General features: G+C 45.6%; 1 protein-coding gene across 1 annotated transcript; it reads left to right on the plus strand.

Moving 5' to 3' along the window:
- Positions 1–19,785: 19,785 nt before the first annotated feature.
- On the plus strand, positions 19,786–67,745 carry LOC125451588 (uncharacterized protein C18orf63-like). Its single transcript, XM_059646332.1, is given in 15 exon segments — positions 19,786–19,862; positions 19,962–20,017; positions 22,914–22,982; positions 29,500–29,508; positions 29,511–29,525; positions 30,486–30,529; positions 38,252–38,328; positions 41,843–41,952; positions 45,429–45,525; positions 49,837–49,922; positions 53,005–53,182; positions 54,705–55,562; positions 57,421–57,552; positions 62,359–62,448; positions 67,315–67,745. Coding segments are annotated over 14 exon segments (1,917 nt in total). The 5' UTR covers positions 19,786–19,862; positions 19,962–19,994; the 3' UTR covers positions 67,444–67,745.
- The last annotated feature ends 76,434 nt before the right edge of the window (positions 67,746–144,179 follow it).

The following is a 144,179-nucleotide window of genomic DNA, read 5'->3' on the forward strand; positions in this document are numbered from 1 at the left end:
TGAATAGCTGTTTGTCTTACAGTGTCACAAGAGACTTTTGTGTTTCCGATGTCATGTAACTAGCTATTAGGTACTATGTAAGAAGCCTTTTCCTTTCTGTAAGACCAACCCAGTGTGGTACTGTTGGTATGTTCTGAGTTTTCCTGAACACTGTTTGTGGACATCTACTCCACTTGGTATCAGCAATGACTTACACAATGATCAGCAAGGAGGATTGATGTCAGTGAATGTATTCAAACCACGTTAGATTGTTTAGGTATAAACAACTACCGCATATACCATACAAGAAGCGAGACGGATGGTAGCTTGGTCAACTCACTTGCAATGCAGAATGATGCCTACAGTGTGGGCCAAATCCTGCATTGGCTGAGGTCAACATGAGGGTCCTGCCTTCTCAGACTTATCCCTTGACTGAAGCATGGACCCTCATATGAAACTTACCACGAGTTGTCTCATACGAGACAGCAGCGCTCTGAACTATGGTGACTTTATTAATGTTACGTGCGGCCCAGCTAAAAGCACTCTTGTTCTGGAGTCTGAAGGTTGGTTGTTCAAATCCTCACTCCAGAAATTTGACCAGGCTAAAATCTAGGGTGGTGCTCCAGTGCAAAAGTGAGGGCTGTGCTTATGGACAATGCACATGTCAAAACATTATCTGCCAACTAATTTGATGGTTGCATGGCCTGATGGATAGGTTGTTTGACTTTCAGATGGTTTGTGATATTATCAGAAATTTGAAAGTTTAAGTCCTACTTTGACTGCTTTGGAGCTTTAATCTGGGCTCTGTGTTCAGAATGAAGCCATTCCCTTCTCTCCAGACTCTGTTGGTGGGCCTTGTGATAATGTGGTAGTGTCTCTACCTCTCAGCCAAAAGGATCAGGTTCAAGACCCCTTCTTCCAGAATTGTGTTATATCTCCAAATGGATTGATTTGAAAATATTCACAAAGATAGGTTGGTTGACAATGCAGAGTCATGCTATCAGTGTCGGTTCAATTCCTGTACTAGCTGTGGTTACTATGAAGAACTTTCCTTCTTAACCTCTCCACTTGCCTGAGATGTTGTGATACTCAGGTTAAACTGCCACTGTTGTCTCTCTCTGATGAGAGAGCAGCCCTATTGTCCAGTAGGACTATAGTGACTTTTTTTTAAAACCATGAAGGGAACTCAAAAGAGAACCCTGTATAACACAACCTAAAATTGAACAGTTTTGTGACACAGTGCGTAGCATCCTGCTTCTGAGCCATAAGTTTTGGGTTCAAGACCCATTCTAGGACAAATTTATTCAAGACAAATTCATAAGATAGCCAAACAGGCTGAGCATCAATCTGCAATTCCTTCAAGTCAGCTGTGTGATAGAAAGAAAGTCAAAGCCTCTATCACCAGACTCCATACCTTCAGGCTACAAAAAGAGAACAAAATGAACAACTTCACCTGATTTTTAAACCCACACAACCAGTCTCAAACCTCCACACAATTTGATGATACTTTAACTTTAGTGTTAAAGAAACACATATTAAAAAGAAACTGTACAAAGAAAGAAGGTAGGGAGGAAGCCTTACCCGCAGTAACAAATGGCTCTGCTGCAAAACTCAGCAATGTTATAATCAGTGAACTCTGAGAATAATAAAGGTTCAGGTGAATTTGCAACCTCTCCTGTGTTTCAGCAAGTACCCATTAATGTTCCAATCAAAATTAATTTCTGAAACTCAGGGTAACAAAGTGTGGAGCTGGATGAACACAGCAGGCCAAGCAGCATCTCAGGATCACAAAAGCTGATGTTTCGGGCCTAGTCCCTTCATCAGAGAGGGGGATGGAGAGAGGGAACTGGAATAAATAGGGAGAGAGGGGGAGGCGGACCAAAGATGGAGAGAAAAGAAGATAGGTAGAGAGGAGAGTATAGGTGAGGAGGTAGGGAGGGGATATGTCAGTTCAGGGAAGATGGACAGGTCAAGGAGGCGGGATGAGGTGGTAGGTAGGAAATGGAAGTGCGGCTTGAGGTGGGAGGAAGGGATGAGTGAGAGGAAGAACAAGTTAGGGAAGCGGAGACAGGCTGGGCTGGTTTTGGGATGCAGTGGGGGAAGGGGTTGAGCTGGGCTGGTTTTGTGACCAGTGTACCCGGTGTGTCTTCCTCTACATTGGGGAAACCAAGCGGAGGCTTGGGGACCACTTTGCAGAACACCTCTGCTCGGTTCGCAACAAACAACTGCACCTCCCAGTCGTGAACCATTTTAACTCCCCCTCCCATTCCTCAGACGACATGTCCATCGTGGGTCTCCTGCAGTGCCACAATGATGCCACCCGAAGGTTGCAAGAATAGCAACTCATATTCCGCTTGGGAACCCTGCAGGCCAATGGTATCAATGTGGACTTCAAAAGCTTCAAAATCTCCCCTACCCCCACTGCATCCCAAAACCAGCCCAGCCTGTCTCCGCTTCCCTAACTTGTTCTTCCTCTCACTCATCCCTTCCAATATTTGAACCCAAATATTGAAGTGTACTTACATTTAGGAAGGACAGGAATGAGAAAAAGGTGGAGGGATGTCACTATTAATTAATGATAGCATTAGTAAAATAGAGAGGGATAACCTAAGGAAACCAGGATGTAGAAACAGGCAAGAAGTCTCTTGTGGAAGTGGAGTACAGGCCTCCTAACCGCATGATAAGATTGAGCATGAAGGAAAAATAACAAGTTTGTAAGAAAAGTACAGTGATAATCATGGCAAATTTTAAAGTACATTTTATAAAAGTCAACAGGGAAAATACATCAGGAGTTAATAAAATGTTTTTATGTTGATTTCTTATAACAGGAATTCTGGTGCCACCTGGTATGCAATGTAATAGCATTAATTCATTATTTCATATTGAATGTGCTGCAAGTAGCAGTGATCAAAATTTTATTGTATTTTACATTCAGTTTGAAGGAGAGAACAGTGAGTCAAAGACTCATACTTTACAATTAAATAAGGACAATTATGTGAGTATGACAATACAGAAGTGAACCAGATTTGGCAAATTATATTAACTGACGGGATGCTCTGTGTTAGCATCATCATCTTGTAGCAATTCTTGGCATCAGTTACTACCTTTAGTGGCTTGTTGATAGTTGAAGCAACTGACAGGTTTATGTTTCAAGACAACTTTTCATCTTTCAAAGCAAATCTGACAAAAATCAGTCCAGTGGTATTTGACTTTCTTATTCAATAATGGAGTAGGCTACTGAGTTTAAATTTGAAACAAACTTCCTCTAAATCTACCCATTCTGAGGAGTCGCATTATTTCTTTTAAAAGACCTTTAAGACACCCATTCAGAGTGTAATTTGCACGCTTGCCTCACTCAACGCATGCTCTAAGTGGTGGTCAACACAGAGGAGTACTGATTCATCAGTCAAAAGGGGGCACTACATAGTAATCAACAGGATGTTTCCTTGCTCATGTTAATCTCAATGCTATGAGATGCCATAAGTCTGGAGTCAATGTTGAGGGTAACTCCTTCCTGACTATATACCACTGTTCAGCAACATTTGACAAAGGATGTACCCATGGTTGGTGATGTGACGTCTGGAACATTGTAACATATCATTCCAGGATTATGACTACACCAGGCTACTGCTCACTAGTCTGTGGGACAGCACTCCAATGATTGCATGATTCCCCAGATGTTAATCAGGAGGAAATTGTAGGGTCAACAGGTCTATGTGTTCCTTTATTTTAGTGCTTTAGAAGATGTTGACCTGTCTGGTTTGATTCTATTTATTGCTTTGCAGTGGTTAGGGCTTGCTAGACAATTTAAGAGAATAATTAAGAAGCAACCACTTGCCACTTATTAGCTCAAGTTTTGTTGTTGCACATATCCAGTTAGATGATTCATTCTCTGAGGAGTTCTGAGTACAACTGAATCCTGTGTAATCATTGATGAATATCCACACTTCTCTCTTACGATGGTTGTAATGTCATTGATATAGTAGATGAGAATAGCATTAGGTATGACTCCAACCAGTGGAAAATTTTTCCTTTAAATTATGTTTTGTCAATATAAAGTATTACTACATTCAAAACTTAGGGTTCATCGCAGACATTCTCTCTGTCTCTCTCTCTCTCACACACACACACACATATCTAAGAAGAAAGAAGTTACAAATTATTTAAATTCGAAGCTATCAGCATAATGTTGCATGAAGTAGAGAGTCCAGTTGAAGTTCCCTCAGTTAGAGGTGCACAGAAACATCTTTTAAAGGAACTAAAGCATGGTTGAATTATTGATGAAGGTTCAGTAAGTGTAGGATGGAGATTGATTTGTTTCACAGGTGAGACCCAGGTTTCCTACCAAGAATCCAAACTTTAAGAGGTATTCAGATCAGAGGCAGATGTTTATCTAAGCCTGGCTGTGCTTACACTCAGCTGTTACCAGCAGACTCACAAATGAAAGTCAAAGCCATATGGTTAAAAGTGTACCCGAAGAGATTCAATCACATGACTGGGGTTTCAGGTGGGGGTGTTCATGAGCTCGGTTAGATGTTCCCTTATCAGAAAATATTGTGTAATGTCACAGAGAACTGTGGAACATTTACATAATGTCAAGCAATGGTGGGCTTTTAAAATTCAGTCATAAGACATGGACATCACTGGCAAGGCCAGCATTTATCGCCCATCCCTAACTGAGAGTTGAAAGTCAACAGTCAATCACATTGCTGTGGGTCTGGAATTACTTGTAGGCCAGACTGCAATAGGATGGCAAATTTCCCTCCCTAAACGGCATTAGTGAACCAGATGGCTCTTTCCTGGCAATTGACTACAGTTTAATGATCATCATTAGACTCTTAATTTAAATTATTTTAATTTAATTTGAATTTGAACCCAGATCCCCAGAACATAACTTGGGTCTCCAGATTAATAGTTGAGTGATAATACTACCACACCATCACCCCACCTTCAAAACATTCGCCTGGACCTCAGGATTAATAATTTTGTGACATTACCACTTGGCCATCAGCTCAACCTTTTAAAGTTCAAAATTTTAAACTTTTAAAGTTTGATAGTCTCCTTTGTTCAGAACTTGTTTGGCTAGACAACCCAGGAAAGAATTCTTTATGTTTGTTTGGCTGGAATGTTTATGCAGTACAAGGAGGATCACATTCCAGGAGGCTGATGTAACCTTTGTCCCCAGTTAATAATTGTCAGAATCTTCCAAAAATCATCGTCAACTGACATGTGATTAGTGGGATCCATTAGCTCTGTCTTTGGGCTGCTGAATCCATTGTGTAGAATGCAATGTAGTCCTGTGCTGTATCTTCACCAGTTTTTAGATACTACTGATGCTTCATCCATGCTTTCCCACACTCCTTGCTAAACAAGACCTTTGACAAGGTTTCACATGGTAGACTGGTTAGACCTCATGGGATACAGGGAGACCTAGCCAAGTGGACACAAACCAGCTTAATGGTAGGAGACAGAGGTTGGTGGTAGAGGGTTATTGTTCAGATAGGAGGCCTGTGAATGGCAATGTGCTGAAAAGATCAGTACTGGGTCCATTGTTGTTTGTCATTTATATGCACGAGAATACTGGAGACATGGTTAGTAAGTTTGTGGATGACACTGAAATTGGTGGCATACTAGACACTGAAGTAGGTTTTCTAAGAATACAACAGGATCTTGATCAACTGGGCCAGTGGGTTGAGAGGTGGCTGACAGAGTTTAATTCAGATAAATACGTGATGTTGCATTTTGGTAAGGGTCTGTTTATGTGCTGCATGACTGTGAACCTAGAGCACTTCCTGCACAAAGTACAGAAGCATGGTACAATAGACCTGTTGATCTCCTGTGTCACATCCTGCCATGCTTTCTTGATGTTAGCAATTGGTTTCACCCTCCCATTACTGAAGATTGGTGTCCCTTTTTGACCCCTCACCACAGTACATCAACGAAGACATCATTAAAGCACAATGCAGCATTGATCACCCAGATCCTAAAGTGGTAGGTCTTCCTCTTTTGCTTACAGCAAAAATTCAGTACAAATTGAATCTTTGAATCATCTCTTATATTTAAAGAGTTGAGATAGCAGCTTGCGGACCCTTGTTATTCTCACTGTTATTAATTGAATGGGAAATTCAGAAGTAAAATGGTAAGGAGGTTGGTGCACTGAAAACCTTGTATAGATCTTTGTTTTCCAACACAATTTTGAGCATAGACCATTCTTTTAACATGATTGCCAGAGAAAATTGTGGCCCTTTATCACTATACCCCTTTACCATAATAGCAGAATAAAGACAGCACTAAAAATACTAAACGAGGAGAATCTCTCAACATCCAAGTACTCAAAATGTCTACCACAGAACCCCTACAGTGTGGAAACAGGCCCTTCAGCCCAACAAGTCCATAGTGACACTTAGAACATCCCACCCAGACACATCACACAGAACCCACCTAATCTACACAAACCTGAACACTACAGACAATTTAGTATGGCCAATCCACCTAACCTGCACATCTTTGGACTGTGGGAGGAAAGCAGAGCACTTGGAGGAAACACACACAGACATGGTGAGAATGTGCAAACTTCACACAGACAGTCGCTCGAGGTTTGGAATCAAACCCAGGTCCATGGCACTGTGAGGCAGCAGTAATAACCACTGAGCCACCATGCATCCATTTCCAGGCTGCTTTAAAACTGCACCTTTAAAAAGCTAAAACAAAAAAAAAAGAGAGACTGATAAATTTATTTTAAACATTTACAGGTGAGAAAGTGTTGAAGCATATTTAGGAGTACCTCCCTTTTAAATATAGTTGCTGCTCCAAATAAAGAATAAGGATTCAGTGGCATAATTCCTCTAGTCTGGTCATAGCATCATACAGCACCAAAGAGACCATCAAGTCTGCACTGACAAAATAAAGCTACTCTAAATCTATAATAATCCCACGTTCCAGCACTTGGCCACAGCCTTGCATTTTATGACACTTCAAGAGCACATCCAAGCTCTTTTTAAAGATTCAGAAGTTTCCCAACTTAACTTCCCTCCCATGTGATACATTCCAGATTTCTATAACCTGCTGGATGAAAAGATTTTCCCCTCAAATTCCCTATGAGCCTTTCACATTAAAATAATGTCCCCCTATTATTAACACTTCAACTAAGGCAAACAATTACTTTCTAGCCAAATAAAAACTGAAAGAACTATGGATACTGTAAATCTGAAACAAAAACAGAAATTGCTCAAAAAGCTCAGCAGGTCTGGCACCATCTGTGGAAAGAAATCAGAAATAATGTTGTGGGTCAAGTGATTCTTCCTCAAAAAAGATAGGAGCAAGGAAACTGTCAGTTTATATGCAGAACATAGGAGGGGTGGGGTGGAGGGAGGGGAAAAACATAAACGATAGAAGGGGATAGAGCCCATGAGACAGAAGAACAATTGGACAGATCAGGGAAAGTGGATAACGATCCAGCGAGGAATGTGAATAGCTACCAATTGTGAGTGTTAGTGGCTTGTGCGTAGTAGCAGACTGTGTGATAACAAGGCCTGGTGTGCCAGAGTTAGGGTAGGGACATGGGAGAGCTCAGTCCCTCAAGTTATTGAGCTCGATATTGAGTCCAGAAGGCTGTATGCCTTCTAAGAGGAAAAATGAGATGCTGTTCCTTCAGCTTGCTTCACTGGAGCATTGCAGCAAGCCTGAGACAGGGATGTTAGTCAGAAAACAGGGTAGTCTGTTGAAGTGACCAGCAACTGGAGCTCAGGGTCTTTTTTATGGACAGAGTGCAAATATTCTGCAAAGTGGTCACCCAGTCTATGCTTTGTTTCCCCAATGTACAGGAGATCACATTGTGAACAGCAAATGCAGTACACTAGATTGTGTGAAGTGCTGGTAAAGCACAGCTTTATTTGGAAGTTGATTTTGGGCTCTTGGATACTAAGGGGGGAGGTAGCAGGGGAAGGTGCCATGAGGCTGTAGAGCGGGATTGTTGGGCATGAAGTGTGGACCAGGGTGTCCACGAGAGAATAGTCCCTGCAGAAGGCTGTGAGGGGAGGGGAGGGGCGGCACAGTGGCTCAGTGGATAGCATTGCAGCCTCACAGCACTAGGGACCAGGGTTCAATTCCACCCTCCGGTAACTGTCTGTAGAGAGTTTGCACATTCTCCCCATGTCTGCTTGGGTTTCCTCTGGGGGCTCCAGTTTCCTCCCACAGTCCAAAGATGTGCAGGCTAGGTGGATTGGCCATGCTAAATTGCCTATAATGTTCAGGGGTGTGTGGGTTATAGGGGGATGGACCTGGGTGAATGCTCCAAGGGTCAGTGTGGACTTCCTGGGCCAAAGGATCTGCTTCCACACTGTAGGGACTCTATGGGAGTATGTGTTTAATGGTGGCATTTCGCTGGAGGTGGCAGAAATTATAGCTAATGATCCTCTGGATGTGGACAAGGGGTGCCCAACATTCTATCCATACCCCTCATAATCGTATACACCTCTATCCAGCCTCTTCTCAAACGTCTTTGATGCAAAGGAAATAACCTGAGCTTATCCAGGGTCTCTTCATAGCTAAACTGCTTCATCCCTGGTAAAATCTGAGTGAATCTCCTCTGCATCCCCCCCGCAATCCTGTCTACCTGCAACTCCAGTTTTATGGAATTATGAACTTGTACTCCAAGATCTCTTTGCTCAGCAACACTCCCATTAATGGATGTGAGTTTGCTCGCTGAGCTGGAAGGTTAGTTTTCAGACGTTTCATCACCATTCTAGGTAACATCATCAGGGAGCCTCCAACGAACAGCTGGTGTTATGTCCCGCTTTCTATTTATCTGGTTAGGTTTCCTTGGGTTGGTGATGTCATTTCCTGCGTTGGTGATGTCATTTCCTGTTCTTTTTCTCAGGGGATGGTAGGTTGGCTCCAAATCAATGTGTTTGTTGATGGAGTTCCGTTTGGAATGCCATGCTTCTAGGAATTCTCGTGCGTGTCTCTGTTTGGCTTGTCCTAGGATGGATGTGTTGTCCCAATCAAAGTGGTGTCCTTCCTCATCTGTATGTAAGGATACGAGTGATAGTGGATCATGTCGTTTTGTGGCTAGTTGATGTTCATGTATTCTGGTGGCTAGCTTTCGGCCAGTTTGTCCAAACACCACTTTGATTGGGACAACACATCCACCCTAGGACAAGCCAAACAGAGACACGCATGAGAATTCCTAGAAGCATGGCATTCCAACCAGAACTCCATCAACAAACACATTGATTTGGAGCCAATCTACCATCCCCTGAGAAAAAGAACAGGAAATGACATCACCAACGCAGGAAATGACATCACCAACCCAAGGAAACCTAACCAGATAAATAGAAAGCGGGACATAACACCAGTGCTTCATCGGAGGCTCATTGCTGATGTTACCTAGAATGGTGACAAAATATCTGGGATCAAACCTTCAAGCTCAGTGAACCAGCTTACATCTGGAACAAAATAAAGACCCATGCTCTTGTGGACTGAGAGAAGGAGGAGAGTGCTGTCTTGGAGGTGAAAAGAGGACGTCGGGTTGGCTGTGCACCCTTGCAACCAGTGGATCTTAATGCTGGTTTCGGCCTAACGCTGGTTCAGGGGAGCAGCCAACCTGCAACGATGGCTGCGGCAAGTGCTCGTGCCCCAGGTCAGGGGGTCCAGAACACCATCCGTGTTTCCGTAAAGAAGGTGAATGAAGGTGCACCTGTGGACCGTACCCTCTTTGTGAAGAGGGTCCTGTTGGACTATTGTGGGTTCGCTGCTGCGGACATGTACTGCCTGCAGGATTTCCCCGGAGGAGGTTTTTACGATGTAACCTTCAGGAGTGCCAAGCTTTGTGAGTGATTCCTGGAGGTTTTCAAGGAGAAAGGAGGTGAGGGCCCCCTCTCTGTATTGACCGCTGTCCCACTGTTTGTGATGCCAGCACAGAGGAGCCGTATGGTGACTGTACACATGTACAACCCGCATGTGCCAGCAGTTGATGTCCTGACCTTCCTTGGAAGGTACGTGAAGGTGGAAGGGGACCTAACTGACATCATGGACCCCTTTGGCATCTGGACCAGTAAGAGGCAGGTCAAGGTGACGCTGAGGATGGGCGTGGATGGGAATGTCATACACCCACCGTCCAGCTTCGCGATCGGCGGGAGCAAGGGCTACCTGACCTACGCAGGGCAACCTAAAGTCTGCCATGCCTGTGGTAGGTCAGGTCACGTGGCGGCCGACTGCAAAGCCACCATCTGCAGGAACCGCAGGGAGGAGGGACACCTTGCAAAGGATTGCCCACAAGAGAAACGCTGCAACCTTTGTGGGGAAGCGGGCCACCTCTATAGGGCATGCCCGCAGCGGGGGACCACCGACACCCAGGTTGCCGGCAGGGGCAATGCGGGGCCAGCCCCCCCGGAGGAGAGGAAGGCACCAGGACCCAGCAAGGACCCCACTAATGTGCAGGAGGGCCAGGTTGTGCAGGAGGGCCCAGCTCTGCAGGATGGGCCTGAGGCCAGCAAAGCGCCCCTGCAGGCTCCGCTCCCTGCCGATAACCCGGAGTCGATGGAGGCGGCGACAGGCAACCCAGGGGAGTGGACGACGGTCTGGAAAGCGAGGAGGAAGGTGCGTTGACGGGCCCAGGAACCGCAACCATCAGGCGGGAAGAGGCAGCTACAGGGGGGCTATAAGAGCTCCTCTGAGGGGGATTCGGAGAGGGCCCGCCCGAAGCAGAAGTTAAAGATCTCGGGGGAGAAGGAAAGCAGCACCCCGCTTCCAGGTGGTGGGAGGCGTCCTGAGGCTCCGTCCGACACCCAGTCAAGTGCCGCTGGGGCAGTGGAGGGCCCCCCGGAACTTCCAGGCAGAAAGGAGGAAACAGCGTGTCCCCAGCCTGACCCAGAGCCGGACCCTCCTGCCTCCGCACCCCTGATGGGGGGTTGCCACCCGGAAGGCAGCACGGACGGTTTCCCGAGCCCGGAGAGCGTCCAGCAGTTAGCCCGGGCAATGGGCATGAAGGGACAGATGGAGGGGCTGGACCTTGGACTTGGGGAGGGTACTGCGGTCACTGCCCACAATGGGGGTATGAGTTGCGAGCATTAATGTGCGCAGTGTCAAGTACACCGCAAGATGTGTATCCACGTTGGCCTACCTGACCACCATCAAGGCGGACCTCCTGTTTCCGCAGGAGTGCGGGATACCTCACCTCGGCAGGTACGGGAAATGGTCCGGCGCCTGGACCTGTGGGCCTTCGATCTGGTCGGGGGGGGGGGTAACAACTGTCGCTCCTTGGGCCTGGCTATTCTGCTGCGGGTGCGCGACTTCACCATCTCTCAAGTTCAGGAGGTGGTGGGGGGCCGCCTCCTAGTGGCTGACGTCACCTACAGGAACGCTCCCCTGAGGCTAATCAACGTGTACGCCCCAGCAGTACGGAATGAGCGGTTGGCCGTCCTGCAGCGGCTTCCACCCCTGCTGGCTACGTCCAGGCCGGTCATCCTAGGCGGAGACTTCAACTGCATCATCGATGCAGATGGAAGATCCGGCGTGGGGACAGTGGGTGCGGGGAGTCAACTGGATGTCACGTCCAGATTCCTGATGGGCACGGTGAAGAACGCCAAGCTGCTCGATGTCTTCAGCACCCCTGCAGACGGAGCGCAGCGGAGGTACACCTGGTCGCGGCCAGACAGATCTATTCACTCAAGGATAGACTTCCTGTTTGTGTCACGGGCGTTCTCGGTCAGGTCCACCGGCGTCAGGCCAGTGTTCTTCTCTGACTATTGCCTCCTGCTGGCCGACTGTCACTTACAGGACGACCAGCCGGCCGGCAAGGGGACGTGGAAGCTCAACACGACTCTGTTGACCCCAGAGAATGTCGAGGCGCTTAAGAGGGAGTACGCCGGTTGGAGAGCCGTGAAACCCCTCTTTGAGTCTCCGGGCGACTGGTGGGAGACAGTGAAGGAGAACATCAAGAGGTTCTTTGTCCTCAAGGGTGTTCGGAAGGCGAGAGAGAGGCAGGGAAAGCTGTTGCGACTCCAGAAAAGAGTGCAGAACCTGCTCCTTCTGCAGTTGATGGGGGTCAATGTCACAGAGGACCTCCGCGAGGTGAGGGGCCAGCAAGCCTCACTCTTCGCCGCAGAGGCCTCCAGGATAATCTTCTGGTCCAGGGTCCGCTCTGTGGAGCAGGACGAGACGTGCTCGCGTTTCTTCTTTCAGAAGGTGCACAAAGAGAGCTCTGTGCTTAGCCGGCTGAAGGAGGACGACGGCTTGGTGACGTCGTCTCGGCCCAACATTTTGAGGATCAGCAGATCCTTCTATGCCGGATTGTACGACACGAAGCCCACGGACAGCACGGCCTCTGAGTCGTTCCTGTCATCTATCACGGAGGTCTTAGATGACGGCAAAAGGGAGTGGCTGGACCGGCGAGATATCCCTGGATGAGCTGACCAGAGCCCTCAAGTCCTTGGAGAGGAATAAGACTTGCAGGAGCAACGGCTTACCGGTCGAGCTGTATTCCGCTCTGTGGGACCTGGTCGGCCAGGACCTGCTAGAGGTGTACGATAGTGCGCTTCGGGCAGGGGAAATGTGCAAGTGCATGAGGAAGGGCATCATCACCCGCATTTACAAGAGGAAGGGGGAGAGGGAAGAAATTAAGAATTGGCGTCCCATTTCACTATTGAATGTGGACTACAAAATCCTGGCTAAGGTCATAGCCAACCGGATCAGGTCTGTCCTGGAGTCGGTGATTCACCCTGACCAAACCTGTGCTGTGCCGGGCAGGAAGATCGCTGAGAGCCTCGCACTCATCAGGGATATGATCGCCTACGTGCAGGACAGGCGGGTGGACACCTGCCTCGTCAGCCTGGACCAGGAGTAGGCCTTCGACAGGGTCTCTCATGCTTACATGAGGGACGTCCTCTCCAAATTGGGGTTCGGGGAGGGCATCCGCAATTGGATCTGGCTGCTCTACGCCAACATCGTTAGCGCAGTCTCAATCAACGGGTGGGAATCGGACAGTTGTCCCGTCAGATCTGGAGTCAGGCAGGGCTGCCCGCTCTCTCCTGCCTTGTTTGTGTGCTGTGTGGAGCCCTTTGCCACATCCATCAGGAAGGACGTGAGCCTGAAGGGCGTGACTATCCCAGGCAGCGGAGGCCTTCAGGTCAAGACTTCCCTGTCCATGGACGACGTCACCGTCTTCTGCACCAATCGTCGGGCGGTGAGTAGGCTGTTGGATATCTGCGGCCAGTTTGAACTGGCCTCGGGTGCCAAAGTCAATAGGGGTAAGAGCGAGGTCATGTTCTTCGGGAACTGGGACGACCGCTCCTTCATCCCCTTCACCGTCAGGACAGACTACCTGAAGGTGCTGGGTGTTTGGTTCGGTAGAGCTGGGGCATGCACTAAGACTTGGGAGGAGCGTATCACCAAACTGAAGCAGAAGCTGGGCAGGTGGACGCTCCGGTCCCCGTCCATCGCGGGTAAGAACCTGGTTGTCAGGTGTGAGGGGCTTTCGGTACTGTTGTATGTGGCGCAGGCCTGGCCTATTCCCTGGACCTGCGCCGCTGCGGTCACCCGGACCATCTTCCACTTCATTTGGGGGTCGAGGATGGACCAGATCCGCAAGGACACCATGTACAAAGACCTGGAAAATGGGGGAAAGGGCGTACCGAATGCCACCCTCGCCCTGACGGCTACCCTTGTGTGCGGCTGCATCAAGTTGTGCGTAGATCCTCAGTACACAAACACCAAGTGTCACTACTTACTGAGGTTCTACCTGTCCCCGGTGTTGCGAAGGATGGGCCTGGCCTCGTTGCTGTGGAATGCTCCGAGTAGTTGGACTGTCCCGTACCACCTGTCCTTCGTGGAGAAATTTTTGAAAGGAAACACCTTTGACCACAAGGCCGTCAGGCAGTGGTCAGCATGTAGTATCCTCGAGACCCTTTGGGAAAAGGAGAGGGTGGATCCCGTCATGTGGTTCCCCACTCAGACTGCCAAAGTCGTTTGGCAGAATGCCTCATCGCCAGAACTTTCAAACAAGCACAAGGACATTGCTTGGCTGGCGATGAGAGGGGCTCTGCCAGTGAGATCCTTTTATGCATGCCCGGAATCTCTGCGCCACCGCACGCTGCCCTCGAAGCGGCTGTGGGGGGGATGAGACTGTCGATCACCTCCTTCTGGAGTGTGCCTATGCGCAGGAGGTCTGGAGGGGGATGCAGTGGTATTTGTCGAGGTTCGTCCCGAGCAGCTCCGTGCCGCGTGACTCTGTGCTCTATGGGCTGTTTCCCGGGACGCATACCGAGACCAACATCAACTGCACCTGGAGGACCATCAATGTGGTAAAAGACGCTCTTTGGTGTGTTCCCAACTTGCTGGTCTGCCAGCTGAAAGAACTGACCCCGACTGAGTGTTGCAGACTGGCGCACTCCAAGGTCCAGGACTATGTGCCGAAGGATGCGCTAAAGCTTGGGGCAGCCGCCGCCAAGGCGCGGTGGGGCAAGACCACCGTATGAAACTCGTCCAGAACGGAAAAAAAGGGCCCTATCTGGTAACTGGGCCCAGCTGGCGCCTTCCACAACTGGTCCAGGGGCCAACGGGGCGGGGTGACGACTGCCGGGCTATTTCCTTTGCTTTGTTTTTTTTCTTCTTTTTTTTCCTTTAGTTGGTGTATGTACCCCCTGGGTAACCCAGAGCGGCTTGCATGACTGTGTAGGTGTATAAATATGTTTTATTTTTTGTACATCTTATAAATAAAGTATATTTTTTCAAATTAAAAATAGTGACAAAACGTCTGAAAACTAACCTTCCAGCTCAGCGAGCAAACTCACATCCAGAACCTCAACCTGATCTACAAATCTTCTCAAAACTCGCTAACTCCCATTAATGTAATTAATCAGTTTCACTTCCAAAAATATATACTCTTCTGTCTGTTTCTCAGTGTATATGAATTTTTTTTATAATTTTTAACTGTAATTTTCATTCTTATCTGTCCCCTACCTTTTATTAACATGTTGTGGAGCTACCAGCATTGGACAAAGTCAAAAATCATATGGCTCCAAATTATATTGCAAAAGGATTATTTAAAATCACAATCTTTATCAGCACTGCACCTTCAACAGGTGAAGTGGAGGGAAGTAAATATATATGCAGAGAGATAGTTCCAGGTGAATTATCTTGCCTTATCTCTCCACCTATATATTCTGTGCCTGTGTTTCTCTTCAGCCGATAAAGGAACAGCAGACGGAAAACTTGTGATTTTAAATAAACCTGTTGGACTATAAACTGGTGTCATGTGACTTCTGGCTTTTATTGACATGTTTCACGGGTTTGTGTTCCGTTGTTCTCTTGACTTAAATTGCTCAAACAAATGTTATATTCACATTTGCATTGAATTCTGCGATGGAGTAAAATTAATATTTCTGCCAAAAGACAAGATCAGTTGTATTCATAGATTCTAGTTTAGAATATTTGCAAAGAATACATGAACGACGTCCTATTCTAACGCATACTGGGTCAGACTTGTAGAGAGTCATAAGTTTTATAGCATGGAAGGAGATCCTGTGGCTTGTTGTGTCCAGACCAGTCATCAAACATCCATGTTTTCTAACTTCATTTTCCTGCAGTTGACTTGGGCCTCCTATGCATTTCAGTTGTTAACCTAAATAATTCTTCAGCGTCTTGAGGATTCGCGCTACTATCCATCATATTAAGAGTGGTTCTTCCTGACGAAAGATATACATCTGTCCACCTCAAATTTCACCTATCGCTGATGTGTAAATCGTTAAAATTTAGGGATAATTATTTTAAACCTAGTGATAACGCAGAAGTAAAATATTGCAGAAACTGAAAACCTGAAATGCGAAAAATTCTAGAAATACACAACAGATCGAACAACATCCGTGAAGAGGTAGAGTTTACCTTTCAGGTTTTAACTTCGTCCTCAGCCTAAAAACGCTGTTAGTAAAACAATGACAAATTTATGCGCGACGATTAATGTCGTAGTTCTGACTGTACAATGAGCATGGGGCCTGTAAACTCGAAAGTGGGGCAGGGAATGAAATTCCGCTTATGATATCGCTATTTCAATCTGGGTCTGAGGAGTAGGACAATTTTAAAAGTTCATGAAGGCACTTATTTCCCATAGTACAACATGCCAAAGACAATCCTTTATCTGCACTATGCGTCGCTCTGCACCATGGGAACAGTGATTAGGAAGGGGATTGGAGATGGGAGCGCATGCCGTGTGAGTGACGCATGCGCTTTGCACACGGGCGCACGCGTGTTGTTTTCAAACGCCGGGATCGATGATCAATTCAATTTGGCGCCATTTACAGCGCGAGAGTGGAGAAAATTTGTTTTGAGTCTGCGGTGAAGTGCACGGGGGAGAAAACCTAACGATCACTGTGCACTATTTCACGTGTGCCTCAGCAAATTTATTTTTCTATCCCGATTATGCTTCAGGACAGAGTTGGTCACAGTTGAGCGATCAGGTTGTTCTTGGAGTGGTTGTTGGTGGTAGGATCAACTTCTGAGGCCCGTTCAATTGGGCTGTTGCAAAGTTGGAACAAAATTATGTAAGCTTCACGTTATTTCTTGACTGGCTATAGTAAACAAAAAAATCATTTGGAAAACGAACAAGGGAGTTACTGCTGTTTGCTTCCTCTCATTTTCTTACCTCAGGCCAATATTTATGCCTCAGACAACATCCCAAAACAAGAAAATCACCCTGTCCTGATATTGCTGTTTGTGCGTTCTTGTGTGTTTGGGTTATTGTTTTGCAACAGTTCTGAAATGTATTTGACGAAATCTTGTGTTTTGAGAGGCTTTGATAGGTGCGGTGCTAATGCAAGTTTTTCTTTTCTGACTGGCTATTTAAATCCACTCTGTGATTTACTAAAGATGTGGTTTGTGCTGTTTGATGCTAAGTGGAATGCAAATCTAGCCACTTTTTGAGATCTTTACAAACATGCTGAAGGATACGTGGAACCTGCTTTTGTCAACTAGTTTGATTTGGTTTGATTTATTATTGTCGTATGTACTTAGGTACAACGAAAAGTTTTGTTTTGCATGCTGTACAGACAGATCATAACGTACAAAGATCTTGGGCGATTGAACACAGGAAGGAATACAAAGTTTATAGCTTTAAAGAAAGTGCACAAAAGCAAGATCATTAGATTTGAAAGTTCAGAGGTCCATTCTGAAATCTAATAAGAGTGGCGAAGAAGCTGTTCTTGAACATGTTGGTACATGTGTTTAAGCTTTTGTATCCTCGTCCTGACAGATGAGGTCAGAAAAGATTATAACCAAGGTGGGAGGCATCTATGATGTTGGCTGCCATTCTGAGGCAGTGAGAATTATAGATGGAGGCCATGGATGGAAGGTTGGCTTATGCAATGAACAGGGCTGTGTTCACAACTCTTTTTAGTTTCTTACAATCCTGGGCAGAGCACTTGCTGTATCAAGCTGTGATGTGTTCAGGTAAAATGTTTTCTATGGTTTTCTATAAAAATTGGTGTGAATCTTTATGGACAAGCCAAATTTCCTTAGTGTCCTGAGGAAGAAGTAGTTTTGTTGTGCCTTCTTGTTGGTTACTGTCACACCTAGGAACTTGATGCTCAACTCCATTGATGTAGACAAGGGCATGCCCTATTCCTTGCTTCCTAAAGTTGATGATCATCTTTTTAGTTTTGCTGATGTTGAAGGAGAGATTGTTATCTTTACACCTCACGTAGAAGCACTGTATCTCTTTCCTGCATTCTGTCTTGACATTGTATGATATACAGCCTAGAACGGTAGTGTTGTCAGCAAACTTGCTGATGCAGTTTGGATGAAATTTGGTAACACAGTCATGAGTGTACAGGGAGTATAGTAAGGGACTGAGTACATCTCTACGTGCAGTGTCAATGTTGAGTGAGGATTGTCGTGGAAGAAGTGCTGTTGCCTATCTTCACTGATTGTGGCCTTTGGGTCAGGATGTCAAGGATCCAGTTGCAGAGGGTGAAGCAATGACCTCGGTCTTGAAGTTGGGAGATTAATTTTGTTGGAATTATAGTGTTGAAGGCAAAGCTACAGAAATCTGACATAGGTATCCGTATTATCCAGATGTTGCAGGGATGAGCGTGGCATCAATGAGATAGTGTCTGCCATGGACCTCTTGCACATTATGACTAAATACTTGAAGACCACCCCGACTCAACTTCGTGAATAATTAAATTTCTAACTTATAGGAGATAGCTGGGTTCAGGATTTGTATTATGGCATGAGTGAGTAATCCTGAACAAAAGTCGTAAATGTTCCAGCAAAATGGAGCCTACAAATGTAAGGGGTTTTGCCTATCCAGAAGTGTGCTATACCGGATTTCAGCTCGCATCATAGATTGTGTAAACAACAAGTTGGGAAGAGCAGATATTTATTTGGACTGTTGCTGGGTATGAATGGAGCTGAATCTTGGAGTCAGCATCCAGCCAAATTAATTAGGCCTTGATCTATCATGGAGCTGATGTTGTACTTTTGTTGAACTTGACAGATGTTCAGCTGCACAGACGCTGTTGGGATCTTCTTCCTTCATATGGCACAATATTTGGGCATCTGGAAAGGAGTGTATGTTACAGCTATCATAACTGTACAATATAAATATGTCTCTGGATGGCAGTGATGATCAATGTGGATTTAACCAGCCTAGCTAAAGGAACTTATTTTCATGTAGGCTGGGACTAACAAGCAAAAATCTGACGAAAAATTATATAATTTCAAGCATCATGATCAAACATTTACCTTAGAGTTGGGTTTATTTTCCTGCAATAGCTGCCTGTGTTATTGTAAAATAAATAATACCTTTAATAAAATCCATGTTATTTAGCAGAGCTATCAATGTTGGGACTGATATTTGATGGGAAATGTGAGACGAATCACTTTGTTTTTTGTCTGCTTCCCAGTCTTGAATAAGCCTAATATCTTTTGGTAGGACTAAGCTATTGTTTATAACTTGCGGTAGAGGTGCTGATTCTTTCAAATCTTCTGGTCACTTTTAGGTGACACCAAACTGGTATAAAAATCCTCTTCAACCTCAAGCTACGTTTCTGCCCCTATATCCTCTCTGATCAGCCTGCTCATTTCCTCCTTGTAACATTGTTTGACTTTCCATTAGTCCATGTGCTATTGAAACATTTACCTAAAGTTTTTTTCACTTCCAGACTTCACTACACCCATACTCTAATGGCTGCTGTCCAGCTTCTCTACACAAACGTCATCTCATCCAAAACGCTTTTTCCCACTCTGCACCAAGTTCTGTTTTCTTAAACCTAAAGTTTAAAACTGACGTGTTTATCTTTAAATTCTTCCATGATTTTTCACTTGTTTACTTTGTTAACTGCTTCTAGTTCTAGTTTCTCATTTTGTTTTTACTTGCTCTTTGCCTCTGTTCTTCCATTTCCTCACTTCAGTTTCCCCCCTTTATTGTTCATCTCACCATTTCCCAACTTTAGATCCCTCCTTATTGTTCACCTCTTCTGCCAAGATCCCTCTAACTTCATTCCTGTTTCCATTTTTGACTTCTCCATACCTGTAAAGCTCATTTTTCTGAAGAAGGGTCCTGACTCAAAACATCAACTTTCCCGCATCTCTCATGTTGCCTGGCCTGCTGTGTTCTTCCAGCTCTACACTTCATTATCTCTGAAGCTCATTGGACATTAACATGAGCCCATGTCACTGTAGATTGAGTAGTAATTTAACAATTTTAACAATATTTACCTTCTACAGTTGTTTTGCATGTACAGGTCACATTCGCTACCTGAAAAGATGAAGGAAAATTTTCAGTCTTTGTTCTTCATTAGTCTTCCTGACCTTCGGAAATTGTGTGGTGTAACAGTCAAATTGAACTGTCATGATGCTGATGCAAGAAATTTACAGTTTTTAACTTGCAGGTAATATAAACCACTCATTAGAAAAAAAAGTAAAGTTTATCCTTCTATCACTACTTAATGCTCCAGTCATATAGATATCTATTTTTGTGTTAAATATAGGCTGACATTCATGTGGAATAGATTTAGGTGCAGATGGATATTAAAGTCAGAGAAGGGTAAGATGGATCACCCACTCAACAATTCTGGCTTAAAGTGGTTATAAATGCTTCATATCTTTGTCTTTTGCGCTGATGTGCTCTGCACTATCGCTGAGAATATGAATATTTGTGAAGCCTCCTCTTGTTAGTTCTTTAGTTGTCCACTGTCATTCATAACAGGACTGCGGAACTTCAATCTGATCCGTTGGCTGTGGGCTTGCTTAGTACTATCTGTTGCATGTTGCTTCTGTTCTTTGGCTTGCACTGTGTCCTCTATGTCTTTATCAAGAGTTCACTGCTTTGTATGCCTGTGCTGCTCCTTGCATGCTGTTGTCACCTCTCATTGAACTCCTGGTAATGGTAGCATAAGGGATATGCTGGGCCACAAGGCTATAGATTGTTTAAATACACTTCTGCTGTTGTTGCTGTTCCATAGCAGCTCACGATGCTGACATTTGAGCTGTTAAATCTGTCCCTCATCTACCACAGTTAGTTAATGACGAACACAATGGCTAGTGTCTCCGTTGTGAAGACAGGATTTTATGCACACTAGTAACTCAACCAGTACTGTCATGCACAGATGTATCTGCAACAGCTCAATTGGTGATAACAAGGCTTTGTTGCTGGCCAATCTAGCAGATTGTCCTTCAGGGCTTAATTAGTAGTGGTACACTGTGGGTGGCAGACATTGAAGTCAGCATACGTTCTGCGTTCTTGCTACCTTCACTGTGCCCTCCAATTTGTATTCATTTATTGTTGATATGTTTTTAGATGACATGCAGTGTTGAGCAGGCAAGGATGCTGCAAAAGAACTTGGACAAACTAGCAATATGGGCAAAGAAATGGTGGATGGACTACATGTGGGAAAGTGTGAGGTTATGTACTTTGGTAGGAAGAACAGAAGTGTATAGTATTTTATGATTTGGGAAAGGCTTCAGGAATCTGAAGCACAAAGGGACTTGGGAGTCCCAGCTCAAGATTCTCTTAAGATTAACGTCAGGTTCAGTTGGCTGTCGGGAAGGTGAAAGCAACGTTAGCATGTTTTTGAGAGGGCTAGAATATAAGAGCAGAAATGTATTTCTGTGGCTGTATAAGGTTCAGGTCAGACTTCATTTGGTACATTATTGCAGTTTTGTATCTGTGTGTCTAAAGAGGGATGTGCTGGCATTGGAGGCGTCCAGAGGGATGTTACAAGAATGCTCTTGAGAATGAAAGACTTGTCATATGAGGAGGACAAGGGGGTATCTGACTGAAACTTATAGACTACTGAAACACCTGGATAGAGTGGACGTGGAGAAGATGTTTTCACTAGTAGAAAGACTTGAGGGCACAGCCTCAGAATGAAGGGCTGACCTTTTTGGACTGAGGTGAGGAATTTCTTCAACTCGAGAATGGTGAATCTGAAACATATTGTTGCAGAAGGCTGTGAAGGCAAAGTCATTGAATGTATTTAAAACAGACAGGTTCTTGATTAGTAAGGAGATCAAAGGTTACAGGGAAAAAGCAGAATAGGGCTAAGAAATCTCAGCCATGGTTGAATAATGGAGCAGACTTAATGAACTAAATGGCTTAATTCTGTTCATGTACCTTATGGTCAGCATGGAGGAGTACTGATTCATCACCTGAGATGGGGTGGATATATAGTAGTTAGCAGGAGGTTTCTTTGTCTATATGCCTTAAAATTTCATGGGTCAATGTTGAGAGCTCCCAGGGCTGCCAGCTCCTGACTGTGTACCCATTACAAGACATGCTCAGGGATGTTATTGGTGTTGGCTGTGAGTTTGTCTAATAAATGATTCCATGACAATGACTTTCAGGCTATTGCTCGACCAGTCTGTGAAACATCTGTCCAAATTTTGGCAGTCGACCCAGATGTTAGAAAGAAGGGCTTTGCCAGGTTGACAAGGCTGAGTTTGCTGTTGTTGTTACCCAAACATAAGTTCATGCTGGTGATCCATCTGATTTCATTCTTTTTTTTAAGACTTTTTAGCTGTTAGGTACAACTAGCTAGCTAGGCTTTTTTTGAGTGTTACCTACATTGTTCAGAATATGGAGTGACATGTAGACCAGATCAGGCAAGAATGGCAATTTTCCCTTCCTAGTGGACATTTATGAACTAAGCATTGTGACAAATAACAATGATTTTGAGATTTTTAAAAAAGAATTCAAATTTTGTCACCTTCCTTGATTGGATGAGAACTCAGACTCCAAAGCTTTACCTTTATGTTTGGTTTACTGTTCTACCAACAACATCACCATACTATTTCCTCCCAATGTAATTCTGACTCAGGATTGTAGCCTAACATTCCTCTCAAATGATCAAACAGTGCTTATAGATTTTTTTTGTTATTATTTTGATTCTGGGAGCCACACTAGTCTTACTCACACACCCCATCCTGATGCTATCCCCTCCACCTTGCCCCCCATTCTCGCTGACATTCACATCTCGTAAATTCTGTCAGATATAAACAGTAAGTTACTCTGGCAATAGATCACAAAAGTTTCATAAGAAAATCTGTCTCTACTGATGTAGGAATGGATCAGTATGGGCATTTTATATTTCCTGATTAGGCTGATGTTGAGAAAATGCACGTGTATTTAAAGTGTAAGAACAATGTCTAAATTTTGTTCTAAAGATTTCTATGACTCCACACTGTTCCCTCTTTATGTTGGAATTTCACACAGTTTGTTTCAAGTTAATTACTTTGTGGATCACTGTTATTGTTATTACCATACTTTGGATGTTTTATTAATTGAAAACTCTGGTAGTCTTTTGCAAAGAGGACACTGAAATGCAAGAATATCACTTGTACACACTTAACTGGATAAAAAATGTACATTCTTTTAACCTGCCCCCTTCTGTTAAATAGTGACAAGATGCCCCAAAAAATTAAGTTCCTTTTCAACATCACAGGGAACTGCTATTTCAATATCCAGAAGTCCTTGCTGCTCCAGGAGAATATAAAGAAATTCTCATGATAATGTCAGTAAGTATAAATTTTAGTATATTATTGTTCATGAATTCTTAAGGATTGCATATGAGTATTTAATGCAACAGGTGTGTTCTAAGCAGCTATGTAAGCACGATTAAAATGTAGATGAAAGTTAACATCCCTGCACATATGTTCTTTTTCAAAGAACCACCCCTTTTGTATTTCTTGGTTGAACCTACCTCCACCTCTCACTCCGTGTGTTCTATACCCTAGCCATTCACTGCATGAAAAATACTTTTTCATATTTTTTCTGCTTTTATTAATTATTTGAAATCAGCGTCCTCTCATTCTCAATCCTTTCATAAGTTGGGAATGTTTTCTCCAATTTACTCTATCCAGATTCTCCAATTTACTCTGTCCGAATTCATCATGATTTTGAATTTTTCTATCAGATTTCCTCTCTGCATTCTCTTCTTCAAGGAAAACAGTATCGTCTTTTCTAATCTGTCTTCATAACTGAAATTCCTCATGCCTGGAACCATGATCATAAATCTCTTATGCATTCTGTCTAGTGTCTACACCCTCCATAAAGTGCAATGCCCACAACTCCAACTAAGACCAAACTAGTATTTTCTATCAGTTCACCATATAGACCTTACTCTTGTATTCCCTAGGTCACCATGCAAGCTATTTATATAAGCCTGCAGCTGCCTATCTCCTCACAGCATCCCACCCCATCCAACCTGACAAATGCAGCAACCATACCAGTTGTGGTTATATATTGTATCCCAGTTGAAGTCAGGATACTACTGACCTTGGACGAATCCCCTATTCCCATATGACCCCATTCCCATCTGTGTTTTACCTACCTGCAAATACAATTACCTCATAAATTGAACTCATCCTATTCAAGGAGTATTGGGATCTTTCTAGTATCTCCATTATGTTCATTTGATATAAATTATTTTGATGATAATATCTTTAGTAGTTCAGTTTATGCAGGTAAAGATGCTTTAACAATATCTTTTGATATCTTATTCAGCGCCAAGCTCTCCTCCCATTTACTAACTTGCCATTAATCTGGTTCTGCAGTGCCTCTTTGCTCAATGTGATCAACTCTGAGCTGATCGTATTTCAGCCTTGGCTGCTGCTGGCAGGCTTCTTAATGCATATTTAACTTTATTTGTAGTCACTTGCAGGCAGACTCCAATTTTAAACTACTTTTGGTGTTTGGCATGGAACTTAAGTAAGTATAATACAATAATTAGTATTTCTGTAAATAACTGAAAAAGCTGCAATTTAGAAAATATGCGTGAGAAAATTCTAACATAAGGCTGAAGACAAGTATGAAGCATGTTGAAAGGTGCTTAACTAACAGGTGCCAAGGCCAGAGAAGTTGAGAAAGGGAAACTGTAATTGATATTGAATATTTATTTGGCATCCATAACCTATGCTTTCCAAAGTGAACGGTTTCATGCAAGTTCTTACAATCAACACTGATACATAAACAACATCTACCCTAAAGGTTTGCTGAAAGATGGATTTATTTTTCAGATACTCTTTTATAAGACAGGAAACATTCAGGCATACATTCAAAAACAGGGAGGAAAGGTAAATTGCTGGAGAGAACAGACGTTGTTGGTGAAATGTAATCAGATTTTTAACAATATGGTATGCGTAGTTGTTAATTTACTGGTAGTGTTTGAGAAATTTTGGATGCATTGTGCGAATCTTTCAAATTTTAGTGCACATGTTTTAAGTCCTTTAAGTCTGTCAGAAGTTACACACACTTTCCTGAAATGCTTTCTTAGTATGTTTCTCTCGTTTCCCTCTATTATTCTCCTTTATATTTCAGCTGCGCACTATAAATCAGTTTTCCCTTTTTTTTAATGTTCAGGACTTGATAATATTCCTCCTGATTATAATCAGGAATCTGAACACGAACACAAACCCAAGTCCAATCGTTCCACTGACTTCAAAAGGATCATAGCATAATTAAATCACAACTTCAGTGTAAAAATCTCCACATATGTCCCTTGATTTCACATTGAGGGAATTATTTCCTCAAGTAGAAAGGATTTAAAATAACCATGAGATGTATAGTGTGGACAAGTATCAATATAGGTGAACATTGGAAAAATGTATTCGACCTAGTTTATGACTATAGTATTTACCAGCCACATGGCACTTGCCTTTACCCATCAGTGTGCTGTATTCTCCAAGTGCATATTTGTAATATGAAAGTCTCAATGTTTATTAGGTTCATCAGTAGGTCTTAAGGTTTTGTTGCTTTGCATCTATTTTTCACCAGTTGTGCATTACATGTCATGTAGGAAAAGGTTTGTACACGCATACACCCCTGTAATGACAACAAGTGCTCAGTAAGGTTAAGTTTATTTTGTATATGAAATAGAATAACTGCTGCAGAGATACACTACCAGCTTTGTTCCTTATTAGTCACAATTAAGTTGAACTTAATTTCAGAAACGTAAATAAATAGACTTCAATTGTTTTATAACATCAAAATTGATAGTTACTGTTCTTTCAGAAGTCTTAAATACAATTTTCTTTCAAACTGACCTTAGTAAATAATTATATTTTTGTTATTCAATGTGTAGGATTTCAATACTGGAGACCCAATGTTATTGACATGCATTATCAAATTGGCATAATGCTAATTAAATATATACATCCCTTTTCCTTCAGATGAAAACTCCACTACACTGTTGTAATATTTCACAGCAGTAATAATGTATTTGAATACATTTCAGAAATCATTATTACCTCTGCTTTTATGCACTCTGTGTTTTTATGGACTCTCCCAAAATGATTTGGGTTGAAATTCATTTTAAATTGAACAAATAGACCTCACAGAATGAAGGCAGTTGTATTCATCATTGTAAGTTAGGTTTGACTCAAGTTCCAGCAATGAATGACAGTACTCTTATCTCAAAACCACTTTTATAAGAACAACTTGAAGTGATGCAATATAAAATAATCTGAAATGGAATTGACTTGAAAAAAAATGTTCTTGGTCATTAAAGCAACTGTTACATGAACTGAAATAACAATATTAAAATACAAGATGTAAATATTATGCTGTGCTTCAGCAATAGTATCTGGTGATACCTTTGATTAATTGATTTTTATTGTCAAGTGTACTGAAATACAGTGAAAAGCTTTGTTTCGGAGTGGTACAGGCAGGTCACAACATGCAAAGAATACACAGATCAAAAAGACTTACAGGCATACAAGTTACATTGTAAGTTACGTTATTTGAGGTTAGAGTCCACTCAACAGTGGCCAGAAAGGTGTACCTGAACCTGCTCGTGCATGTGTTCAGGCTTCTGTAACTACTGTCTGACAGAAGAGGTTGTAGGAAGTCATTACCAGGGTGTGATAGGTCTTTGATAATGTTGGCTGCCTTTCCATGGTAGCAAACCATGTAAGTAGAGTCCACAGATGGAAGGTTGGCTTCTGTGATAGTCTGCGCTGTGTACACCACCTTCTGTAGTTTCTCACAATCTTCGGCAGAGCAGTTGCCAAACCAGACCATTATGCATCCAGACGGTATGCTTTCAGTGGTGCATCTGTAGAAGTTGGTGCGAGATCTTATAAACATGCCAAATTTCCTGAGCTGCCTGAGGAAAAAGAGGTGGTGCTGTGCCTTCGTCCTAGTTGCTGTCATCTGGTGTAGTAATCATGGTGTTGTCGTTGACCGTAATTGAGCAAAATTAAGTTAAGTGCTAAAGATTACATTTAATGTGAACAGGAAGTTAAAATAGCAGTGAACTAGGCTTATAGAATACCTAGTGACCAGTGTACTGATAAGGAGGTGGCACAGTAGCTCAACGGTTAACACTGCTGCCTCACAGCATCAGGGACCCAAGTTAAGTTCCAGCCTTGGGTGACTGTCTGTGTGGAGTTTGCACATTCTCCATATCTCTGAGTAGGCTTTCCTCTGGTTTTCTCCCATAGTCCGAAGCTTTGCAGGCTAGGTAGATTGGCTATGCTGCAATTATTCCTTGGTGTCCACAGATGTGTTGGCTTGGTGGATCAACCAGGGCAAATGTGGGGCTGAGGGGTACAGCAGGGGCGGATGGAGGTGGGTGGTATGCTCTTTGGAGAGTTAGTAGAGGAAACATATCATTTGAAGTATGAAGACACCCATTTGTTTTCCCTTTAATTGCTACAGCTGTGACTTTTTATTAAAAAGTTAAGAGACCTTCATAATTGTAGAGTCAGTCACCCTGTGCCTCCTGTTTAAAAAAAGTTTCCAAAGAAAGACAATGAAGTATCAGTCTGATTAGCAGAGGTTTCATCTCAGCATAGCCTCCTTCTGCACTGTAGTGATTCTGTGATAAGTCTCAAGGTTCCTAGTTAATACTTTTCACATTTGGACTTTCTCCAACGGGTCTTTCTGGACATCTAATCTCAGCCATCATTTGTTCTGTTCTATTCTGTTTAAAATTCAGAGCGTACAAATTGGCCTGTCCTAGATATGTACCACTACTAATCTTTACCGACATAACTCCAGAGAGGCCAGTATCACGTCACAAGAGACCCTTTATACACAAATAGAGAGTCCTTGACACCGCTCCTTATAGCCAGCACTCTGTACAGATGTCTGACACTCTTATCTATCAGCCAGGGTTCCCTGATTGCACCAGATTACCAGCCCCAACCAGGGAACTCATTTGAGGTCCACCTGGCTGACTTCATTACAGTTCTGAACCCTTTTCCCCTCCCCCAATTCTGATGAAGGGTCTCAGCCCAAAACATCAGCTTTTGTGCTCCTAAGATGCTGCTTGGCCTGCTTGTTCATCCAGCTCTATACTTTGTTATCTTGGGTTCTCCAGCATCTGCAATTCCTATTATATCTGATATTTCTTCATCTTCTTTCTTCAGAAACTTTCATCATTTGTTTACAGGAGCACAGGGTTCCTGACTGTACAATTACGAAAGTCTCTAACTTTTTTAAAATAAAAATTCACAGCTGTAGTAATTGATGAGGGGAAAGCAACTGGGTATCTTCAGACTTCAGATGATATGTTTACTGTAGAGCAAAAGCAGCTCCTTCCATCTGGGAGGTCCAGTGAATTCTCCCTAAATCATTTATAGCTACGAGAAGCACAGCAGGCTGCCAGCATCAGAGGAGCAGGAAAGTTGACGTTTAGGGTTGGGATCCTTCTTCAGAAATGGAGGAGGGGGAAGTGAGCTCTGAAATAAACAGAGAGGAGGTAGGTGGAATGGGATAACTGAGTGCAGGGAGGCAGTGGTGGAGATTGGTCAGTGAGATGGGAGGAGTGGATAGGTGGGAGAGAAGATGGACAGGTTGTGTCACATCAAGGAGGAAGGGATGAGAAGGAGGACTGGTCATGGGATGAGGCCGGAGTGGGGAGTTGGGGAGAGTTTGAAACTGGTAAAGTGCACGTTGAGACCATTGGGTTGTGGGCTCCCAAGGCAGAATATGAGGTGCTGCTTCCCCCAGTTTCCAGGTGGCGTCATTTTGACACTTAGAATGAGTGTCCAGTTACTTGCATTTAAAATGTGCAGCAATCCTTGAATAATCCTTCACTTTCAAAACATCCTTTTCGTATTTCATTTCACAACCAAAAATACTGATAAGTAAACTGATACAGTCTTTTCAATCTGTGAACCCTCAAGTTTAAATCCATCCATTGTCTGACCATACCCCATCCTTTGACCTAAATTCTGTCTTTGTCTGAATGTTTTGCTAACCTTTCAACTCACCTTCTTTAGTCAGTTTTTCATTCCTTCTGCCACCTGGATCTTACTGCCTGGAGGGTGGAATTCCAGACACTGCCTATTTTTCTCTCTCATTATTTTCAGAAACTCCTCCTACCCGAACTCTTAAACTGAATTTTTGCTCAATTATTCCTCATCTCTTTCTGGCTTTGCATGTTTTTCACACACTTGTACATGAAACTTCTTAGGACTTTTTTAAATGTTAGAAGATCTGTACAGGCTCCAGTTTTGTTGATTGGGCAAAGTACTGAAACTTTTTTCGTACTCTTGGGGCGGCACAGTGGCTCAGCGGTTAGCACTGCTGCCTCACAGCGCCAGGGACCCCGGTTCGATTCCACCTTCGGGCGACTGTCCATTTGAAGTTTGCACATTCTCTCCGTGTCTGCACGGGTTTCCTCCCACAGTCCAAAGATGTGAAGGCTAGGTCAATTGGCCATGCTAAATTGCCCGTAGTGTTCAGGGGTGTGTAACTTAGGTGGGTAATAGCAGGGGTGGGTCTGGATGGGATGTTCTTGAGGGTTGGTGTGGACCTGTCAGGCCGTAGGGCCTGTTTCCACACTTTAAAGGATTCTATAATCTCATATCCTGTATTCTGTCAAGTGCCTTCAGGACAGGGATAAAAGGAAAACATGGTGAGATCAATGTTTTTAAAAATAATCAATTTAATTAACTTCTTAAGTTTTAATTGTCTTAAGCTTCAAGTGCAATCGACACTTTGTGATGAATTGTGATTTGCATTTGAAAACTTTGACTGCAATTTCTGTTGAAATGTTTATTACTGTTTCTCATTGATGACAGATGGATATTCCACAAAGAGTGATTCCCACTGTCCTGCAAGCATGCTTGTCCTATAGCCTGATGGCAAAGCTTGCTCCCAGTTGGAACAAAGTAGGGCACTTACTGATTCATGGTAATTATCAGGAAATTAAATTATTTGGTACATTTGTTTAATCTTTCCCACTTCATATTAATTTATTGAACTGGAAGTATTTTGAAGAGCCTGAATAAAAAAAATTATAATAAATTTCTTGAAAAAATACAGCTGCTTTTTGATTAGCTTATTAAGAATGCTTTGATTTATCACAATGATGTGTGATATACTGACTTAGAATTAGGTTTATTGCCACATACTCATGTACAGGGATACATGAGTACAGCAAAAAAGTGTACAAATTCGCCATTTCCAGCACCTGCTTAGATACAAAATCTTTGGTACAAATCAGAAAAATGAAAAAAAAATTTAAAAATTAGACTTCAAAGTTGAATTTTTCTGATTGAAATATTGCACTTGAAATGTATTATTCCTCCAACTTTTATCAAATAGACCAAAAAAAATTTGTACATGTTCTTCTCTTGTGATGACAGTCATCCTCATGCTTTTTTTCCCCTAAAGGCAAATACTATTCCATATTTTTGTTGGTAGAGAATGTCAAACCACATGACTCAAAATAACTGTACTCAGAGTTTATTTTTCCAGGATGTAAAAGTATATCACTGATTATGTGTTTCTATCAGTGAGGTGAATTTGAGAAGGGAAGAAAACTGTTCTATTTTCAGGTTCATCAGAATTATAAAATTAATAGGGCTAAGTTTGTATGGGACATCTACTTTTGTTCAGAAACTAACTTTATTGATGAAAAATTGATGTGTAAATACCATAGTGGTGATCAGAAACAAAAAGCATTGATGATAGTAATTTTCAGTAAAACAGTTGACAAGAAAACACATTTTTTAGAATATATCAATGCTATTTCAGTGCAATAATTGTTTTTTGTTTATAAATAAGGGAAAGACTTTTTGAGCAAAGCAGAAAAACAGAATGCAGTTGGTGAGTCAAATAGTTGGTATTGAAATTTTTGAACAAATAAAAATTATTTGCATACTAATCTCAATGGATGGTGTTGAATGTTGCTATATATTCATGTCTTGTATCTATGTAAAATTTGGGGAAAAAAATCAAATTTGTAAAAAACCTCAAGATTGAAATAGGTTAAACCCAGAATTCTATAGGGCTACATAAACTGCTGGAAGGAATCTCTACCTACCAGTCATCTTTGAAACTGATGCCCCATTAAATTGTACAGTGAGACGGTTTGTGGCTTATTAGAACATGTATTTTAAAATCAACCTGTACAGAGACGTTGTAATACACCTCTGGAGTAGGTCAGACTTGAACCTGGGCCTCCTAGTGTAAAGGTAGAGACACTACTAAAGCACTACAAGAGCTCCAGTTAAGACATGCAGTGCAGGTTTGGAAATGTTCAGAAGCTGGCTGAAGTAATTAAGTATAAAAGCAGCTTAAACAGCAGAAAAGACTTTTGTACAGTTATGACAAATGGCTCCAGTGAAGCAGTGTGTCACTTATAAAGTACATTTCCAGTGAAAGAACAGTCAGAAGCACCCAGGGTGGCAGTGGAGCAAACATTTGTAAAGAGTCCACTTTAGATATATTTCAGGCATGTTCTATGCCCTTGGAAAGAAATCTTTACAAAAAGAATATCTTGTTCTAAGTGGTAAGAAGTGACACTTAAGACATTTTAGATAGAACCTTCACTGCATTAGGAAATAAAATGTGCGGTAACATTCAAACAATGCACTATTCCCTTTGTCTGATTTTCCCCCCCCCTCTCCATGGACGTCAGTTCTAAAGAAAATTGGGTAATAATTATTACAATCTCCTAACAGACCAATTACTTGTAAAAAAAAGATATTCAATATTTTAAATACTGACAGATAAGGATCATACAACAATATTTTGAGTTAAGACTTTCTATAACTTTGGACAGGCTTTGAGCGATTTTGGCAATCGCAAAAATATTGGGAAAAATATAACGAGAATGAAAAATATCAGATTCCTGATGCTGAGAAGCATGCATCTATTTACACTCCACTATTACCATTATCTCCTGCATCCTCAACCATCACCTTTTATTATTCTTCCACACAACTGGACATCACCAACCACCTTTGACAGCTTTCCAACCAAATCTCACACCAATTCAGGACTGCACTTTGCAGCTTTTGACTTGAATGCTTTTTCTGGGTCAGTTTGCATATAGGAACACACATCTCGTACATCTACAAGGGATCTTGTATATGTCTCTCAGCTTGCTTTCTTAGCACTCACTCAATTTGCACTAGCTTTGAGGCTGCCAGCTCACAACAGCTTTGCTGTTTAACATGGGTAGAGGCAGCAGCTTGTCACATTTGGGAGCACTGAGCAGTCAAGGAAATGAATATGTTGACTTATAACTGTGGGCTACATCAATGTTGCACATACAGCATGTGCTAGCAACTAATGTGTCAAATCTAGTATAATAGTGGAAGTGTGTCTGAACTAAACTTGTTCAATATGGCATTTGCTGTTTGGTTTTTGAAATGTTACTTGCATAAAGTTACCAAGGATTTTACCGAGATATAAAATTAGCCTCCTTGCAAAATTGATGCCTCTGAGCTGCACTGTAAGAGCCCATAATTTGCCATTTCATTGTGACTGATGTGGAGGCACCGTTACTGATAATGCTTTTCTATTTCTAATATTCCCACCAATTATGTGATCACTGAAGTGAAATAAAGCTAGTGCCAGAGGATATAGTGGTGTTGTTGTTGTCTGTGAGAAGACATCAAAGAAAGACAGCAAATGTGGACATTAAGCAGGATGGTCTAATAGGGTAGTTAGGAAAACATATGGATGCTTGCCTTTATCAGTCGTAGCAGAGATTATAAAAACAGGGAGGTCATGTCAGATCTGTACAGAATTTTGGAAAGGCAACAGCTAGGATTCAGGAGCAGTTCTAGCCACCACACAATAGGAATGATATGATTGAAATGGAGGGAGGCAAAGAAGTGGAAAAATCCATTGGTCCGGATGAGTGATATTCCAGGCAGCTGTGGGAGATGAGGGAAGAAATTACAGAGCTGTAACCCAAATTTTTAAATCATTTCTGGCCACAGAGGCAGTGACAGAGGACTGGTGAACTGCAAATGTGGTTCTATTTTACAAGAAGGGTGGTAGAAATAAACTAGCTAACTATAGACCAGTGAGTCTAAGTGTTAAGGAAACTACTGGAGGAAATACTTAATGAGAAAATCGATCTCTGTTTAGAGAGGGAATGGTTGATTGTAGACATGACTCTGTCAGAGTGATATCATGCCGAACAAATCTGGTGGAATTTTTCAAGGATGTCACCAAGTGATTGGATGAGGGTAGGGCAGTTGATGTAGTTTGTATGACTTTCAGCAAGTCTTTTGACAAGGTGCCTGGGAGACTGGTAAAGAATGTGAAAGCTCATGGAAAGAGATAATAGGAACTGCAGATACTGGAGAATCCGAGATTAACAAGGTGTAGAGCTGGATGAACACAGCAGGCCAAGCAGCATCTTAGGAGCAGGAAGACTGACGTTTCGGTCTAGGCCTGAAACGTCAGCTTTCCTGCTCCTAAGATGCTGTTTGGCCTGCTGTGTTCATTCAGCTCCACACCTTTTTATCTCAAAAGCGCATGGAATTCAGGGTAACATAGCAAGTTGGATCCAGAATTGGCTTAGTGGCAAGAGACGGTGCCAGTAGAGGCCATTTGTATGACTGGAACCTGGTGTGCATTGGGATACCACAAGGATCAGTGCTGTATCCCTTGTGGTTTATGACATTTATAAATGATGTACATGAGAATGCAGAGGGAATAATAAGTAAGTTTGCAGATGACACAAATACCAGATAGTTGACAGTGAGGACCCTAATAGATGTGATGTACTTTGAAAAAGGAACAAGACAAGAGAATACTGAATAAATGGCAAGACGATAAGAAGCTCCTGAAAAGTACAATCCAGGGATGCTTGCCAACAAATCCCTAATTGTAGTAGGACACGGTAATTTAGAAGCCATAATTTAGGTCAAAGATTATAAGAGCAAGGAGGTTATGTTGGAGTTGTACAGAACTTCTCTTAGGCCACAGCTAGAGTAATGTGTGCAGTTCTGGTCACCCCGCAACAGCATGGATGTGACTGCATTGGAGACAGTGCAAAGGATATTCACCAAGATGTTGCCTAAGTTAGAGCATTTCAGCTATCGAGAAAGGCTAGATGAGCTGGGGTTGTTTTCTCTGGAGCAGAAGGGGTGTTAGCTGGTAGAGGTGAAAAAGACTATAAGGAGCATAGACAGGGTGAATAGAAAGCAATTGTTCCTCTTAGCCAAAGCGTGAATAACAAGGAGTATCATTTTAAAGGGAAAGGCAGGAGGTTTAGAGGGGATCTGAGGAAAAGCATTATCACCCAAAGGGTGGTGGTGATCTGGAGTGTACTGCCTGGCAGGATAGTTGAGACAGGAAACCACACAACATTTCAAAAAGTACTTGGAGGAGCATTTCAATGTCATAATATTCAAGGCTACGGGCCAACTGCAGGAGAGTTGGAGTACTATAAGTAGTAGTATGTTTTTGGCAGAACAGACTTAATAGGCCAAATTAGTTCTTCTGTTCTGTGTTGACCATGACCAGCAAAAAACAGCAGCCTCCAGTGACGACTACACAGCCTCCAGTGACGACTACACAGCCTCCAGAGAATAAACCAGCAGCTCAAGATCCCTAAGAGAGGCAAAGAAGGTTGACTAGAACCTGAATATACCGCCGACATTAATTATTAGCTGTTAAAAACACAATGCAGGCACAAACTAAGGATTTCCAGACCATTATCACCAAATTATGCCTTATGTTCAGAAGGATTGGTTGGTGATCCCTTCCCAACGCCCATCAAGGTTCCAACTACCCTGAACTTTTGTGTCTGTGGCTCATTCCAAGGAACAACTGGGGACCTGGGTAGCATTCTGTCAATCTTTGGTCACAATGTTACTCGGAATTCAAAGATGCTATTCTCTGCTGATTAAACCACTTTAAAGCCTCTACCTCCCACTTATAAAAAGGACAGTCAAGTTGTTGCTCTCTTCCCACAGATGCAAGCCACAATAAACTGTTTTGACAGTGCACTGTCACCAACGTACAGAGTTTATCAAGGGAAATAACTTCCCCTTCATCTGTGTCCAGCTTCTCTGTGATCATAAGTCACTGATTTTGGAGGTGTGCCCCAAATATCCTGGGGCCACCTCCTTTTCACTTTGCTCCAATTGGTTGGTCTCCACCATTTCTCAGTTTGTGTAGTTTTATAAATGGTACCAAAATGCTTGAGTATCCTGTAGCAGTGTTTAAACATAGTTATAGTGCTTTGTACAGCTTTAGTCAGCAGGCTACTGATCTACGAGACAGAATGGAAATGTCAACTTTTTAAATTGCGCCTTCCCCACTTTAAGTGGTAGTGCTCACTCTTGTGAAGATGGATTGTGACGTTGTCTGCTGAGATCATGCCACCTTAGTATGTTTCTTTTTCTTCCTTTCCCTTCAACTACATCGAAATTAAGTTTCAAAGTCCACTTCCAGGGTACAGGGAGCCAGCTGTATAGTTGCCCCTTTGGCTGAAAAGACTTGGCTGGATATCCCCAGGACATTTGAGTTGAGTGCCCTTGCCCGAGTATTGTGCCCACAGCCAGACTCCGTCTTCTTGACTTGGACTTCTGCAGCTCTTAGCATCACAGACACAAGAGAGTGAAGGGGCCATGTAAGTCTGGAGTACCACAAGAGGAAGATACTGGAGGCCTGTTCATGGCTCATTCTCTGCCTGGGTGCCTGCTGGCATCACACTGCCTTCCTGAGGCGAAGCGCACTTGGAGTAAAGCTGACATCCCTTTTGGCCCACTGATACTGACCAGCGACAGTGATGGAGTGCAGATCTGTGCATATATCTGGCAGACACTTAAGTATCCTGGATCTCTGCCTCCATCTCCAAGAGTAAGTTAGCACTGGAGTTACTGGGACAGCTGGGTGAAAATCGCTTGGTTGGACATGGCGGTCTTGAGCTCCCACCTGTAATATTTTCTCCTCATATAAAATGTGGAACCTAATGTTTGCCACAATGCTGCCAGCCTTGGCCCAGTTATGAGATATTTCCTGCAAGTATGATGGAAGTGGACACGAGAGGCAGTACTGTTCATGCATTAAGAGGAGGGGCGGTGACATGCCTTCAGGTGAGTGAGTGGGAAGTGTTGTGTATAGGAAAAGTGGGGAGGATGAGGTGGTCAAGAGTCAGATGGTGAGAGGTGTGAGAGTGGCAGCGTTAGCAGTGAGTGATAGTAGCCCTGTAAGTATTAGGTAGCGTAGAATTGTGTCTGTGGCCACAGAAGATCATTAACCTTCTTTCAGCACTGTTGTGTTTTGCGTTTTGACCCCTGGAGACTGCATTAGCCCAGATTTCTATCTCAGTCCAAGCTGACTGTTCTAATGGTGTAGGTTCTTTCGGCATTTTGGAGGGAACAGCACTATCCTTCTTCCAACCACACCATCTAACAGGACCTCAAGATCCTTGTTGGAGACACCATGTGCAATCTGGCCTTTCTGCACTATTTGCTGATGACAAATGGTTCCCCCCCCAGTATTCCTTGTAGTGCTTGCATTGCCTGAAGCACTGTCGAGCTGGGGTTTAAATATTACCCCATTGACATGAAGGTTGCCAAGCCCCAGTAGCATCGAGCACTTTGCATGCTCCTGCTGTATGATTGCATGAGCTGGTCTCAGTGGAGGTTGACTGCATAATTAGTGAGCTCAAGAGCAGATAATTATATGACAAGTTAAGATGAACAGTGGCAGACAGCCTGCCATGACAAGTTGCCAAAAATTGGGAAAAATCAGCCATAAGAAACTGAAAGCAGCATTATTTAAACATTATTCAGTAGACAACTTTAAACTCTAAATACAAAAGTTTTCCCCTAATAACTTTTGAAACAAAGTATATACCTCCTGCCGCAGCCATACTTCATGGTTTGCCTCATGGACGCTAATCTCCCAAAACCAACCCAAAGCGGTTTTCTGCTTCTTATGACTTGCTTCCATTTTCTTTTCCCAACTAGGTAACTTCTAAACCAGAACTGACTTTCACATTGAAGATCACCCCAGAGATTCCTTCCTCTAGACAAAGCGAGGTGAATCTTCTAGCCTTGTCAAGATCTCACAATCCTGGTCTCTAAATCGGAATTCCAGCTCCATCTTTGTGCTGCAGATGAGTAATAGAGACTGAGGTTATCTTGGAAACTTGCGACCCTGTTTAACAATTTTCTATCTACTTTACCTTCCTAAAGCCCATTCCCACAGGAACATGAATTGCACCAGCTTTGTATCCAGGTAGAAGTGCTAGTCGGCTTGCCTCCAGATCCTAACAACATTCTACCTTGGAATTAAATGGACAATTTAAATTATAACCACTTGTAGTCTGTGACGTTCTTAATGCCTTCCTATGGTACGTGGAGATTAACAGTCTACCGGACGGCAAAGTGGCTCAGTGGTTAGCAGCCTCACAGCACTAGGGACCCAGGTTAGATTCCAGCCTCAGGTGACTGTGTGGAGTTTGCACACATTCTTCTCGTGTCTGTGTGGGTTTGCTCCGGTTTCCTCCCACAGTCCAAAGATGTGCAGGCTAGGTGGATCGGCCATGCTAAATTGCCTGTAGTGTTCAGGGGTGTGTGGGTTATAGGGGGATGTGTCTGGGTGGGATGCTCCAAGGGGCAGTGTAGACTTGTTGGGCCGAAGAGCCTGTTTCCACACTGTAGGGAATCTAATCTAACCTCCATTCTGTGCTTCCCCCTAGTTTGATGGACGTGTGGACCTTATGCAAAATTTGATGAGTTAGTGTGCACAGATCCTCTGAACAGCTGTATGAGTGCACAGCTTACAGAGAACATTAATTTCAACTAAGGCAGAAATTACTACCATTGCTTACAGGATGAATATCAAGCTTGCAATTCCACGTAGCTCAAGCCATCCTTTGACATGGTCTGCTCAGGAATCTGCTCAAGTGAATCCCTTCATTCCAAGATTTTGCCTTAAATTAAAAAGCTAGTCTCAAAACATAGTAATCTTATAAATATTGCATTTGTAAAAGTATGACTAACATCAGAGTCATTGTTGGGCTAGCAAGAACTGTAGATGCTGGAGTCAGGGATAACCAAGTGTGGACGTGGAGGAACACAGCAAGCCAGGCAGCATTCGAGAAACAGGAAAGCTGATGTTTCAGGGTTCTTTTCTGAAGAAGGGGTCCTGACCCAAAATGTCAGCTTTTCTGTTCTTCTGATGCTCCCTGGCCTGTGTTCCTGCAGCTCCACGGTTTGTTATCTCAGAATCATCGCCTATATCGTATCCCTCACTGATGTTCCCACCATAATCTTTTGTATTTTCATTGTGCTTTTGACACTTTGAAGGGTGGCACACTTCAAAGTTTTACATAAGTTCCTTGAAATTAAATTGCTGACTTTTATCAGGTATGTATTTCATAAGTTACTAATTGTTAACAATCACAATTCAGAACATTTATGAAGTGAAATTGTATCCATTTCAAAATAAAGGTCACCATTCACTGTTAATTGAACATGTTATTAAGTTTCAAACATTTGCAATGGTTCATTTGATTAATGAGTTACAGCACTAATTTAATCATTGGTACAATGTACTTAATTACAGTTTTGGAGTTGAATGCCTCAGAGACCCAACTGTGTATTAGTGTGGAAGCCTCCACTGTTCGACTGTCTCTAGCAAAGGTATTACCCGCGTTTTGTTCTCTTTTAAGTTTTAAATTTATTTTTTAAATCATGGTTTTCATCACTATCTTGGGTATTAGCTACATGTATTTTCTGTGATTTGTAGGATAGGTAACCTAAATTCAGTCAAGTGCCAAGGTGAAATTGTGGCAATTAACCTGAATCCTAAGAATTGCTTGGCAATAAAAGATCAAGTTCAGCTAGTTTGTCTTCTATGACCTTTGATAGCTAATCTAGTGCGTGAACTGAATTCTTTCAAGAGTCCTTGCAATCTACAACGGACCCAGCCATGACTTAAGAAAAACTGCTGTGGTGGAAATTATTAGAAGTCATGAGTTCTAAGCCATCTGCCTGTTCCAAACAAGCTATATCTCAAATTGTTCTGTATGTTGGCACAGCAATAAATTTCAGATTAAACATAGACAGATATATTTACAATCTCTGTGGGAAACTTCAAAATAAAATGACCAGTTGTACCAAATGACTCAAAAAATTAATGAATTTTCAATTTTTGTAAGTTTTGTTCTAATGAATAAAGGAATCATGAATTAAGAGGCAAATCACTGTTGGTATGAACAGTGTTACACATGGAATAGTAGATTCCAAAAAAATCAGCCTCACAAAATAAGAACTCAAATCTGACCTTCACGTGGCGTGCAGTGCTTGTCCGTAAAAACACCGGGAGTTTTATTGCTGTGTTAATGTGTCTTCCTGAAGCAGTGAACTCACAACAGGAGTCCTGTGTTTGTAGCTTCCATATGTTAACTTAGTTTCTCTGGATAATGCCTCCACGCCAAGTTTTTTTTTTGGGGGGTGCAGGTACGGGTACGAGTATATGTTTTCATCAGAAAATTACAAGTAATCCATTTGCAAACGATAGAAACTAGAAAGAATTACAAACTTCTCAAACATTTTGAAGTAATTACAATTTTTTTTTCCTCTTCGTACTTACAGCTCAAAGTTTGCCCCTATAATTTATGTAATAAATTCACCATAAAGTGTACCATGATCAGTTCATGAATGCATGTTATTTATTATAATACTGGCAAGAAAGTTGGGAGAGTTTGTGTGGCGAAACTATTCCACAGCACTGTTGAGAGAATTAAAGGAGTTTGACTGTGTGACCAACTCAGCATAATATACAACTTGGAAAGGACCTTGAAAGTGATGGTTCCTCTGCATCTTATGCCTTTGATTTTTTTTTGTATAATGTTGAAGTTTGAATGGTGGTGTTGAAGGAGCATTTGAGAGTTGCAGCAGTGGCATCCTGTACATAGTACATACTGTAGGCATAGTCTGAGCAAGGTTTAAGGTGGTAGATTCAGTTGATCAACAGACTACTTTGTGCTGAATGGTGTTAAGCTTGTTATGTTCCTGTATTTGTAACCATGATTGCAAGATGGCGGCAGGGTAAATCGCTCCATTTCGAAGCTTCACTCTGCTCACCAGTTCCCTTTCCTTTTTTTTAAGTTGTTCTTCTCTCTCCTCTCTGTAGTAATTCTATCCCCCATTCCCGCATCCTTTTAACTACATACCTAAGGAGTTAGGTCACAAGGGGGAAGGCATGAGGTGGGAGCTGAATGCTTGGGCTGAGCCCTGCAGAGACGGTGAATCAAATGTGGGCCACAGTATTGACAGCGGTGACAAGAGTGGGCCAGTGAGATAGTGGCAGTTGGTGGTGAGAGTGGGCTGGTGAGGCAGCAGCAGTCTGCGGCAAGAGCAGGCCTACCAATTGGAGTGAAGCCTGCACCATTGGTGGAGATGGGACTTCAGCTTTCCGAGTCCTGACTATTTTTTTTTCTTGCTTACTTTCTGGATCTGTTAAATCTTTTAATTCTAGTCTCTGTAACCAAGTGGGTGCCTGTGAATGGCAACTTTGTGCTGTAGCTATGTATTCCTATTTCTTAGGACATGTGACAAATAAATAAAGATAAATAAATCCAAGACATATAAGAACTAGGAACAGAAGTAGATTGTAGACTCCTTGAATCTGGCATTCCACATCATTTTTTGCCTTAGCTGAACTTTTCTGTTGGTTCCCAATATCCTTGGTCTACCTAACCCTTGAATATATTCAATGATACACATGCCCCTTCATGGTAGTGAATGAAGATTCACAACTATCCAGGTGAAGAAATCTCTTCTCCTCTCAGTCCTAAGTGACTGACATGTTTCAATGAGGTCACCTTGATTTTCCTGTAATTTTAAGCCTAGCTTATTCAGTTCCTTACAGTCTTCTTATCTGTGGAGCTGATCCAGTGAATCTTCATTGTACTATCTCCGGGGCAAATACATCCCTACATACATAGGCATATCAAAGCCACACATTATACTGCAAGTATAATTTTACCAAAGCCCTATATGATTGTAGTAAGATTACTTTATTCTTGTATGCTAATATGTGTTGCAAAGGTCAACATGTTCGCATGATTTATCTGCAGATTAGCTTTATGTTCCTTAGATGCATAGACCCAAATCTGTCTCAAAAATCAAACTTTAAACCTTTATATACCATTTTAAAAATGGTTTTTGCTACTGAACTGAACTTAAATACTTGGAATATCATGTTCCACTATGATGTATTTGCTCACAACTTGTTTTTTTTTGCAACCTCTTTGTTTTTCCTTATGATTTGCATTACTTTTTTTAAAACTTACCCATGAATGTGGGCAGCATGTTACGCCTATCACTAGTTGCCCTTGAGAAAGTGGTGGTGAGCTGCCTTCTTAAACTGCTGCAGTCAGTCCACTTATGTAGATTGACCCACAAAGTCCTCAGGGAGGGAATTCCAGGATTTTGAACGTGACACTGAAGGAACAGTAACATATTTCCAGGTCAGGATGATGAGTGACATGGAGGGTAACTTGCAGGTGGGTGGTGGTGTTCTCAAATATCTGCTTTTCTTGTCTTCCAGATAGAAGTGGTCATGAGTTTAGATGCGGTGAACTTTTAAATTGCAACTCGAAGATAAGCATACTCTGCTGCTCCTGAGCATTGGTGGTGGAGGGAGTGGATCATTGTGGATGTGGTGCCAAACAAGCAGGATGCTTGATCCTGGATGGCGTTAAACTTCTTGGGTGTTATTGGAGCTGCATCCCTTCCAGACTATTGGGGAGAATTCCATCACACTCCTGACTTGGGGCCTTGTAGATGGACAACAGTAATCCAAATCCACCCTTGAAAAGATTGAAAATATCATAGACCTTTACTTCATTCGACAGGAGGGATCCCTATAAAAATGTGGGTGAGAAAGGAGATCTGCAATCAGCAGGGTCTAGCCACTTGTGGATGACCCCATGACTTGAGGCATAGTGTCATTCACCACACAGGAGCTATTTAGTCTTTCAAGTTTGTGTCATGAAGCAGTCCAGCCTGTCTCATTTTCCTGCCCTATCCACATAGCTCTTTATTTTCTTCAATTATACTTTGCCTTGACTGCCCCTACAATATCATTAGAGATCACCTACATATTGTGTATAACTGGTTATTAAAAATATTTTCCCATAATTCATAGGTTGAAGACTTTGACATATCAGCAGGAGTGCTGAAGAGTTTCTACAACAGGAAAGTTGCTGTAATTCCAAAGCATTTCATTTCCAGTGAATGGTGCTATGTGTTGCCCAGGTAATCTTTGTTGAAGAATTACACAAAATCAACCTTCCACCCATCATCACATATTTCTGTTTGTTTTCCCAACCTAGGATGAATGCTTGGTCATATTTGTAGTCAAAATGGTCTGTTGTGGCATTTAATTCTGAAGAAGAATGAAAGGCTACATAAACAATGAAACATGTGACATATAAGGACAAATCTTTGAAGACAGTAGGAAAAGTTACTATTGGCGTATGGGATTTGAATTTCTTAATTAGAGCAAACACAAAAGCAAAGAATCTATTTAGAGACAGTAGGAACTGCAGATGCTGGAGAATCTGAGATAACAAGGTGTAGAGCTGGATGAACACAGCAGGACAAGCAGCAGAGGAGCAGGAAGGCTGATGTTTCGGGCCTAGACCCTTCCTCAGAAATGGGGGAGGGGAAGGGGGTTCAGAAATAAATAGGGAGAGAGGGAGGCAGATAGAAGATGGATGAAGGAAAAGATAGGTGAAGAGGACACAGACAAGTCAAAGAGGTGGGGATGGAGCCAGTAAAGGATCTCTCCTTCCTGGACCTCTATATCCACTTCTGGCAACCACCTAGAAACAGATATCCATTTCAAGCCTACTGATACACATAGCTACCTAGAATACACCTCCTCCCATCCACCTTCTTACAAAAATGCCATCCCCTACTCCCAATTCCTTCTCCTCCGCCACATCTGCTCCCAGGATGAGGCATTCCACTCCCGTACATCTCAGATGTCCTCGTTTTCAAAGACTGCAACTTCCCCCTTCGGTGGTCGAGATTGCTCTTGACTGTGTCTCCCGCAACTCATCCCTCAGACCCCCTCGCTGCAATAACAACCAAATCAGAATCCCCCTTGTCCTCACGTACCACCCCACCAACCTCCGGATCCAACACATCATCTTCCGACACTTCCACCATCTGCATTCCTACCTCATCACTAAAGACACTTTTCCCTCCCCACCCTTATCTGCTTTCCGGAAGGACCACTCTCTCCATGACTGCCTTGTCTGCTCCACACTCCCCTCCAGCCCCACCACACCCAGCACTTTTCCCTGCAACTACAGGAAGTGCTACACCTGCCCCTACACCACCCATCTCACCCCCATCCCAGGCCCGAAGAAGACTTGCCACATCAAGCAGATGTTTACCTGCACATCTGCTAATTTGGTATACTGCATCCATTGTGGTCTCTTCTACGTTGGGGAAACCAAGCGGAGGCTGGGGGACCGCTTTGCAGAACACCTACTCTTGGTTCGCACTAAACAACTGCACCTCCCAGTTGCGAACCATTTCAACTCCCCCCTCCCATTCCTCAGACGACATATCCATCCTGGGCCTCCTGCAGTGCAACAACGATGCCACCCGAAGGTTGCAGGAACAGCAACTCATATTCCGCTTGGGAACCCTGAAACCCAATGATATCAAAGTGGGACTTCACCAGCTTCAAAATCTCCACTCCCCCCACCACATCCCAAAACCCGCTCAGCTTGTCCCTGCCTCCCTAACTTGTTCTCTCTCCCACCTCAAGCCCCACCCCTATCTCCTACCTACTAACCTCATCCCACCCCCTTGACCTGGGCCGACCTCCCCAGACTGATCTCTCCCCTCCCTAACTCCCCACCTACTCTCACCTTTACTGGCTCCATCCCCGTCTCTTTGACTTGCCTGTCTCCTCTCCACCTATCTTCTCCTTTATCCATCTTCTATCCACCTCCACCTCTCTCCCTATTTATTTCAGAACCCCTTTCAGAAATGGGGGAGGGGAAGAACGGTCTAGGCCCGAAACTTAAGCTTTCCTGCTCCTCTGATGCTGCTTGGCCTGTTGTGTTCATCCAGCTCTACACCTTGTTATTTCTGATAGCAGATAATTTAAGCTGAATCTTTATAAACCATTCGTCTGTGTTCTGCTGGATAACATAAAAGAAGTGGAGACCTCATGTTTTGTTTTAAATGGAGAGTAATTGTGATCTGGAATTCATTGCCTGAAACTTTCGAAATAGCAAATCTAAATTTTCTAAAGGGAATGCATAGTCTCATGAAACTGTGCAGACAGAGCAGCAAGTGGGAGTAATTGAGCAATAAGGCAGCATGGTGGCTCAGTAGTTAGCACTGCTGCCTCACAGTACCAGAAATGTGGGTTTGATTCCACCCTTGGGCAACTGTATGAGTGGAGTTTTCACACTGTCCCTCTGTCTGTTTGGGTTTCCTCCTACAGTCCAAAGATGTGATAGTTAGGTGGATTGGCTATGCTGCATTGCCTACAGTGTCTAGGGATGTGCAGTTTTTGGTCATGATTTGGCTATGGGAAATGCAGGTGTACAGGAAAGGGGAGGGGCTGAGTCTGGGTGGGATGCTGTCGGAGGGTTTGTATGGACTCAATAAGCCGAATGGCCTGCTTCCACGCTGTAGGGATTCTATGATTCTAATTGTTTTAAAGAAGTGGGCTAAATGGTTCCCTTCTTTTCTGTATCATTTTAGGATTCTAATAATTTTGCTTATAAAACCTGTGCAATATATATCGTAAATATACATTGAAATCAAAGTGGAAACTGAATGGGTGAATACAAATTAAAATCAGCATTTTCAGCTAAATTGTGCTATCTCTATTATTTGAATTGTTTGGTAATACCATTGACACAGCATAGTTTTTTTTTCCCCCACGGGTAAAAGGAGTAAAATGTAATGGAATGGAATTATTGTTTGAGCAAATAACTGAATGTATCAAAAGAATAGTGAATACCATGATGATTGACAATTGCATTCATTTCTGGAGAATCAAAAACAATGTTGATAATACAAAAGATGTCAGGCTGTTTCTTAAAAGGAGCACGAGGAAAGACTCCATCCTTTATCTCAGCAATTGAGCTCGTAAAAAAGTTATGTATCATGAGTACTTAATGCAGTGCCTATAGTATCAATTTAGTCCGACGGTTCTAGATAATTTTCCTAAGATGAGTGATACTAATATCATACAATAGGCTTTGAATTGAATGACTTTTCAGGCCATTTTAGAGAACAGTTGGGAGACAGCCACATTGTTGTGGCCTTGGAGTCACACTGCTGTGGCCTTGGAGTCACACGTAGGACATGCAGGTTGGCAGATTTCCTTCACCATTGAATATTAGGGAACTGGATGGACATTTGCAAAAATTGCTGATAATTATCACAGTCAGTATTTCTGAACTAACTTTATGCCATCAGCCACACTCCCTCAATAATGATGTAAGTGAAAATGCGTTCCAGTGACTACTTCAGGGCTGGTCTACTCCTAACAAATGGCCGTATACTTTTAGAAAAGTTAAGTGCAACCCAGAGTACGTTAGAGAAAGAGAAGTGATTTCTCCAACTGTCCTAGTTGTGTGGCAAAGGAACATGACCTGTCTTTGCCTTGAGCAGTTCTCGGTGTTTATTGGTAATCCACACAAAATAAGTATATTTTTTGGATATTCAGACTTTTGCTTTTTTTTAAAACGTAGTATGAAGAAAGGGCAAATTGTCAGTATCAGCCACGAGATTCCACCACATTGTCCATTTCGATCCTACAGAGATTTTCAGAAACACTGGAAAAATATGGTGAGACAGTAAGACTTCCAACTTTTCTCTCAGAAGAAAACCTTATTTAGTTCAGTCATGATTTGTGCAAAGCAAAAATTCTGTGTGATGTTATTTTTCATTCGACAATAAGAATCATATTGCATAGCCTCAAAACTGAAAGAAAGCTAATCTTGATGACCTCATCCAAAAAATAAATCGCAGTTCTTAGGCATATCTAATTTACATCATGCTGCATTTGTTTGTCTGTTGCCTGGTGTTAAATAACAATCAAACTTCTTTTAGGGACAGCAGTCAATTTAATGCATCTGTTGTTTTAGTGACTAAATTAACAACAGGTCATGAAATGGATATTTTCTTAACATGTATGTTTTGAATAACCAGAAAATAAATATAACAATACTGATAAATGATAATTTTTATTTCAACTTGCTGCTTGGATGTAAAACTCATGGTGTATAATGACTATATTAGTAACCACCCAGCTTTCATTTTCATTGGTACAATTACTACACAATACTAATGCGCACTCAAAAGACTAAAATATGCTTACCAACTTTATATCCTGATGACAAGTTGAAAACTTACTCCATTTACTTCCTTACCTCCAAACATGAGGAAGCTGATTTTATCTCTATTAGAATCCATCCATTTAAAGATAACATTAGGACCCCAGATTCAGTAGAATGAGATAGAAAACTTTGTCACCAGTAGAATATTTGAGAATGAGCACAAAATCTAAGTTTAAATTGCTTTTGTCCTAATTCTGTTCTCTCCATTTTGATCAAAGACTGCCTATTTCTTTTGATTATATTGTACCTTCTATAGTTAAGGTAGGCAATTAGGACAGAGTGATGCCAGTGCCTTTAAGAAGTTTCCAACTTTAAGGCTGCAAACTTTTTACCTTAAGACAGTGTGGAGTTGCACTGTTGATATTATAAAGATGTATACATAAAACAGAATTCAAAAAAAGGTATAATTCACCATTGAATTACTTCCATCAGAACATTCCAATAGTTCTCAAACAAGGGGTCACTGTAAAATTAAAAGTTGCTGAAATAAAGTTGATTTTTTTTTCTTAAGAGGTTCTTGAATCTTTGGAACTATCTTCCTCAAGGCAGTGGAAACAGGGTCTTTGAATTATTTTTAAGGCAATGCAAGTTAGACTAGAGTCATAAATGTACAGCACAGAAGCAGACCCTTCGGTCCAATTCATCCATGCTGACCAGATATTCTACATTAATCTAGTCCCATTCGCCAGCAACAAATACAGAAGTTGCTGGGAAAACTCAGCAGGTTTTTTTTTAAAGATTTGATTCCCTACAATGTGGAAATGGGCCCTTCGGCCCAACAAGTCCACACCACCCCTTAGAGCATCCCACCCAGACCCATCCCTGAACACTACAGACAATTTAGCACGGCCAGTCCAGCTAGCCTGCACATCTTTGAACTGTGGGGGGAGACTGAAGTACCCGGAGGAAACCCACACAGACACGGGGAGAATGTGCAAACTCCACACAGACAATTACCCGAGGCTGGAATCGAACCCAGGTCCCTGGTGCTGTGAAGCTGCAGTGCTAACCACTGGGCCACTGTACTGCCCTGACAGCATCAGTGAAGGAAAAACAGAGTTAATGTTTCAGGTATGGTGATCCTTCCTCAGAACTGGTGGTGGCTGGGAAAATGTCAGTTTATATGCAAAGAATAGGGAGCTGGATGGGGTAGGGAGTAAATGATTGGGCTCTATCCCAAGAGAGAAAGACAGTTGGACGGACAAAGGAGTTGCCAACAATGAGGCAGGGAGGGGGGTGATATTGAATAGTTGTTAATGGGGACTGTTCCTGACTAATGACAAGGGGGTGTGTACTGACAGGTGGTAACAAGACCTAGTGTGGGGGGTAGGGGGCTGGGACATGGGAGAGTTTCGGCCCTAAAATTATTGAACTCAATATTGAGTCCAGAGCACACCAGGTTTGTTACCACATAGCCTGCCAGTGCACACACCCTATATCTGAAGGTGGTTTAGGCCCAAAATGTCAGCCTTCCTGCTCCTCTGATGCTGCTTGGCCTGTTCTGTTCATCCAGCTCTACACCTTGTTATCACACACCCTATTGCTGGTCACAAACAGTCCCCATTAACAACTATTCACCCTTCCATCTTGATTGTTAGCAACTCCTTTGTCCAGCTGTCTTTCTCTTAGGATAGAGCCCAATCATTTACTCCCTACCCCACCCACCTCCCTACTTTCTGCATATTAACTGAAGTTTTCCCAATCACCATCAGTTCTGAGGAACGGTCACTGGACCCAAAACATTAACCCTATTTTTTCCTTCACAGATGCTGCCAGATCTGCTGAGCTTTTCCAGCAACTTTGTTTTTGTTCCTGATTTACAGCATTTGTATTTCTTTCGGTCTTTACTTCGCATTTGGCCCATATCCCTCTAATCCTTTCCTATTCATCTACCCATCCAGATGCTTTTTAAATGCTGTAATTGTACCAGCCTCCACCAATTCCTCTGGCAACTCATTCCATAACATGTACCACCCTCTGCATGAAAGCTTTACCCCTTAGGTCCCTTTTAAATCTTTTCCCTCTAACCTTAAACCCATGCCCTTAGTTTTGGAATTCCCCCACTCTGGCCAAGACCTTGACTGTTCACCTTATCCATGTCCCTCATGATTTCATAAACCTCTAAGATCACCCCTCATCCTCCAATACTCCAGGGAAAATAGCCACAGCCTGTTCAGCCTCTTCCTATAGCTCAAACCTCCAACCCTGGCAACATCCTTGTTAATCTTTATTGAAATCTATCAAATTTCACAAGATCTTTCCAATAGCAGGGAGACCAGAACTGAATGTAGTATTCTAAAAGTGGCTAAACAAATGTTTTATACAGCTTGTTGATAAGCTAGTAAGTGAAAAGTTATCGGGGGGGTGGGGGTGGTGGTGGTAGTAGTAGGAATAGTGAGCTAGATAGGAATGTGCCCCGACGTGGATCAGCCGTGATCTTATTCAAAGGCAGTGCAAGAGCTAAGTGGCCTATTCCTGCTCCTAATCCATATAGTTGTATATATCTTTGTATGTCTCTGATCTTAAACTGAAACTTGTCATAAACATCACCGTCTATAACCCTACACTAGGTATTATAATATCTGTAGGTTTGTGAATCTCCATGATGCATATCCCAAGCTCCTTGAATTAAAAAGACATGATTTTTGCCTGCAGTGTTCCCACTGCATTGTATTTTTCTATCTTTACATCTTCCTGTATCCAAAATGTACACACACACACTTCATGAAATATCAGTTTTCACATTACTGATGAGATATATCAACCGTGAACTCCTCAATGGCCTTGAGGCAAAATATTTGCATCCTCAAAATCTGAAACCTCTGAAAATACATTGGCATCTTACAAATCTGACCACCTCCGCGTTTCCCTCTTCCCATCTTTGATCACAGAGTCTACTCTACAGTGCTGCCCCTACATTCCTCCACTTAGTCAAATCTCTTCCTCCCAAGACATTCTGTCTGTTTGACTGTTTATCACCTTATTGTTTCTTCTGTTGCATCACTACTCAGAGTTGTCTATGTGAAGCATTTCAGGAAGATCACTGGATCTCACATTTCAGGCTAAGGGCATTTACCTTGAGATGAAACCTGTAAAGTAAGGTTGATTTTCTGGTGAGGACCTCCAGTCAGAAAAGACAATACCCCAAAATCATTGATTGGAAAATTGTAGACCAGTAGCCCCTGATTTTCCAGCCTTCATTGTGAATGGAAGGAAAAGCACTGAGCACAGGCCCAGAATTTCTTGGCCGGTGCTTCCTAGAAATTCAGTGAGGTCATGATCGGGGATATTAGCTCTGTTGCGTTTTTGATGTAATGTCTATTACTTTATTGATCACTTACTCCACTGATATCACTTATGGATGATAGTTGACTACCCCTTGTTGTCATTCATGTTTGAGAGGTACAAATTCAGTTTTACCGAAACTGGAATGCATTCTTTCAGCAGCCAAGTGTGCAGCAGTAGCTGTTTGATTCAAATTGTTTTAAGTGGATATGATATTAATTATTCTATCTATATTCCTCCTTCCCAAATTGTCATAGGTAGAGTTCATAGGGATTGTATTTTAGAATTACAAAGTATCATAAGATATACTTGAAAGAAGCTATTTTCTAGGAATTCATCCTAATTCATGGAATAAAGCCAAATTCTCATGCACGTGCTCATAGTAAAGTTGAATTAGATATTTTTGTTGTTAATTTTCATTAATATAGAATAAAAAAGCCCAAAAAGCATTACGAACTATTTTATTTTGTTGTAGTATGGTTACAATCTTCCCGAGATTAATGATGACGTTGCACTTTACTACACTGTATACTTCAAGTTGATCGGAGAGAAGCTATTTACGTATCCTTGATGAAGGAAGATTCTGCTATATAACTTGTGTGCTACTTCTGCATACTGCTAATGTCATTTCAACTATGTTTTCTGTTTAAACGAGAGGAAAAACAGACAAAATGAACTTCAAGAGCAATAATTAAAATAATCTAATTCAGTGGTTCTTGAAGATGCTTGTGTGTTTTGAAATGTCATTCATATGATCTTGCAGGTGTATCATCTGAAAAGTCTGTAAATCTCGTGACAGATTTATTGGAGTATGTTTATATAGAAACTAGTCTGCTTACCGCCCATCTTTCAGGCACTGCCTAGATTTAGAAGGCCCATATATGGTAAACAAGAAGTGTGCATTTCCAGTCTAAACTGAAATGCTTGAGATATTGAGTACCAAAAATCAAGAAATATCTTTTAAACTTTTCTTGAAGCAAACATTACACTAAGTATCGTGTGTGAAAGGGCTACAGTAATGGCTATCTGCAACAAAATAGACACTAAATGAAGCAGAGTGTACAAACTCCACCAATCCCAAATTTGTACTCCCTTCCTTTCTGCTTCACTCCCAACCACAAATCAATTATGGTTCCTGAAATAACTGCACAGAGACCAGTATCCCGTCAAGTCACCCTTTATTTACATGTGAGAAGTCTTTGACACTGGTCCAGCTTCCTCAGAAGCAGCTCACAGAATGTGACATTCCTCTTATTATTTATCAGCTAGGTGTCCTTGATTGGATCAGATTAACAGCATTAATTGGAGAACTCCTATATATGTGACATCACCTGGCTGACCTCTGTACAATCATTACATCCCACCCCCTCTGAATCTGAGGGCACAGACCAGTCCTTTTTCTTGTAGTGTCCTTCTGGAGCATTTTAACATTGGGTCAGGTTTCTCCAACTCTGCACTGGATAGAAGCAACGTGCATCGCACATGAGGTTGCCTCTTGTGCTTGGCTCAAGAGAAATTTACTCTTATGCTGGCAAAGGTGTCAATGCAACAAGATCCACTGTGTCCATCTCTGATTCTGAGGTCTCTTCAATATGTGATGGAGAGGGAGAAACCATGGGTTCCAACAGCCCTTCTGAGTATTTTGAAGAGCAGGGCATGTTTTGCTCCCGCACTGTTTGCAGGCCCATGGCTTACATATGGTTCACATGCTCGTTCAGGATCATCATTCCGACCTGAATTTTATACAACACTAGTCCTGACCTTGCATAAACCCAGGCTGTTAGCCATGCAGGGCCATTTCTGTGGTTACTGCTCCAAACCTCGTCCCTGTTGCAAACTGTCTCCCTTAGCAGACTCTGGCATCCAATCCTGGCACTCCTGATGCCATGCCCCCCTCCCCCCAAGCCTGGGAAAATCAAGTCTTCTTCCCATTTGCGACTTGACTGGAGCTTGTAATGAAATAGGAACCATTGCAGTTTGGTATCTAGTGAAGCTATCGGCTGTCTGTTCAAGGTTGCCTTCAAAGTTTGGACTGCTCTTTCTGCCAGGCTCTTGAATGATTGATGGTATGGAGATGTCCTTGTATGTTGAATCCCTTAAATTTTGTGAATACTTAAATTCCCTGCTGGTCAATGATGGTCCTTCATCTGTGCCCAATGCTTTCAGGAGTCCATGTATCTTAAGAGATGCGCACAATTTTACCTATCACTGTTCTAGTGTTTGACAAATGAACTCTACGCACGTCCAATCACTTTGAGTAGGTGTCTAAGACGAAGGATATTGAGCCCATGAAAGGACCTACACAGTCAACGTGTTACTGTGTTCAGGGTTTACACAACCATTTCCATCAATGTGGAGGATTTGCTGGTAGTAGTTTTGTCCTTGTTGGCAGCCCCCATCAGGGAAGTAATTCTGTAGGTTCACCAGACTGACCTCATTACAATCACTACTGTTCCCTATTCTAACACTTCCAGTCATGGTCTCCAACCAGCACCATAACCTGTGGCATTCTCCTCAGTCCCAATCCCTGATGATATATTTCTAAGTACCACTATTCATTAGCAAAGGTTCAGACTTTGACTTGTCTCAATTGAAAAGATCTTTGCATTTCATCAGCAATATTAGAATGAGGCCCAGGAACTCAAAAACCTCAGGCTACAGCATATGGGTACAGGCTGGATATAGTGGCCTTACAATTGCTTTGCATCCAATTAAGTAATTTATGCCTGCCAACCAGATGTATAGATAACAAAAAAAACCTGAGAAAAATCATTAGTTTTTAAAAAGCTAAATGTTAAAAAGATATAAAGTACAAATATAAGATGGAATCATTAATTCGCAGTATCAAAAGGAACTTAGTATGACATACTGTATTCTTTATCATACATGTTTACGATTGAACTCAACATTTTAATTTCACTGCTTGAACTGTTTTGTAGAACCTTACAATGCTCAGACATTTGGCAATATTCAACCTTTGAGTTCAAAAATTGAGTACGAAGCATTAATATGCTCTCATTCTCATAATATTAGAACTAGAATTCCTACAGTGTGGAAACAGGCTCTTCGGCCCAACAAGTCCACAGCAAACCTCAGAACTCCCACCCAACTGGCATAAAAAGCACTTATGACCATTGAAGGAACATTTACAACACCGCTTCTTGTTCTGTTAATCACTCAGCAATTCCTTCCACTACCAGGGAAGAGTGTGAAGATATGAGAGCCAATACATTTGTACGAGGAGCATTGTATATTCTGTAATTACTTCTGTTAAATGTGATAAGTAAAGCAGACAATCTGTGGTGAGTTGTCTGATCACCACAGCTTTGATCCATTAATAAATATTTGTGACACTGGAATGTTCCTGAGATGCAAAGAACCTGAATGTTAATCTTCTATTTGGAATGTTTCTTTCTTTAATAAAAAGTAGAAAATTATTGAATTTGAACTGGCAGTTTCACTTCCAGAAAAAGTATGATGGTGGTGTGGAAATGGAAGTGCCAGACTAATGGATTGGAGGTCTACTTCTAAAAGATAAGAGAAACTTCAAAGGAAACTTCAAGGCAAGCCAGATATGATTTGTAAACATTTCCAAAATATTCTTGTCACCCTGTGCAGTTACATCCTTGATATAGCAGTTCAGTTATCCTTTCTGTTGTGTTAGAAGTGAACCTGTCCAGTTTTTCCCAAGAGTGGATTTGGAAGCAGTACTAACATCATTTTTCTCTGATCTAAAAGTAAACTTTTCTAACCTCTGCGGACTACCAATAAAAATGACCAGCAAACCTTACTCTGCTACCAACGAACTCAGCATTTCCCAGGTAAGAATAAATTAATTCATTTGGCACAATGTAGAACAATGATACTAGGTAATAGTTAATAGCATTGGGAGAATAATTAAAACACTTGCTGTAATATATTTGTTGTCATGAAATCTGCCTTGCTATCACTTATTGCTAATCGCCAGTTGCCTTGGAAAAGATAGTAATGAGCTGCTTCTTGAACCATTGAAGTCTACGGAACATAGTTCATTCTTGGGCATCTTTTTAAAGAAAGAACTTGGCTAGTTCCGAGCATTATGCTGAGATGCCAATTAGCAGCGCTGACATAGGTTATTTGACCTACTTCGGCACTGCAACAGGTCAGTACAGCAAATTTCACTTTTCTCATGTCTCACGTAAATGCATTGATTGAGACACTCCAAACAGAGCAGATGCTGTAAATCTAAAATAGAAACAGAAAATGCTGAAAATACTTAGCAATTCTGTAAACTTCGGTAGCAAAAAATATGTGAACGAAATTTAGTGGCTGCATGGCCGACACTGCTGCTCACAGCACCAGCAACCTAGGTTTGATTCCAGCCCTGGGTGACTGTATGTGTGGAGTTTACATATCTTTCTCATCTATGCATGGTGCTCTGGTTTCATTCACAGTTCAAAGATGTGCAGGTCATTTGGATTGGCCATGCTAAATTGCACCATAGTGTCTTGGGATAAGCAAATCAGCCACGGTAAGTGTAGGTTTACAGGGATAAGATAAGACCAGAAGACATAGGAGTGGAAGTAAGGCTATTTGGCCTATCAAGACCACTCCACCATTTAATCATGGCTGATGGGCATTTCAACTCCACTTACCCACACTCTCCCCATAGCCCTTAATTCCTTGCGAAATCAAGAATTTATCAATCTCTGCCTTGAAGAGATGAGAGGCCTCGTCTGGGTGGGATGCCCTCCGGAGGTTCAGTGAAAACTCAATGGGCTGAATAGCCTCTACAAACTTTACGGATAATTCTAACTTATGGAGCCTCCAGCAGTATGAATTGGGACATGTCCAGTAAATGAATAAGGAAAATGCAAAGTTTAAAATTTTGGACAGCAGGTTGAAGCCACAGTACTTTGTAGTTTGGCTAATGAATGTGCCGAGATTCAATGCGTGACCAGCAGAGACATATATTTAATGAGGATGCATGCAGTAATGTGGGTTAGGTATCTTGAGGCATCACTAAATTTGCTCTTAGTCATGCAGGACAAGGAAACTTAAAACCATGCAACACTAAGGTCACAAACCTGAAACATTAACTGTTTCTCCTACCCCAGATACTACCAACATTTTCTGTTTTTATTTAGGGGAAAATGAGAAGTTATCATGTAAAGACGTGATTTTTGAATGCTCAAGGCGAACAATTAGCTTTGTCATTCCAGTTTACACTTGCTGTGTGTATTTCCTCCTTTTGTAAATGGAACAGATTGCAGGATGACATTCATGCAAAAAAAAGTATGTTATGTTATGGCACGTGTATGAGCTACAGTGATAACATATTGTCTTTATTTGTTTGTAAATTAGACAGTACAAGCAAGACCATCAAATCTGACTACTGAACCTGCCTTTAGGATTACTTTAAGGCCGGTTCCCACAGTCAAATATGTCAACCAAAGTTCTTCGGTTTATCCAATTAACGGAAAAAAGATAGTCTTGGACAATGAGTGGAAAATTGATTTCAAAACAAGTTTGGAGTTCAGTTCAGCAAATACTGTGATGCAATGTGGGAGCACAATGAGATCAACTGATAAAAGAGGTGTACTTTCCCAGCACACACTGCAGTGTGAAAAATCACAAGTTGCTACATTAGGTACAAATGAACAGATGAAGAAAGTACACTCGACTTCATGTAATCATAGTTCCAGAGATTACAAGATTATACCGATATTTAAAAGCAAGCTATTGCAAGATAAGCGGCTCATAGGTGCAAAAATTAATGAAAATATAAATAAGAAAGATGTCAAATTTAATTCAACACTTCTATCACTAAATTCATCAACTGCTTACACAGAAACAAAAAGACCAAACAATATGCAAAGAAAAGGATCCAGGAGTGAAAAAGAAATGATTTTATTCAACATTTCACAGAAGCAGCAATCAATAGCAAATAAAAGAGTGGATAAACCAAATACTGAACCAGCCCAGAACACAAGTTCAGTTTCTGAGATAAGTATAAATCAGGGCTCTGGGATTCACAAGTCAAAAATAACAGCAGGTAAAATGAAACCTGAAGCTGGATCACATCAGTCATTTGGAAAAAATCAAGAACGATGCAGCATGATTATCCAGACGGGAGCCAAAACCAGAGCTGACATTGTAATTTCTGATGGATCATGCACAGATTGGAATTATAATATGACAGGAAATCATCAACACAAACAAGTGAGATAAAAGATTGTATTTTAAATCTGCATTGAATTTTATTGCCTTCTATACACAAAGGTTGTATTTACATCTTGTAAATTTACAACTGAAATACTTAGATCATTTTGTGAACAACATTGCTTATTAAGTCTCCTATATGACAATAGGATGCCATTATATTTAAAAATAGACTTATTGATGTTCCATTAACATTCATTAATGTTTCATGCCTTTGCAAACAGATTTTCATAGGCTGAGTCCATCTTTCAGTACACAAAAAATGTGCATCATATTAATGAAACAATCTTAAAATGGTTGTTAGAATTCTGAGCTGCACCTACCTAAGTTAACAGACACTATTCTGTAAAGTAATTAAAATGGAGTAAGATTGCACTGTGTTTATCTATGGCAGTTAGATTTTCCACCCATAATGGCAGTCCACATAATTATGACTATCTTAAAGTATCACTTGGGTGCATCGTATCATGTACTGCTGATATAAAATACAAATCATCTACCTTACTGTGAACACCACCATAGGATAATCAGATCACAAATTGAGTGAACATATTTCCTGTCATCTAACTTTGTCTCGAACATTGGGAAGTTGGGATACAGGGCGTCAATTAACTCTGTATCTCCGTTTTCCAAACTTTGAAATGATTTTAAATGGAAATTCTTCATGGTGTGTTACAATCTCCATAAAACCAATAACTTTCTGAAAAAATAAAATTACCAAAATGGCTAACAGAAAGGATTGAAGGACAAGATTTCACTTTTTAATGCTTTCATTAGAAGATAAGAACTAAAATCAACATAGATTAAATATTAATGATCCGACAACTAATGCATCAAGCTGAAAATAAGTATGTTTTGCATTTGCTAACTAAAATGTTCTTACAAAGCATCTTTACTCAGCCTATGTAGCACTAAAAAGAACTGTCCCAAAGTTGTAAACAGTTCTCTAGCAGAGATTGCCTCTTCCCCAGCCAACTGTAATCAAAACTTTTAATGTCCTTTGATAATCAATACTCTCTCATATAAGATTCCCCGAATTGGTTCATATTGGCTTGGTCTGAGTCTGCGTGGGATGCTCAAAAGGCCTATTCCACACTTTAGGGATTCCATCTAATCAAAACAATATTCAAAACCTAGATTTTCATCATCTTTTAAAAACTAGTCAGTTCTTCCTTGGGCTATATGCTAAGCTTCATCGAGGTCCATCCATTAGCTTTTCAGGCATTTTTGTTTGTACTTTAGCACAGACTAGCACATTACCTCCTCCCACCTTTAGTGCTGGAGATAATAAAAAACAGGATATTTGTAACTAACTAATTAAAAGTGCATGATCATAGGATTTTATTCAATTTTTGCTAATTAGCAAGAAATTTGCATACTTCATTGACAATCTGCCTGTCATAGGTTTCATATTGATTAATTGCCTATAAATAAGAACTTGGTAGGTGGGGAATATGAATCAACCGTATTAAGCATAAATACAGAAAACACCAAATACAATAAAACAAAACACATGCTTAACCAATCAAATCACTCCTAAATCTTGTGAATGTATTAGAAATACCATTGTAGATTTCACCCAAATTTTAATGTTTAGAAATGAAAGCAATACTTTGTTATATAACAAGTGAAAGATACATCATTTTGAACACGTGCACTCTGTCTGTGGTCTGTAAATCCATAAAAAAAATTCTCTTGGAAGTTTTCATCTGTCATGTAATCCTGAAACCCTTCATTTTGCTTTATTTGTAGATAATTCATTATGATCAATTTCACAGACTCTTTTTAACTCCCATAATTTCCAAAATTAAATAATTTGGTTCCTGCACTATTGCATTATTTGTATTTTGTCTTCCAGGTACTCCAAATGTTTGATTTAAAGGAGCCACTTAAGCAAGAAAAACAGATGCCTCCGCAACATCTGAACTTAAAATCTTTGACACAAAAGATTTTTTGTGATAAGAAAACAGCTGAGAAAAGGTCATATGAAGTAAGCTTTCGTCGTAACATTTACTGTTTGACTTTGTGTGTTTTTTAAATTGAAACAGATTATGAAGTCTTAAGTGTTTAAACTTTGGAACTGACATGTGAGATGTGTGTGTTTTCGGGGAATGAGCTTTAATTGTAAATACATGATAAACTTGATTAGAGCTTGCCATAGAGATGGAATGCAAAATCTGCCCTATTAACAATTCTTAAAAAGAGCTGCTTAAACATAAATTAGTGCGCCTGGTCAGAAGCTAATACCTGCCTCTCCAAAGGTTCAAATGAAGTAACTATCAAAAAACAAGATACCTTTACTGCTATCTTCCTTCAGCCCCTACACCATGATTCAACCTCCCTTCTTACCTCACTGCTGCCTGCCTGTCTTGACTTAATCTTTTCCTCCAAATGAAGTAATTTACCACTACCATGTTCACTGCAGTTGACTTAACCTTGCTATCTTGTGGCCACTCTACTTACATTGAGCCATTCAAAGGTAAGGCTAACTAATTAATTCCTTCTATTGTCTTCTTGCCATACCTTCTTTACCAAACCAACACCATTTCAGTCTGTATCCGCCCCTGAAAAAAGACTGACCCAAATCACTGCAACATTGGTTTCCAATTCTCAACAGTCTAGCCAGTGATCCTCCATTCTCCACACATTTCCACAACTGCTGGCTTTCTCAGTCAAACCCTCACCTCCAATAGCTTTGTGGTGCTTGAACCCACAAAAGCTATTTTGCTCCTACACTCCATGTTCTTCTTGTTATGGCTTACAACTTCACTGTTTAAATCCAGATGATCCATACCTGATAATTAGTATGGATATTTATCGCCAAATCTGGATGGATCATATGAAGCATTACGTGGTCCTGCTTTCATGAACTTGCTGGTTACTCCAGGATCATCCTAGATCATCTTCTGATGTTTCTGCCCTCTCTTGCCACCTTGATTCTCTCTGATCTACCATTGGTGGCTGTCCTGTCTGTTGTCAAGGCGCTATACTCGGGAATTCCCTCCCTAAACCTTTTTTGTCTCTATAGATGTATCTCATCCTTTAGGGTGCTCTTTGAAACTATTCTTCTTGATCATGCTTTTAGTAATCTTTCCTGATTACTCCTCAAGCGAATCAGTAAGAAATTTGATTGTAATTACTCAGATAAGGCAGATCAGAATGTTGTACTATACAGAAAGTACCAGAAGGCTGTTAAGTCGTGGCTGGACAACAAAATTATATAATCAGGCAATTGGATGTAGTAAGAATACTCAAGTGTTGCCAGTTGGCTGTGGCTAAGAGCTGTCTGTACTTCCATCCACTCCCAAAAGCTCTGGTAAATGTACCTGTCCTATTTAACTAGCACCTGCTGACAGAGAGCAAAATGTGATTGAGATCTAAAGTCACTGTTGAAGTCAGAAATATGCAAAATGTCCAGAAGGGAAAAGGACTACAGATGAGAATGAGGGGATTTAATTTCCAGGCCTAATATGCATCACTCCTTTCAAATTCAAACTTATTCCACCTGAGAAACATTGGAAAATCTTGGAACACACAGGTCATTTGCTAATAGTGAGGCTACGTTGGGGTTGGGATGGGCAGTGAAATGGTGGCAGTGAGGAATGCAAGGTGACATCGCAACATGAGAGTGGAAGCTTTCCTCATGCAGTGATTTTTAAAATGTGAAGCTCGTTACCTTGCCAGGTCTTTTCTGGTCTTGATCAGCCTGCCTGCCAGATTAGTTTGGTGGGAAACTGCCTCTGATTTCTCAATCAAATAATCCAATAAAGAGTGCACTTGGTTGTTGATGATGTGACATACATGTTAGAGAAACCCTGCTGGTCTAGGGCTACATTGTACAGCACCCAGAGTGAGTTGTTATGAGATGGGGATTTTAAGATTGGGTGCAATGTCATGGTTATTATGCACATGCTGCTCATCCACTCGCCCCCATCAAAACTTTACTAGAGGCACGACAGCTATCTCGAAACTTGTCCATCTGTGAAACACTTGAAACCAAGTATGCAAATTAATGTCAGCTTCGGGCTTCATCCCCTGGCTGATGGAGGCTAGTACTGCATTGGGAGCCCAACAACTTTCACTACTATCCTAGCCCCAATGAAAATACTCCAAACTTTAACTGTTCTGTTACTCTTTACGGTTGAGGATGGCTGCAATCCCAGCAGTGGACCACTGCTTCTGCTGGCACGGCTGAAGCCAGAGAGTTTTTAGCTATCCAGCAGCACATGGAACCAGGGTCTCTTTCTGGGTAGGGCTGGTAGTCATTTATTAAAGGAATTAACAGCCAGACAACAATAACAGGTTCAACCCAAACTTGTTTTCTTGAGGGGGCAGAGATCCCATTATACTGTTGAATTCAGTTCCTTCTTTGGAGTCTGGCTTTGGAGCTTGATAAACTGACAACTTGTTTCTGCAACTCCACTTTAGTGATCCTTGTAGTTTTAAACAGCCCAGTGTGTGACAGAATCTGAAGAATAGGTTAAAATTGGCCGCATCGAATTTTCCTTCCTGGTGGAGTCTGTATCATTGATTTCTTTAAAATTATGGTGAGACAACAGATTGCTCTGATGAATGAATTTTAGCTGGCTAAAAGATCTTACAATAGAGTTTTTATCCAGTAGCATGCATTATCACCCATTATCCTCATGTACTGTGGACTGAGTTATGGACAGATAGGGGTGATGGTAATAATGTCATTCCTTCTCCATACCTCTGTTGTTTGCAACAAGATGTCTTTTCAAAGAAGCATTTTAAATCTTTTGAGTGTTGTCATTTCTAGTCATAAATATGAACACGCTTTTGGATAAGTTTAAACATTATCTTTTCATGATTTAATCACACAACACCATAATTTTGTTTTCTTTATTTATTCATGGGACAAGGGCGTCACTGGCTAGGCAGCATTTATTGCCCATTCCTAATTGCCCAGAGGGCAGTTAAGAGTCAGTCACATTGCTGTGGGTCTGGAGTTACATGTAGGCCAGACCAGGTAAGGATGGCAGCTCCCCTCCCTAAACAGCATTAGTGAACCAGATGGATTTTTCTGACAATCAGCGATGGATTCACGGTCATCATTAGATTGTTAATTCCAGATATGTATTGAATTCAAATTTCACCATCTGCCATGATGAGATTTGAACTCAGATGCCCAGGACATTATCTGGGTCCCTGGATTACCAATCCAGCGATTAATACCAATGGGCCATTGCCTCCCTACATGCGAAGGTATTCGCTCCGCCACCCACATAGGAAAAGTAGATTTTAGAAATTCAAGTATAACTTCAGTTATGCATAGAAAATAAATAATTTGTTCAAATTACAGTTCTTTAACATGCATGAGTCACAGTTCAAGGTGCATCCTCTCTCATGGTCCTTTGAACATAAAAAGATTAAGAAATAGGAGGAGGAGTAGGCCACCTGGCTCAGTAAGATTGTAACTGATCTTTTCGTGGACTTGGCTCCACTTACTTGCCTGCTCACCGTAACTCCCAATTCCTTTACTGTTCAAAAATCTATCTTTGCCTTAAAAACATTCACCAAGGCAGCTTCAATTGGTTTCCAAACAGAACAGTTAATCTCCCACTGGTCTTGGGGCAATAAGATTAGTTAGCTATTGTCCATTGTGGTTACATGATCAGTACCTCTGATTACCCAGGATGATTTGAAATTGGAAGCCACTCCTATACAGTGATGAATGGATTCTGGCCATTTACACCTACTTATGATTTCCCTACTACAACCCCACTGACTCCCACAGTTACCTCAACTATACATCTTCACAAACTGCTTCCTGTTAGAACTCCATTCTGTTCAAGATTCTGTGTCACATCTGTTCTGATGATGCCATCTTCAGCAGCGGGTGAGAGTTTGACACTCAGAAATGTGCATCTTTTTTCTCAGCTGAGGATTCCCCACGCTGTTGTTGACAGGGCCCTTAGCAATGTCTGGCTTCTGCCATCACCCTTTATTGCCATGGGAGGGGAGAAATAGGGCCCCCTGTCCTCACTTTCCATCCCACCAGCATCCACATCCTAAGCCACCATTTTTGCCACCTCCAATGAAATGCCACCACCAGATACGTACTCCTCTCCCTTCCTTGATCACCATTTAGCAGAGACCGTTCCCTGCGGAGTGCAATTCCAACATGTCCCCACTATTCCAAGACACTTGCCCATGCAACTGCAGAAGGTACAGCACTTGCTTATTTACCTGCACTTCATTCAGTCTAGTCTACTGGTATTCAGTGCCCACAATCTTCTCTACATTTGTTGGGGGGAGGAGGGAGGAAATGAAATGCGACTGGGTGATCAATTTGCAGAGCACCTATGCTCTGTCTGCAAAAATGTCTGAGTTTCTGGTTGCCTGCCACTTCAAGACACCACTGTGTCTTGGTTAATATTACTGTCGTCTCGGGCTTGCTGCAGTGCTTCATTTAAGATAGAGCTGAGGAGGAATTTTTTCTTTCAGTGTCATTACTGCTTGGTATTCTCTCCCTAACCTATATTCAAGGCTGAGTGAAAGATGTAGGGTGCATTCAGGTAAGTGGAGTCAAGGGCCACATGAGATGAGCTGTAATTTTATCAACTTACCCAGCAACATCAAGGAGCCAACAGCCTACACCTGCTCCAGTTTCTTTTGACAATATGATGTTAATTGACTGAAGCATCACCCTGGGTAATCTAAACGTTTGTATTATTTCTGGTTCAAAATATAGTTTGTTGGTTGGTTGACCTTTAATCTAGTTGGGAGATGTTTAAATATTTTTGAATTCTATTTTGTGGTTTCTTAATCACAGGAGAAGGGAACGGATTCAACTTCAAAGAAACCAAAATCCAAGCCAGTTGTCCAGGATGTTGACATGGCAGTGCATGTAAAACATAATCAGGTATCTAAGAAATATTTAATACCTTAAAAGTTATCCTCAATTAACCTCGTACAAAAGTATTTTATTATCCACGAAGGATATTTATCAGTGCACATTCATTCTAGATGTCACTCAGGGAAACAAAGCTGAGATATTTAATTGGTCACAGCAGGCTATCATGACAAAAATGAAACAAGGATATGGGTGTGTTTTGTGGAACCCTCATCCCTTGGACTATTAGATAGTTTAGTAAGGTAAAGTCATTGTAATCCTACTAGACCATAGCGCTGCTCTCTCATTAGTAGTTTGACCTGAGGGTCGCCATGTCTCAAAGAGAGAGTTGAGACAGAGTCCTTCATGGTCACTTCAGGCAGTACAGGAATTGCACCCACTCTGTTAGTGTTATTATTGGAAACCAGTTGTTCAGCTCACTGAGCTAACTGACACTCACTTGAAAATGATTTTCAACACAATTTCACTTCCCAGGAAAAATCAGGCCAATGTATTTATCACTTGTCGTTCCTGCTTGCCAGGGAATTTGGGCCTGAATTTTGAAGCACATTTCACATAACACTATAATAGACCAGTTTCTGTCCAGTATGATGTGCCAACCGGACCAAAAGCCACAATCTGCTGCTGTGTGCAAAAGAGTAAAATGAGAATTGAGAATGATAACAAACAATCCAGACTGGTGTGCAGAAGTTCAAAGACTGAAATATCTTGGTACATGTCAGGATTAACAAAGTCTACAAAAGTCCATCTCCAAATTTAGAATGTGACAATTTTAAGGACAACCTTTTAATAAAACCAGTAGATATTACAGAAAGGGAAACAGAGCAGAGTCACATTAGCTTACATAATAATGACCTCATTTGCAAGTGAATTGATGATTATTTGCACCTTGACTTCCAACGTTGTGAGCTGAATTGCATTGTATTGTTTATTCCTGTGTTGCTGCATAAGTGATTTTGTCAAAAATAATTGTGTAGCAAATTTTTGGAATGGACAACACAAGACTTGTTCAGATGACTTCATTTTCTACACCAGATATCCTCCTAACTTAGGCTGCTGTTCATGTGATTTGATTGGACAGGCCTTGCAATAATGACTCCCAAATTGATACTATCCTTCTTAACACATGGCTGTCTGACAGTTTGCTAAGTAAAATTGACTGCCCCATTTTCCACATCACAAAAATGTAACTACACTCAAATGGGACATCAGGGCTGCTCTGGGGTGCCCTTTAATTTGAGAAAGGCACAATGTAAATGCAAGTCCTTCTTGCTTTCATGGGATGTTGTCATTACTGGCAAGGACAGCATTTCTTGCATATCCTTAAGTGTCATTGAGACAGTGGTATTGATCAACTTTCTTGACTCGCTAGTGTCTACCTTGTGTCAGAACACATGCTGTGTTTAGGTAGGGATTTGCAGTATTTTGATCCAGTGATGATGAAGGAATGGCAATATATTTTCAAGGTAGTAAACCTTCAGTTGAAGGGCACAGAATGTACTTTGAGTGCAAGAATCCCAATGCCCATCATCAAGAATATCACCAGTACTACTCACTGAGTTAGTCTAGCAGCGATGTCCTTTAGGACTTGGCTATCTGTTTAGCAAGGGATGAGGGAACCAATAAGGAAAAATCTACTTGATCTCATCCTCCCCGATTTTGGTAGGAATGATCACTGCACAGTCAGTCATTGTGGATATGAAAGTCCATTTTCGTATTGAGGATATCATTTGTCATGCCATGTGGCAGTACAACTATGCTAAATAGGACAGACCTTGAACAGATTTAGCAACTCAAAACTGAACATCCATGAGGCACAATAGGTCATCATCAGAAACAGAATTATTTCCAAGTACTCTGTAACCTAATGGCCTGGTAAATTCCATATTCTTACCATTACCATTGAGCAGGGAAATCAACTCATTCAATGAAGAGTGCAGGAGTGCATGCCAGTAGCAGCACCAGACATACCTAAAACTAAGGTGTCAACCTGTTTAATTTACTGTACAGGACTACTTGCATGACCGCCAAGAAAGCAGGATGCAGACAGATAGATTTAAACAATCCCACAATTAATGAATCAGATCTAAGCTCCAGGGAAAAAAAACTGCAGCTTATGTCCAATCATGAATAAAGCTGCTTAAAAACAATTTTCTGGATGTGAGGCTTTTCAAATATCACCAGACTCAGCAGTGAAGGAGCCCATCACATCAAGCAAAAGACAAGGCTGTAGATTTTTCAATAATCTTTTAACGTCCCCAGCATCACAGACACCAGTCTTTAGACAATTGATTCACTCCACATGATCGTGATACTGCTGAAAGAGTGGATACTGCGAAGGCTGTGGGCCCTGATAACTTTGGGAATAGTACAGAAGGCGTTGCTTTTTGGTAAGGCAAACCAGGGCAGGACTTCTCCAGTTAATAGTAGGGTACTGGGGAGTGTTGCTGAAGAAAGAGACCTCTGCTGCAAGTACATTGTCCACTTGCAAGTGGACAGAGTGGTGAACAAGGTGTTTGGCACGCTTGTCTTTATTGGTCAGCACATTAATTACAGAAATTGGGGCATCATGTTGTGGCTGTAAGGAATGTTGTTGAGGCCACTTTATTAATTTGTGTTCGGTTCTGGTCACCCAGCTATACGAATGAACTTGTGAAACTTAGAAATCTATTCTGAACTCTTTCAAGGATGTTGCTGGGTGAGAAGGTTTGAGGTACCTGGAGAAGTAGGGAGGGTTTCTTTTTCCCTTAAGCGTCAAAACTTGAGAGATTACCTTAAAGAGGTTTATAAAATCATGAGGGGCATGGATAGGGCGAATAACCAAGGTCCTTTTCCTACGGGGCATCTAAAATTGGAGGGCATAGGTTTAAGGTGAGCAGGGAGAGATTTAAAAGGGACTTGAGGGGCAACTTGTTCATGCAGAGGATAATGCGTGTATATAATGAGCTACCCTAGGAAGTGCTGGAGGCGGGTACAATTACAGCATTGAAAAGGCATCGGAGTAAATGAGTGGGAAGTGTTTGGAGGGATACGGGTCAAATACTAACAAACAGGACTAGATCAGTTTTGGATATCTGGTTGATGCGGACAAGTTAGACTAAAGGGTCTGTTTCTGTGCTGTATCTCTATGATTCTATAGATAAGAGGAGCTTTGAGAACATAATATTTGCAAGTACAACCATAATTAGCCAGCTCTTGAATGTTCTGATTCGAGGTAGCTTTGGTTGCATGTAAGTGTCACTGAAAGGCAGGTCCACCAAAAAGGTTCAAAGTCCTCCAATGGCATCCGGCTAACTTCATGAACCAAGACGGAAAAATATTTTGTGAAGGCTGTCTGCAACATTTCATTGCCTTGTCTAAATGGATACGAAATTTGGGAACTGGGAAATGCAGCAGTAGACAGCCCTGCAATCTCCCAGAACCCCAGTGCTGTCACCCTGTGTCATGTTCTGCTAAACATGTCAGATATACCTGAAAACGTTTAGGGAAGCAATTATTCTCCTGCCTTCATTAAAAAACCTAGATCGATAACTCCATACAGCATACTTAGTATTCCTATCCTTTGATATCAGTCTGAAAATGTAGAGTCTGGGAGCCCTCTTCACAGTATTTTTATTACTTTCATATTGCAGAATTGCTCAAATATCGTACATTGAATTGTTCTCAGATTCTTCATCACAGTCAGATGTACTTTATGTTTAGCTATCCCCTTTTCCTAACTGGCATCTTGTTTCTCAACAGCATTACTCGAATACACGAACCTCTGTCTTGTGTGACACTCGCAACCCAAATGCTTGCTACTACTGAGTACTCCTTTCCACCTCTGCACTACCGTCTACTTCATCCTTCATTTACTTTAGTCATAATTGAAATCTTGCTTCTATTACCTCCATTTTATTTTCCTTGCTTTCCTCGTGAAATCAACCATTTATAAACTACAATCTGTCCAAAGCTTGCACCATGTTCTGCATTGCTTCCAACTCTTACCACCTGTCCTTGTCACTCTCTTAATGCATCCAATTCAAGATTCTTGTCCCCATCTATATGTCACTCTAGTTTTGTTTCTTCTCATACCTACCGCCTTTTGAAATCCCAGTACCAGAACATATTCTAAATTCTTGCGACTTTTTCTTCATATATGACCTCTCATTTGATCACAAACCTTTGCACTCAAACCTGCACCTAAACCCCTTTGTTACACCTTTCTGCCTAGTCAGAAATTCTGTATTTAATCCCAGTTGAGTACATGATCTTAGTTGAAAGCTCAGTCCAGTACTGAGGGAGTATTGCAGTGTTGGGGGGGTGGGGGGCACCCTGACGATGAAACATTAAACTAAAGACCCCTTGGATTTTTCAGGTGGCTTTGTTAGATCTTGTACACTTTCAGAAAATAGCAAGTGACCTCCTGGCCATCATTTCTCCCTCTATCAGCAATGCTAACATGTATTAGACCAAATTAGATGGAGGACATTGTGGTTTCACTTGGGCCATTTTACAGTTGTTTTAAATTTCTGGAATATAGAGCAGTGGATCTTCAATGAAGTATCGATGAAGATACTGGAAAATGAATAACAGCCTCTTGCTTTGTTTCCTCAGGGTTTCTGCATACATTATAGAGTAGGAGAATTCTAATTTGAATCTGCTGTTACTCATCTATAGATGATAGTTAACGGTGACCTATTCAGATATATCAGTACAGCAGAATGCTGCTTCAAACAAGCTGTCTTGCAGTATATTGGTGAAGTATTCAGGGAGGGAATGAGTTATTATTGGTGAATAAAATTATGGAAGAAAGCTGTGCTTATGCTACTGAACCAAAATAAAATGCAGTTTACAGTCTGGGTAAATAGTCCTGAAGTCTTTCTTTTTATACAGCTGTCCAAATTGAACAGTGTTACTCTTCAATCTTGGCTGAAAAGTCATGGTGTTTCTGTGAAAACAAAGGATAAGAAGGAGCATCTGGTTTCCAAAATCATGGAGTTCATCAAAGGATCTACAGAATGAGTTTGAGAATATCCATCTAGATCAATTGAGTAGAAAAGAGATATTCCGAATATTTTGAGTTGTCTGTTCTTTGTATAACTCCTAGTGCCTGGAAGGTTTAGCATAGTTTCTGTTTTGATTAATATTTTGATTTATATTCTGATACCATCTATATTCAAAAGTTGGTTTGTTCGGAAATACAGTGTTAATTCACATTATCCAACAGTAACGATAATAAGTGCTGTCAAAAAATTAATCAGTCGTCATTACTGCACTCTTAACTAACTTCAGCAGCTATTGTGTGAATCAAAATAATCTCTAATTTGCACTACAATGTTGTGTTTTTAATGAAAGAGCACATTCATTTATCATTGTCTTAGATGTGACATCTGTAATTAACAGTGATAAATGTAGTCTGATCTGCCTTTCTGAAACAGTTTAAAATAAATTAAACAATTATTTAAGTAACTATTCATTTAATGCCCAGTGGGATTAATGTTTCTGGAAATGAAACCAAATTTACATCGGCAACTTTGTAACAGCGACTCATTTAACACATGGGGATTCTATTTCTGCTGGGTGAAAAGTATGCTGCAATAGGCTGGTCAGTTGTTCTGCACTCACTATGATTTTCCTCAAGGTGACTTCAAGGGGAGTAGATCTTTCGAGAATCATTTTCCCCGGCTTAAAGGTTTGAACTCAGTCCCATGGTTTGACAGTGGTCAACTATTGCACCTCAGATCCAGCATGCAGCATCATCCAAAACTGCTGCTCCTGACTGCGATCCAAATGCTCCTTGAGGAAGTGTGAACCACAGATGTCACATGTGATGCTTTTTGAGACCAAGGAATTTGACAACAGCAAATATCAAACTTTCATCAACAATGCACAAAAGCAGCACAGTACCAATATCTTACATTTAAAGTGGAACCTTTATTTCCCCTCAGATACTCCTTTATCTAAGTAGTTGGTAATTTTCAATGGCTAATACTAAGTAGTGAAGCAAAAGCTGATACAGTCGTTTTGCTTATAATGCAATAGTTGCCTTCTTCTGTCTACTGAGAAAAGTGGGGTTAGGGCCAGACCACCAAAAGAAGAATTACTCAAAAGCCTGACACAAAGGATAGCACAACTTGCACAAATATTTAATTCATGTCTAAAAATGAAATAAAAGTAAATTTAACACTACCTTGAAAAAAAATGTCAAGATAACTTGATGGTGGAGGAGGTTGTACTGTACCTCTCACAGAAAGCACTTCACAACAAAGTCCTCTAAATGATCACATGATGCCAGTGCGGAGACATGGTGCTAACATTGTATACATTCACGACAAAGCCCGTGAAATGATCACGTGATGTCACACTGACTCCTCTTCGCACTGATGGAATTGCGGTATAGCCAACGCAAGTTTGCATTTTAGAAATAGCATTTCCCTATTCGTCAATCACATTTCAGCCAATTCACGTGTTATAGCAGAACCGACTGTAGTCTCCTTTAGATTACAAAATTGTATTCGGTCAAAAAGTGATAAATTTCGATCTTTGCTACCATCTTGGATAAAGTCAGGGATTTTGGCATGCTAATGTTGCGTAGAGTCTGTAGTTTCAAGCATACTGCTGACATTTCAAATTGAGTGACAGTAAATTGGCAGCCTATTCTACAACACTTAGCGTCTTCAATTCCATTCAAGTCACTGCAAAGTAAATTGGGCTGCTAATTCATTTTCACTTCTTGTAAACTATAGCACAAAGTCAATATCCACTGCTCAGAATCCCTTGCTCGCCTAATTATTTGTACCTGAAAGATTTTTGTTTATCTACTGTGAATGATTCACCATAAGACAAGAACAGAATGCCATCCTAATGCTATTTGGCCCATTGAGTCTGATCTGCCATTTGATCATGGCTATTAGTTTCTTGAACCCATTCTCTTACCTTCACCCAGTAAAACTTGATCCCATAACTAATAAAGAACCTAACTATCTCTGTTTTAAATGCATTCAATGACTTGACCTCCACAGACCTCTGCAACAATGAGTTCCACACATTAACCACTCTCTGACTGAACAAATTCCTCTTTATCTCAGTTCTATAGAGTCGTCTCTGAACTCTGAGACTCTACCCTCAGGTTTCTCCCATTACTGGAAACATCTCCAAGTCAGCTGTATCCAGACCTTTCAATATTCAATAAATTTCAATGAGCCCCTCCTTCATCCTTCTAAACTCCACAGAGTACAGACTCAGAGTCCTGAACAACTCATAATGACAAGCCCTTCGTCACCAGGCTCATCCTTGTAAACTTCCTCTAGATTCTATCCAACATCAGCTCATGCTTTCTTGGATACAAGGCCCAAAACGGTTCACAATATTCCAAATGCATGTCTGCTCCTGCAATCGTTTTAAAAGGACTAGAATACTAACATTACATTTGCCTTCCTAACTGCGAACTCAACCTGCATGTTAATCTTAACAGAATCCTTAACTAGGACTCCTAAGTTCCTTTGTGCTTCAGATTTCTGAAGCCTTAGTCCAAACTCTTCCCTTCCTACTACCAAAAGTGCATACCCTTACATTTTCCCACATTGTGTTCCATCTACCATTTCTTTGATGGTAGCCTTCTAGCCTATTCAAGTTCTTCTGCAGCCTTCCTGCTTCATCACTACTACTTGTCCCTCTATCTTTGTGTCATCTAAAAAAATACCCTCAGTTCCTTCATCAAGATCATTGATGACGTGTCATGGTCGTCCCAACATGATCCTTGTGGAACTTGACAAATCACTGGTGCCATCCTGAAAAAAGATCCCTTTATCCTTACTCCCTGCCTTCTGCCAGTAATCCAATCCTCTATCCAACCAAATTTCTATCCAATACCAGTATCTCACCCCTAATACTTTGAGCTCTCAGCTGACTTAGCAGTCTCCTGTGCATCAGAGGCGCACAATGAAAAATTTAAAGATGTTGAATAGCTGAGATTTATAAATGTTGGCAAGGAGTTATACAAACCTGTGTGAAGAGTGAATGAGAATGAATGTAATGTTACGTGTATTTTGTTACTTGTGTCATGTTTATGTTGTAATGAATCATAGTTGGAAATGACATTTCATTTTCCCAAGGGAGGCATATTAGAAGCACATATCATGAGAATGGGAAAATTGAACTGTTTGGATATTACTGAGTTGGTTAATAAGAGATTTATTGTGATTTTTTTGGAAAACGTTGAGTCAAGGAAAACTGCAAATTATTCTATGCCTACGGAAAAAGAAAATTGTTTTGGAAAAGGGGGACAATGCAAAGCTCAATACCAGGTTCAAAACTAGGGGGCATAGGTTCAAGATGAGGGGAAAGAATTTAGAAAGGATCTGAGGCCAACTGTTTCACACAGAGTGGTGCATTTATGGAATGAATTGCCAGATAAAGTTGTAGATGCAGATACAATTACGAGATTTGAAAGATATTTGGACAGTTAGAGAAAGAGGAAAAAAAAGTTTAGAGAGGTACAGGCCAAAGATACGAGTTTGGGAAGCCTGGTCTTCATGGACGAGTTGGTACAATGAGTCTGTTTCTGCGCTATATGACTTTATGATCTTGTCAAATGCCTTCTAGAAATCCAAACAGATCATGCCTACTGGCTCTCTTTTGTCTAACATGCTTGTTATCTCTTCAAAAGATTTCCAACAGATTTGTCAGGCTGAACCTACCCTTGACAAAACCATGTTGACCCAGCCTATTTTACTATACACTTCCAAATACACTGCAATCTCATTGTCAATAATGGACTCTAAAAATCCTATCAACTACTGAGGTCAGGCTAACCGGCCTACAGTTTCTTGTCTTCTGTCTCCCTCCCTTCTTAAACAGGGGAGGTACATTAGCCATTTTCCAGTCCTCTGGGAACTTCCTGACTCCTGAAAGATCACTACCAAAACCTCTGCAATCTCAACTAGCTCCTTTAGAACTCAAGGGTGTGGTCCACCTAATCTGATTGATTTATCCACCTTCAGACTTTCAGCTTCCACAGCACCTTTTCCTTAATTATGGCCACTACATTAACCTCTGTCCCCGGACTCTCGAAGTTCTGGTAGGCTGCTAGAGTCTTCCGTTGTAAAAACTGATGCAAAGTATCTACTCCATTCATCTGCCATTTCTTTATTCCCCATTAGTAATTATCCAGTCTCACTTTCCAGTGGTCAAATGTCCACTGTATTCACTCTTTTACATTTTTGATTATCTTTGAAAAAAACTCTTACAATCTCTGTTTATATTACTAGCTAGCTTCTTGTTATATTTCATATTCTCTCCCTTGATTGCTTTTCTTAAGATATCCTTTGCTGGTTTGTTTTTTAAAAAGGCTTCCCGGTTGTCCACTAATCTTCACCATATTGTAGGCTTTTCCTCTGCTTTCATGCTGTCCTGGCTTTTCTCTGTCAGCCATGCTTTGTCTTCCCAGTAATGTGTTACTTTTTCTGCTGTGTCTCCCAAATTACCAACAGAAATTCCTGCCAATGCTACTTCACTATTTTACCCAGTAGGCTTCCAATCAACTCTGGCCAGCTCCTCCCTCATGTCTTCATAGTTATCTTTACTTGATTGTAACAGTTGTACCTGATTCTAGCTTCTTCCTCTCAAACTACGGGATGAATCTATCACATTATGGTAATAGAACCTTCTAGAAGTTCCTTAATACCTCTAATCCACCTCATTATAGATCATCTAATCCAGAATTGTCTGCTCCTTAGTGGACTCTACCAAAAAGAGTTCCAAAAATCCATTTCACAGACATTCCACAAATTCTTTAAGATTTGCTAACAACCTGATTTTCCCAGTCCACCTGCATATTGAAGTCACCTGTGATTACTATAACAGTGTCTTTAAGTACCTTTTCTATTTCTTGATTTATTTTCCTTCCCACATCCTGACTACTGCTAGGCTGCCCGTGCATAATTCACATCATGATCTTTTTCCCTTTGCGGTTCCTGAACTCTACCCACTCAAGATTCTATGCCTTTTGATTCTACATGATTTTTTGCTACCAATTTAGTTTCATTTTAATCTGACATGATTCTTTGGATATTTTGTTCCCAGTCCTGATCCCTTTGCAGCTACAACTCTGTGATACCCACAACATCATCATACCTTCCAATTTCAATCAGCGCTACAAGCTCATTTCCCTTACATAGAACATAGGACAGTACAGCACAGGATGGGCCCTTTGGCCCATGATGTCATGCTGACCTATTATCCTAAGATTAAACTACCCTGCATACCCTACATTATACTATCATCCACGTGCCTAAGAGTCACTTAAAAGTCTCTGAATAATCTGACTCCACTACCACTGCCAGCAGCGCATTCCATGCGCTCACCCCTCTGTGTAGAGTTTAGTGTAAAGTGCGCACTTAAGTATAACACCCTCAGTCTTGTGTTGACCACCTTTCTCAGTGTTCCCTGAAGTTAGACTCCTGACTTAGACTATACTCTGTCCTACTGCTTGTGATAGGAACTTTAATAACCTCTGCTGAGCCCTCCCCCACCCATTCTTCAACTTCTTCTATTGTTTTCCATGCAACTGAACACATCCCCATTCCCCCCATTCAAATGAAATTAATTGATTTCACGAGGAATGTAATTGAAACTTTACTGCATGTTAGCATATGTTCCTGGCTCAGGAAATAAATTAGATCTCCCTTCATAATTTCTTTGGAACCAGAGAAATGGTATAAGCAACTGAAAAAGCTAGTTCATGTCATTTTCTGATGAAGGGTTATTGGACTCAAATTGTTAACTGTTTTTCTGTCCACAGTTGCTGCAGACCTACCAAATTTGTTTGTTTTAGTTCATGCCGTTTGTAAAGGATTCAGTTATGATGAAAGCCCAATGCTTATCGAGTGGAATTTCAGGGTCACCATGCTTAAACTTGTGGAACTTAAGAAGTCAGAATTTCTTTTTGAAGATTTACAGTTAAATGAAGTCTGATGCTTTTAATACAGCTATTCTATCTCCTGCATTTCCAATATTAAAACCGGATTGGTTTATTGGATCACCATTGTTCACGTGAGCATTTATGACATGTATTTTAACAAGAGCTGCACTCAACCATGAAAGAGAGAGGGGAGTTTGGCGCAAGAACTGAAAACAATTACCTCAGTCTCCTCAATATTTTGTGGAAATTTCTGTTCATCAACTACTGGATGCTGAATAAGCAGTCTGACAATTTAGAAACAATGGAGTAGCTGAGAAGTTGGTGGTGAATTAGAACTGGATATCATCAGCATGTGTGTGAAAACTAAGCTTATGCCTCCAGATGATTTCTCTAAGGGGTAGCATGTAGATGAGGAATAGAAGGTGGACCACAAAATTATTATGACACAGAAGGAGGCTAGCAAGTTTTGAGAAGATTTGTAGCTCAGGTTGAGGTTCTGGATGTGAGCTTGCTCGCTGAGCCGCAAGGTTAGTTTTCAGACATTTTGTCACCATTCTAGGTAACATCATCAGTGAGCCTCCGATGAAGCGCTGGTGTTATATCCCGCTTTCTATTTATCTGTTTAGGTTTCCTTGGGTTGGTGATGTGATTTCCTGCATTGGTGATGTCATATCCTGTTCTTTTTCTCAGAGGATGGTAGATTGGCTCCAAATCAATGTGTTTGTTGATGGAGTTCCAGTTGGAATGCCATGCTTCTAGGAATTCTCGTGCAGAGGCTTTTCGCCCATTGTGTGCAAACTCTCCAAATGAGCATCACAAATGGCATTAATGCCTTTTCCTCATTACACTTCCTTTATTCCGAGGAAGGGTCACCAGACCCAAAATGTTAACTCTGATTTTTTTTCTTCACAGATGCTATCAGACCTGCTGAGCTTTTCTGGCAACTTATGTATTTGTTCCTGATTTACTGCATCCGCATTTCTTCCAGTTTTTAATTACAGAAAAATGTGAGTAGGCAGAAAGGAGGTGAAGAGATTTACACAGTCATCTAGTCCATTTGAATTGAGGTGTTTGAGAGGGTATTATGATTATTTGGATAGAAATAATGCACAGGAGAGTTATACTTAGCAACAGAAGCAGGCATAATGAGCCACCTGGTCTTTTCTGTGTCGTAATAGTCCTGTGACAGTTGAAGGCAGAAGCAAAGCAGATGCAGTTGTTTGAATTGTTTTCATCTTTGAGAAAAGTGAGCCAATGATTTCCTCTCCACATTCAATAAATTCCTTTGAATTGTTGAAGGTGAGGATGGAAAACAGGACATAGCAAAGAGGGAATTAAAGTATTGTATGATGGAGAATAGAAACTGGACATTATCTTTGGATTCCTGGATAATCCTGGAATGGTCAGCAGTTTTTGTGTACGAGAGCACTTGTTATGAAGCCAGTTTTGGATTGGAAAAAGACCAGTTAAAAGCATTCGATTTGTCAACAAAGACTGCCAAATGTAATTCAAGAAGTAAGAGATAAAATAAAAATGAAAGAAAACATACCAAAATGAAAAATTAGCACAATGTTCCAATCCCTGTGGGATTCTATAAACCAAAACAACCAGATTTACCAAACCGCTCAAATGAAATATAACCAACAAAAATTCACTTTTATGTAACTTTTACATATAACATGAATTGGAATCAATATAAATTACAGGCAAATCACAAATCAATATGAACTATAAATTACACATAATAGCAGACAAAAACGGCACAGTTAGTCTGCTGTTCACTCTGCCCATATCGCTTAGTTTCAGCCACAAAGTTATTCTCAGCAGACTTCCAGTTCCTTTCCTTCAAGGACCTAGCAAATTATTGGCAACAGTTGTCAAGTAAACAGGGTTCTGTCGGCAAACCTTCTCCCAAAAACTTATCAACTCTTGGTCTCTACCATGTGTAGTAGCATTGATCTACTGTTAGCTTTGCTCAGTTTGAGAGACAAGTGTAACTAGGAAGTTGGAGTAGGTTGAAGTCAGAAAGTTATTACAACTCTCATAGCAGAAAAGCAACTAATAAAGTCTATTGAAAGTTTTCAATTCCAGCAGATTCATTTATACAACAGTTTCAGGAGATGTCTGCTTTTTTTTTCCGATGTGCTTGTGCCCCTTATCCAATCACACACAGAGGGGGAAAAAAACTACTCTAACACTATCAGCTTTAGAAATCCTTTACTATCCATCATGTATGGTCAATTCCAGGTACTTGATCACTTAAATGAAAGAATCAGTAACAGTAGTTCTAAACATGATTACTGAATACTCAGTATTCCAGCTGCCCAATACAGTTTGTTAACCACCTTTCCATTCTCCAGAACTTTGTTTTCATGGTGTCTGTGTGCCATGTGGTTTCTATGTATATTAACTTACTTCTTCGGTAGCAGTTCCAAGTTAAAGGCCGCCGGGACACATTTTTATTTTAATTATCCACGTCATAATTCAGCCCTTTACAACATATAACAAGCTTTTAAAAGTCCTTTTAAAACAGTTAAACAAAAAAAATTACAGGTTCCCCAAACATTTCAAAGTAATTTCAAATTTTCCTTGCTGCTCGTAGGTCAAATCGTCTCCCATGTTCTTAGGTTACTGTTTCAAATACGTTCTCCACAGCAATCAGAACACAGGAAAATGTTACTGAACTGATGTTTTCATCCAATTCTGTATAACATTGAATTAAAGGAATATTTCAAATCATAACTTGTAAAATTCAGCATGACAACAGATACTGAGAAATTGGAACGTTACAAAGAACAGCAAACGACGGCAAAACAGATGGTTACAGCTGGACAAAAGGGAACATGAAAACAAATTTGCGAAGGATATGAACATCAGTACAACAAATCTTTAAAACTGGAAATATTATGTGGCCAGAAACAACATGGACTCCCAGTAAACTGATAATGGTCAGGGTCAAATGAAAATAAAGAAACTGGATAAGCTAAGTAATTATTTTGCAAGCAATAACAGTTAGGGGCAACATGCTAGACATTCCAAAGAAATTATAACTGTTGAAGCAGCGTCAGAATGAGGGGAAAAATATCAGTACTGGAAAACTTAATGGCACTGAAACAGGGCTTCTCAAAGTGTGGTGGGTCCCTCCCAATGCTTTCACAATCCATGAGGTCCAAGGCTGCAATAGCTCCATTCCTGAGGAGATGTGAACACTTTAAAACCCTGGATGGATCACTTGATTCTTTACAAAACATAGTCCAAACTGCACCTGTTCCCGTTCGTTTTATCCCCACCAAGCTTCAAAATGAGATCACAATGGCAGAAAAGTTTGCGAACTGCCATAGACAGACAATCTTAAAGGAACTCTGGTATGGCTATCTTCAAGCTGAGCTGTCACGCTTTTACTATCCACTTTTTGCTCTTTATACCTCAATACTTCTCCTCCTTCAGATTTGTATGCAACTGATCCTTGGCTTTAGCTTTTTGATGCTTCATAATACTATGTAATTAACTCCTGCATGTCTCAATACATATCACACAGACACACAACGAGACACACACACACACACACACAGCGAGACAGACGAACACACACACACAGCGAGACACACACACACAGAGACACACACACACACAGCAAGACACACACAAAACGAGACACACACACACACAGCGAGACACACACACACACACAGAGCGAGACACACACACAGCGAGACACACACACACACAGCGAGACACACACAGCGAGACACACACACAGAGACAGACACACACACACACACAGCGAGAGACACACACATGAACACACACACACACACACAGACAGACACACACACACAAACGAGAGAGAGAGACACACACAGAGCGAGAGAGACACACACATAGAGCGAGAGAGAGACACACACACAGAGCGAGAGAGACAGACACACACAGAGCGAGAGACAGACACACACGCACACAGCGAGAGACAGACAGGCACACACATAGCGAGAGACAGACATACACACACACAGACAGACACACACACACAAACAGACAGACAGACACACACACACACACAGCGAGAGAGAGACACACAAACACACATAGAGAGCGAGAGACAGACACATGCACACACAGAGTGAGAGACAGACACACACGCACACAGCGAGAGACAGACAGGCACACAGACAGACATACACACACACACAGACAGACATACACACAGAGCGAGAGAGAGACAGACAAACACACACACACACAGAGCGAGAGAGAGAGTGAGAGACAGACACACAGAGCGAGAGACAGACAGACACACACACACAATGTGAGACACACACAGAGCGAGAGACAGACACACACTGAGAGAGAGAGACAGACACATACACACACACAGAGCGAGAGACAGACAGACACACAAACGAGAGACACACACACAGAGCGAGAGAGACACACACAGAGCGAGAGAGACAGACACACACACACACACACACACAGCGAGAGACACACACACACAGCGAGAGACACACACACACAATGAGACAGAGACACGCACAGAGCGAGAGACAGACAGACATACACACACAGCAAGAGACAGACATACACACAGAGCGAGAGAGAGAGACAGACACACACACACACACACAGAGCGAGAGAGACACACACACACAGCGAGAGAGACACACACACAGAGTGAGAGAGAGACACACACAGAGCGAGAGAGACAGACACACACACACAGACACACACACACACACGACACACACACAGACGAAACACACACACACGAGACACACACACACACACGACAGACACGAGACACACACGAAACTCACACACTCACGAGACACACACACACACACGAGACGCACACACACACACACACACAAACGACATACACACTCAGAGACACACACACACACGAGAGACACACACACACACGAGAAACACACACACACAAAACTCACACACACACGAGACACACACACACACGAGACCCACACAAACACACACACACACACACACACGAGACACACACACACACACACGAAACACCCACACACACACACACACGAGACACACACACACACACACATGAGACACACACACACACACACGAGACACAAACACAGAGACACAGACACACACGAAACACACACACACACACACGAGACACACACACACAGACACATACACACACACGACACACACACACACACACGAAACACAAACACACACACACACGAGACACACACACACACGAGACACAAACACACAGACACACGAGATACACACACACACGCACACATACACACGAGACACACACACACACACACACACGACACACACACGAGACACAAACACACACACGAAACACACACACACAAGACACACACACACACACGAGACACACACGACAAACACACACACGAGACACACACACACATGACACACACACACACACGAGACACACACACACACGACACATACACACACACGAGACACACACACACACACACGAGACACACACACACAAGACACACACACACACACACACACACACACGAGACACACGCACATGAGACACACACACAGGAGACACACACACACACGAAACAAACACACACACAAGACACACACACACAAGACACACACACACACACACGACACACACACACACACGACACACACACACAAACTAAACACACACACACAGACGAGACACTCACACACACACACACACGAGACACACACGCACACACACGAGACACACACACACACACGAGACACACACACACACACGAGACACACGAAAAACAAAAACACACACACACGAGACACACCCACACACACGAGACACACACGACACACACACGAGACACACACACACACACGGGACACACACACACACACACGAGACACACACACACACGACACACACACACACACGAGACACACACACACATGAGACACACACACACGAAACACACACACACACGAGACACACACACACGAGACACACACACACACACGACACACACACACACACACACGAGACACACACACAAAACACACACACACACGAGACACACACACATGACGAGACACACACACACAAGACACACACACACACACGAGACACACACACACACGAGACACACACACACGAGACACACACACACACACGAGACACACACACGCACACACACGACACACACACACACACACGAGACACACACACACACGAAACTCACACACACAACACACACACACACGAGACACACACACACGAGACACACACACGAGACACACACACACACGAGACACACACACACACGAGACACACACACACACGAGACACACACACGACGAGACACACACACACGAGACACAAACACACACACACGACACACACACACACACACACACACGAGACGCACACACACACGAAACTCACACACACACACACACGAGACCCACACACACACACAAACACACGAGACACACACACACGAGACACACACACACACGAAACACCCACACACACACACAATACACACACAACACACACACACACACGAGACACACACACACACGAGACACACACACACACGAGACACACACACACGAGACACGCACACACACAACACACACACACACGAGACACACACACACACGAGACACACACACACACGAAACTCACACACACACGAGACACACACACACACACGAGACACACACACACACACGAGACACACACACACATACACACGAGACACACACACACACGAAACACACACACACACAACACACAAGACACACACACACAACACACACACACACACACGAGACACACACACATGAGACACACACACACACACGAGACACACACACACACGAGACACACACACACACGAGACACACACACACACACACACGACGAGTCACACACACACACGACGAGACACACACACACACACACACGAGACACACACACACGAAACTCACACACACACGAGACACACACACACACACGAGACACACACACACACACGAGACACACACACACTCACACGAGACACACACACACACACACACACACACATGAAACACCCACACACACACAAGACAGACACACAACACACACACACTAGACACACACGAGACACACACACACACGAGACACACACACACGAGACACACACACACACACACACGACACACACACACAGAGACACAGACACACATGAAACACACACACACACACACGAGACACACACACAGACACAAACACACACACGAGACACACATACACAGGAGACACACACACACACGACACACACACGAGACACACACACACACACACGAGACACACAAACACACACACGAGACACACACACACACGAGACACACAAACACACACACACACACACAAGACACACACACACAACACACACACACACACGAGACACACACACACACACACACACGAGACACACACAGAGACACAGACACACATGAAATACACACACACACGAGACACGCACACACACACACACACACACGAGACACACACACACACACACACACACAGACACACACACACGACACACACACACACACACTCGAGACACACACACACAGAGACACACACACACACGAGACACACACAAACACGACACACACACACACACACAAACACGACACACACACACGCACACACACACGAGACACACACACACAGGAGACACACACACACAGGAGACACACACACACACACACACGAGACACACACACACACACGAGACACACACACACACGCGACACAGACACACACACACAAGACACACACACACGACACACACACACGAGACAGACACACGCACACGAGACACACACACACACACGAGACACACACACACACATGAGACACACACACACAATACACACACGAGACACACACACACACGAAACACACACACACACGAGACACACACATACAAACACGAGACACAAACACACACACACACACACACGAGACACACACACACACAGCACACACACACACGAGACACACACACACAGGAGACACGCACACACACACACGAGACACACACACACACACGAGACACACAAACACACATACGAGACACACACACACGAGACACACACACACACACACACAAGACACAGACACACAACACACACACACGAGACACACACACACACACACACATGAGACACACACACACACGACACACACACACAGACACACACACACACGAGACACACACACACAGAGACACACACACACACGAGACACACACACACACACGAGACACACACACACACACACACACACACGAGACACACACACACGCACACACACACGAGACACACACACACAGGAGACACACACACAGGAGACACACACACACACGAAACACACACACACACGAGACACACACACACACGAGACACACACACACACACGACACAGACACACACACGAGACACACACACACACACGACACACACACACACGAGACAGACACACGCAGACGAGACACACACACACACACACGAGACACACACACACACACGAGACACACACACACACGAGACACACACACACGAGACACACACACACGACACGACACACACAGGAGACACACACACACGAGACACACACACACGAGACACACACACACGAGACACACACACACACACACACGACACACACACACACCACACACACACACACGCCACACACACACACACACACACACACACGAGGCACACACACACACACACGAGACACACACACAGAGACACAGACACACACGAAACACACACACACACACACACACACGAGACACACACACACACAGACACAGACACATACACACACACGACACACACACACACGAAACACAAACACACACACACACGAGACACACACACACACGAGACACAAACACACACACACACGCACACATACACACGAGACACACACACACACGAGACACACACACACACACGACACACACACGAGACACAAACACACACACGAGACACACACACGAGACACACACACACACGAGACACACAAACACACACACACACGAAACACACACACACACAAGACACACACACACAACACACACACACACACACGAGACACACACGACACACACACACGAGACACACATACACACGACACACACACACACGAGACACACACACACGACACATACACACACACGAGACACACACACACACACGAGACACACACACACACGACACACACACACACGAGACACACACACACGAGACACACACACATGACACACACACACACACGAGACACACACACACACGAAACTCACACACACACACGAGACACACACACACACGAGACACACACACACACACGAGACACACACCCACATACACATGAGACACACACACACACACGAAACACACACACACAACACACAAGACACACACACACAACACACACACACACACACGAGACACACACACACGAGACACACACACACACGAGACACACACACACACGACGAGACACACACACACACGAGACACAAACACACACACACTAGACACACACACACGACACGCACACACACACACACGAGACGCACACACACACGAAACTCACACACACACACACACACGAGACCCACACACACACACAAACACACGAGACACACACACACACGAGACACACTCACACGAGACACACACGCACACGAAACACCCACACACACACACAATACACACACACAACACACACACACACACACACAGGAGACACACACACACACGAGACACACACACACACGAGACACACACACACGAGACACACACACACACGAAACTCACACACACACACGAGACACACACACACACACACGAAACTCACACACACACACGAGACACACACACACACGAGACACACACACACATACACACGAGACACACACACACACGAAACACACACACACAACACACAAGACACACACACACAACACACACACACACGAGACACACACACACATGAGACACACACACACACAAGACACACACACACGACGAGACACACACACACACGAGACACACACACACACACACACGAGACACACACACACACGAAACTCACCCTCACACGAGACACACACACACACACGAGACCCACACACACACACAAACACACGAGACACACACACACACACGAGACACACACACACTCACACGAGACACACACACACACACACGAAACACCCACACACACACACAAGAAACACACACAACACACACACACTAGACACACACACACACGAGACACACACACACACGAGACACACACACACACACACACACACGAGACACACACACACACACACACACGACACACACACACAGAGACACAGACACACATGAAACACACACACACGAGACACACACACAGACACAAACACACACACGAGACACACACACACAGGAGACACACACACACACGACACACACACACACACACACACGAGACACACAAACGCACACACGAGACACACACACACACGAGACACACAAACACACACACACACACACGAAACACACACACACACAAGACACACAAACACAACACACACACACACACGAGACACACACACACACACGAGACACACACACACACACGAGACACACACACACACGAGACACACACAGAGACACAGACACACATGAAATACACACACACACGAGACACGCACACACACAGACACACACACACACACACACGAGACACACACACACACACACGAGACACACACACACAAAACACAAACACACACACACACGAGACACACACATACACACACGAGACACAAACACACACACACACACATGAGACACACACACACACAGCACACACACACACGAGACACACACACACACACATGAGACACACACACACATACACACGAGACACACACACACACGAAACACACACACACAACACACAAGACACACACACACAACACACACACACACGAGACACACACACACACGAAACACAAACACACACACGAGACACACACATACAAACACGAGACACAAACACACACACACACACACGAGACACACACACACAGCACACACACACACGAGACACACACACACGAAACACACACACACACACGCAAACACACACACACACACACGACACACACACACACACGAGACACACACACACGAGACACACTCACACACGAGACACACACACACACACACACACACACACACGAGACACACACACAAAACACACACACACACACGAGACACACACACTTGACGAGACACACACACACGAGACACACACACGAGACACAAACACACACACACACACACACACGAGACACACACACACACACACGAGACACACACACACGACACACACACACACACGAGACACACACACATACGAAACTCACACACACACGAGACACACACACACACACGAGACACACACCCACATACACATGAGACACACACACACACGAAACACACACACACAACACACAAGACACACACACACAACACACTCACACACACACGAGACACACACACACGAGACACACACACACACGAGACACACACACACACGAGACACACACACACACACACACACGACGAGACACACACACACACGAGACACAAACACACACACACGAGACACACACACACGACACGCACACACACACACACGAGACGCACACACACACGAAACTCACACACACACACACACACACACGAGACCCACACACACACACAAACACACGAGACACACACACACACACGAGACACACTCACACGAGACACATACACACACGAAACACCCACACACACACACAATACACACACACAACACACACACACACACGAGACACACACACACGAGACACACACACACGAGACACACACACACACGAGACACACACACACACGAAGCTCACACACACACACGAGACACACACACACACACACGAGACACACACACACACACGAGACACACACACACATACACACGAGACACACACACACACGAAACACACACACACAACACACACACACACGAGACACACACACACATGAGACACACACACACACGACACACACACACACACACACACGACGAGACACACACACACGAGACACACACACACACGAAACTCACCCTCACACGAGACACACAAACACACGAGACCCACACACACACACAAACACACGAGACACACACACACACACGAGACACACACACACTCACACGAGACACACACACACACACACACGAAACACCCACACACACACACAAGACACACACACAACACACACACACTAGACACACACACACACGAGACACACACACACACACGTGACACACACACACGAGACACACACACACACACACACGACACACACACACAGAGACACAGACACACATGAAACACACACACACACACACACGAGACACACACACAGACACAAACACACACACGAGACACACACACACAGGAGACACACACACACACGACACACACACACACACACGAGACACACAAACACACACACGAGACACACACACACACGAGACACACAAACACACACACACACACGAAACACACACACACACACAAGACACACAAACACAACACACACACACAAGACACACAAACACAACTCACACACACACACACGAGACACACACACACACACGAGACACACACACACACACGAGACACACACACACACGAGACACACACAGAGACACAGACACACATGAAATACACACACACACGAGACACGCACACACACACACACACAGACACACACACACACACACGAGACACACACACACACGAAACACAAACACACACACACACGAGACACACACATACACACACGAGACACAAACACACACACACACACATGAGACACACACAGCACACACACACACGAGACACACACACACAGGAGACACACACACACACACGACACACACACACACACGAGACACACACACACACACGAGACACACACACACACACACGAGACACACAAACACACACACACGAAACACACACACACACACAAGACACACACACAACACACACACACGAGACACACACACACACACGAGACACACACACGACACTCAAACACACAGACACAAACACACGACACACACACACACACACGAGACACACACACACAGAGACACACACACACACGAGACACACACACACAGAGACACACACACACAGAGACACACACACACACACACACGAGACACACACACACACGAGACACACACACACACACACACGACACAGACACACACACACGAGACACACACACACACACACGACACACACACACGAGACAGACACACGCACACGAGACACACACACACACGAGACACACACACACACATGAGACACACACACACGATACACACACGAGACACACACACACACGAAACACAAACACACACACACGAGACACACACATACAAACACGAGACACAAACACACACACACACACACACGAGACACACACACACACAGCACACACACACACGAGACACACACACACACACGAGACACACAAACACACATACGAGACACACACACACGAGACACACACACACACACACACACACACACACAAGACACACACACACAACACACACACACGAGACACACACACACACACATGAGACACACACACACACGACACTCACACACACAGACACACACACACACGAGACACACACACACAGAGACACACACACACACGAGACACACACACACACACGAGACACACACACACACACACACACGAGACACACACACACGCACACACACACGAGACACACACACACAGGAGACACACACACAGGAGACACACACACACACGAGACACACACACACACGAGACACACACACACACACGACACAGACACACACACACGAGACACACACACACACACGACACACACACACACGAGACAGACACACGCAGACGAGACACACACACACACACACGAGACACACACACACACACGAGACACACACACACACGAGACACACACACACGAGACACACACACACGACACGACACACACAGGAGACACACACACACGAGACACACACACACACGAGACACACACACACACACACACACGACACACACACACACCACACACACACACACGCCACACACACACACACACACACACACATACACACACGAGGCACACACACACACACACGAGACACACACACAGAGACACAGACACACACGAAACACAAACACACACTCACACACACGAGACACACACACACACAGACACAGACACATACACACACACGACACACACACACACGAAACACAAACACACACACACACGAGACACACACACACACGAGACACAAACACACACACACACGCACACATACACACGAGACACACACACACACGAGACACACACACACACACACGACACACACACGAGACACAAACACACACACGAGACACACACACGAGACACACACACACACGAGACACACAAACACACACACACACGAAACACACACACACACAAGACACACACAACACACACACACACACACACGAGACACACACGACACACACACACACGAGACACACACACACACGACACGCACACACACGAGACACACACACACGACACATACACACACACGAGACACACACACACACGAGACACACACACACACGACACACACACACACACACACACACGAGACACACACACATGACACACACACACACACGAGACACACACACACACGAAACTCACACACACACACGAGACACACACACACACGAGACACACACACACACACGAGACACACACCCACATACACATGAGACACACACACACACACGAAACACACACACACACAACACACAAGACACACACACACAACACACACACACACACACGAGACACACACACACACGAGACACACACACACACGAGACACACACATACACACACACACACGACGAGACACATACACACACGAGACACAAACACACACACACGAGACACACACACACGACACGCACACACACACACACACGAGACGCACACACACACGAAACTCACACACACACACACACGAGACCCACACACACACACAAACACACGAGACACACACACACACGAGACACACTCACACGAGACACACACGCACACGAAACACCCACACACAGACACAATACACACACACAACACACACACACACACACGAGACACACACACACACGAGACACACACACACGAGACGCACACACACACGAGACACACACACACACGAAACTCACACACACACACGAGACACACACACACACACACGAAACTCACACACACACACGAGACACACACACACACACACGAGACACACACACACATACACACGAGACACACACACACACGAAACACACACACACAACACACAAGACACACACACACAACACACACACACACGAGACACACACACACATGAGACACACACACACACACGAGACACACACACACACGAGACACACACACACACACACGAGACACACACACACACGAAACTCACCCTCACACGAGACACACACACACACAAACACACGAGACACACACACACACACGAGACACACACACACTCACACGAGACACACACACACACACACACACACACACACGAAACACCCACACACACACACAAGACACACACACAACACACACACACTAGACACACACACACACGAGACACACGCACACACGAGACACACACACACACACACGAGACACACACACACACACACACGACACACACACACAGAGACACAGACACACATGAAACACACACACACGAGACACACACACAGACACAAACACACACACGAGACACACACACACAGGAGACACACACACACACGACACACACACACACACACACACACGAGACACACAAACGCACACACGAGACACACACACACATACACACGAGACACACACACACACGAAACACACACACACAACACACACACACACGAGACACACACACACATGAGACACACACACACACGAGACACACACACACACACACACGACGAGACACACACACACGAGACACACACACACACGAAACTCACCCTTACACGAGACACACAAACACACGAGACCCACACACACACACAAACACACGAGACACACACACACACACGAGACACACACACACTCACACGAGACACACACACACACACACACACACACACACGAAACACCCACACACACACACAAGACACACACACAACACACACACACTAGACACACACACACACGAGACACACACACACACACGTGACACACACACACACACACGAGACACACACACACACACACACACGACACACACACACAGAGACACAGACACACATGAAACACACACACACACACACGAGACACACACACAGACACAAACACACACACGAGACACACACACACAGGAGACACACACACACACGACACACACACACACACACACACGAGACACACAAACACACACACGAGACACACACACACACGAGACACACAAACACACACACACACACGAAACACACACACACACACACAAGACACACAAACACAACACACACACACAAGACACACAAACACAACTCACACACACACACACGAGACACACACACACACGAGACACACACACACACACGAGACACACACACACACGAGACACACACAGAGACACAGACACACATGAAATACACACACACACGAGACACGCACACACACACACACACAGACACACACACACACACACAAGACACACACACACACGAAACACAAACACACACACACACGAGACACACACATACACACACGAGACACAAACACACACACACACACATGAGACACGCACACACACAGCACACACACACACGAGACACACACACACAGGAGACACACACACACACACGACACACACACACACGAGACACACACACACACACGAGACACACACACACACACACGAGACACACAAACACACACACACGAAACACACACACACACACAAGACACACACACAACACACACACACGAGACACACACACACACACGAGACACACACGACACACACACACAGACACAAACACACCACACACACACACACACACGAGACACACACACACACACAGAGACACACACACACACACACACGAGACACACACACACACGAGACACACACACACACACACACGACACAGACACACACACACGAGACACACACACACACACACACGACACACACACACGAGACAGACACACGCACACGAGACACACACACACACACGAGACACACACACACACATGAGACACACACACACGATACACACACGAGACACACACACACACGAAACACAAACACACACACACGAGACACACACATACAAACACGAGACACAAACACACACACACACACACGAGACACACACACACACAGCACACACACACACGAGACACACACACACAGGAGACACACACACACACACACGACACACACACACACGAGACACACACACACACACGAGACACACACACACACACACACGAGACACACACACACGCACACACACACGAGACACACACACACACGAGACACACACACAGGAGACACACACACACACGAAACACACACACACACGAGACACACACACACACGAGACACACACACACACACGACACAGACACACACACACGAGACACACACACACACACGACACACACACACACGAGACAGACACACGCAGACGAGACACACACACACACACACGAGACACACACACACACGAGACACACACACACACGAGACACACACACACGAGACACACACACACACGACACGACACACACAGGAGACACACACACACGAGACACACACACACGAGACACACACACACGAGACACACACACACACACACGACACACACACACACACCACACACACACACACGCCACACACACACACACACACACACACACGAGGCACACACACACACACACGAGACACACACACACACACACGAGACACACACACAGAGACACAGACACACACGAAACACACACACACACACACACACGAGACACACACACACACAGACACAGACACATACACACACACGACACACACACACACGAAACACAAACACACACACACACGAGACACACACACACACGAGACACAAACACACACACACACGCACACATACACACGAGACACACACACACACGAGACACACACACACACACGACACACACACGAGACACAAACACACACACGAGACACACACACGAGACACACACACACACGAGACACACAAACACACACACACACGAAACACACACACACACAAGACACACACACACAACACACACACACACACACACGAGACACACACGACACACACACACGAGACACACATACACACGACACACACACACACGAGACACACACACACGACACATACACACACACGAGACACACACACACACACGAGACACACACACACACGACACACACACACACGAGACACACACACACGAGACACACACACATGACACACACACACACACGAGACACACACACACACGAAACTCACACACACACACGAGACACACACACACACGAGACACACACACACACGCGAGACACACACCCACATACACATGAGACACACACACACACACGAAACACACACACACAACACACAAGACACACACACACAACACACACACACACACACGAGACACACACACACGAGACACACACACACACGAGACACACACACACACGAGACACACACACACACACACACACGACGAGACACACACACACACGAGACACAAACACACACACACTAGACACACACACACGACACGCACACACACACACACACGAGACGCACACACACACGAAACTCACACACACACACACACACGAGACCCACACACACACACAAACACACGAGACACACACACACACGAGACACACTCACACGAGACACACACGCACACGAAACACCCACACACACACACAATACACACACACAACACACACACACACACACACACACGAGACACACACACATACGAGACACACACACACACGAGACACACACACACGAGACACACACACACACGAAACTCACACACACACACGAGACACACACACACACACACGAAACTCACACACACACACGAGACACACACACACACACGAGACACACACACACACACGAGACACACACACACATACACACGAGACACACACACACACGAAACACACACACACAACACACAAGACACACACACACAACACACACACACACGAGACACACACACACATGAGACACACACACACACAAGACACACACACACGACGAGACACACACACACACGAGACACACACACACACACACACACACGAGACACACACACACACGAAACTCACCCTCACACGAGACACACACACACACACGAGACCCACACACACACACAAACACACGAGACACACACACACACACGAGACACACACACACTCACACGAGACACACACACACACACACACACACACGAAACACCCACACACACACACAAGAAACACACACAACACACACACACTAGACACACACACACACGAGACACACACACACACGAGACACACACACACACACACACACACGAGACACACACACACACACACACACGACACACACACACAGAGACACAGACACACATGAAACACACACACACGAGACACACACACAGACACAAACACACACACGAGACACACACACACAGGAGACACACACACACACGACACACACACACACACACACACGAGACACACAAACGCACACACGAGACACACACACACACGAGACACACAAACACACACACACACACACACGAAACACACACACACACAAGACACACAAACACAACACACACACACACACGAGACACACACACACACACGAGACACACACACACACACGAGACACACACACACACGAGACACACACAGAGACACAGACACACATGAAATACACACACACACGAGACACGCACACACACAGACACACACACACACACACACGAGACACACACACACACACACGAGACACACACACACACAAAACACAAACACACACACACACGAGACACACACATACACACACGAGACACAAACACACACACACACACATGAGACACACACACACACAGCACACACACACACGAGACACACACACACACACACGAGACACACACACACATACACACGAGACACACACACACACGAAACACACACACACAACACACAAGACACACACACACAACACACACACACACGAGACACACACACACACGAAACACAAACACACACACGAGACACACACATACAAACACGAGACACAAACACACACACACACACACGAGACACACACACACAGCACACACACACACGAGACACACACACACGAAACACACACACACACACGCAAACACACACACACACACACGACACACACACACACACGAGACACACACACACGAGACACACTCACACACGAGACACACACACACACACACACACACACACACGAGACACACACACAAAACACACACACACACACGAGACACACACACATGACGAGACACACACACACGAGACACACACACGAGACACACACACACACACACACACACGAGACACACACACACACACACACGAGACACACACACACGACACACACACACACACACGAGACACACACACATACGAAACTCACACACACACGAGACACACACACACACGAGACACACACCCACATACACATGAGACACACACACACACGAAACACACACACACAACACACAAGACACACACACACAACACACTCACACACACACGAGACACACACACACGAGACACACACACACACGAGACACACACACACACGAGACACACACACACACACACACACACGACGAGACACACACACACACGAGACACAAACACACACACACGAGACACACACACACGACACGCACACACACACACACGAGACGCACACACACACGAAACTCACACACACACACACACACACACGAGACCCACACACACACACAAACACACGAGACACACACACACACACGAGACACACTCACACGAGACACACACACACACGAAACACCCACACACACACACAATACACACACACAACACACACACACACACGAGACACACACACACGAGACACACACACACGAGACACACACACACACGAGACACACACACACACGAAGCTCACACACACACACGAGACACACACACACACACACACGAGACACACACACACACACGAGACACACACACACATACACACGAGACACACACACACACGAAACACACACACACAACACACACACACACGAGACACACACACACATGAGACACACACACACACGACACACACACACACACACACGACGAGACACACACACACGAGACACACACACACACGAAACTCACCCTCACACGAGACACACAAACACACGAGACCCACACACACACACAAACACACGAGACACACACACACACACGAGACACACACACACTCACACGAGACACACACACACACACACACACACACACACGAAACACCCACACACACACACAAGACACACACACAACACACACACACTAGACACACACACGAGACACACACACACACACGTGACACACACACACGAGACACACACACACACACACACGACACACACACACAGAGACACAGACACACATGAAACACACACACACACGAGACACACACACAGACACAAACACACACACGAGACACACACACACAGGAGACACACACACACACGACACACACACACACACACGAGACACACAAACACACACACGAGACACACACACACACGAGACACACAAACACACACACACACACGAAACACACACACACACACAAGACACACAAACACAACACACACACACAAGACACACAAACACAACTCACACACACACACACGAGACACACACACACACACGAGACACACACACACACACGAGACACACACACACACGAGACACACACAGAGACACAGGCACACATGAAATACACACACACACGAGACACGCACACACACACACACACAGACACACACACACACACACGAGACACACACACACACGAAACACAAACACACACACACACGAGACACACACATACACACACGAGACACAAACACACACACACACACATGAGACACACACAGCACACACACACACGAGACACACACACACAGGAGACACACACACACACACGACACACACACACACACGAGACACACACACACACACGAGACACACACACACACACACGAGACACACAAACACACACACACGAAACACACACACACACACAAGACACACACACAACACACACACACGAGACACACACACACACACGAGACACACACACGACACTCAAACACACAGACACAAACACACGACACACACACACACACACGAGACACACACACACAGAGACACACACACACACGAGACACACACACACAGAGACACACACACACAGAGACACACACACACACACACACGAGACACACACACACACACGAGACACACACACACACACACACGACACAGACACACACACACGAGACACACACACACACACACGACACACACACACGAGACAGACACACGCACACGAGACACACACACACACACGAGACACACACACACACATGAGACACACACACACGATACACACACGAGACACACACACACACGAAACACAAACACACACACACGAGACACACACATACAAACACGAGACACAAACACACACACACACACACACACGAGACACACACACACACAGCACACACACACACGAGACACACACACACAGGAGACACACACACACACACACACGACACACACACACACACACGAGACACACACACACACACGAGACACACAAACACACATACGAGACACACACACACACACACACACACACACAAGACACACACACACATACACACGAGACACACACACACACGAAACACACACACACAACACACACACACACGAGACACACACACACATGAGACACACACACACACGAGACACACACACACACACACACACGACGAGACACACACACACGAGACACACACACACACGAAACTCACCCTCACACGAGACACACAAACACACGAGACCCACACACACACACAAACACACGAGACACACACACACACACGAGACACACACACACTCACACGAGACACACACACACACACACACACACACACACGAAACACCCACACACACACACAAGACACACACACAACACTCACTCACTAGACACACACACACACGAGACACACACACACACACGTGACACACACACACACACACGAGACACACACACACACACACACGACACACACACACAGAGACACAGACACACATGAAACACACACACACACACACGAGACACACACACAGACACAAACACACACACGAGACACACACACACAGGAGACACACACACACACACACACACGAGACACACAAACACACACACGAGACACACACACACACGAGACACACAAACACACACACACACACGAAACACACACACACACACAAGACACACACACACAACACACACACACACGAGACACACACACACACGAAACACAAACACACACACGAGACACACACATACAAACACGAGACACAAACACACACACACACACACGAGACACACACACACAGCACACACACACACGAGACACACACACACGAAACACACACACACACACGCAAACACACACACACACACACGACACACACACACACACGAGACACACACACACGAGACACACTCACACACGAGACACACACACACACACACACACACACACGAGACACACACACAAAACACACACACACACACGAGACACACACACATGACGAGACACACACACACGAGACACACACACGAGACACACACACACACACACACACACGAGACACACACACACACACACACGAGACACACACACACGACACACACACACACACACGAGACACACACACATACGAAACTCACACACACACGAGACACACACACACACGAGACACACACCCACATACACATGAGACACACACACACACGAAACACACACACACAACACACAAGACACACACACACAACACACTCACACACACACGAGACACACACACACGAGACACACACACACACGAGACACACACACACACGAGACACACACACACACACACACACACGACGAGACACACACACACACGAGACACAAACACACACACACGAGACACACACACACGACACGCACACACACACACACGAGACGCACACACACACGAAACTCACACACACACACACACACACGAGACCCACACACACACACAAACACACGAGACACACACACACACACGAGACACACTCACACGAGACACACACACACACGAAACACCCACACACACACACAATACACACACACAACACACACACACACACGAGACACACACACACGAGACACACACACACGAGACACACACACACACGAGACACACACACACACGAAGCTCACACACACACACGAGACACACACACACACACACACGAGACACACACACACACACGAGACACACACACACATACACACGAGACACACACACACACGAAACACACACACACAACACACACACACACGAGACACACACACACATGAGACACACACACACACGACACACACACACACACACACGACGAGACACACACACACGAGACACACACACACACGAAACTCACCCTCACACGAGACACACAAACACACGAGACCCACACACACACACAAACACACGAGACACACACACACACACGAGACACACACACACTCACACGAGACACACACACACACACACACACACACACACACGAAACACCCACACACACACACAAGACACACACACAACACACACACACTAGACACACACACACACGAGACACACACACACACACGTGACACACACACACGAGACACACACACACACACACACGACACACACACACAGAGACACAGACACACATGAAACACACACACACACGAGACACACACACAGACACAAACACACACACGAGACACACACACACAGGAGACACACACACACACGACACACACACACACACACGAGACACACAAACACACACACGAGACACACACACACACGAGACACACAAACACACACACACACACGAAACACACACACACACACAAGACACACAAACACAACACACACACACAAGACACACAAACACAACTCACACACACACACACGAGACACACACACACACACGAGACACACACACACACACGAGACACACACACACACGAGACACACACAGAGACACAGGCACACATGAAATACACACACACACGAGACACGCACACACACACACACACAGACACACACACACACACACGAGACACACACACACACGAAACACAAACACACACACACACGAGACACACACATACACACACGAGACACAAACACACACACACACACATGAGACACACACAGCACACACACACACGAGACACACACACACAGGAGACACACACACACACACGACACACACACACACACGAGACACACACACACACACGAGACACACACACACACACACGAGACACACAAACACACACACACGAAACACACACACACACACAAGACACACACACAACACACACACACGAGACACACACACACACACGAGACACACACACGACACTCAAACACACAGACACAAACACACGACACACACACACACACACGAGACACACACACACAGAGACACACACACACACGAGACACACACACACAGAGACACACACACACAGAGACACACACACACACACACGAGACACACACACACACACGAGACACACACACACACACACACGACACAGACACACACACACGAGACACACACACACACACACGACACACACACACGAGACAGACACACGCACACGAGACACACACACACACACGAGACACACACACACACATGAGACACACACACACGATACACACACGAGACACACACACACACGAAACACAAACACACACACACGAGACACACACATACAAACACGAGACACAAACACACACACACACACACACGAGACACACACACACACAGCACACACACACACGAGACACACACACACAGGAGACACACACACACACACACGACACACACACACACACACGAGACACACACACACACACGAGACACACAAACACACATACGAGACACACACACACGAGACACACACACAGAGACACAGACACACACGAAACACAAACACACACTCACACACACGAGACACACACACACACAGACACAGACACATACACACACACGACACACACACACACGAAACACAAACACACACACACACGAGACACACACACACACGAGACACAAACACACACACACACGCACACATACACACGAGACACACACACACACGAGACACACACACACACACACGACACACACACGAGACACAAACACACACACGAGACACACACACGAGACACACACACACACGAGACACACAAACACACACACACACGAAACACACACACACACAAGACACACACAACACACACACACACACACACGAGACACACACGACACACACACACACGAGACACACACACACACGACACGCACACACACGAGACACACACACACGACACATACACACACACGAGACACACACACACACGAGACACACACACACACGACACACACACACACACACACACACGAGACACACACACATGACACACACACACACACGAGACACACACACACACGAAACTCACACACACACACGAGACACACACACACACGAGACACACACACACACACGAGACACACACCCACATACACATGAGACACACACACACACACGAAACACACACACACACAACACACAAGACACACACACACAACACACACACACACACACGAGACACACACACACACGAGACACACACACACACGAGACACACACATACACACACACACACGACGAGACACATACACACACGAGACACAAACACACACACACGAGACACACACACACGACACGCACACACACACACACACGAGACGCACACACACACGAAACTCACACACACACACACACGAGACCCACACACACACACAAACACACGAGACACACACACACACGAGACACACTCACACGAGACACACACGCACACGAAACACCCACACACAGACACAATACACACACACAACACACACACACACACACGAGACACACACACACACGAGACACACACACACGAGACGCACACACACACGAGACACACACACACACGAAACTCACACACACACACGAGACACACACACACACACACGAAACTCACACACACACACGAGACACACACACACACACACGAGACACACACACACATACACACGAGACACACACACACACGAAACACACACACACAACACACAAGACACACACACACAACACACACACACACGAGACACACACACACATGAGACACACACACACACACGAGACACACACACACACGAGACACACACACACACACACGAGACACACACACACACGAAACTCACCCTCACACGAGACACACACACACACAAACACACGAGACACACACACACACACGAGACACACACACACTCACACGAGACACACACACACACACACACACACACACACGAAACACCCACACACACACACAAGACACACACACAACACACACACACTAGACACACACACACACGAGACACACGCACACACGAGACACACACACACACACACGAGACACACACACACACACACACGACACACACACACAGAGACACAGACACACATGAAACACACACACACGAGACACACACACAGACACAAACACACACACGAGACACACACACACAGGAGACACACACACACACGACACACACACACACACACACACACGAGACACACAAACGCACACACGAGACACACACACACATACACACGAGACACACACACACACGAAACACACACACACAACACACACACACACGAGACACACACACACATGAGACACACACACACACGAGACACACACACACACACACACGACGAGACACACACACACGAGACACACACACACACGAAACTCACCCTTACACGAGACACACAAACACACGAGACCCACACACACACACAAACACACGAGACACACACACACACACGAGACACACACACACTCACACGAGACACACACACACACACACACACACACACACGAAACACCCACACACACACACAAGACACACACACAACACACACACACTAGACACACACACACACGAGACACACACACACACACGTGACACACACACACACACACGAGACACACACACACACACACACACGACACACACACACAGAGACACAGACACACATGAAACACACACACACACACACGAGACACACACACAGACACAAACACACACACGAGACACACACACACAGGAGACACACACACACACGACACACACACACACACACACACGAGACACACAAACACACACACGAGACACACACACACACGAGACACACAAACACACACACACACACGAAACACACACACACACACACAAGACACACAAACACAACACACACACACAAGACACACAAACACAACTCACACACACACACACGAGACACACACACACACGAGACACACACACACACACGAGACACACACACACACGAGACACACACAGAGACACAGACACACATGAAATACACACACACACGAGACACGCACACACACACACACACAGACACACACACACACACACAAGACACACACACACACGAAACACAAACACACACACACACGAGACACACACATACACACACGAGACACAAACACACACACACACACATGAGACACGCACACACACAGCACACACACACACGAGACACACACACACAGGAGACACACACACACACACGACACACACACACACGAGACACACACACACACACGAGACACACACACACACACACGAGACACACAAACACACACACACGAAACACACACACACACACAAGACACACACACAACACACACACACGAGACACACACACACACACGAGACACACACGACACACACACACAGACACAAACACACCACACACACACACACACACGAGACACACACACACACACAGAGACACACACACACACACACACGAGACACACACACACACGAGACACACACACACACACACACGACACAGACACACACACACGAGACACACACACACACACACACGACACACACACACGAGACAGACACACGCACACGAGACACACACACACACACGAGACACACACACACACATGAGACACACACACACGATACACACACGAGACACACACACACACGAAACACAAACACACACACACGAGACACACACATACAAACACGAGACACAAACACACACACACACACACGAGACACACACACACACAGCACACACACACACGAGACACACACACACAGGAGACACACACACACACACACGACACACACACACACGAGACACACACACACACACGAGACACACACACACACACACACGAGACACACACACACGCACACACACACGAGACACACACACACACGAGACACACACACAGGAGACACACACACACACGAAACACACACACACACGAGACACACACACACACGAGACACACACACACACACGACACAGACACACACACACGAGACACACACACACACACGACACACACACACACGAGACAGACACACGCAGACGAGACACACACACACACACACGAGACACACACACACACGAGACACACACACACACGAGACACACACACACGAGACACACACACACACGACACGACACACACAGGAGACACACACACACGAGACACACACACACGAGACACACACACACGAGACACACACACACACACACGACACACACACACACACCACACACACACACACGCCACACACACACACACACACACACACACGAGGCACACACACACACACACGAGACACACACACACACACACGAGACACACACACAGAGACACAGACACACACGAAACACACACACACACACACACACGAGACACACACACACACAGACACAGACACATACACACACACGACACACACACACACGAAACACAAACACACACACACACGAGACACACACACACACGAGACACAAACACACACACACACGCACACATACACACGAGACACACACACACACGAGACACACACACACACACGACACACACACGAGACACAAACACACACACGAGACACACACACGAGACACACACACACACGAGACACACAAACACACACACACACGAAACACACACACACACAAGACACACACACACAACACACACACACACACACACGAGACACACACGACACACACACACGAGACACACATACACACGACACACACACACACGAGACACACACACACGACACATACACACACACGAGACACACACACACACACGAGACACACACACACACGACACACACACACACGAGACACACACACACGAGACACACACACATGACACACACACACACACGAGACACACACACACACGAAACTCACACACACACACGAGACACACACACACACGAGACACACACACACACGCGAGACACACACCCACATACACATGAGACACACACACACACACGAAACACACACACACAACACACAAGACACACACACACAACACACACACACACACACGAGACACACACACACGAGACACACACACACACGAGACACACACACACACGAGACACACACACACACACACACACGACGAGACACACACACACACGAGACACAAACACACACACACTAGACACACACACACGACACGCACACACACACACACACGAGACGCACACACACACGAAACTCACACACACACACACACACGAGACCCACACACACACACAAACACACGAGACACACACACACACGAGACACACTCACACGAGACACACACGCACACGAAACACCCACACACACACACAATACACACACACAACACACACACACACACACACACACGAGACACACACACATACGAGACACACACACACACGAGACACACACACACGAGACACACACACACACGAAACTCACACACACACACGAGACACACACACACACACACGAAACTCACACACACACACGAGACACACACACACACACGAGACACACACACACACACGAGACACACACACACATACACACGAGACACACACACACACGAAACACACACACACAACACACAAGACACACACACACAACACACACACACACGAGACACACACACACATGAGACACACACACACACAAGACACACACACACGACGAGACACACACACACACGAGACACACACACACACACACACACACGAGACACACACACACACGAAACTCACCCTCACACGAGACACACACACACACACGAGACCCACACACACACACAAACACACGAGACACACACACACACACGAGACACACACACACTCACACGAGACACACACACACACACACACACACACGAAACACCCACACACACACACAAGAAACACACACAACACACACACACTAGACACACACACACACGAGACACACACACACACGAGACACACACACACACACACACACACGAGACACACACACACACACACACACGACACACACACACAGAGACACAGACACACATGAAACACACACACACGAGACACACACACAGACACAAACACACACACGAGACACACACACACAGGAGACACACACACACACGACACACACACACACACACACACGAGACACACAAACGCACACACGAGACACACACACACACGAGACACACAAACACACACACACACACACACGAAACACACACACACACAAGACACACAAACACAACACACACACACACACGAGACACACACACACACACGAGACACACACACACACACGAGACACACACACACACGAGACACACACAGAGACACAGACACACATGAAATACACACACACACGAGACACGCACACACACAGACACACACACACACACACACGAGACACACACACACACACACGAGACACACACACACACAAAACACAAACACACACACACACGAGACACACACATACACACACGAGACACAAACACACACACACACACATGAGACACACACACACACAGCACACACACACACGAGACACACACACACACACACGAGACACACACACACATACACACGAGACACACACACACACGAAACACACACACACAACACACAAGACACACACACACAACACACACACACACGAGACACACACACACACGAAACACAAACACACACACGAGACACACACATACAAACACGAGACACAAACACACACACACACACACGAGACACACACACACAGCACACACACACACGAGACACACACACACGAAACACACACACACACACGCAAACACACACACACACACACGACACACACACACACACGAGACACACACACACGAGACACACTCACACACGAGACACACACACACACACACACACACACACACGAGACACACACACAAAACACACACACACACACGAGACACACACACATGACGAGACACACACACACGAGACACACACACGAGACACACACACACACACACACACACGAGACACACACACACACACACACGAGACACACACACACGACACACACACACACACACGAGACACACACACATACGAAACTCACACACACACGAGACACACACACACACGAGACACACACCCACATACACATGAGACACACACACACACGAAACACACACACACAACACACAAGACACACACACACAACACACTCACACACACACGAGACACACACACACGAGACACACACACACACGAGACACACACACACACGAGACACACACACACACACACACACACGACGAGACACACACACACACGAGACACAAACACACACACACGAGACACACACACACGACACGCACACACACACACACGAGACGCACACACACACGAAACTCACACACACACACACACACACACGAGACCCACACACACACACAAACACACGAGACACACACACACACACGAGACACACTCACACGAGACACACACACACACGAAACACCCACACACACACACAATACACACACACAACACACACACACACACGAGACACACACACACGAGACACACACACACGAGACACACACACACACGAGACACACACACACACGAAGCTCACACACACACACGAGACACACACACACACACACACGAGACACACACACACACACGAGACACACACACACATACACACGAGACACACACACACACGAAACACACACACACAACACACACACACACGAGACACACACACACATGAGACACACACACACACGACACACACACACACACACACGACGAGACACACACACACGAGACACACACACACACGAAACTCACCCTCACACGAGACACACAAACACACGAGACCCACACACACACACAAACACACGAGACACACACACACACACGAGACACACACACACTCACACGAGACACACACACACACACACACACACACACACGAAACACCCACACACACACACAAGACACACACACAACACACACACACTAGACACACACACGAGACACACACACACACACGTGACACACACACACGAGACACACACACACACACACACGACACACACACACAGAGACACAGACACACATGAAACACACACACACACGAGACACACACACAGACACAAACACACACACGAGACACACACACACAGGAGACACACACACACACGACACACACACACACACACGAGACACACAAACACACACACGAGACACACACACACACGAGACACACAAACACACACACACACACGAAACACACACACACACACAAGACACACAAACACAACACACACACACAAGACACACAAACACAACTCACACACACACACACGAGACACACACACACACACGAGACACACACACACACACGAGACACACACACACACGAGACACACACAGAGACACAGGCACACATGAAATACACACACACACGAGACACGCACACACACACACACACAGACACACACACACACACACGAGACACACACACACACGAAACACAAACACACACACACACGAGACACACACATACACACACGAGACACAAACACACACACACACACATGAGACACACACAGCACACACACACACGAGACACACACACACAGGAGACACACACACACACACGACACACACACACACACGAGACACACACACACACACGAGACACACACACACACACACGAGACACACAAACACACACACACGAAACACACACACACACACAAGACACACACACAACACACACACACGAGACACACACACACACACGAGACACACACACGACACTCAAACACACAGACACAAACACACGACACACACACACACACACGAGACACACACACACAGAGACACACACACACACGAGACACACACACACAGAGACACACACACACAGAGACACACACACACACACACACGAGACACACACACACACACGAGACACACACACACACACACACGACACAGACACACACACACGAGACACACACACACACACACGACACACACACACGAGACAGACACACGCACACGAGACACACACACACACACGAGACACACACACACACATGAGACACACACACACGATACACACACGAGACACACACACACACGAAACACAAACACACACACACGAGACACACACATACAAACACGAGACACAAACACACACACACACACACACACGAGACACACACACACACAGCACACACACACACGAGACACACACACACAGGAGACACACACACACACACACACGACACACACACACACACACGAGACACACACACACACACGAGACACACAAACACACATACGAGACACACACACACACACACACACACACACAAGACACACACACACATACACACGAGACACACACACACACGAAACACACACACACAACACACACACACACGAGACACACACACACATGAGACACACACACACACGAGACACACACACACACACACACACGACGAGACACACACACACGAGACACACACACACACGAAACTCACCCTCACACGAGACACACAAACACACGAGACCCACACACACACACAAACACACGAGACACACACACACACACGAGACACACACACACTCACACGAGACACACACACACACACACACACACACACACGAAACACCCACACACACACACAAGACACACACACAACACTCACTCACTAGACACACACACACACGAGACACACACACACACACGTGACACACACACACACACACGAGACACACACACACACACACACGACACACACACACAGAGACACAGACACACATGAAACACACACACACACACACGAGACACACACACAGACACAAACACACACACGAGACACACACACACAGGAGACACACACACACACACACACACGAGACACACAAACACACACACGAGACACACACACACACGAGACACACAAACACACACACACACACGAAACACACACACACACACAAGACACACACACACAACACACACACACACGAGACACACACACACACGAAACACAAACACACACACGAGACACACACATACAAACACGAGACACAAACACACACACACACACACGAGACACACACACACAGCACACACACACACGAGACACACACACACGAAACACACACACACACACGCAAACACACACACACACACACGACACACACACACACACGAGACACACACACACGAGACACACTCACACACGAGACACACACACACACACACACACACACACGAGACACACACACAAAACACACACACACACACGAGACACACACACATGACGAGACACACACACACGAGACACACACACGAGACACACACACACACACACACACACGAGACACACACACACACACACACGAGACACACACACACGACACACACACACACACACGAGACACACACACATACGAAACTCACACACACACGAGACACACACACACACGAGACACACACCCACATACACATGAGACACACACACACACGAAACACACACACACAACACACAAGACACACACACACAACACACTCACACACACACGAGACACACACACACGAGACACACACACACACGAGACACACACACACACGAGACACACACACACACACACACACACGACGAGACACACACACACACGAGACACAAACACACACACACGAGACACACACACACGACACGCACACACACACACACGAGACGCACACACACACGAAACTCACACACACACACACACACACGAGACCCACACACACACACAAACACACGAGACACACACACACACACGAGACACACTCACACGAGACACACACACACACGAAACACCCACACACACACACAATACACACACACAACACACACACACACACGAGACACACACACACGAGACACACACACACGAGACACACACACACACGAGACACACACACACACGAAGCTCACACACACACACGAGACACACACACACACACACACGAGACACACACACACACACGAGACACACACACACATACACACGAGACACACACACACACGAAACACACACACACAACACACACACACACGAGACACACACACACATGAGACACACACACACACGACACACACACACACACACACGACGAGACACACACACACGAGACACACACACACACGAAACTCACCCTCACACGAGACACACAAACACACGAGACCCACACACACACACAAACACACGAGACACACACACACACACGAGACACACACACACTCACACGAGACACACACACACACACACACACACACACACACGAAACACCCACACACACACACAAGACACACACACAACACACACACACTAGACACACACACACACGAGACACACACACACACACGTGACACACACACACGAGACACACACACACACACACACGACACACACACACAGAGACACAGACACACATGAAACACACACACACACGAGACACACACACAGACACAAACACACACACGAGACACACACACACAGGAGACACACACACACACGACACACACACACACACACGAGACACACAAACACACACACGAGACACACACACACACGAGACACACAAACACACACACACACACGAAACACACACACACACACAAGACACACAAACACAACACACACACACAAGACACACAAACACAACTCACACACACACACACGAGACACACACACACACACGAGACACACACACACACACGAGACACACACACACACGAGACACACACAGAGACACAGGCACACATGAAATACACACACACACGAGACACGCACACACACACACACACAGACACACACACACACACACGAGACACACACACACACGAAACACAAACACACACACACACGAGACACACACATACACACACGAGACACAAACACACACACACACACATGAGACACACACAGCACACACACACACGAGACACACACACACAGGAGACACACACACACACACGACACACACACACACACGAGACACACACACACACACGAGACACACACACACACACACGAGACACACAAACACACACACACGAAACACACACACACACACAAGACACACACACAACACACACACACGAGACACACACACACACACGAGACACACACACGACACTCAAACACACAGACACAAACACACGACACACACACACACACACGAGACACACACACACAGAGACACACACACACACGAGACACACACACACAGAGACACACACACACAGAGACACACACACACACACACGAGACACACACACACACACGAGACACACACACACACACACACGACACAGACACACACACACGAGACACACACACACACACACGACACACACACACGAGACAGACACACGCACACGAGACACACACACACACACGAGACACACACACACACATGAGACACACACACACGATACACACACGAGACACACACACACACGAAACACAAACACACACACACGAGACACACACATACAAACACGAGACACAAACACACACACACACACACACGAGACACACACACACACAGCACACACACACACGAGACACACACACACAGGAGACACACACACACACACACGACACACACACACACACACGAGACACACACACACACACGAGACACACAAACACACATACGAGACACACACACACGAGACACACACACACACACACACACACAAGACACACACACACATACACACGAGACACACACACACACGAAACACACACACACAACACACACACACACGAGACACACACACACATGAGACACACACACACACGAGACACACACACACACACACACGACGAGACACACACACACGAGACACACACACACACGAAACTCACCCTCACACGAGACACACAAACACACGAGACCCACACACACACACAAACACACGAGACACACACACACACACGAGACACACACACACTCACACGAGACACACACACACACACACACACACACACACGAAACACCCACACACACACACAAGACACACACACAACACTCACACACTAGACACACACACACACGAGACACACACACACACATGTGACACACACACACACACACGAGACACACACACACACACACACGACACACACACACAGAGACACAGACACACATGAAACACACACACACACACACGAGACACACACACAGACACAAACACACACACGAGACACACACACACAGGAGACACACACACACACACACACACGAGACACACAAACACACACACGAGACACACACACACACGAGACACACAAACACACACACACACACGAAACACACACACACACACAAGACACACAAACACAACACACACACACAAGACACACAAACACAACTCACACACACACACACGAGACACACACACACACACGAGACACACACACACACACGAGACACACACACACACGAGACACACACAGAGACACAGACACACATGAAATACACACACACACGAGACACGCACACACACACACACACACAGACACACACACACACACACAAGACACACACACACACGAAACACAAACACACACACACACGAGACACACACATACACACAGGAGACACAAACACACACACACACACATGAGACACGCACACACACAGCACACACACACACGAGACACACACACACAGGAGACACACACACACACACGACACACACACACACACGAGACACACACACACACACGAGACACACACACACACACACGAGACACACAAACACACACACACGAAACACACACACACACACAAGACACACACACAACACACACACACGAGACACACACACACACACGAGACACACACACGACACTCAAACACACAGACACAAACACACGACACACACACACACACACGAGACACACACACACACACACAGAGACACACACACACACACACACGAGACACACACACACACGAGACACACACACACACACACACGACACAGACACACACACACGAGACACACACACACACACACGACACACACACACGAGACAGACACACGCACACGAGACACACACACACACGAGACACACACACACACATGAGACACACACACACGATACACACACGAGACACACACACACACGAAACACAAACACACACACACGAGACACACACATACAAACACGAGACACAAACACACACACACACACACGAGACACACACACACACAGCACACACACACACGAGACACACACACACAGGAGACACACACACACACACACGACACACACACACACGAGACACACACACACACACGAGACACACACACACACACACACACACACACGAGACACACACACACGCACACACACACGAGACACACACACACAGGAGACACACACACAGGAGACACACACACACACGAAACACACACACACACGAGACACACACACACACGAGACACACACACACACACGACACAGACACACACACACGAGACACACACACACACACGACACACACACACACGAGACAGACACACGCAGACGAGACACACACACACACACACGAGACACACACACACACACGAGACACACACACACACGAGACACACACACACGAGACACACACACACGACACGACACACACAGGAGACACACACACACGAGACACACACACACGAGACACACACACACGAGACACACACATACACACACACGACACACACACACACCACACACACACACACGCCACACACACACACACACACACACACGAGGCACACACACACACACACGAGACACACACACAGAGACACAGACACACACGAAACACACACACACACACACACACACGAGACACACACACACACAGACACAGACACATACACACACACGACACACACACACACGAAACACAAACACACACACACACGAGACACACACACACACGAGACACAAACACACACACACACGCACACATACACACGAGACACACACACACACGAGACACACACATACACACGACACACACACGAGACACAAACACACACACGAGACACACACACGAGACACACACACACACGAGACACACAAACACACACACACACGAAACACACACACACACAAGACACACACACACAACACACACACACACACACACGAGACACACACGACACACACACACGAGACACACATACACACGACACACACACACACGAGACACACACACACGACACATACACACACACGAGACACACACACACACACGAGACACACACACACACGACACACACACACACGAGACACACACACACGAGACACACACACATGACACACACACACACACGAGACACACACACACACGAAACTCACACACACACACGAGACACACACACACACGAGACACACACACACACACGAGACACACACCCACATACACATGAGACACACACACACACACGAAACACACACACACAACACACAAGACACACACACACAACACACACACACACACACGAGACACACACACACGAGACACACACACACACGAGACACACACACACACGAGACACACACACACACACACACGACGAGACACACACACACACGAGACACAAACACACACACACTAGACACACACACACGACACGCACACACACACACACACGAGACGCACACACACACGAAACTCACACACACACACACACACACGAGACCCACACACACACACAAACACACGAGACACACACACACACGAGACACACTCACACGAGACACACACGCACACGAAACACCCACACACACACACAATACACACACACAACACACACACACACACACACACGAGACACACACACACACGAGACACACACACACGAGACACACACACACACGAAACTCACACACACACACGAGACACACACACACACACACGAAACTCACACACACACACGAGACACACACACACACACGAGACACACACACACACACGAGACACACACACACATACACACGAGACACACACACACACGAAACACACACACACAACACACAAGACACACACACACAACACACACACACACGAGACACACACACACGCACACACACACGAGACACACACACGACGAGACACACACACACACGAGACACACACACACACACACACACGAGACACACACACACACGAAACTCACCCTCACACGAGACACACACACACACACGAGACCCACACACACACACAAACACACGAGACACACACACACACACGAGACACACACACACTCACACGAGACACACACACACACACACGAAACACCCACACACACACGAGACACACACACACACACGAGACACACACACACACGAGACACACACACACACACACACGAAACACCCACACACACACGAGACACACACACACACACGAGACACACACACACACACACACACACGAGACACACACACACACGAAACTCACCCTCACACGAGACACACACACACACACGAGACCCACACACACACACAAACACACGAGACACACACACACACACGAGACACACACACACTCACACGAGACACACACACACACACACACACACACACGAAACACCCACACACACACACAAGAAACACACACAACACACACACACTAGACACACACACACACGAGACACACACACACACGAGACACACACACACACACACACACGACACACACACACAGAGACACAGACACACATGAAACACACACACACGAGACACACACACAGACACAAACACACACACGAGACACACACACACAGGAGACACACACACACACGACACACACACACACACACGAGACACACAAACGCACACACGAGACACACACACACACGAGACACACAAACACACACACACACACACGAAACACACACACACACAAGACACACAAACACAACACACACACACACACGAGACACACACACACACACGAGACACACACACACACACGAGACACACACACACACGAGACACACACAGAGACACAGACACACATGAAATACACACACACACGAGACACGCACACACACAGACACACACACACACACACACGAGACACACACACGAGACACACACACACACAAAACACAAACACACACACACACGAGACACACACATACACACACGAGACACAAACACACACACACACACATGAGACACACACACACACAGCACACACACACACGAGACACACACACACACACGAGACACACACACACATACACACGAGACACACACACACACGAAACACACACACACAACACACAAGACACACACACACAACACACACACACACGAGACACACACACACACGAAACACAAACACACACACGAGACACACACATACAAACACGAGACACAAACACACACACACACACACGAGACACACACACACAGCACACACACACACGAGACACACACACACGAAACACACACACACACACGCAAACACACACACACACACACGACACACACACACACACGAGACACACACACACGAGACACACTCACACACGAGACACACACACACACACACACACACACACGAGACACACACACAAAACACACACACACACACGAGACACACACACATGACGAGACACACACACACGAGACACACACACGAGACACACACACACACACACACACACGAGACACACACACACACACACGAGACACACACACACGACACACACACACACACACGAGACACACACACATACGAAACTCACACACACACGAGACACACACACACACACGAGACACACACCCACATACACATGAGACACACACACACACGAAACACACACACACAACACACAAGACACACACACACAACACACTCACACACACACGAGACACACACACACGAGACACACACACACACGAGACACACACACACACGAGACACACACACACACACACACACACGACGAGACACACACACACACGAGACACAAACACACACACACGAGACACACACACACGACACGCACACACACACACACGAGACGCACACACACACGAAACTCACACACACACACACACACACACGAGACCCACACACACACACAAACACACGAGACACACACACACACACGAGACACACTCACACGAGACACACACACACACGAAACACCCACACACACACACAATACACACACACAACACACACACACACACGAGACACACACACACGAGACACACACACACGAGACACACACACACACGAGACACACACACACACGAAGCTCACACACACACACGAGACACACACACACACACACGAGACACACACACACACACGAGACACACACACACATACACACGAGACACACACACACACGAAACACACACACACAACACACACACACACGAGACACACACACACATGAGACACACACACACACGACACACACACACACACACACGATGAGACACACACACACGAGACACACACACACACGAAACTCACCCTCACACGAGACACACAAACACACGAGACCCACACACACACACAAACACACGAGACACACACACACACACGAGACACACACACACTCACACGAGACACACACACACACACACACACACACACACACGAAACACCCACACACACACACAAGACACACACACAACACACACACACTAGACACACACACACACGAGACACACACACACACACGTGACACACACACACGAGACACACACACACACACACACGACACACACACACAGAGACACAGACACACATGAAACACACACACACACACACACGAGACACACACACAGACACAAACACACACACGAGACACACACACACAGGAGACACACACACACACGACACACACACACACACGAGACACACAAACACACACACGAGACACACACACACACGAGACACACAAACACACACACACACACGAAACACACACACACACACAAGACACACAAACACAACACACACACAAGACACACAAACACAACTCACACACACACACACGAGACACACACACACACACGAGACACACACACACACACGAGACACACACACACACGAGACACACACAGAGACACAGACACACATGAAATACACACACACACGAGACACGCACACACACACACACAGACACACACACACACACACGAGACACACACACACACGAAACACAAACACACACACACACGAGACACACACATACACACACGAGACACAAACACACACACACACACATGAGACACACACAGCACACACACACACGAGACACACACACACAGGAGACACACACACACACACGACACACACACACACACGAGACACACACACACACACGAGACACACACACACACACACGAGACACACAAACACACACACACGAAACACACACACACACACAAGACACACACACAACACACACACACGAGACACACACACACACACGAGACACACACACGACACTCAAACACACAGACACAAACACACGACACACACACACACACACGAGACACACACACACAGAGACACACACACACACGAGACACACACACACAGAGACACACACACACAGAGACACACACACACACACACGAGACACACACACACACGAGACACACACACACACACACACGACACAGACACACACACACGAGACACACACACACACACACGACACACACACACGAGACAGACACACGCACACGAGACACACACACACACACGAGACACACACACACACATGAGACACACACACACGATACACACACGAGACACACACACACACGAAACACAAACACACACACACGAGACACACACATACAAACACGAGACACAAACACACACACACACACACACGAGACACACACACACACAGCACACACACACACGAGACACACACACACAGGAGACACACACACACACACACGACACACACACACACACACGAGACACACACACACACACGAGACACACAAACACACATACGAGACACACACACACGAGACACACACACACACACACACACACACACACAAGACACACACACACAACACACACACACGAGACACACACACACACACACACATGAGACACACACACACACGACACTCACACACACAGACACACACACACACGAGACACACACACACACGAGACACACACACACACACACACACGAGACACACACACACGCACACACACACGAGACACACACACACAGGAGACACACACACAGGAGACACACACACACACGAAACACACACACACACGAGACACACACACACACGAGACACACACACACACACGACACAGACACACACACACGAGACACACACACACACACGACACACACACACACGAGACAGACACACGCAGACGAGACACACACACACACACACGAGACACACACACACACACGAGACACACACACACACGAGACACACACACACGACACGACACACACAGGAGACACACACACACGAGACACACACACACGAGACACACACACACACACACACACACACGACACACACACACACCACACACACACACACGCCACACACACACACACACACACACACATACACACACGAGGCACACACACACACACACGAGACACACACACAGAGACACAGACACACACGAAACACAAACACACACTCACACACACGAGACACACACACACACAGACACAGACACATACACACACACGACACACACACACACGAAACACAAACACACACACACACGAGACACACACACACACGAGACACAAACACACACACACACGCACACATACACACGAGACACACACACACACGAGACACACACACACACACGACACACACACGAGACACAAACACACACACGAGACACACACACGAGACACACACACACACGAGACACACAAACACACACACACACGAAACACACACACACACAAGACACACACACACAACACACACACACACACACACGAGACACACACGACACACACACACACGAGACACACACACACACGACACGCACACACACGAGACACACACACACGACACATACACACACACGAGACACACACACACACGAGACACACACACACACGACACACACACACACACACACACACGAGACACACACACATGACACACACACACACACGAGACACACACACACACGAAACTCACACACACACACGAGACACACACACACACGAGACACACACACACACACGAGACACACACCCACATACACATGAGACACACACACACACACGAAACACACACACACACAACACACAAGACACACACACACAACACACACACACACACGAGACACACACACACGAGACACACACACACACGAGACACACACACACACGAGACACACACATACACACACACACACGACGAGACACATACACACACGAGACACAAACACACACACACGAGACACACACACACGACACGCACACACACACACACACGAGACGCACACACACACGAAACTCACACACACACACACACGAGACCCACACACACACACAAACACACGAGACACACACACACACGAGACACACTCACACGAGACACACACGCACACGAAACACCCACACACAGACACAATACACACACACAACACACACACACACACACACGAGACACACACACACACGAGACACACACACACGAGACGCACACACACACGAGACACACACACACGAGACACACACACACACGAAACTCACACACACACACGAGACACACACACACACACACGAAACTCACACACACACACGAGACACACACACACACACACGAGACACACACACACATACACACGAGACACACACACACACGAAACACACACACACAACACACAAGACACACACACACAACACACACACACACGAGACACACACACACATGAGACACACACACACACACGAGACACACACACACACGAGACACACACACACACACACGACGAGACACACACACACACGAGACACACACACACACACACGAGACACACACACACACGAAACTCACCCTCACACGAGACACACACACACACACAAATACACGAGACACACACACACACACGAGACACACACACACTCACACGAGACACACACACACACACACACACACACACACACGAAACACCCACACACACACACAAGACACACACACAACACACACACACTAGACACACACACACACGAGACACACGCACACACGAGACACACACACACACACACACACGAGACACACACACACACACACACACACGACACACACACACAGAGACACAGACACACATGAAACACACACACACACACACGAGACACACACACAGACACAAACACACACACGAGACACACACACACAGGAGACACACACACACACGACACACACACACACACACACACACGAGACACACAAACGCACACACGAGACACACACACACATACACACGAGACACACACACACACGAAACACACACACACAACACACACACACACGAGACACACACACACATGAGACACACACACACACGAGACACACACACACACACACACGACGAGACACACACACACGAAACTCACCCTCACACGAGACACACAAACACACGAGACCCACACACACACACAAACACACGAGACACACACACACACACGAGACACACACACACTCACACGAGACACACACACACACACACACACGAAACACCCACACACACACACAAGACACACACACAACACACACACACTAGACACACACACACACGAGACACACACACACACACGTGACACACACACACACACACGAGACACACACACACACACACACGACACACACACACAGAGACACAGACACACATGAAACATACACACACACACACGAGACACACACACAGACACAAACACACACACGAGACACACACACACAGGAGACACACACACACACGACACATACACACACACACACGAGACACACAAACACACACACGAGACACACACACACACGAGACACACAAACACACACACACACACGAAACACACACACACACACAAGACACACAAACACAACACACACACACAAGACACACAAACACAACTCACACACACACACACGAGACACACACACACACACGAGACACACACACACACACGAGACACACACACACACGAGACACACACAGAGACACAGACACACATGAAATACACACACACACGAGACACGCACACACACACACACACAGACACACACACACACACACAAGACACACACACACACGAAACACAAACACACACACACACGAGACACACACATACACACACGAGACACAAACACACACACACACACATGAGACACGCACACACACAGCACACACACACACGAGACACACACACACAGGAGACACACACACACACACGACACACACACACACACGAGACACACACACACACACGAGACACACACACACACACACACGAGACACACAAACACACACACACGAAACACACACACACACACAAGACACACACACAACACACACACACGAGACACACACACACACACGAGACACACACACGACACTCACACACACAGACACAAACACACGACACACACACACACACACACGAGACACACACACACACAGAGACACACACACACACACACACGAGACACACACACACACGAGACACACACACACACACACACGACACAGACACACACACACGAGACACACACACACACACACGACACACACACACGAGACAGACACACGCACACGAGACACACACACACACACGAGACACACACACACACATGAGACACAAACACACGATACACACACGAGACACACACACACACGAAACACAAACACACACACACGAGACACACACATACAAACACGAGACACAAACACACACACACACACACGAGACACACACACACACAGCACACACACACACGAGACACACACACACAGGAGACACACACACACACACACGACACACACACACACGAGACACACACACACACACGAGACACACAAACACACATACGAGACACACACAAACGAGACACACACACACACACACACACACAAGACACACACACACAACACACACACACGAGACACACACACACACACACATGAGACACACACACACACGACACTCACACACACAGACACACACACACACGAGACACACACACACAGAGACACACACACACACGAGACACACACACACACACGAGACACACACACACACACACACACGAGACACACACACACGCACACACACACGAGACACACACACACAGGAGACACACACACAGGAGACACACACACACACGAAACACACACACACACGAGACACACACACACACGAGACACACACACACACACGACACAGACACACACACACGAGACACACACACACACACGACACACACACACACGAGACAGACACACGCAGACGAGACACACACACACACACGAGACACACACACACACACGAGACACACACACACACGAGACACACACACACGAGACACACACACACGACACGACACACACAGGAGACACACACACACGAGACACACACACACGAGACACACACACACACACACATACGACACACACACACACCACACACACACACACGCCACACACACACACACACACACATGAGGCACACACACACACACACGAGACACACACACAGAGACACAGACACACACGAAACACAAACACACACTCACACACACGAGACACACACACACACAGACACAGACACATACACACACACGACACACACACACACGAAACACAAACACACACACACACGAGACACACACACACACGAGACACAAACACACACACACACGCACACATACACACGAGACACACACACACACGAGACACACACACACACACGACACACACACGAGACACAAACACACACACGAGACACACACACGAGACACACACACACACGAGACACACAAACACACACACACACGAAACACACACACACACAAGACACACACACACAACACACACACACACACACGAGACACACACGACACACACACACACGAGACACACACACACACGACACACACACACACGAGACACACACACACGACACATACACACACACGAGACACACACACACACACGAGACACACACACACACGACACACACACACACACACACACACGAGACACACACACATGACACACACACACACACACGAGACACACACACACACGAAACACACACACACACACGAGACACACACACTCACGAGACACACACACACACACGAGACACACACCCACATACACATGAGACACACACACACACGAAACACACACACACAACACACAAGACACACACACACAACACACACACACACACACGAGACACACACACACGAGACACACACACACACGAGACACACACACACACGAGACACACACACACACACACACACGACGAGACACACACACACACGAGACACAAACACACACACATGAGACACACACACACGACACGCACACACACACACACACGAGACGCACACACACACGAAAATCACACACACACACACACGAGACCCACACACACACACAAACACACGAGACACACACACACACGAGACACACTCACACGAGACACACACGCACACGAAACACCCACACACACACACAATACACACACACAACACACACACACACACACACACGAGACACACACACACACGAGACACACACACACGAGACACACACACACACGAGACACACACACACGAGACACACACACACACGAAACTCACACACACACACGAGACACACACACACACACACGAAACTCACACACACACACGAGACACACACACACACACGAGACACACACACACACACACGAGACACACACACACATACACACGAGACACACACACACACGAAACACACACACACAACACACAAGACACACACACACAACACACACACACACGAGACACACACACATGAGACACACACACACACACGAGACACACACACACACGAGACACACACACACACACGACGAGACACACACACACACGAGACACACACACACACACACGAGACACACACACACGCACACACACACGAGACACACACACACAGGAGACACACACACAGGAGACACACACACACACGAAACACACACACACACGAGACACACACACACACGAGACACACACACACACACGACACAGACACACACACACGAGACACACACACACACACGACACACACACACACGAGACAGACACACGCAGACGAGACACACACACACACACGAGACACACACACACACACGAGACACACACACACACGAGACACACACACACGAGACACACACACACGACACGACACACACAGGAGACACACACACACGAGACACACACACACGAGACACACACACACACACACACACACGACACACACACACACACACGCCACACACACACACACACACACACGAGGCACACACACACACACACGAGACACACACACAGAGACACAGACACACACGAAACACAAACACACACTCACACACACGAGACACACACACACACAGACACAGACACATACACACACACGACACACACACACACGAAACACAAACACACACACACACGAGACACACACAAACACGAGACACAAACACACACACACACGCACACATACACACGAGACACACACACACACGAGACACACACACACACACGACACACACACGAGACACAAACACACACACGAGACACACACACGAGACACACACACACGAGACACACAAACACACACACACACGAAACACACACACACACAAGACACACACACACAACACACACACACACACACGAGACACACACGACACACACACACACGAGACACACACACACACGACACACACACACACGAGACACACACACACGACACATACACACACACGAGACACACACACACACACGAGACACACACACACACGACACACACACACACACACACACACGAGACACACACACATGACACACACACACACACGAGACACACACACACACGAAACACACACACACACACGAGACACACACACACACGAGACACACACCCACACACGAGACACACACCCACATACACATGAGACACACACACACACACGAAACACACACACACAACACACAAGACACACACACACAACACACACACACACACGAGACACACACACACGAGACACACACACACACGAGACACACACACACACGAGACACACACACACACACACACGACGAGACACACACACACACGAGACACAAACACACACACATGAGACACACACACACGACACGCACACACACACACACACGAGACGCACACACACACGAAACTCACACACACACACACACGAGACCCACACACACACACAAACACACGAGACACACACACACACGAGACACACTCACACGAGACACACACGCACACGAAACACCCACACACACACACAATACACACACACAACACACACACACACACACACACGAGACACACACACACACGAGACACACACACACGAGACACACACACACACGAGACACACACACACGAGACACACACACACACGAAACTCACACACACACACGAGACACTCACACACACACACGAGACACACACACACACACGAGACACACACACACACACGAGACACACACACACACACACGAGACACACACACACATACACACGAGACACACACACACACGAAACACACACACACAACACACAAGACACACACACACAACACACACACACACGAGACACACACACACATGAGACACACACACACACACGAGACACACACACACACGAGACACACACACACACACACGAGACACACACACACACGAAACTCACCCTCACACGAGACACACACACACACACGAGACCCACACACACACACAAACACACGAGACACACACACACACGAGACACACACACACTCACACGAGACACACACACACACACACACACACACGAAACACCCACACACACACACAAGACACACACACAACACACACACACTAGACACACACACACACGAGACTCACACACACACGAGACACACACACACACACACACACACGAGACACACACACACACGACACACACACACAGAGACACAGACACACATGAAACACACACACACACACACATGAGACACACACACAGACACAAACACACACACGAGACACACACACACAGGAGACACACACACACACACGACACACACACACACACACACACGAGACACACAAACGCACACACGAGACACACACACACACGAGACACACAAACACACACACACACACGAAACACACACACACACAAGACACACAAACACAACACACACATACACACGAGACACACACACACACGAGACACACACACACACACGAGACACACACAGAGACACAGACACACATGAAATACACACACACACGAGACACGCACACACACACACACACACAGACACACACACACACACACGAGACACACACACACACACACGATACACACACGAGACACACACACACACAAAACACAAACACACACACACACGAGACACACACATACACACACGAGACACAAACACACACACACACGCATGAGACACACACACACACAGCACACACACACACGAGACACACACACACACACACGAGACACACACACACATACACACGAGACACACACACACACGAAACACACACACACAACACACAAGACACACACACACAACACACACACACACAAGACACACACACACACGAAACACAAACACACACACACGAGACACACACATACAAACACGAGACACAAACACACACACACACACACACGAGACACACACACACAGCACACACACACACGAGACACACACACACGAAACACACACACGAGACACACACACACACACACAACACACACACACAGACGAGACACACACACGAGACACACACACACGAAACACACACACACACGAGACACACACACACGAGACACACTCACACACGAGACACACACACACACACACACACACGAGACACACACACAAAACACACACACACACACACGAGACACACACACATGACGAGACACACACACACGAGACACACACACGAGACACACACACACACACACACACACACACACACGAGACACACACACACACACACGAGACACACACACACGACACACACACACACACACACACACACGAGACACACACACATACGAAACTCACACACACACGAGACACACACACACACACGAGACACACACCCACATACACATGAGACACACACACACACGAAACACACACACACAACACACAAGACACACACACACAACACACTCACACACACACGAGACACACACACACGAGACACACACACACACGAGACACACACACACACGAGACACACACACACACGAGACACACACACACACACACGACGAGACACACACACACACGAGACACAAACACACACACACGAGACACACACACATGACACGCACACACACACACACGAGACGCACACACACACGAAACTCACACACACACACACACACACGAGACCCACACACACACACAAACACACGAGACACACACACACACACGAGACACACTCACACGAGACACACACACACACGAAACACCCACACACACACACAATACACACACACAACACACACACACACACGAGACACACACACACGAGACACACACACACGAGACACACACACACACAACACACACACACACATGAGACACACACACACGAGACACACACACACGAGACACACACACACACGAGACACACACACACACGAAGCTCACACACACACACGAGACACACACACACACACGAGACACACACACACAAGACACACACACACATACACACGAGACACACACACACACGAAACACACACACACAACACACACACACACGAGACACACACACACATGAGACACACACACACACGAGACACACACACACACGAGACACACACACACACACACAACGAGACACACACACACGAGACACACACACACACGAAACTCACCCTCACACGAGACACACAAACACACGAGACCCACACACACACACAAACACACGAGACACACACACACACACGAGACACACACACACTCACACGAGACACACACACACACACACACACACGAAACACCCACACACACACACAAGACACACACACAACACACACACACTAGACACACACACACACGAGACACACACACACACGAGACACACACACACACACACACACACGAGACACACACACACACACACACGACACACACACACAGAGACACAGACACACATGAAACACACACACACGAGACACACACACAGACACAAACACACACACGAGACACACACACACAGGAGACACACACACACACGACACACACACACACACACACACACGAGACACACAAACGCACACACGAGACACACACACACACGAGACACACAAACACACACACACACACACGAAACACACACACACACAAGACACACAAACACAACACACACACATACACGAGACACACACACACAAGACACACAAACACAACACACACACACAAGACACACAAACACAACACACACACACACACGAGACACACACACACACACACGAGACACACACACACACGAGACACACACAGAGACACAGACACACATGAAATACACACACACACGAGACACGCACACACACACACACACACAGACACACACACACACACACGAGACACACACACACACGAAACACAAACACACACACACACGAGACACACACATACACACACGAGACACAAACACACACACACACGAGACACACACACACACAGCACACACACACACGAGACACACACACACAGGAGACACACACACACACACGACACACACACACACACGAGACACACACACACACACGAGACACACACACACACACACGAGACACACAAACACACACACACGAAACACACACACACACACAAGACACACACACAACACACACACACGAGACACACACACACACACGAGACACACACACGACACTCACACACACAGACACAAACACACGACACACACACACACACACGAGACACACACATACACACACGAGACACAAACACACACACACACACATGAGACACACACACACACAGCACACACACACACGAGACACACACACACACACACGAGACACACACACACATACACACGAGACACACACACACACGAAACACACACACACAACACACAAGACACACACACACAACACACACACACACGAGACACACACACACACGAAACACAAACACACACACACGAGACACACACATACAAACACGAGACACAAACACACACACACACACACACGAGACACACACACACAGCACACACACACACGAGACACACACACACGAAACACACACACACACACGAGACACACACACACACACACACACACACGACACACACACACAGACGAGACACACACACACATGAGACACACACACACGAAACACACACACACACGAGACACACACACACGAGACACACTCACACACGAGACACACACACACACACACACGAGACACACACACAAAACACACACACACACACGAGACACACACACATGACGAGACACACACACACGAGACACACACACACACACACACACACACACACACGAGACACACACACACACACACGAGACACACACACACGACACACACACACACACACACACGAGACACACACACATACGAAACTCACACACACACGAGACACACACACACACACGAGACACACACACACACACGAGACACACACCCACATACACATGAGACACACACACACACGAAACACACACACACAACACACAAGACACACACACACAACACACTCACACACACACGAGACACACACACACGAGACACACACACACACGAGACACACACACACACGAGACACACACACACACACACACACACACACGACGAGACAGACACACACACGAGACACAAACACACACACACGAGACACACACACACGACACGCACACACACACACACGAGACGCACACACACACGAAACTCACACACACACACACACACACACACGAGACCCACACACACACACAAACACACGAGACACACACACAGACACGAGACACACTCACACGAGACACACACACACACGAAACACCCACACACACACACAATACACACACACAACACACACACACACACGAGACACACACACATGAGACACACACACACGAGACACACACACACGAGACACACACACACACGAAGCTCACACACACACACGAGACACACACACACACACACGAGACACACACACACACACACGAGACACACACACACACACGAGACACACACACACATACACACGAGACACACACACACACGAAACACACACACACAACACACACACACACGAGACACACACACACATGAGACACACACACACACGAGACACACACACACACGAGACACACACACACACACACACACGAGACACACACACACGAGACACACACACACATGAAACTCACACACACACGAGACACACACACACACACGAGACCCACACACACACACAAACACATGAGACACACACACACACACGAGACACACACACACTCACACGAGACACACACACACACACACACACACACACACACACACACGAAACACCCACACACACACACAAGACACACACACAACACACACACACTAGACACACACACACGCGAGACACACACACACACACGAGACACACACACACACACACACGAGACACACAGACACACACACGCGACACACACACACACAGACACAGACACACATGAAACACACACACACACGAGACACACACACAGACACAAACACACACACGAGACACACACACACAGGAGACACACACACACACGACACACACACACACACGAGACACACAAACACACACACGAGACACACACACACACGAGACACACAAACACACACACACACACGAAACACACACACACACACACAAGACACACAAACACAACACACACACACAAGACACACAAACACAACACACACACACACACGAGACACACACACACACGAGACACACACAGAGACACAGACACACATGAAATACACACACACACGAGACACGCACACACACACACACACACAGACACACACACACACACACGAGACACACACACACACGAAACACAAACACACACACACACGAGACACACACATACACACACGAGACACAAACACACACACACACGAGACACACACACACACAGCACACACACACACGAGACACACACACACAGGAGACACACACACACACACGACACACACACACACACGAGACACACACACACACACGAGACACACACACACACACACGAGACACACAAACACACACACACGAAACACACACACACACACAAGACACACACACAACACACACACACGAGACACACACACACACACGAGACACACACACGACACTCACACACACAGACACAAACACACGACACACACACACACACACGAGACACACACATACACACACGAGACACAAACACACACACACACACATGAGACACACACACACACAGCACACACACACACGAGACACACACACACACACACGAGACACACACACACATACACACGAGACACACACACACACGAAACACACACACACAACACACAAGACACACACACACAACACACACACACACGAGACACACACACACACGAAACACAAACACACACACACGAGACACACACATACAAACACGAGACACAAACACACACACACACACACACGAGACACACACACACAGCACACACACACACGAGACACACACACACGAAACACACACACACACACGAGACACACACACACACACACACACACACGACACACACACACAGACGAGACACACACACACATGAGACACACACACACGAAACACACACACACACGAGACACACACACACGAGACACACTCACACACGAGACACACACACACACACACACGAGACACACACACAAAACACACACACACACACGAGACACACACACATGACGAGACACACACACACGAGACACACACACACACACACACACACACACACACGAGACACACACACACACACACGAGACACACACACACGACACACACACACACACACACACGAGACACACACACATACGAAACTCACACACACACGAGACACACACACACACACGAGACACACACACACACACGAGACACACACCCACATACACATGAGACACACACACACACGAAACACACACACACAACACACAAGACACACACACACAACACACTCACACACACACGAGACACACACACACGAGACACACACACACACGAGACACACACACACACGAGACACACACACACACACACACACACACACGACGAGACAGACACACACACGAGACACAAACACACACACACGAGACACACACACACGACACGCACACACACACACACGAGACGCACACACACACGAAACTCACACACACACACACACACACACACGAGACCCACACACACACACAAACACACGAGACACACACACAGACACGAGACACACTCACACGAGACACACACACACACGAAACACCCACACACACACACAATACACACACACAACACACACACACACACGAGACACACACACATGAGACACACACACACGAGACACACACACACGAGACACACACACACACGAAGCTCACACACACACACGAGACACACACACACACACACGAGACACACACACACACACACGAGACACACACACACACACGAGACACACACACACATACACACGAGACACACACACACACGAAACACACACACACAACACACACACACACGAGACACACACACACATGAGACACACACACACACGAGACACACACACACACGAGACACACACACACACACACACACGAGACACACACACACGAGACACACACACACATGAAACTCACACACACACGAGACACACACACACACACGAGACCCACACACACACACAAACACATGAGACACACACACACACACGAGACACACACACACTCACACGAGACACACACACACACACACACACACACACACACACACACACGAAACACCCACACACACACACAAGACACACACACAACACACACACACTAGACACACACACACGCGAGACACACACACACACACGAGACACACACACACACACACACGAGACACACAGACACACACACGCGACACACACACACACAGACACAGACACACATGAAACACACACACACACGAGACACACACACAGACACAAACACACACACGAGACACACACACACAGGAGACACACACACACACGACACACACACACACACGAGACACACAAACACACACACGAGACACACACACACACGAGACACACAAACACACACACACACACGAAACACACACACACACACACAAGACACACAAACACAACACACACACACAAGACACACAAACACAACACACACACACACACGAGACACACACACACACGAGACACACACAGAGACACAGACACACATGAAATACACACACACACGAGACACGCACACACACACACACACACAGAAACACACACACACACACGAGACACACACACACACGAAACACAAACACACACACACACGAGACACACACATACACACACGAGACACAAACACACACACACACACATGAGACACACACACACACAGCACACACACACACGAGACACACACACACAGGAGACACACACACACACACGACACACACACACACACGAGACACACACACACACACGAGACACACACACACACACACGAGACACACAAACACACACACACGAAACACACACACACACACAAGACACACACACAACACACACACACGAGACACACACACACACACGAGACACACACACGACACTCACACACACAGACACAAACACACGACACACACACACACACACGAGACACACACACACAGAGACACACACACACACGAGACACACACACACAGAGACACACACACAGAGACACACACACACACACACACGAGACACACACACACACGACACACACACACACATACGCACACACACACGAGACACACACACACACGAGACACACACACACAGGAGACACACACACACACGAAACACACACACACACGAGACACACACACACACGAGACACACACACACACACGACACAGACACACACACGAGACACACACACACACACGACACACACACACACGACACACACACACATGAGACAGACACACGCACACGAGACACACACACACACACGAGACACACACACACACACACACGAGACACACACACACACGACACACACACACGAGACACACACACGACACATACACACACACGAGACACACACACACACAAGACACACACACACACGACACACACACACACACACACACACGAGACACACACGAGACACACACACACACGACACAGACACACACACACGAGACACACACACACACGACACACACACACGAGACAGACACACGCACACGAGACACACACACACACACGAGATACACACACACACGAGACACACACACACGATACACACACGAGACACACACACACACGAAACACAAACACACACACACGAGACACACACATACAAACACGAGACACAAACACACACACACACACACGAGACACACACACACACGACACACACACACCCACACACATGAGACACACACACACGAAACACACACACACACAAGACACACACACACAAGACACACACACACGAGACACACACACACACACACGAGACACACACACACATACACGAGACACACACACACACACACACATAACACACACACACACGAAGCACACACACACGAGACACACACACGAGACACACACACACACGAGACACACACACACACGAGACACACACATACACACACACACACACACGACGAGACACACACACACACATGAGACACACACACACACGACACTCACACACACAGACACACACACACACACGAGACACACACACACAGAGACACACACACACACGAGACACACACACACACACGAGACACACACACACACACGAGACACACACACACGCACACACACACGAGACACACACACACAGGAGACACACACACACAGGAGACACACACACACACACGAAACACACACACACACGAGTCACACACACACACGAGACACACACACACACACACGACACAGACACACACACACGAGACACACACACACACACACGACACACACACACGAGACAGACACACGCACACGAGACACACACACACGAGACACACACACACACACGAGACACACACACACGAGACACACACACACGACACGACACAGGAGACACACACACACGAGACACACAAACACACGAGACACACACACACACACACACGACACACACACACACCACACACACACACACGCCACACACACACACACACACACACGAGGCACACACACACACACACACGAGACACACACACAGAGACACAGACACACACGAAACACACACACACACACACGAGACACACACACACACAGACACAGACACATACACACACACGACACACACACACACACGAAACACAAACACACACACACACGAGACACACACACACACGAGACACAAACACACACACACGAGATACACACACACGCATACATACACACGAGACACGCACACACACGAGACACACACACACACACGACACACACACGAGACACAAACACACACACGAGACACACACACGAGACACAAACACACACACACGAGACACACAAACACACACACACACGAAACACACACACACACACAAGACACACACACACAACACACACACACACACACACACGAGACACACACGACACACACACACACACGAGACACACACACACACGACACACACACACACGAGACACACACACACGACACATACACACACACAAGACACACACACACACGAGACACACACACACACGACACATACACACACACATACACACACACACACACACGAGACACACGCACATGAGACACACACACAGGAGACACACACACACACGACACACACACACACACACACACACATGAGACACACACACACACGAAACACACACACACACAAGACACACACACACAAGACACACACACACAAGACACACACACACACACACGAGACACACACACACACACACACGAGACACACACACACACACACACACGACACACACACACACACACACGACACTCACACACAAACTAAACACACACACAGACGAGACACACACTCTCACACACACACACACACAAGACACACACGCACACACACATGACACACACACACGTGACACACACACACACACACGAGACACACACACACGAGACACACGAAACACAAACACAAACACACACACACACGAGACATACACACACACGAGACACACCCACACACACAAGACACACACACACACACGAGACACACACACACACGACACACACACACGAGACACACACACACGAAACACACACACACACACGGGGGGGGGGACACACACACGAGACACACACACACACGAGACACACACACAAAACACACACACACACGAGACACACACACATGACGAGACACACACACACGAGACACACACACGAGACACACACACACACACACACACACACACACACGAGACACACACACACGACTAACACACACACACGAGACACACACACACACGAAACTCACACACACACGAGACACACACACACACACACGAGACACACACACACACACGAGACACACACCCACATACACATGAGACACACACACACACACGAAACACACACACACAACACACAAGACACTAACACACAACACACACACACACACACGAGACACACACACACGAGACACACACACACACGAGACACACACACACACGAGACACACACACACACACACACGACGAGACACACACACACGAGACACAAACACACACACACGAGACACACACACACGACACGCACACACACACACACACGAGACGCACACACACACGAAACTCACACACACACACACACACACGAGACCCACACACACACACAAACACACGAGACACACACACACACGAGACACACGCACACGAGACACACACACACACGAAACACCCACACACACACACAATACACACACACAACACACACACACACACACACGAGACACACACACACGAGACACACACACACGAGACACACACACACACGAGACACACACACACGAGACACACACACACACAAAACTCACACACACACACGAGACACACACACACACACGAGACACACACACACACACACGAGACACACACACACGAGACACACGCACACACACGTGACACACACACACGAGACACACACACACACACACGAGACACACACACACACACACGAGACACACACACACACACGAGACACACACACACACGAGACACACACACACATACACACGAGACACACACACACACGAAACACACACACACAACACACAAGACACACACACACAACACACACACACACGAGACACACACACACATGAGACACACACACACACACGAGACACACACACACACGAGACACACACACACACGAGACACACACACACACACACACGACGAGACACACACACACACGAGACACACACACACACACACACACACGAGACACACACACACACGAAACTCACCCTCACACGAGACACACACACACACACACGAGACACACACACACACACGAGACACACACACACTCACACGAGACACACACACACACACACACACACACACACACGAAACACCCACACACACACACACACACACACACGAAACACCCACACACAGACACAAGACACACACACAACACACACACACTAGACACACACACACGAGACACACACACACACGAGACACACACACACACACACACACGAGACACACACACACACGACACACACACACAGAGACACAGACACACATGAAACACACACACACACACACGAGACACACACACAGACACAAACACACACACGAGACACACACACACACGAGACACACACACACACGAGACACACACACACACACGAGACACACACAGAGACACAGACACACATGAAATACACACACACACGAGACACGCACACACACACACACAGACACACACACACACACACACGAGACACACACACACACACACACACGAGACACGCACACACACACGAGACACACACACACACACGAGACACACACACACACGAGACACACACAGAGACACAGACACACATGAAATACACACACACACGAGACACGCACACACACACACAGACACACACACACACACACGAGACACACACACACACACACGATACACACACGAGACACACACACACACGAAACACAAACACACACACACACGACGAGACACACACACACACGAGACACACACACACACACACACACGAGACACACACACACACGAAACTCACCCTCACACGAGACACACACACACACACGAGACCCACACACTCACACAAACACACGAGACACACACACACACACGAGACACACACACACTCACACGAGACACACACACACACACACACACACACACACACACGAAACACCCACACACACACACAAGACACACACACAACACACACACACTAGACACACACACACGAGACACACACACACACGAGACACACACACACACACACACGAGACACACACACACACACACACACACACGACACACACACACAGAGACACAGACACACATGAAACACACACACACACACACGAGACACACACACAGACACAAACACACACACGAGACACACACACACAGGAGACACACACACACACGACACACACACACACACACACGAGACACACACACACGAGACACACACACACACACGAGACACACACAGAGACACAGACACACATGAAATACACACACACACGAGACACGCACACACACACACACACACAGACACACACACACACACACACGAGACACACACACACACACACACGAGACACACACACACACACGAGACACACACACACACACGAGACACACACACACACGAGACACACACAGAGACACAGACACACATGAAATACACACACACACGAGACACGCACACACACACACACACACACAGACACACACACACACACACGAGACACACACACACACACACGATACACACACGAGACACACACACACACGAAACACAAACACACACACACACGAGACACACACATACACACACGAGACACAAACACACACACACACACGAGACACATACACACACAGCACACACACACACGAGACACACACACACACACACGAGACACACACACACATACACACGAGACACACACACACACGAAACACACACACACAACACACAAGACACACACACACAACACACACACACACGAGACACACACACACACAAAACACAAACACACACACACGAGACACACACATACAAACACGAGACACAAACACATACACACACACACGAGACACACACACACACACGAGACACACACACACGAAACACACACACACACACGAGACACACACACACACACACACGACACACACACACTCACGAGACACACACACACATGAGACACACACACACGAAACACACACACACACGAGACACACACACACGAGACACACTCACACACGAGACACACACACACACACACACACACGAGACACACACACAAAACACACACACACACACGAGACACACACACATGACGAGACACACACACACGAGACACACACACGAGACACACACACACACACACACACACACGAGACACACACACACACACACGAGACACACACACACGACACACACACACACACGAGACACACACACACACGAAACTTACACACACACGAGACACACACACACACACGAGACACACACACACACACGAGACACACACCCACATACACGAGACACACACACACACGAAACACACACACACAACACACAAGACACACACACACAACACACTCACACACACACGAGACACACACACACAAGACACACACACACACGAGACACACACACACACGAGACACACACACACACACACACACACACACACACGACGAGACACACACACACACGAGACACAAACACACACACACGAGACACACACACACGACACGCACACACACACACACACACGAGACGCACACACACACGAAACTCACACACACACACACGAGACCCACACACACACACGAGACACACACACACACGAGACACACTCACACGAGACACACACACACACGAAACACCCACACACACACACAATACACACACATAACACACACACACACACGAGACACACACACACGAGACACACACACACGAGACACACACACACACGAGACACACACACACGAGACACACACACACACGAAGCTCACACACACACACGAGACACACACACACACGAGACACACACACACACACGCGACACACACACACATACACACGAGACACACACACACACGAAACACACACACACAACACACACACACACGAGACACACACACACACATGAGACACACACACACACGAGACACACACACACACGAGACACACACACACACACACACGACGAGACACACACACACGAGACACACACACACACGAAACTCACCCTCACACGAGACACACAAACACACGAGACCCACACACACACACAAACACACGAGACACACACACACACACGAGACACACACACACTCACACGAGACACACACACACACACACACACACACACACAAAACACCCACACACACACACAAGACACACACACAACACACACACACTAGACACACACACACGAGACACACACACACACACGAGACACACACACACACACACGAGACACACACACACACACACGACACACACACACACAGACACAGCCACACATGAAACACACCCACACACACACGAGACACACACACAGACACAAACACACACACGAGACACACACACACAGGAGACACACACACACACGACACACACACACACACACGTGACACACAAACACACACACGAGACACACACACACACGAGACACACAAACAGACACACACACACGAAACACACACACACACACAAGACACACAAACACAACACACACACACAAGACACACAAACACAACACACACACACACACGAGACACACACACACACGAGACACACACACACACACGAGACACACACACACACGAGACACACACAGAGACACAGACACACATGAAATACACACACACACGAGACACTCACACACACACACACACACACACAGACACACACACACACACACGAGACACACACACACACACACATGATACACACACGAGACACACACACACACAAAACACAAACAGACACACACACACGAGACACACACACACACACAAGACACACAAACACAACACACACACACAAGACACACAAACACAACACACACACACACACGAGACACACACACACACGAGACACACACACACACACGAGACACACACACACACGAGACACACACAGAGACACAGACACACATGAAATACACACACACACGAGACACTCACACACACACACACACACACAGACACACACACACACACACGAGACACACACACACACACACATGATACACACACGAGACACACACACACACAAAACACAAACACACACACACACGAGACACACACATACACACACGAGACACAAACACACACACACACACATGAGACACACACACACACAGCACACACACACACGAGACACACACACACAGGAGACACACACACACACGACACACACACACACACGAGACACACACACACGAGGCACACACACACACACACGAGACACACAAACACACATACGAGACACACACACGAGACACACAAACACACACACACGAAACACACACACACACACAAGACACACACACAACACACACACACGAGACACACACACACACACGAGACACACACACGACACTCACACACAGACACAAACACACGACACACACACACACACACACGAGACACACACACACAGAGACACACACACACACGAGACACACACACACAGAGACACACA

Source organism: Stegostoma tigrinum, chromosome 5 (genome assembly GCF_030684315.1).
Source record: "Stegostoma tigrinum isolate sSteTig4 chromosome 5, sSteTig4.hap1, whole genome shotgun sequence".
Classification (NCBI taxonomy): Eukaryota; Metazoa; Chordata; class Chondrichthyes; order Orectolobiformes; family Stegostomatidae; genus Stegostoma; species Stegostoma tigrinum.